This window comes from Trematomus bernacchii, unplaced genomic scaffold, assembly GCF_902827165.1.
Source record: "Trematomus bernacchii unplaced genomic scaffold, fTreBer1.1, whole genome shotgun sequence".
Taxonomy (NCBI): domain Eukaryota; kingdom Metazoa; phylum Chordata; class Actinopteri; order Perciformes; family Nototheniidae; genus Trematomus; species Trematomus bernacchii.
The window spans coordinates 1103947-1243945 of NW_022987605.1; the positions used below are offsets into that span (position 1 = coordinate 1103947).

At 41.4% G+C, this 139999-nt stretch overlaps 5 protein-coding genes across 5 annotated transcripts in view; 1 reads left to right on the forward strand and 4 right to left on the reverse strand.

Moving 5' to 3' along the window:
* The window catches only part of aco1 (aconitase 1, soluble), a 24513-nt gene extending 7352 nt beyond the window's left edge, over nucleotides 1-17161 (forward strand). Inside the window, exons 11-21 of the mRNA XM_034130887.1 lie at nucleotides 988-1147; nucleotides 1242-1377; nucleotides 2912-2996; nucleotides 3236-3392; nucleotides 12890-13014; nucleotides 13097-13201; nucleotides 13794-13936; nucleotides 14375-14522; nucleotides 14665-14787; nucleotides 14906-15091; nucleotides 15171-17161. Coding sequence (XP_033986778.1) covers nucleotides 988-1147; nucleotides 1242-1377; nucleotides 2912-2996; nucleotides 3236-3392; nucleotides 12890-13014; nucleotides 13097-13201; nucleotides 13794-13936; nucleotides 14375-14522; nucleotides 14665-14787; nucleotides 14906-15091; nucleotides 15171-15287 — 1485 coding nt within the window. The 3' untranslated portion in view covers nucleotides 15288-17161. The remainder of the gene's footprint in view (nucleotides 1-987; nucleotides 1148-1241; nucleotides 1378-2911; nucleotides 2997-3235; nucleotides 3393-12889; nucleotides 13015-13096; nucleotides 13202-13793; nucleotides 13937-14374; nucleotides 14523-14664; nucleotides 14788-14905; nucleotides 15092-15170) is intronic.
* Nucleotides 17162-19617: 2456 nt separating this feature from the next.
* On the reverse strand, nucleotides 19618-24800 carry paqr9 (progestin and adipoQ receptor family member 9). Its single transcript, XM_034130909.1, has one exon. The coding sequence runs from the start codon at nucleotides 23865-23867 to the stop codon at nucleotides 22713-22715; it is 1155 nt and encodes a 384-aa protein (XP_033986800.1). The 5' UTR covers nucleotides 23868-24800; the 3' UTR covers nucleotides 19618-22712.
* Nucleotides 24801-29428: 4628 nt separating this feature from the next.
* LOC117482665 (zinc finger MYND domain-containing protein 15-like) lies at nucleotides 29429-42065 on the reverse strand. The gene is made up of 9 exons (XM_034130849.1): nucleotides 42055-42065; nucleotides 39420-39550; nucleotides 35751-35867; nucleotides 35469-35557; nucleotides 34739-34840; nucleotides 31742-31868; nucleotides 31420-31478; nucleotides 30415-30575; nucleotides 29429-29600 (listed from the first exon to the last, which is right to left on the reverse strand). The coding sequence occupies exons 1-9, from the start codon at nucleotides 42063-42065 to the stop codon at nucleotides 29429-29431; spliced, it is 969 nt and encodes a 322-aa protein (XP_033986740.1).
* A 4493-nt stretch (nucleotides 42066-46558) lies between these two features.
* On the reverse strand, nucleotides 46559-58517 carry LOC117482708 (leucine-rich repeat-containing protein 72). The gene is made up of 4 exons (XM_034130920.1): nucleotides 58356-58517; nucleotides 57766-57957; nucleotides 57611-57688; nucleotides 46559-46860 (listed from the first exon to the last, which is right to left on the reverse strand). The coding sequence occupies exons 1-4, from the start codon at nucleotides 58511-58513 to the stop codon at nucleotides 46680-46682; spliced, it is 609 nt and encodes a 202-aa protein (XP_033986811.1). The 5' UTR covers nucleotides 58514-58517; the 3' UTR covers nucleotides 46559-46679.
* A 2383-nt stretch (nucleotides 58518-60900) lies between these two features.
* On the reverse strand, nucleotides 60901-121323 carry frem1a (Fras1 related extracellular matrix 1a). The gene is made up of 37 exons (XM_034130900.1): nucleotides 121235-121323; nucleotides 116669-117052; nucleotides 113824-113918; nucleotides 113425-113735; nucleotides 112066-112262; nucleotides 110155-110478; nucleotides 109966-110074; nucleotides 109755-109886; nucleotides 107861-108205; nucleotides 107629-107771; nucleotides 106238-106434; nucleotides 106058-106148; nucleotides 105799-105966; nucleotides 105495-105703; nucleotides 103520-103613; nucleotides 103146-103398; nucleotides 88410-88613; nucleotides 86910-87095; nucleotides 86299-86495; nucleotides 86014-86224; nucleotides 79016-79160; nucleotides 78272-78413; nucleotides 76243-76438; nucleotides 75078-75342; nucleotides 73373-73790; nucleotides 70267-70468; nucleotides 69764-69908; nucleotides 69553-69682; nucleotides 69390-69462; nucleotides 68817-68966; nucleotides 68389-68597; nucleotides 68228-68275; nucleotides 67018-67200; nucleotides 63466-63591; nucleotides 62586-62701; nucleotides 62335-62420; nucleotides 60901-61729 (listed from the first exon to the last, which is right to left on the reverse strand). Exons 2-37 carry the CDS (start codon nucleotides 116909-116911, stop codon nucleotides 61527-61529), a joined length of 6546 nt encoding a protein of 2181 aa, XP_033986791.1. The 5' UTR covers nucleotides 116912-117052; nucleotides 121235-121323; the 3' UTR covers nucleotides 60901-61526.
* Nucleotides 121324-139999: the final 18676 nt, after the last annotated feature.

Below are 139999 nucleotides of genomic sequence, written 5' to 3' on the forward strand. Positions count from 1 at the left end.
AGTCCGAAATACAGGCACTCCTCTATCTATTAAACTGATCCAGAGAGGCTTTTCTGAGGGGATGTGTTGTAGTGCACGGCTTCAGCCACCAGAGGTCAGGCTCTACTTGTAGAACAACAGACTGCAAGCCCTAAAGATAACGTGACAGCAGAGGTGGAAGAAGTATTCAGATGCTTTACTTCAGTAAAAGGACCAGTAAACTATTGTCAAAATACTTCATTTCAAGTTCAAGTCCTGTATTCAAGATCTTACTTAAGTAAAACTACTCAAGTATTATCAGCAAAATGTACTTAAAGTATTAAAAGTAAAAGTAATCGTTGTGCAGAAAAATGGCCTTTATGTGTGTATATAATTCTATCTATATATATGTGACATTTCCAGATAGTAGTGTTGCATCAAGTAGCATGTTACTGTTACTGTCAGTTCTGATTGACATTTTGTAAAATATTCAAATCATTTTGTGACTCAATTTTTAGAGATGCGTTTTGTTCAAAGTAGCTATAGCTGTTACATAAATGTAGTACAGTACAATTACATGATTTCCCTTTGAAATGTAGTGGAGTAGAAGTATAAAGTAGCATCACATGGAAATACTCAAGTAAAGTACAAGAACCTCAAAATGTTGAGTCTTCTTTCGACCACAGAGGCAGCTTATTAGCTACATGATTCACAAAGTGTTTCCTGTTGAACACCATGAGCTCAGCTATTCAACGTTTGCTTTTGTTGTTGTTCTAATAAAATACCTTTTTTACCGTGTTCCGAGTGAGATGTCAGGAACTTATGAAGGAATGAAAAATGAAATATAGTCCAAGCCTTTAATGGAGGATTCAGATGTTTATTTCTTAGGTATTTATTTAAAAAGGACCATGCATACAAATACATTAATCTCAGAAAAGAGAAGAGACATATACTCAACTGCTGTTACTCTCAGTTCATTGGTAGCCTCTCACAGGTAACTCATTTCCTGTTGGTGTGTGACATTTCCAGCAAGGCTTCAAGGGTTTCCAGATTCCTCCGGAGCGTCACAGCACTGCGGTCCCCTTCCAGTTTAATGACAAAGATTATACATTAAACCACGGCTCTGTGGTCATCGCTGCTATCACCAGCTGCACCAACACCAGCAACCCCTCCGTCATGCTGGGGGCAGGTGGGTCTATATTGGATTATAGTGGGCTTTAAAGATGGTCAGGGTGAAGACTGTCATTGGACAAACTTATACAATATATATCCTCTTCTTTCAGGGCTCCTTGCAAAGAAAGCAATAGAGTGTGGCTTGAGTGTGAAGCCGTACATAAAGACCAGCCTGTCCCCCGGCAGCGGGGTGGTCACCTACTACCTGAAGGAGAGCGGAGTGATGGACTACCTCTTTCAGCTGGGGTAAGATCCACATGTTGGACACACAGGGTGCGTCTCACTTCGTTTATTTTTCATTTCCTCGCTCCTCGGGCTCGGTATCACCGGAAGTTGATTTGTCTGCGCCATCTTGAGTAGCGTCCCAGTGGCCTTATTTGTGCCGGAGGACCGAGGAGTGAGGATCGAGGAGTGATAACGGAGGAGCGATAATCGAGGAATTACCAGACCATCCTCCGGTGAAATCCTCAGACACTCGCCCCGCCCCCTTACTGTGTATCGCTCACTGATTGGACGATGCAGCGCATGCACTGATCTGGCTGCTGTCAGACGATCAGCGGTGCGGCGTCATCACAAATGGACGTCGCTTCACGTGACGCTCCGGAGGAAAGGACGTCCCATTGCTCTTAAAACTCATTTCCCTGCTTCTCGTGGTTTCCTTGCGTCTCTCCATGCTTCCCTGGTGGGAGGGACTAAACGTAGGGAAACGACGCAAGTGAGGGACGCAAGTGAGATGCAGCCATAGAAACATGTTGTGTCCATCATGTTAGTTGATTATTTACATTAGAGAACAGTAGTGTGACACAAATCAACACAACTCAAGATCTTCTTACTAGCTTTTTTCTTTACCTTTTCAACTGAATTTGCACTGAGGTCATGGATATAGCTCATAAACACATAGATGACATCTGCATGTACTTTAGACAATCATTCGTATATACACACGTATATCATTTCCCAAATGATCCTTGCTGTCACTATCTGAGACTGAAATGCAATTGAAACCTTTGGAAATATGTGAGCCAATTGGTAAAAGGAAGTTGCAATAGAAAATAAGGAACATATGTTTGCTATGATTTAAATACTTTATCACCAGTACTTTTCCAACAGTAAAATGCTCCAATCAGCATTTAAAAAGCAAATGTACAGTAAGGGATCAGACGTGTCAACATCTAAACTGGTGTCAGCTTCACAAATCACTTAATGGTTTATTTGAACTAAACAGTGTATTATGTAGTGTATAAACATCTTCAGTCACTGTATAAGTCATATTACACCAGCTTTTAAATACATTTCCTGTTGTATTAAGTACATTATTTTTGAGACACTGTTTACAGATACTGGCTATCTAGTAAAGAGAGTTAAATATCTAGAAAAAGTAAAGTTCTTAGTGATATGTATGGAAATGTTGGATTTGCAGGAATTTAGCATAAAGCTGTCCTGCTCACTGATATGCAACATGGCCTGCTGAGTGTACACAGACAGCTTTCTGTAGGCACTAAATCACCATTCAAATGTAGTTCTATTATTATTAAGGCTGCTTGATACAGTCAAATAGTGATATCTGATGGATTATCTTTTGTTTTGCATTTGTATTTATTCAAAGACCATGATGGAACCAGGTCTCACAGCTGTCATTATTAATATACTCAGTAAATATGACCTCCATAAAACTACAGTTGACAGGTGGTCATGTCATGTTTGGCACTTGAAGTCAGCATGAAGTTATTTAAAGATACTTTTCTAACCTTTGAAACCCTCATTTTGTGTCTCCTGATAGCTTTGAGGTGGTTGGCTATGGTTGCATGACCTGTATAGGCAACAGTGGGCCGCTCCCAGAGCCGGTGGTGGAGGCCATTACCCAGGTACCCCGGGCTGTTTTAACATCGCTGCTGTGTCATTGCATATGTCAAAGCTCTCATTAGCTCCCTTTCCCCTCATTGTTTCTCTTCCCACCATTCCTCACCCACCTCATTTTATTTTTGTTTTCCTTTTTCCTGATCTGCCTGATCTTCTCTTCCTCATTTTACAAGCTATGTACATAAACAATAATACATAAACAAAATGATATCCTCCCAACATTTAAGGTTTGTTTTTGTTTCAGGGTGATCTGGTGGCTTCAGGCGTCCTATCAGGAAACAGAAACTTTGAAGGCAGAGTCCACCCCAACACCAGAGCCAACTACCTGGCTTCCCCCCCGCTCGTCATCGCCTACGCTATAGCCGGCACTGTGAGGATAGACTTTGATAAAGAGCCGATTGGTGAGAAGTTAGATTTGGAAAGTAACTGCAAAAAGAGAAACAATTAAGTTAAGAGATTCCCTTCATTACTCCTCACACATTGAAAATGAATATGAGTCATCAGTTCAATGGATAGGCATATTGGATAAGCAAACTGTCAGCGGTCAGGTGGCATTGTGGGTAATGTGGTGTCAGGATTTGACAAGGGAGAGAAGGAATGTGTGGAAGAGAATATTTCTGATACTGCTGCTTTGTTTATTACCTTCTTTATATTCATCCAAAACATTTATTGTGTGTCTGACGATGTTAAAGACTGTAATGGCAAATCAGCGCAGGGCTCTTTTGGTTACTTTTAGTTTCCATTCCTTCTTTATCAATTTGAATAACTCAGCGTAGCTAGTCTTTACAGTGGTCGTAAGACATGAGCTATAGATCAATCTCTTATCTGTAATCATACACAACCTATTTATAGACATCCATGGATAATTAACGGTAACTTTGGGAATTTAAACAGATTGGGAATGACGTTCTGGAACTGGAGACTTTGGACTTTGAATGTGACACTGACTCATAAGGATGAAACATGTTCAAGCACAAAGGACTAGATGTTTCAATCCCTTCAGTTTTTCCTCAGGTCCTTACAGGGAAATGTTGATTTACTTTCTCTGCCTTCATTGCATCTCAGAAGACAGCTCATTCAAAAATAATTACGGTGGAAACAGAATGAACGGAGGTTGTTGTGTGGATTTGCTGTTGGTGTTTGGCCGTGTGTGCAGCGTGCGTCTGGGAGCTTTGGACAGGTTGGCAGACCTGCTGGATGAACAGTATTGTTATAATGACCTTTTGTTATTGTTCTAATACTGTCAGCAGCTGTGGTCTGGGTTGAGGAGAGAAATAAGGTTGCCTTCCCTTTGCCGCAGAAATGTGTCTGAGGGGTCCAAATGAACACATTCCAACCACCAGGGACAAGAGAGAGCAATGCCTCTAATCTAAATCTACTATAACTAAAGAAGAGGCATTTCCACCAGGCTGTCAGAGTTGTTGCTATAAGAGGATATATTCTGCTGATGTTCTGGTGCATATCAGTATGTAGTGTCTCTACTTTAAAGAGTCCTCTCCTGCTGATGTTCAGGTGTATATCAGTATGTAGTGTCTGTACTTTAAAGAGTCCTCTCCTGCTGATGTTCAGGTGTATATCAGTAGTGTCTCTACTTTAAAGAGTCCTCTCCTGCTGATGTTCTGGTGCATATCAGTAGTGTCTCTACTTTAAAGAGTCCTCTCCTGCTGATGTTCAGGTGTATATCAGTATGTAGTGTCTCTACTTTAAAGAGTCCTCTCCTGCTGATGTTCAGGTGTATATCAGTATGTAGTGTCTCTACTTTAAAGAGTCCTCTCCTGCTGATGTTCAGGTGCATATCAGTATGTAGTGTCTCTACTTTAAAGAGTCCTCTCCTGCTGATGTTCAGGTGTATATCAGTATGTAGTGTCTCTACTTTAAAGAGTCCTCTCCTGCTGATGTTCTGGTGCATATCAGTAGTGTCTCTACTTTAAAGAGTCCTCTCCTGCTGATGTTCAGGTGTATATCAGTATGTAGTGTCTCTACTTTAAAGAGTCCTCTCCTGCTGATGTTCAGGTGTATATCAGTATGTAGTGTCTCTACTTTAAAGAGTCCTCTCCTGCTGATGTTCAGGTGTATATCAGCATGTAGTGTCTCTACTTTAAAGAGTCCTCTCCTGCTGATGTTCAGGTGTATATCAGCATGTAGTGTCTCTACTTTAAAGAGTCCTCTCCTGCTGATGTTCAGGTGTATATCAGTATGTAGTGTCTCTACTTTAAAGAGTCCTCTCCTGCTGATGTTCAGGTGCACATCAGTATGTAGTGTCTCTACTTTAAAGAGTACTCTCCTGCTGATGTTCAGGTGTATATCAGTATGTAGTGTCTCTACTTTAAAGAGTCCTCTCCTGCTGATGTTCAGGTGTATATCAGTATGTAGTGTCTCTACTTTAAAGAGTCCTCTCCTGCTGATGTTCAGGTGTATATCAGTAGTGTCTCTACTTTAAAGAGTCCTCTCCTGCTGATGTTCAGGTGTATATCAGTAGTGTCTCTACTTTAAAGAGTCCTCTCCTGCTGATGTTCAAGTGTATATCAGTATGTAGTGTCTCTACTTTAAAGAGTCCTCTCCTGCTGATGTTCAGGTGTATATCAGTATGTAGTGTCTCTACTTTAAAGAGCCCTCTCCTGCTGATGTTCAGGTGTATATCAGCATGTAGTGTCTCTACTTTAAAGAGTCCTCTCCTGCTGATGTTCAGGTGTATATCAGTAGTGTCTCTACTTTAAAGAGTCCTCTCCTGCTGATGTTCAGGTGTATATCAGTATGTAGTGTCTCTACTTTAAAGAGTCCTCTCCTGCTGATGTTCAGGTGTATATCAGTATGTAGTGTCTCTACTTTAAAGAGTCCTATCCTGCTGATGTTCAGGTGTATATCAGTATGTAGTGTCTCTACTTTAAAGAGTCCTCTCCTGCTGATGTTCAGGTGTATATCAGTATGTAGTGTCTCTACTTTAAAGAGTCCTCTCCTGCTGATGTTCAGGTGTATATCAGTATGTAGTGTCTCTACTTTAAAGAGTCCTCTCCTGCTGATGTTCAGGTGTATATCAGTATGTAGTGTCTCTACTTTAAAGAGTCCTATCCTGCTGATGTTCAGGTGCATATCAGTATGTAGTGTCTCTACTTTAAAGAGTCCTCTCCTGCTGATGTTCAGGTGTATATCAGTATGTAGTGTCTCTACTTTAAAGAGTCCTCTCCTGCTGATGTTCAGGTGTATATCAGTATGTAGTGTCTCTATTTTAAAGAGTCCTCTCCTGCTGATGTTCAGGTGTATATCAGTATGTAGTGTCTCTACTTTAAAGAGTCCTCTCCTGCTGATGTTCAGGTGTATATCAGTATGTAGTGTCTCTACTTTAAAGAGTCCTCTCCTGCTGATGTTCAGGTGTATATCAGTATGTAGTGTCTCTACTTTAAAGAGTCCTCTCCTGCTGATGTTCAGGTGTATATCAGTATGTAGTGTCTCTACTTTAAAGAGTTCTCTCCTGCTGATGTTCAGGTGTATATCAGCATGTAGTGTCTCTACTTTAAAGAGTCCTCTCCTGCTGATGTTCAGGTGTATATCAGTAGTGTCTCTACTTTAAAGAGTCCTCTCCTGCTGATGTTCAGGTGTATATCAGTATGTAGTGTCTCTACTTTAAAGAGTCCTCTCCTGCTGATGTTCAGGTGTATATCAGTATGTAGTGTCTCTACTTTAAAGAGTCCTCTCCTGCTGATGTTCAGGTGTATATCAGCATGTAGTGTCTCTACTTTAAAGAGTCCTCTCCTGCTGATGTTCAGGTGTATATCAGTAGTGTCTCTACTTTAAAGAGTCCTCTCCTGCTGATGTTCAGGTGTATATCAGTATGTAGTGTCTCTACTTTAAAGAGTCCTCTCCTGCTGATGTTCAGGTGTATATCAGTATGTAGTGTCTCTACTTTAAAGAGTCCTCTCCTGCTGATGTTCAGGTGTATATCAGTATGTAGTGTCTCTACTTTAAAGAGTCCTATCCTGCTGATGTTCAGGTGTATATCAGTATGTAGTGTCTCTACTTTAAAGAGTCCTCTCCTGCTGATGTTCAGGTGTATATCAGTATGTAGTGTCTCTACTTTAAAGAGTCCTCTCCTGCTGATGTTCAGGTGTATATCAGTATGTAGTGTCTCTACTTTAAAGAGTCCTCTCCTGCTGATGTTCAGGTGTATATCAGTATGTAGTGTCTCTACTTTAAAGAGTCCTATCCTGCTGATGTTCAGGTGCATATCAGTATGTAGTGTCTCTACTTTAAAGAGTCCTCTCCTGCTGATGTTCAGGTGTATATCAGTATGTAGTGTCTCTACTTTAAAGAGTCCTCTCCTGCTGATGTTCAGGTGTATATCAGTATGTAGTGTCTCTATTTTAAAGAGTCCTCTCCTGCTGATGTTCAGGTGTATATCAGTATGTAGTGTCTCTACTTTAAAGAGTCCTCTCCTGCTGATGTTCAGGTGTATATCAGTATGTAGTGTCTCTACTTTAAAGAGTCCTCTCCTGCTGATGTTCAGGTGTATATCAGTATGTAGTGTCTCTACTTTAAAGAGTCCTCTCCTGCTGATGTTCAGGTGTATATCAGTATGTAGTGTCTCTACTTTAAAGAGTCCTATCCTGCTGATGTTCAGGTGTATATCAGTATGTAGTGTCTCTACTTTAAAGAGTCCTCTGCTGATGTTCAGGTGTATATCAGTATGTAGTGTCTCTACTTTAAAGAGTCCTCTCCTGCTGATGTTCAGGTGTATATCAGTACGTAGTGTCTCTACTTTAAAGAGTCCTCTCCTGCTGATGTTCAGGTGTATATCAGTATGTAGTGTCTCTACTTTAAAGAGTCCTCTCCTGCTGATGTTCAGGTGTATATCAGTATGTAGTGTCTCTACTTTAAAGAGTCCTCTCCTGCTGATGTTCAGGTGTATATCAGTATGTAGTGTCTCTACTTTAAAGAGTCCTCTCCTGCTGATGTCCAGGTGTATATCAGTATGTAGTGTCTCTACTTTAAAGAGTCCTCTCCTGCTGATGTTCAGGTGTATATCAGTATGTAGTGTCTCTACTTTAAAGAGTCCTCTCCTGCTGATGTTCAGGTGTATATCAGTATGTAGTGCCTCTACTTTAAAGAGTCCTCTCCTGCTGATGTTCAGGTGTATATCAGTATGTAGTGTCTCTACTTTAAAGAGTCCTCTCCTGCTGATGTTCAGGTGTATATCAGTATGTAGTGTCTCTACTTTAAAGAGTCCTCTCCTGCTGATGTTCAGGTGTATATCAGTATGTAGTGTCTCTATTTTAAAGAGTCCTCTCCTGCTGATGTTCAGGTGTATATCAGTATGTAGTGTCTCTACTTTAAAGAGTCCTCTCCTGCTGATGTTCAGGTGTATATCAGTATGTAGTGTCTCTATTTTAAAGAGTCCTCTCCTGCTGATGTTCAGGTGTATATTAGTATGTAGTGTCTCTACTTTAAAGAGTCCTCTCCTGCTGATGTTCAGGTGTATATCAGTATGTAGTGTCTCTACTTTAAAGAGTCCTCTCCTGCTGATGTTCAGGTGTATATCAGTATGTAGTGTCTCTACTTTAAAGAGTCCTCTCCTGCTGATGTTCAGGTGTATATCAGTATGTAGTGTCTCTACTTTAAAGAGTTCTCTCCTGCTGATGTTCAGGTGTATATCAGCATGTAGTGTCTCTACTTTAAAGAGTCCTCTCCTGCTGATGTTCAGGTGTATATCAGTAGTGTCTCTACTTTAAAGAGTCCTCTCCTGCTGATGTTCAGGTGTATATCAGTATGTAGTGTCTCTACTTTAAAGAGTCCTCTCCTGCTGATGTTCAGGTGTATATCAGTATGTATTGTCTCTACTTTAAAGAGTCCTCTGCTGATGTTCAGGTGTATATCAGTATGTAGTGTCTCTACTTTAAAGAGTCCTCTCCTGCTGATGTTCAGGTGTATATCAGTATGTATTGTCTCTACTTTAAAGAGTCCTCTGCTGATGTTCAGGTGTATATCAGTATGTAGTGTCTCTACTTTAAAGAGTCCTCTCCTGCTGATGTTCAGGTGTATATCAGTATGTAGTGTCTCTACTTTAAAGAGTCCTCTGCTGATGTTCAGGTGTATATCAGTATGTAGTGTCTCTACTTTAAAGAGTCCTCTCCTGCTGATGTTCAGGTGTATATCAGTATGTAGTGTCTCTACTTTAAAGAGTCCTCTCCTGCTGATGTTCAGGTGTATATCAGTATGTAGTGTCTCTACTTTAAAGAGTCCTCTCCTGCTGATGTTCAGGTGTATATCAGTATGTAGTGCCTCTACTTTAAAGAGTCCTCTCCTGCTGATGTTCAGGTGTATATCAGTATGTAGTGTCTCTACTTTAAAGAGTCCTCTCCTGCTGATGTTCAGGTGTATATCAGTATGTAGTGTCTCTACTTTAAAGAGTCCTCTCCTGCTGATGTTCAGGTGTATATCAGTATGTAGTGTCTCTACTTTAAAGAGTCCTCTCCTGCTGATGTTCAGGTGTATATCAGTATGTAGTGTCTCTACTTTAAAGAGTCCTCTCCTGCTGATGTTCAGGTGTATATCAGTATGTAGTGTCTCTACTTTAAAGAGTTCTCTCCTGCTGATGTTCAGGTGTATATCAGCATGTAGTGTCTCTACTTTAAAGAGTCCTCTCCTGCTGATGTTCAGGTGTATATCAGTAGTGTCTCTACTTTAAAGAGTCCTCTCCTGCTGATGTTCAGGTGTATATCAGTATGTAGTGTCTCTACTTTAAAGAGTCCTCTCCTGCTGATGTTCAGGTGTATATCAGTATGTATTGTCTCTACTTTAAAGAGTCCTCTGCTGATGTTCAGGTGTATATCAGTATGTAGTGTCTCTACTTTAAAGAGTCCTCTCCTGCTGATGTTCAGGTGTATATCAGTATGTAGTGTCTCTACTTTAAAGAGTCCTCTCCTGCTGATGTTCAGGTGTATATCAGTATGTATTGTCTCTACTTTAAAGAGTCCTCTGCTGATGTTCAGGTGTATATCAGCATGTAGTGTCTCTACTTTAAAGAGTCCTCTCCTGCTGATGTTCAGGTGTATATCAGTAGTGTCTCTACTTTAAAGAGTCCTCTCCTGCTGATGTTCAGGTGTATATCAGTATGTAGTGTCTCTACTTTAAAGAGTCCTCTCCTGCTGATGTTCAGGTGTATATCAGTATGTATTGTCTCTACTTTAAAGAGTCCTCTGCTGATGTTCAGGTGTATATCAGTATGTAGTGTCTCTACTTTAAAGAGTCCTCTCCTGCTGATGTTCAGGTGTATATCAGTATGTAGTGTCTCTACTTTAAAGAGTCCTCTCCTGCTGATGTTCAGGTGTATATCAGTATGTAGTGTCTCTACTTTAAAGAGTCCTCTCCTGCTGATGTTCAGGTGTATATCAGTATGTAGTGTCTCTACTTTAAAGAGTCCTATCCTGCTGATGTTCAGGTGTATATCAGTATGTAGTGTCTCTACTTTAAAGAGTCCTCTGCTGATGTTCAGGTGTATATCAGTATGTAGTGTCTCTACTTTAAAGAGTCCTCTCCTGCTGATGTTCAGGTGTATATCAGTACGTAGTGTCTCTACTTTAAAGAGTCCTCTCCTGCTGATGTTCAGGTGTATATCAGTATGTAGTGTCTCTACTTTAAAGAGTCCTCTCCTGCTGATGTTCAGGTGTATATCAGTATGTAGTGTCTCTACTTTAAAGAGTCCTCTCCTGCTGATGTTCAGGTGTATATCAGTATGTAGTGTCTCTACTTTAAAGAGTTCTCTCCTGCTGATGTTCAGGTGTATATCAGCATGTAGTGTCTCTACTTTAAAGAGTCCTCTCCTGCTGATGTTCAGGTGTATATCAGTAGTGTCTCTACTTTAAAGAGTCCTCTCCTGCTGATGTTCAGGTGTATATCAGTATGTAGTGTCTCTACTTTAAAGAGTCCTCTCCTGCTGATGTTCAGGTGTATATCAGTATGTATTGTCTCTACTTTAAAGAGTCCTCTGCTGATGTTCAGGTGTATATCAGTATGTAGTGTCTCTACTTTAAAGAGTCCTCTCCTGCTGATGTTCAGGTGTATATCAGTATGTAGTGTCTCTACTTTAAAGAGTCCTCTCCTGCTGATGTTCAGGTGTATATCAGTATGTATTGTCTCTACTTTAAAGAGTCCTCTGCTGATGTTCAGGTGTATATCAGTATGTAGTGTCTCTACTTAAAGAGTCCTCTCCTGCTGATGTTCAGGTGTATATCAGTATGTAGTGTCTCTACTTTAAAGAGTCCTCTCCTGCTGATGTTCAGGTGTATATCAGTATGTAGTGTCTCTACTTTAAAGAGTCCTATCCTGCTGATGTTCAGGTGTATATCAGTATGTAGTGTCTCTACTTTAAAGAGTCCTCTGCTGATGTTCAGGTGTATATCAGTATGTAGTGTCTCTACTTTAAAGAGTCCTCTCCTGCTGATGTTCAGGTGTATATCAGTACGTAGTGTCTCTACTTTAAAGAGTCCTCTCCTGCTGATGTTCAGGTGTATATCAGTATGTAGTGTCTCTACTTTAAAGAGTCCTCTCCTGCTGATGTTCAGGTGTATATCAGTATGTAGTGTCTCTACTTTAAAGAGTCCTCTCCTGCTGATGTTCAGGTGTATATCAGTATGTAGTGTCTCTACTTTAAAGAGTCCTCTCCTGCTGATGTCCAGGTGTATATCAGTATGTAGTGTCTCTACTTTAAAGAGTCCTCTCCTGCTGATGTTCAGGTGTATATCAGTATGTAGTGTCTCTACTTTAAAGAGTCCTCTCCTGCTGATGTTCAGGTGTATATCAGTATGTAGTGCCTCTACTTTAAAGAGTCCTCTCCTGCTGATGTTCAGGTGTATATCAGTATGTAGTGTCTCTACTTTAAAGAGTCCTCTCCTGCTGATGTTCAGGTGTATATCAGTATGTAGTGTCTCTACTTTAAAGAGTCCTCTCCTGCTGATGTTCAGGTGTATATCAGTATGTAGTGTCTCTACTTTAAAGAGTCCTCTCCTGCTGATGTTCAGGTGTATATCAGTATGTAGTGTCTCTACTTTAAAGAGTCCTCTCCTGCTGATGTTCAGGTGTATATCAGTATGTAGTGTCTCTACTTTAAAGAGTCCTCTCCTGCTGATGTTCAGGTGTATATCAGTATGTAGTGTCTCTACTTTAAAGAGTCCTCTCCTGCTGATGTCCAGGTGTATATCAGTATGTAGTGTCTCTACTTTAAAGAGTCCTCTCCTGCTGATGTTCAGGTGTATATCAGTATGTAGTGTCTCTACTTTAAAGAGTCCTCTCCTGCTGATGTTCAGGTGTATATCAGTATGTAGTGCCTCTACTTTAAAGAGTCCTCTCCTGCTGATGTTCAGGTGTATATCAGTATGTAGTGTCTCTACTTTAAAGAGTCCTCTCCTGCTGATGTTCAGGTGTATATCAGTATGTAGTGTCTCTACTTTAAAGAGTCCTCTCCTGCTGATGTTCAGGTGTATATCAGTATGTAGTGTCTCTACTTTAAAGAGTCCTCTCCTGCTGATGTTCAGGTGTATATCAGTATGTAGTGTCTCTACTTTAAAGAGTCCTCTCCTGCTGATGTTCAGGTGTATATCAGTATGTAGTGTCTCTACTGGGACATGTCTCCATGCTTTAATGTTCAAAAAGCTCTTTATTTTTCTCATACTGCCTGTGCTGCAGCACAGTGGTGTTTATGTTTCACTGCTGTCCCGCCCAGTGGTGAAACTGTGTGGGAAAGAAACTCCCTCTGGAGGGAACACAGGGATTGTAGCCTCTGCAGACCATTTACAAGCACAAACACCTGCAGGAGAGGGAGAACCCCATAAAGCAGAATAGGGACGCATTAATGCAAAAACAAAGGTAGTTTTCACATATTTAATTATTTTCACTGTGTCTTTTGCAGGCACTAATTCCGAGGGCAAAGAAGTTTTCCTCAGGGATATCTGGCCCACACGGGAGGAGATCCAGGCTGTGGAGAGAGAGTTTGTGATCCCAACAATGTTCAAAGAAGTCTATGAGAAGATTGAGGTAGTGAGCCTGGAGTCTGATGGCCCAGCATTGTACATGTATGTGTGATTGACCTGATTATCTGATACGTGTTGTGTCGTAGAGTGTGAACGAGCGCTGGAACTCTCTGGTTGCTCCCTCCGACAAGCTGTATCCCTGGGACACCAACTCAACCTACATCAAGTCTCCACCCTTCTTCGATGGTTTGGTAAATATACAAATTAATCATCCTCCCAAACTCATGCTACGACTAGAATTACTCAACTTGAAGGCTGCCATTTTTACAAGACAACAAGTAAATTAATCGAATTAAAATTGTGTTTTTCTGTAAATGGTTATGGGAATTTTTTAATCGGCAGCAGTGGTGTAAAAGCTCTATTATTACCATACTATACTTTGACTTTCTCGAAATACTGTAGTATCATGTTTAACATACTACACTATACTATACTGTGAGGTTTTTTTCTGATATTTCTAAACTATTACTTTTTTCGTATTGTACTATGACTGTTTTTGACATACCATAGTAAACTATGACCTTTTTTTGACATAAAATGTTATGACATTTTCCTGATTCTTTTTTCAACATACGATGATATTTAGAGTTACTCATTCACATTCACAATGTTGACATCTCACTGATACCACTGCTACATTTCAACTACTATTATTAATCCCATTATTAACTACTACTGCTAGTAACTACACAATTATTCAGACAATATAGTCTATATAGACTAATATTAGCATTGTTTTTGGCCATGGCTGTACTGTACGTGTCTCATGTTGTCTTTATTCAGACCATGAAGCTGCAGCCCCCCCAGTCCATCCATGAGGCCTACGTGCTGCTGAACCTGGGGGACTCGGTCACCACGGACCACATCTCTCCTGCAGGGAACATCGCCAGGAACAGCTCTGCAGCGCGCTACCTGACCAGCAGAGGGTGGGTCACCTCACCACTTTAGAAAAGAAGAGAAATCTCTAAGGTTTTCTCTTTTGGTTCAATGTGTGAGTCATGTGAGCTTCAAAAATAGTCGCATTAAAGGCCAATCATTCTTGAAACTATGAAAACAACCTAGGAGCAAAATCTGCAGCATCTGTCTGACTTTCACCTCATGTCATAAGATCACAGCACAATGACTTCAGTACGTTTCATTATTACCCACTGAACAGGAGTTTGTGTATGTTGCAAGGTGTTATAAGGATCCTTTATCTCTGAGATTAGGGTTATTATGTTGTTTGTCGACTAAAGCAGAAAAAAACAAATATAAGTCAAACTTTTACATCGAATCCTCCTCAAAACCACAGGAAAAAATACAAATGTAACTAAAATGAGAATTATGTATCCAAACAGTCAATGAAAGCTTTTCCTTTCACACAGTTTGAGCGCCCGTGACTACAACTCGTACGGGTCCCGTCGAGGGAACGATGCCGTCATGGCCAGAGGGACGTTCGCCAACATCCGCCTCTTCAACAAGTTCCTTAATAAGCAGGCGCCGAAGACCATTCACCTGCCCACAGAGGAAACGGTTAGCCTCTCTTTAACTCTGTAACAACTATCAGGAAAATGCTTTTGTGTTAACGAGTAACTTAACACCTTGTTGCCTGCATCATCTAGGCTACTGAGACTGTTACATGGTCTAACTCCTGCATGTTGTCCCTGTTGTCCAGATGGATGTGTTTGATGCTGCAGAGAGATACATTCAGTCCGGTGTGCCTCTGGTCATTCTGGCAGGGAAGGAGTACGGCTCCGGGAGCTCCAGAGACTGGGCCGCTAAGGGCCCCTTCCTGCAGGTGACGAGGATCACTTCTTTGTAACCATTTGAAGAAAATAATGAATGTGTTCTTTTAAGAGAAAGCAGTGAAAGAAGTGTTTAAAGGGTTGATTATGAACCATTTATTTTTGTTGTAGGGTATTAAGGCGGTGGTGGCGGAGAGCTATGAGCGGATCCACCGCAGTAACCTGGTGGGGATGGGGGTGATTCCTCTGGAGTATCTGGCAGGAGACAGCGCTGAGAGCCTGGGTCTGAGCGGCAGGGAGCGCTACACCATCCTCATCCCCGAGCCGCTCACTCCCAGGATGCTCGTGGACGTGAAGGTAAACACACTCTCTCTAGGACTGGAACATAACTGCAATGTTGAGGTAATACTGAATGTGGCCTGTCTCTGTCTCTCAGCTGGACACAGGGAAGACGTTCCAGGTGAGGATGAGGTTCGACACGGACGTGGAGCTGACCTACTTCCAACACGGAGGCATCCTCAACTACATGATCCGCAAGATGTCTGAAAACTAACATGCCAAGTACAGTACAGCGCACAGCGAGAGCAACACGTGTTATTTTTCTAATTCCTAACTACCGTCCAACACTGCATCACTGTTGTGAGTTCATCCAATGGTTTACAGAAGAATTATGTCCAAAAAGAATCCAGTCATTGGCCATGTTGGTGCAGAGAACTAATGTACAGCCAGAAATCATTATCACATTGTTCTCATTTTTGAGGAAATGTATATTTTAGATGTGTATATTAACTAAAGATATGCTATAGAAGATGATTTAAAGAGTTATCTGAGAGGGTGTATGGTTGTGTCAAAAGATTATTCCAACATTAGTCTTGTTTGTGTACGTTTGGTCTTCATTTATGATAGCATGAAGTTGCTACTCACTAGAGCGAGGTAAAACTAATGTACCTTTTTTATGGTCCTACATGCTTTGGTACGACAGCAGCATGTAGCGAGCTGTAAAGTCAGTACTCCAAATTGACAGTTCAAAGGTTATCCGTCAGCCAGGAGAGATTGATTATATCCCCATAGTACTGTGTTTACGTTTTTTGGTCTAGCTTCTTTTCATTAGCCAATATTTTATTATGTATACAAAGTTGAATTAACTGTGATAATGCCTGGGGGGTGCAGTGAGCAGTGGAGATGTATTTGTGTGTTACTGCAAAGAAAACCCAAACAGCCAATCACAGTGGCCTCAGCGTGTAGTAGCACAGCTTCCATCACATGTAGCCAGTGAGGTAGTGCTTCACCTTCACGCAGCAGCTTAAATCCTTCAAGGGAAACAGTGCCAGCACTTTATCAAACTGGTAGGTCTGGTTGGTGTGCCGCTGTTAGCTCTCAGGGGTGAAAACGTGACATTTGACATGTTCCAGCTGAGGTTCTACACGGTTCAGCAGGTGGCAGTATCATGTAAACAGCTTTCAAACTGTTCCTGAGAGTTGTGCTGAATGTAAACAGAAACCTTAAACCCCATAACTCTTCTTCAGCTGTTCCCTCTCCACCCACAGCCAGGCCCAGCTCTGAACAGATAACAGTCACTAGAGACCCATGTTTTAGTAATCCAGAATTCTCTTTTAAAAACCAGGACCATTATGAGATTCAATCATATATTTTCTTGACTGTAATGAAGAAGATGTTGTGATGCGTTCTAAGCTGCAGGAAAAGCCACTGCATGGAGGAAGTGGTGATGTTGTTTGTATGTTGATGATAATATCACATTATTGACTGATTATTTCACGTATAAAATCCTAAAGGAAGAAATTACGTGTGACTTGAATGAGTTAAATATCGTCATGGTTACTCCTCCAGGTAAACACGCTGAAGTCTGAAGCTAACCATTATTCCTCTTTATTGATTAATGTGCAGATTATTTCCCTTAATTCAATGTTATAAAATGTCAAGAAATTGTGAAAAATGAAAACCTAAAGAAATCTAAATAATGTTCTAAAAAACAACAGATGACAGTACAGGACCTGAGAGACTGGGAACAGCAATTGCTGCCATTCTTGCATGAAAACTGTTTTAAATAGATGATTAAAAACCGTTTGAAATGGTCACCTGATCCTGCAGCTGTACTATATTACAGTAACAACCTCACATTGCACTTTGTTTTTTGCTTCATTCTACCCTCTTAATGTTTTCGGATTATTCACAAATATGTTCACGGTTTCTCTTTCTGTCTGTCTCAGATAACTGTACAGATATCATGCCTGTTTGTTCTTCAGACATTCCAAACGTCATTGTGAATCTGCCTTAATAATGTAATGTGATCGCCTTGATTTCATATGTTTGTGTATGTTTTAGAAGACTGTCAAAACCATGCTCCATGTTAAGCTGATTGCATTAAGCCACAGATTACTGAAAAACTGAATAAAATTCGATTTTTCATTTGTGGTTATTTTCAAGTCATTAATAAGCTTGTATTTGAATTGTGTTTATTTGTAGAAGGGACCGATATAATGTGTGGAGCCAGTCTGTGAAGCTGGTCCCCTGCAGTCCCTCGCCCCTGCTCTGAACTCCAAACACTATTACAAGACTATAAGGGTTTTAGTTTTCTTCGTTTTCTGTCTTTAATACACTGGAGAATATGAGCCTTAAATAGTCCCCAAAGCTTGCTCTGAAATGTCATCAACATTCTGCAGCCTGTTGGTACTCTGCTGTCACTTCGGGTTATAGAGTTTATCTACAGCACAAATGTTCAGTGACACAAGTTAAAGAAACAAAGCTTTGTGGAAAAGTTACCTTCATACTTTTAAAGTGGAACACTTTATGTCTGGTTCAGCTGCTCATTTTACTAGCCATAATAATAATAACACATTTAATTGATATAGTGCTTTTCTAGATACTCAAAGTCGCTTTGCGAACAACAAACAAACAAAGATGTGCTGAGCGTGTTGACACCTACTGATTATAAGTGAGGGATTTGAAGATCCCTTCAATCCTGTTTTTGCTGCTTACATGTCCCATGAAGTTAAAAGAAATGTAATCTGAATGCTATTATGTTTCCAACACATCACAATGAAATATTTCAATTCATCGCAGCATGGCTTTCATTCATTGTTAGAGCCATGACTCTCATACTAGTCCATTCACTTCAGTTATGTGTTCTGTTAATGGTCCTAATTACAATACACTGTTTTAACTATAAATATTAATATTGTGAGAGTTTAACATGATACAATATCCGTATTCTTAACTACCTTCAACATATCTATGGCAAATCCTTTCAGCTTAATCTTGGTTCCTATTGTCAACGTATATGCAAATATAAGCAAATACAGGCAAATCAAATGGGGCTGACTGTGGAAACACTACTCCCTGTTAGCATCCCTCAAAAAGCCCCCAAATGATGTCATCAGCAGTAAAAAGCTAATGTTAAGGCTATAAACAAACTGCACCAGTCACATGACTTCACTGCACCACCATCAGCTGAGGAGGCTGGAGGACCTTTAATGTCCACACTTTTGGTGACCACCTTTAAAAAGCACATAAAAGCACTAACATTCACCAGTGGGGGATTTACTGAGCAATTTGATATCGCAGAACAAATTGGGGAAATCTCTTGAGCTTGTGTTCACCACAGATCTATTTCAGGCATCTAACCAAAACCCATTGCTTAAAGATGAGGAAACAGGAAGTGCAAAAACGCTGACTCATGTTAGAACTTAATCCTCCAGCAGAAAGAAAGATGTTATCTGACACTTTCATCATGCTCCTCCGGCACTTCTCTTTCATTTTTAATCACTTGCCACTCAGACTGAATTACATGTACTCTTGTTGGATTACTAGAAGACACTGTGAGAGGACGGCCATTGATCAGGGTCTCCTCTCTGGTTCCTGTTCCAGCCGTTTGTCTCAAACAGACGGGGGGATGGAAAAAAGCTGGTGGGGGAGGAGTGGACTTTGACATAAAAGCAGCTGCACGTGTTTCCCACACGCATGACCTCAGCATGTTGCTGTATGTGTGCTGGGCCAGCACACACACAGCATGAGCACATGCTCCAGGAGAAATGAACATAGCTGAGGTTGTGTTGCACTCATTGAAACACATTTGAATGATTCAAACCTTTGTAAACCTTTCAGTTCACTTAACCCTTTAAGTGCTGAGAGCCGAGCGCTTAGAAGATAAAACAAAATATCCTGTGTAGTCTATTTTTAGTCAGGATGCGGTTAGCCTAGCTTAGCATAAAGCCTAGAAATGGGAATCGTGTTTTCTTTTGTCAATCCCAAAAATAGTCAGATTAGTACTCAGATTATTTACTTAAGTAAAAGTACAAATATTAAAGTGTGAAAATACTCATTTACAAGTAAAAGTGCTTCAAAGTTCTACTTAAGTAAAAGTATTAGCATCAAAATATACTTTAAGCAAAGTAAAAGTACTCTTCCTTGCACAATGGGACATTAAAGAGCCAGATTTCTTTTTTTTATTTGATAAATGATTGTATTTAAATTATTGGTTCATTATGTGTTCATCATCTTAAATGTTGTACTTGGTAGGAGGGTTTTATTTGACCTGACTTAAAAATATTTGAAATTCACTGTGACTCATTACTCATACATTTTTTTCTTTTGATTGATTACTTAAAAAAAATATTTAATAACACAATACATTAAATATATAAATACTTCCATTTACAAATCAACATTTTGATAGAAATGACCTATATGAAAGGTCAAAGGATCGTGTAGATCATTGAACTCTTCAGGATTCATCGTTCACTCTGGATCAAATGGTGATGCTGCTAGTACGGCTAGAAAACACAAATAAATCAAATGTGAGCTTGAATCTAGAGCCATATGAAGTGTCATATAAACAGTGAATGAATACATTGGCACAATGATTGCAACTTTTTCGCATAATTTATTCAATAAAATCATCCAAATTAGAGCTATTTGATACATCAATTTCCATACTGGAGGAGGGTTTGTCAGCATTAGCAGATTCTATAAATATCCTCCCTCCCTACTTGACCATTGAAATGTGTAGATATTGTGTTAGTGGTTCCTCAGTCCGCCCTGAGTACATCACTGGGTGAGAGACAGCAGTACAACAGATTCAGGTCTGATGACGGACGATGGTTCTTCAACACATGCTCTACTGAGGTAAAAACATTGGATGCATCATAATCTGATGATTCTCTGACTACTCTTTGAAAGAGTCTAAACCTGAAATGTAATGAATAATACAGTGGTCCACCCTTAAAGGAACATCTTGCTAAATTTAAAGTGCACTATAACAGCGTGATTATCACATGTACTCATTCCAGTGCCGTACATAATATACATAATCATCTCTAAACATTGTTCACGGGAACACAGCGGTATATATGAGAACAACTTATACAGTGTTAATCATATTTCTGAAATTAGACAGTGATCAACATGAGTTATCAACATGAGTTATCAACATGTAAACGTAACATGCAAGTCTACTTTAGATGGAATTCCCTCCCTAATCACAGAGGACAGAACAGCATGAAAACACAGAGACAACACATCTTCATCTCACTAATGCTCATGTAACATTTTCAGTGCAAAATCAACTCTGAACAAAGAAATGACCTTTTGGTAATTCTGCATTCAAATCCAATTTCCTCTTCCTTCATCGTCAGGCTCAGGTAAACACAGAACTTTTTCATGGACCCTCAACCATGTATTTTGTTAAAGACAAAACACATTTACGGAATGCAATCGAACATGCCACTAAGTGACCCAGCAGAAATGAAAACGCCAAAAACGATGAGCCAGAAAACACACTTCAGTCTGTCAGACCAAATCCAACGGCCATCATTGACGAAGGTTCGGACATTTTTCTTTTTGTCTGAGACATTAGAAACTGCACAGGCCTTAAGGCTGTACTTTTGATCTGTTACTGACCAATAATTCACCTTCTCCCCGAACCCTGTGCCTCTACTTGAAACACATGGACATAGACAATTGGCACAGTCAAAGATATTTGCAAAAGAGATTTTAAACAACCAAACCCAGCAGGACTCTATAAAGACAGAAGCAGTCTACAGGGTGTTCAGCCAGGTTGTATCTAACGTTAGCAGGCAGGAGATCATCCTACAGCACACGGCTCACATGCTTCATGCAGCTGAAGCTGATAAAGAGAGAGATGTGTCCCATAATGCAGAACACATGAAGCATTCATTCTGTTCAGGTGATAAATACTCCATCATCTCTAAAAACCCAGATAGCCCTAAAAAACATTTAATGTTGTTCTGAAGACATTGTTCAATTGTTCAATGTTTTTTCAATCAGGATAATTAATATAGCAACCAAACTAAAAATGTATATATTTTTGTATGAAACAATAAAAACACAACATTGATTTAACCTAGGGCTGCTCGATTATGGCAAAAATGATAATCTCGATTATTTGGGTCGATTTACTTTGAAAACATCCATTTATTTAAAAAAATAAATAATTGAACAGCATGTTTTTAACAGTTGATTACCCTGAACTTTAAGTATAATTCAACTGAAAAACCAATAAAATAAAATAAATAATTGTTTTATTTCGATTATGTTGTTTTCATAATCGTTGCAAGCCAAAATCGTAATTGCGATTAAAATACGATGAATTGAGCATCCCTAATTTAACCTGTGAATTAACTTTCAATTTTGGTTATGGAATTGAGCAAGGACATTTTTCCTTTTTAAATGGGTGCATAACTAAAAAGAAGAGTCACTCAAATATATTCAGAAAATACAAAAAAAGACCATCTGGGTTTTTTTAAAGATTGCCTGGTGTATACAATATTTGTAGGAAAACAGATGCTTAGCTCTTTGACTCGAAGGTGTTGGTAATAAATGAAATGTGCAAACTGTTATTTACCTGATCTAACTGTCGAGTGCAGATCTAACCAGGAAGTTCCTGATGTAGGACTGTCGCTGTTCCAGTATGGCTTTTGCTCAGAAAGGCTGCGGTCATCAGACGACATAAAAAGAAATCTCTGCTTACATTGTCCAAAAATATCTCAAAGCAGGCGTTTGAAATGGAGCTACTGCTTAGGAATCTTTTTGAATGTTAGACATGTGAATGTTCAGATTGAGTACCAGGTCGAGAACGCTTTTATACTGACAATTCAGATTGACATGGCATTTAATCTGAACAAGAGCACACGTTTGAACATCATCTATGGGGAACTAGTCATCGCATTATATATACACTACACATTTAAATAAACTAACAAAACACATCAGCAGGACATCATTTCCTGCTTCAGTAATGATACACGTCCTTTAAAGTTAAAAGCGAGCATGACTTCTTAATGACAGAGCGGGTTTGAAAGTGCTTTACTGTAAGACTGATATAAGCTCTCAGTTATTTCTGTTGCGTCATCAAGGCCACCGCGCTTCCTGCTGCAAGGGTCACTTGAAAGGAGAGGAAAGGAGAGGAAATGAAAGTGCGTGCGAGCGTTCATGGAAGTCAGAGGAAGAGAAGGTGTGGTCACCAGAAGCCAATTGAGCCTAATACAATGTATAACAGCGGGTTCAACTGCAACCATAGTGCAGGCCTTCTTGAAATATGCCGTTCAAGGTTAGGGGAAGTGGAAGTGCAACAGGAGGAACTACTGGACTGCACATAAGCAACTTCTGTAAATGACATTCAAACCACATTACCAAGTGTTATGTGGAAAATGTTCTGCTGGGTACCAACACCTTTCCTGTGTCCTCAAGTGTACAGTACACTCCCTAGAGGTAGTCATTGTCGCCACTGCTCACACATCCTGTTGGAACATGCAGGAGCAGCTCAGGGGAAAGAACTGGCAACGTCCTTCAATATCCACTCAACCAGACAGCCACCATGTGGTGAGCTCAGAATATAATCCTTTCATCTCTCGTTGTCCCTGATTTCTGCCTATTAAAGCCTGAAAATCACTCTTAAAGGGGTTGGAACATATGAGGGATTTAAATTCAGGACAGGAAATGTTCAGTGGCATTTGAGATGTTCCCTGGGGTGTTCCTTTGCTAGCTTGTCTCTCTCGGGTCCGAAAATGCAGTTGGCATGCCAGGAGAACCACACGATGACGGAGATGATGGTGGTCTGGAGGAGGAGCATCACCCCATAGGTTGAAGTAATTGTAGGTCCAGGTAGGGGGGCGAGGGTGGCGGGGGGCAGCAGCAGAGTCGGGCTGAGCAGGATGGCCTTCACCTCGGCCTTGATCAGGTGGAGCTCGTCCAGGATGGACAGAAAGGTGCAGCAGTGGAACCACTGGTGGCTGTGGCCCCAGATGTCGAAGCGCCCCGGGGCCAGCCGCTCGGGGATCTTACTGATGTTGAACACCGCTGAGACCAGCAGCCAGAAGCAGTGGCGATAGAAGAAGCCGGCTGTAGAGGTGGAAGCCGCAAAGGACGAGGAGGTGGTGGAGTAAGGTGATCTGGTGATGAGGCGGTAGAAAATGGGCGTGGAAGAGACGAGGAACGGCAGGAGGAAAACGAAGGTTCGGATGAGGTATCGATGCCGCCTCCACCTCTGTCGAGTATTGCAGCAAGACAAGACGCAAATGATCGCGACAAGACATGCGGAAGGGATGTAGAAGTTCTCAAAAAACACACAGAAGTCTGGGATTGCATAGGATAGAGAGCCTGCAGGTTCCTCTTTCAAGTCCGTTTGGGAGCCATTGTTGCCTCCTGTCTCCACTATACCTGCTCGAGGGTGGATGTAGTAGTAGTACGCCAAAGATGAGCCAACTGTGTAGGAACTGATGGTGCCGTAATCCACAAAGAAGCAGACTTCCCTCACCACCAGAGACATTGAGTTGAGCAGGTGGGCCATGCTGCTAGCCATTAACAGACAGAAGACCCCAATAAAGTAGTTCCACAGTGGATAGAAGAACGGGGAGTCGGCATGTGGCGCACCTTCCCAACCAAATACCTCCACGAAATAATATGCAAAGATAAAAACTGGCAGGAAGTGTGTCCAGAAGTTGCCTGTCTCATTGGTAGGCCTGAATGCTGACAGTAAGCAATCCTTCACGCTGTAGTTTGGGAAGCGGTAGCCGGTCAAGATGAAGTTTTCTTTGACCCGATGCGGCACATCCGTGTGCCTCAGAAGAGGCATTGACTGGCCACAATTTAGAAGCATACTGGCAACAGTTAATGTCTCTGACAGCAGAAAGTGTTTAATTGAATCTGTGCTTTCCTGCACAGCACTGAAGGTTTTATTGCTTAACTGTCGGCTGATTACAGCAGTTAATGATCACCATACAATCTCTTGCTTATGTGTGGATAAGGCATCTGCCGGCTGCTCTGGTTTGAAAGACATTTCAGCCCTGCTCTTCTGTCGACCTTTGACCCCAGCTCCACTGTGGGCCCCATGAGCTGTAGGCTTATCCAAATAGAAGATATGGTGTATATTCTAGCGGTATCCCGTGAGAAAACGGCAGGGCAGAGTTCAGCAAAGAGAATTCTCAGGCCAACTGCTTTGATATGTTTCGCTTCCTCTTGACCCGAGAGCCCTACAAAAACGTCAGCATGCAATGATATTCATGCTGTTTATATCATGTTCCCTTCTTAGCATAATGCATGGTTTGCATCTCCTTCTTCAGTCACATCCACATTTACATGTCTTGCTTTGGACAGATCTGCAGCAGCAAATAAAAATGAAGGTCACTTATTACTGTGTTACAAGGTTACACAGGACGTCAGTCAGTAAGATGCTTCCACACAGCAGAGAGGTCCTGAAGGAGCGTCCATTCAGCTCTGCGGTATGTAGGTCAGACTGGCATTCAACCCCCAAATACAGGCTTCTCTTCTCCTGTTGTTCCGTCCTTCAGCCTGGATCCACGTCCGACTTTCAATTCATCCAGCTCCGGTCCGTTGCAATGCAGTCCGCTGCGGAGGGGAATAAATCCCCCGGGGTTAAAGCCAAACGCTCTGTGTGCCGGTGCTCGGTCCTTTACCGTGAGGTCCCGTTTAAATATTTCCCGGGTCACGGGTGATAGCTGGGACAACGACTGCCGTGAGTCCCTGTGAGCCTAAAGCCGACCGGCGTTTCGGCAAAGCACCGGGGAGAACCGGAGACTGTTTGACAGGTACTCGCATCAAGTTACATAAGCGTTAATACCGGGGTTCCGCTTGTGAGTTTCAAAATAAAACGAAGAGGTAGTTATCACTTTTAAAGGTCATAATGGTTGTTTCCAGTTACATCTAAACCAGGGCTGGGGAACCTCCAGCCTCCGGGCCGTATACGCAGGGCCGGCCCTAGACATTTTGGTGCCCTAGGCGAGATTATGATTTGGTGCCCCCCTTCCAAGCAATACACAATAGAATATATAAAGAATAAATGAAAAATCTCTACAAAAGACAAATACACTACAACAACTGAAACGTATTGACCTGTTGGTTGTATACATAAAGAAGGTTTCAATTGTATTAATTATGGTATGAACATGTTTTAATTGGGGGGTGGACGTCACATCCTCTAGGGATATTAATATAAATGTATTACATCAAGGGCAGAAAATTAGGCAGAATAAAAAAAATATATATATATATTTTAATATTTTTTTTATTATTATTTTTTTCTCCCAGCGCAGCGCCCCTCCAGATCTGGCGCCCTAGGCGACCGCCTAGTTCGCCAGTGACAAGGGCCGGCCCTGCGTATACGGTCCGCGAAACCATTTGATACGGCCCTCGAGGTAATTTATAAACACACGAAAAAAAATTAAAACCAAGAAATATAGACCGCAAAAGAATTAAACAAGCGAGTGCCTGTTTTTCCTGGCACAGGTCAGAACACAACACAACAAGCCTAACGTGTCATCACATGGTATATGTCTCGACTGACATGGGTGTAGTGCTGACGGAGAGCACCAGAACGCCGCTCCGGCACTTCAAAAATTGCAGTACGCATAAGGAGTTGCACACATGGGACGCGGGAAGTCAGTCAGAGAGGGGTGCGGCGTGCGGGGGGGGGGGGGGGTGCTAATCAGAGGACGACTGAACAGGACCAGGTAAGAGTGCAGAGGGGGTGTGCTAGTGGAGCCTTGCAGCGGCGAAACTGTGGCACGCTACTACACTGTAGGTGCGCCACGTTTGCGCTTCAGAGGAGGCTGCCTCCGCAAAATGAGGCCCCATCCGTGGGGTCTGCGTGATCTGTAGGGAGGGGCAGCCCTGTATAATAACGTCATATTAAATGCAGTCATTTGGTCTTTAGCAACAGCTTGTGAGAGCAGTGCATTCATCTGTGTTCCTTTTAATGCTGCCAGTTTGTTGACGGCCTGTGTGTTGATGGGACTTCTCATGCTCCCTAAATGTTTCCCCTGCCTTTCGCCATTAAACCCTGCTTTCACAAAACTCCCATCCCTGATCTTGTCTGCACTGACGAGCTTCTTTTCTATAGCAGAGCAACAGAAGAAACACACCGCATTATCACTTTCTCTTATATAGTGAAGCTTTTTATAGACTGCTTACACTAAAATGCTAACTCAAAAATAGTAACTACAAATAAAACTTTTGTATTTTGTTGATTTGTTTAGTGAACTTTTTGGCGTTGCAGTTACAACTCTCCACCAACAGATGGGGGTGCTGCAGCCCCCTCAGCACCCCCCCCCCCCCCCCCCCCCCCCCCCCCCCCCCTTCCCGCGTCCCTGCCGCAGTTTTTGCGTGGCTGTGTCTTTAGTTGTAAGCCCAGTGGCGATCTGTTCATCTGTCATACTGATCATATAATAACGCCATCGAAAATAATAGGATACATTACAGTACAAGTACTTCTGGGTCTTTGTGTGTCATTCAAGTTTATAAGTGGAGTGATTAGTAAAATATCCATAATGAAAAAGAAAATCTGCTTACAGTTCTGATTCATATGGATGTTGAGAGATGTATCCATAGATCTCTTAATTTCGTCTTCAATTCTCTCTCCAGTTTTTTTCATATGTTTAACCTTGATTTTTTTCACGGTCTTATCATTACAATTACATCATATTTTCGGATGTTTTATTGTTTGTTTAGTCGGGGCAGTAAAGCAATTAATCTGAATTAAAACAGAGAGAAAACCTGAGCCTTATTTTGAAGGCAGATTCACTCCGTTTCCGGTCCCATTCTGAATAACTGCGTGCCTGCCCTTGAGGCAGTCTAACGGGGAGAGCCGAACTGTTTTAAAGCTTTGAGTTTCTCTTTTTCAGTCTGTTTGCTGTTCAGTCCTCCATACAAATATCCTGTAGACGAACATTAGAGACAGACTGAACTGAGCCGAGCCGTGCTGGCTCTCCTGGGCTCGGTTTGAAATGCACAGTCCGTCCTGTAGTGTAATCCTGTTTCTGAGTATCTGAACCACAAAGAGCCTTCAGCTGTCCCCCTCCTCTGTTTGTGTTGTGAGGCTTTCAATGGACACACAGAGCCTCCTCATGCTAAAGCAAAGGTCCTGTGTTACATCATATCATGTGAGGAGGCACTCTCCTTCATCAGAGTTCTCAATCCCTTTACATGTTAGCATCTTCGTTTGAGTTCAGTCTCTGGTCCATTTATATTTCAGTTTAGCTTATGCCCTATATGAAAATTGCTTTTTGTTATCTTAATGTGGAGAGGTGGAAGAAGTACTCAGATCCTTTACTTAAGTAGAATTAGAAAACTATGGTCCTAAAATACTACATCACAAGTAAACAAAGATCCTGTATTCAAAATGTTACTATATAATCATAAGTAGAGAATATTTATCAGCTAAATGTAAATTAAGAATTACCCAGTATGCAAATGGTTCTGTCACCGAATTGTATTATCATATAATATTATATATATATTTTTACATTTAAGAGGATTTTTAAACGTGTAGTTTGTCAGTTTTAGAGGTTTGTGATATACTGGGTTTAATAGTAATGTAGCCTACTGCATCATATCAAATCAGTATATCATGTGTTTTTATATAGAAATGTAACTAGTAAGTGTTAAGAGTGTTCAATAAAAAGTACAATATTGCCTCCTAAATGTAGTGGAGTAGAAGTGTAAAGTAGTATACAATGGATATACCTAAGTTAAGTAAAATACTTGAGTAAATGTAGTTACATTCCACCGCTTGAGAATGTGTTTCTTTCCCACAACATTTGCTTATGATCTGATGGCTTCTGTAACTGCAATTTCCCATTTCATATCTATATCTATAGCAAGATGCTCATTCCATTAAAGAAATAAAATTAGTCGATATTAAAAAGGGTATTTCATTTTTGTCAATTATATTCAAATAAATGTATGTGGCCCTGTGAAGCTGACAATTCAGCGGCCCGACCAAGCCCGGCTTGGTCGGGCCGAGGCAGAGGCAGAACGTCCAAATACGACCCGGTGTGGGCATTTATTCATCATTGACACATGATTCACAGCCTCAATATTGCTGTCCACCTGAACACAGTCAGCAGCCACAAGGATCTCACACACAAAACAGGAAACACAGAGCCTAAATACACACAAACTAATCAACCGAACAGGACACAGGTGAGGGGGGAGGAGACAACACAGGGCACCAGGTGAACACAATCACCAGTAACAGACAAGACGGGAGGGGGAACACTTTTCAAAATAAAACCAGGTAACAAATCAACATACTTCGCCAGTAAGGACGCTATATTATCCATAGCGGAGGCCTCGGTCTATGGGCCCAGAGATCACCTCCGTTACAGGCCCTTTACAAGCATGGGTTTACCCGCCTTTATATCTATCCTAAAGTCTTATCAGTTTATACAGCAGGCTTATGTCGGACCCCCAAACAAGAACAATTCATCAATTATTAAAGACGTATATGGCTTCTTTTTTGCAACGTATCACACTGAATAAACCATAGTGGTGCTCATATATCATTTCCTTTAGGGTATACGAGACAACCAGGACCAAGTCAAGGAGCCCCGCTCATCCTTCTTCCCTCTCTGTGGTGGCCAGATGTCAGCAAGTCTTGCTCAAGAATGCGGTGAAGGTGGCCACTTTCCAAATTCCCCAGAAGAATAAAAAGCAGTGCACGGCAACCTGGGAGAAAAAAGTGCAGCAGGCTGCAGGATTTAACGAGTGACAGGCTCGGGGGGGTTGATGGATGTGGAGCTACGCCTGTAGCAAGTTATTATGACATAATGGATATGAATGGCTGAGTAGACTTACATTAAAGGCCCTCATACAGACTCATATTTGGCCCTGGACACATTTGAAGTGAAGGACTGTTTCCAACACATTGCCTCACTTACAGGATTGGTCTTCCTTAGAACTGCATGAGTTAGTCTGCATGTGTAAACAGGACAAAGAACAACAAGTATGCAGTGAGTCAGTCACTTGACTGGTCATGTTTTGTCTTTAAATATTCATGTCATAAAAATGCTATTTCTTTCAGTATCAACAATGCCAAATTGTTCTCTTTATAAATGGTGTGGTCTTTAAAATTGTAAACAATGTCCATCAAGGTTTCGGATGGTTTCATTTACCATTTAAATGTTCTGTTCAGCTCGACCAAAAGTCCACAACCAAAACATGTTCATACATAAAATTGCAAATTTGCAATTCTAAAAAGCTAGAACAAATATATGTTTTAATTTTTTTCTAAAATGAATGTGTTGATTAATGAGTCAATTATTAAACTAACTGTTTCAACTGAAGCACTAATATATTGTTTTTGCGCTGTTTTTTCATCATGCCTTTTCAAATAGAGCTGCATCTCACTTCTTTAAATGGTATTTAATTAGTCTTTTTCCCCTCTCTGCCCCAGTGCTGCTCGGCCTTCCTCTCTCTGAAGGTGCGCTGCGGGGACAGGGAGGCTGAGGTCAGGTCACTGAGGGGTGTGTCCACAGGCGGCTGCCGATTGGCTGAAGGCTTGTAAATGAGGTGGAAGATAAAGCCGTTGGAATATCTAGGAAGCAAAGTAAAATAAGTAGGAGTACAGAATAACTAAGATTAAAATGTTACAACGCAGTGATGAATGATAAAGATTGTCCAATGCGTTGTAGAAGTGAGAGCTGACATGGAGTCAGAGTTACAGTGATGCAGCAAAACATGTTGGAATCTATCGCATCATACTATGTTTCATTGAAGCTGTGACTCAACATTTAGCTCCATTACCTTCTGCTGGACTATCTTTTATGTTTTTAAAGCATTTTTGACATACATTTGAACAAGAACTGTGTCAATCCACACAGATTCAGACATGTATTACTTCCTGCATTTTTGTGAGTCACTTTCTTTATATCAAAGAGATTCAGATCAAATGATAGGTTAACTGCAGGTGTTTCCTGTCATGACCTGTTTGGTGGAGTGATAGAAATGTGCAGCTGCCATGAAGCCCTTGGTCTTACAAATCGCTTTTATATGAGCCTTTTACAACAGAAACATTTGGTGGATTAGGTAGAATTTAGATTGAATCCAAGTCCAGTAACAAATGCATTTTTAAAATCTATGTTTATATCATCTTGAATCATTTTTTATTTGGCTCAAATTTGACTAAAGTCAAAAAAGAACGATATACCAATCAGTTTTGTCAGTGGAGAAGACAGAAAGGATTCATGTTCAGAAGCTGCAGCTGCAGAGTCAGCACTCCACACACAAGGAGTGAAACATTCATGTGATTACACATTTGAGAATAGCTTTTCTGCTATGAATTGAATCATTCCTCAGCTCCAGGTTGCCGGGGCCTACAGGTGGTGTAAGACCGTTTTAAACTCCCTCACCGTGGCAGCCGGTTGTCTCCTCCGTTCCTGCGCAGCGGGCAGTGGAAAGGGTTGATGGTGGGTCGGGACACGGCCCCCCCGGTGGCCTCCCTCATCACCTGATCACTGCGCTCACATCGCAGCTCGTTCATCTCACAGAAGAAGGTGGGGACCCTCAGAGACTGATGGACACAGAGCTGTCAGTCAGGCTGGGAGTTGTGCAGTGGAACGGTGATGTCATTAAAAAGGCCCGTTTGAGTTACACCTCTAATTGATTGTCAGTTACAGGATGGTTCCCATATCGGCTCTACGATTATCAAAGTTATTTTTGATTCTGCAACCTATTTACGTCCCTACCATCCCCACTTTGGCAGGCTTAACCCTTACATGGTTTCTGTTTCCTGTGGATAGTGGCATTTGACCGGCTTTGTCCATGTGTACAACGGGCTTAATCAATATAGGTGACCAAACAGTGTACAGTGTAACATGGGCACATTATGGGTGTAATAATGGTGAAACATGGGTGTAATAGCGGTTTTCTAATGTGTAATGTGGGTGTAATAATGGTGTAATAAAAGTGTAATTACGGTATACTATGGGTATAATACTGGTGTAACATAAATATAATATATGTCTATTAAAAGTGTTATATGGGTGTAATACGGGTGTAAAAACTGTGTAATAGGGATATATTTTTGTGTAATATGGGTGTAGTAAAAGTACAATATGGGTATAATTTAGAAAATAGCAACACATTAATTTTCGAAAATATTTATATGTGATTGCCCATTTAAGGGTTAACACTACCCATATGTGCAATGGTTGGTAGGACTGAGATCAATGTGGTCCCAGCCCAGTCCATTGTCTTAAAATCACAAACTGTATTTTTGACATTGCTGCTATTGCTGAAGAAAAGATCCAGGCTGAAAAATACCAGAATTTCCAATGACTTTTTTCTACTGACAGTGTGATTTGTTGTGTGAGCCGCCCTAATAACCAGTGTTGTGTGTTTCTTGTATTTGTAACCTGGAGTTTTGGAAGAGTGCTCAACCAAGAGTCATTTTGCAGGAAGGCAGGCTGGAAACCTGTGGACGAACAAACACAGATCATAGAACAGAAGCTCACAGACAAAGGCTTTAGAAGTGAGCTTCCTTACCACCATTCAACAACCGACAATACATTTATCATTCAAATAAACACATGAATAAAACTAAAACAAGCAGCCAGTTTACAGTTTGACACACACACACACACACACACACACACACACACACACACACACACACACACACACACACACACACACACACACACACACACACACACACACACACACACACACACACACCGATGACCAGGTCGGGCGGGGGCTCCTGCAGCGCGCTGTAGGTGCTGCGGTGCAGACTCACTCTGACGCCCTCCCTGGCAGCCCCCCCATGGGGCAGGCTGCAGTCAGTGAGGACCACCCTGCCATTCTGACAAAACACAGCAACGTCAGTGCACTGATTATGAAATATTCATAGAAGATAAGATATACTTTACTGATCCCAATCACAGAATAGAATAGAATAGAATAGGGAGGGATGAAACCCTCTTTAATGGTCACACATGCAGAGCACACAGCACACACAGTGAAATTTGGCCTCTGCTTTTAACCCATCCTAGTACCAGGAGTCTAGTACTAGGAGCAGTGGGCAGCTATTGTACAGCGCCCGGGGAGCAATGGGAGTGGGGGGGAAGGGGGGTGTCCGGTGCCTTGCTCAAGGGCACCACGGCAGGGCAGGAGGTGAACTGGGACCTCTCCAAGTAGAAGTCCACACTCCATATTTAGGTCTGGTCGGGGACTTGAACCAGCGACCCTACGGCTCCCCTACGGCGACCCTACGGCTCCCAGTCCAAGCCCCTACTGACTGAGCCACTGCCGGACAGCAGCATTGATAAGACATTGTGCATGAATACAAAAATTGAATAAAACAATAAAGATATACATATCAGCAGTAGAAGATAAACAAAATATGAAGGATGTATATCTAGAGAGTATATATACTGAATACACAATATAAATATACAAATATACACAATAGAGGCAGTGCTTGACCAGCCTATCACTTCGGGATTTGAAATCAAATATGAAGTGCTTTATAAATGGAACCCATTATTATTATTATTATCAAACTCCCAAAATGTGAACATTGAATACAATATACACTTTACATTTACATTTGAGTTAGCACATATATGTAGTTCTCAGTGTTGGAAGAAGTACTCCATTACGTAAGTAAACGTATAGTATTGTAGTCAATGTGGACCAAATGTAGATACTAGAAACACTGTTTAGATAAGTAGTAAAGTACTGCATTATACCACATCAGCATATCATGTGTTTTTATATGTACAAAGTAACTGTGATTGTAAAAAAAAATGTAGTCGAGTAAAAGTACAATATTTGCCTCTGAAGTGTTAGGCAAGGCAAGGCAAGTTTATTTATAGAGCACCTTTCAACACAAGGCAATTCAAGGTGCTTTACAAAAATGAAAGACATTCAGACAAAGGCATTTAAAAACAGTCATTCAAAAGAAAAGATAATGAAATAAACATTAAAAGAAAAAATACATGAATACAAAGTTACAGTGCAGTTTAAGATATGAATAGTTCACACAGAAGTTCCACTTTACTGATGCCCTTCTTTAAGGTTTCTCCGAACATGAGCTGTGTACGCTTGTATGGCACATACGTCCCGAGCAGCATACACAGAGAAAACCAGCCAGGACAAAGTCCCCAGACACTGATTCCCTGGGGTTACTAGCCCCAAATGTTCATTAACCAAAAACAAAACACTCAGTTTCAATTAAAAGCAGCGGCAAAAAGAAAAGTCTTCAGACTGGATTTAAAAGTAGTAAGAGTTTGATATTGGCCTGTAATTGTTCGTTACTGAAGCATCTAGATTATGCTTTTTTAAGAGCGGTTTAATGACTGCAGTTTTCAGGGCCTGTGGAAAAACACCTGAGTGAAGAGACTTGTTTACTATGTGAAGTAGATCTGAGGCCAAGCAAGGAAAAACATTTTTGAAAAACCTTGTTGGAATAATATCAAGGCAGCAGGAGGAGTATTTCAGAAGTTGTATAATGTCCTCTTTTTTTTAAGGTTTAATGGATTAGAAGTATAAAGTATTAAATGGAAATACTCAAGTAAAGTATAAATATGTCAAAAAAGTACTTAAAGGTAGGGTAGGTAAGTTTGAGAAACCGGCTCGAGATCGCTAGAATTTGAAAATACACAACCGGAGAAAATGTGCCACTTCCTTACAGAGCCCCTCCTCCAACACACACGAACGCGCACATGACCAATGAGGGCACGAGATAAGTTTGTGCACAGATGGAAGGCTGACAGGCAGGTAGGCCATCCAGTTATTTTAGCCGGGCCGGCTAAAATGATTGGTCGTGCTTTTTACAGTATTACGGCTTCCACAGATGACATTTTTTTATGGATTTTTTGTCAAAGCACTTAAGATATTCATTGCTATCGGGATGTTAAGAGCATTCCATGGAATATAACAAAAAGTGTATCTCGAGCTGGTTTCTCAAACTTACCTACCCCACCTTTAAGTACAATACTTGAGTAAATGTAATTAGTTCCTTTCCACTACTGGTAGTCCTGTAGGAGAGACAGGTCATTCATTGCTCCAAGTTGCTCTGAACACTGTTCCATACGTGTTCCACTCAAACTGAGGCAGAGAGGCTGGGACTCACAAAGCTGTGTCATCTTTTAAAACCAACGCTCACAGTACAGCTCGTTTTCATTTCCAGTTGACAAAGCAGCCAACACATGGTCAACAGTGGGAGGATCTGAACACTCAGCTGGTTCAACCTGTTTACAGTCTCCTGTTGTTTACTCTCATTTACATATGTTTCTGTTCATGTGTGTAAGGCAGCTGAACAACTAACACCAAGCTATTTGATGTGGGCTCAGGGCTAATGAAAACAATCAGGGCCGAGCCTCCATTAAACATGCAACCTCATTTCTGTTCCTCACAGCTTCACTAACCAGAGCAGATGCTTTGCATTCGACCAGCAGCGTGAAAAGGTCCCTGGCTGTCAGTGGGCCTGATTAAATAACACATTTACAAATGAAAGTGTCTGACAAAATCAATACCCTAAAGTGACAACAGTTCTGCTATGTGATTGATTTTAAACGAGAAAGAGAACATTAGAAGAGACCAAACTTTGCTGCCACTAACTGATCCTGACAAGATGTGAGGGTGATCCACTCTGCAGCTGTTTTAGAAAAGCTCTGCCAAAAACAGCTTTGTCTCTTTTATAGAAATATATATACTGCAAATAGCTACCATTTTCTGTATCACAAGCTGTACTTTGTCACACCAGCAGGGAAGACGCTCACGGACGAACACCAGGTCAAAGGTCACATGTGGCAGAAGCACTGATAGTTCCTGTAGGAGAAACACAGACAGGAAGTTCAAAGTGATGGTCAAACAGCTCACTGACATCGGATAGAAAATCGGATACAAAAGCGAGGGAAAACTAATAAATAATCGAAAGAGCGGCCATATGTCGAGACAAATTAACCAAAATCCAAGCTAAATGTAGGAGAAAAAGCAAGAGGTTGCAATTATTTCAATGCCCCAATAGTTCCCCCAATAGCTTTTGTTGTAATTATAGTCCATAGTTACTCAAAAACAAACATTATTTTCCCACAGGAAATACACAACCCTCAGGACTGAAACACAGCGCTCATTAGTGATAGTGGTATTTATTATAAAGGCATGAACAACCCAACACTGCCCGATTACAGGAGGTTGTGGCTTTGTAGTAGGATTTAAAAATGATGACGTCATTCTGCATCATAATCATAATTAATGTTTGCTGCAGGTAGATTGTGTATTTGTAACAGTGCGCTCTTGTTTTGGGTCGAATGGCCATCAGAGAGATTAGCTTCGGAGTGATGTCAGAACCACAGGCTACCCTGGAACAGGTTAGGTGAAAACACGACATTTTGTAAAAGAAGATTCTGACTAAGTTAATAAAATACTTTAGAAGGCAACAGCAGTTAAATCTCACCCAGAAGGTGACCAGAGTTTGGGACTCCCTGTAGGACTCGATGATGTGGATCCTCAGGGACTGTTTCCTCAGGATGTGCATCTCTGGAACTGAGAGAGGAGGGACACAAACACACAGCCACACCAACATAGACTTTTATTCTAAATTAATGTATTTCGTACTCTAGCGTTACTTCAAATTGCACTGTTTTTATATATTTAATACAGCCTTAAATCAAGTTTCAGCCTTAAACCAATCCCTCGCTCCTCCCTTGTTGAGAGGTTATCCCTGTGGAACACTCACATTGCCTGGGCAGCAGGGAGGTGATGATGTAGTAGATGGAGAGGGTGGAGCTGAGCAGGGGGGCCACGACAGAGCTCAGACTGAGGCCCCTCCACTCATAGTACTGACGCCACGACACTGAGAGGAAGTACAGCACAGTAGTGCTAGAATCTCTATCATTGTGTGAGTCAAACCCTTGTGCCTCACTAGACACATTTTCCTCTTTTATTATATGTTTCATTCTCATGGCTGTTGGCGGCTATGGTGTGAGTTTAATCCCGAACTTCAGCTCCTATGATTCTCTAGTAAACTTTGTAGCCAAAATACAGACACTCAGACAGATAAAGACTAAAATGTCCGCATTGAAACCCAACAGGCTCAAAATCTAAAGCCATTTTACATTTTGGATTTTAGAATTGTGGCTTTTACTATTTACTATCCAATTGAGCCCTTTCCATCGATACAATCCACTAATGTCAATGTTGTGTTGGAGCAGAACACCTCTGCTACGCGCCGTTATAAAGTATAATGTGCCATATGAATCTAAATCCTGCATGTTAACATCTAAGGCATTGCCTATTTAAATGATAGGATCATGCTGTGGAATGTGTAAGAAATTAAAATCAATGTTTATATGGCGTAATTTAGATTAAATATTACGGTTTTAATTAAAGCTGTTTTATTCTGAAAAACCGGAAGTTCACACTCACTCTTAACTTAAAACGTTTATTCTGAAAATTCTTCATCTCCGGTTAGCATTAGCGTGAGCATGAGAAAAAGTGAATTTAAGGTGAAAATGACACGTAGTATGACGTATGACAACCCCGTTGTTTACATGACGTCACTACCGGCTTCACTTTATCAATGATTACAGCCGTTAAAATGCATTAAAGGGGACCTATCATGCAAAATGCACTTTTGTACGTCTTTTATACATGAATATGTGTCCCCGGTGTTCCAGGGAACTCACCAAGTGTCAGAAAACACAACCCTCTCTATTTTCCTCCATACCCAAATCTCTAAAAAAGGGACTGCAACGGATCTGATAAAAACTGATCCAGATTTGAACACGTTACTGACGTCAGGACGGTGGCGCTACGGCTATTGGGCCAACTCTCCACCTATCAGGGGAATGTGGGGTTGGGCCACGGCCGGCCATTGCCGCTCGAAAGCGCTGGAGACGCTGTAGTACATATGCCAGGCCTGTAAGTGGCGCTGTAGTCTGCCACAAAAGCAGCGAAGAAGACTTCCCGCCCATAGTTACCATGGTTACCCTTCTGTTTATTCTCCGCTGTGGCTTTTTTTCTCCCTCCCCGAGGCAAGCGTTTGCTCCCGCTGCTTTAATTCAATGCAATCCCTCCCCGTCGAGGCAAGCACTGTAATTCTCTCCGGTTAGTCCACCAGCAGATGACAAACACCCACCTCTCCGCCTCTTCCAAGGAACGAGGGGACCGTGCAGCAGAGTTTCAGTTTCAGTTTCTTTCGCCGGTCAAGATGTCCGTTAAAGTTTAAATCTTCCGGACAAAATTAGAAAAGTGCCGGTCAAAGGTCTTCTTTGTTATTTATTGAGCTTTAAAACAAATGAATAACGACTCTATATAATAAAACACGGAGATCTCTTTTTCTCCCCCTCTTCTGACAGCCCAGCAGCTGATCAGAGCACGTCTCCCCTCTCCTGCAGGGGGGCGTGGTCAGCAGAATCAGACCCGTAGACAGCAAACAGCACATAGAGCGAAATGAGGCATGGCTTAAATGCATGATCTGTTTGGTATTTTGAAAACAGAAACGTATAAATATACCTTATATAGGTATGGCCTTACAATATATCATTTAAATATAGCATCCACTTTAAATAAAAAGTCATGAATGAGAATACGAGGAGAAAAAAGGCGTGTGGAGTTATACAATAAACACACAACGTCTAACTCCTTTTATTTACGCGATATCAGACACAGAAGAACGAGGGGGAGGAATACCCCCCCATCGTCGAAGCAGCCAATGAGAGGAGGAGCCAGGAATCGCATATACAGACGCTCCTCGGAGAATCAGCCTCTCTCCTTCCTCCTCCCGACACGGCGCCGTGTTTTTACTTCCTCTGTCTGATTCGAAACCACGTTACTTCAATAAATTACCCATTTGAACTTTTCCGGGACTGCATTGTCTCTTTTTAACCTCTTAAGCCCTGAGCCTGTTTTTCAGGTCTCAGGCTCGAAAATGACATTCCCAGAACAAATGACCATATCTTCCCTTCTAAAAGGGTTAAATTAATAATCTTTATTCTCAAAGTAATGATAAACCTGTGAGTTGGATGTAGAAAAGTCAGAATCAATATAGATGTTTTTTATTTTAAAGAAAATTCAGATTTTACATAGTAAAAAACTGTAAATTATAGTGTCTGTCCAAAAATTATTTTTTACTTATAGTGAAAACTACCCTTGGATGATGGGTTAGTAGACTAAAAGCTTTAGGAATCCAAAGTACAACATATAATAAGTACCCTGTATCAAGATTGATGCAAAACAATTGAAATTTGACCTTTTTAGAGAGATTTAGCCAAAAAAACCCACTTCTGGGGTCATTTGGGTGGATTTTCCATATCTCTGGCCCCCCTTTGCTCGATTTTGATGAATGAAATCTCTTTATAACCGCTAGAGCCAATGGAATCGAGGGAAAGTTCTATACACACCAAAACGTTAACAAATAAGGAGTGAGAGTGACGCGTTACCAAAACCGGAAGCTGCATACACTCTGGTGGCTACCATTAGCAGCTAACTTTTCCGCTCCGATTTTTACATAAAAAATGGAATTATGGATTATAAATAATTTCTTAAAAGGCACAGGTACATTATCAACCTATGGATCAACAGTTGTAGCATTTTTTCGTTTTAATGCCATTGAACACGTCTTTTGACCTAATTGACAGCTACGGTGAGACGATCTGCCGTAAAAGCTCCGTAAAGGTACGTGTTGTGATGTCTGTGTTTGCTTCCCCTGTCGCAAGTTCGGATCGCTCAGTGATGATACTATACCTAAATAATCAGTGGAGTCTCAGCTTTAATCGGCTATATTGTATGTGCAGCTACGATAAGTAATAAGGGTATCTTTATCTTGAATTGTGTGCCGCAGTGCGTTAGAATTTTTTCGCTCAGGGGTCATTTAGACGCTTCTTATGAGACTTGTGTTTTGTTTTGGTAAAAATAGTTCATATCTTCAGTTAGCTGAGATTCTTCCCGTTAATCTGGTGCTACACATTAATAGTTTCATAAATGTTAAGAAGCCCTGAGACATTATCTCGAAAACAAAACGGTGGGAGGGGTCCAATCCCCCATTGGACCCCTCCCACCTCCCCCGACCGCCGTGCTTAAGAGGTTAACTTCCTCCTGGGTTCGAGAACAACGATCACGATCTACAAATTGGTGACCCCGACGTGAGCTCGAAGATCCAGGAGAGAAAACTGCAGCTTTGAAGGAATTTCTACGAATCCATCAGACACACTGGGCCCAAATACATGGTAAGACAGAGCCAGTTAAATCAAAATCTTCAATAGTTTACGTAGAAAATATTAGATGTGTGTTTGATGGTGAGTAAACCTCCTGAGAAGAACTGCTTATTTAATCATCACGATCTACAAATGTTAAGTGTAAAAGCCTTAACTGAATAAGGTTTGTTTCTTTGGGAACACCAGTGTACCTGCAGTGAAGCTGAACGGCAGCTCTGCCAGCCGGGCTCCCTGCTTCATGTGACGGCTCAGTTTGGCACACCAGTGTTTGGCATCTGAGAGGAAACACTCTCCACAGAAAAACACTGCCTTACAGCGGGGGCTGCGGAGAGATAAGCAAAGCAGGCAGTTAAAGATAGAGGGAGGGGGAAGAACATCAGGTTCCAGAGCAGGGAGGCGAGCACCAGAGGAAAAACCCAGATAACATAGAGGAGAAGGAGGGGAGAGGATATAAAAACACTGCAAAGCACACTGGAGACTTTTTATCAACACAAAGCATGTAGTAGAAGGCAATATGTAACACAGAGGGAAACAATGTGTGGCAACTTTTAAAGAAGAACTTGTCCTGTTCACATGATTAATATGGTATACCCCAAACTGTATATTTTAAAGATAACATTTAACCCTTAAATGGTTTCTGTATCTTGTGGTCACAGTCATTTGACAGCCTGTGTCAATGTGTAACATGGGTCTAAACTAATTGTAATATCAATGTAATATCAATGTAATAAAAGTGTAATATTGGTGTAATATGGATGTTATATGTGTGTAATATGGGTGTACTAATGTTGTAATAAGGGTGTAATATGGGTGTAATATTGGTGTCATACTGTATGCATGTAATTTGGGTGTAACAATGGTGTAAAAACATTTTAATAACAGAGTAATATGGGTGTAATATAGATGCAATATGGGTTTGATAATAGATCAAATGTATACCCTACATTGGGAATGTATCTTAAGAGTATAACATGTGAAACTAGAGAATGCAATTCCTGAAGAAATTGCTAGTGGGAATGCTTTATGCTGAAAAGCTGACGCTAAACTGCTATGCTGAAATGTAATGTGTAAGAAGAAAGTGAAGAATTTAGATTGAAATGATACATGAACACTGGGGACTTGAATGTGTGAGAGAAGAAAAGAAAGTAAAAAGGCTTGGAAAAGCAGCAGAATATTTGAACTGCAAACTTTTGAACTAACTTGATGGCGAATGATCTGTCGCCATGCCAACGGCATATCTTTTAAATAACGTTAACTAAAGGGAACAATCTATTTGACACAGCTGAAGCTCTGGCCTTCCTTAAAAACTAACTCATTTAATAAAAATCACAGTTGTATTACACACAATGCACTGTTTTTTGAGAACAAACATTGGTAAATAATGCACCATAATACATTCTGACGAAAAATAAAAATTATTATGAATACAAATAAAATAAAAGAAGCCTCTCGTGAGTTACTACAAGCTATAAAGTAGATTTTAAAAACGTTTTATAGAATAAAAGCTCACTGCTGGACGTTGTAGAAATGCGTGTGTGCACCACGACAAAGGAGCCTCATTCACTTTACATTGGGGTTGTTTGCGTGGTGCAGACACGTAAATGTAGCAAAGTTCGTGACTCCACCACGCACTGCGGTGTTAAGGAGTCGTGGTGGAGTCACGCATTCTGGTGAGACCAGGTTGGCAGAAAAAGATAATAACAAATCAAACCAAAGTTACTTTAAGATGCTGGCTTTATCTACTGTTCATGCTCCTTCAAGGTTTGGTTTACCTGAATCTGTTGAATCTTGATGAAGAGCCACAGGTGGGGGGTTTGTCGAGTTTGGATGCAAATATGAATTGTTGTTTTTTTACAAAATCTTCTTGACAACAGTTCTATCAGTGGAACACTCTTCCACTGAGTTGTTTTTTCTCAGATCAGATTGGATAAAACAAGAGACCTTTCGAGTTACTTCAATGGAGTGAAAGTCCAGGAGCATGAAAGATGAGGGGATTTATTTCAACTCGACAACGTTACAATGTTCCACAGTTGTTATTCGGGGTGTATTTGTGATAAATTAGACTTTAAGAAAGTCTTAATGCTTTAGTGCACATTTTCTCATTGTGGTTTGTATTTTTAATTCCTTTTGACCTTGTTTATTGTAGTTTAACTCAAACATCTTGTCCACCTGGTTGCTTTTTCCTAACCTTTTAAAACCCTTTACTAGAATCTAGTAAATGGAACTTAAGATATTTTTTTTTAAATGTCTTATTTTTCTTGAAGCAGTGCAGATTCAATCCTAACAACTTATTTGTATCAATTATCTTTGTAATTTTCTATTGATCCACTTATAAACCTATTTCACTTTGTCCAAATAAAGCATTTTGTGTGCCTATACTTTACCTGGAAGTCCTGTACGTAGATTGTGGCTTGTCATTCTTGTTAGGTACAACAATATCTAGCCCCAGTGGTGCTCTGTGTCTGACTGTGGCTCCAGCAGGAGTTGTGATGCAGCTTTAGTTCTATTTCCCCTATCTACCGGGGGAACTGAGACAAATGGGATAAAACTACGCAAAACTCCTCTAATACATTTGATCAGATGTTACAGTTTTTGTGGTTTAATCTTCTGTGTCCTGGAAGAGGGTTCCCACCTCAGTCGTTCTCACTGAGGGTCCTACTATTCTAACATTTCTTACTTGTGATATTGGGCAATATATATGTAATATTTGATAGATGTGGATGAATACAATTGTGCCCAGGGGCGGACTGGGACTACAAATCAGCCCGGGACTCTCGACCGGCCCACTTCGGTACCGCCAGCCCACTTCGTTACCGCTGTCACTACCCGATCCGCATCCCTACCCGATCCGCACTGCACATGTGCGAGATGGTCCGCCATATTGGACAACTCCATACGGCAACTCAAATAGGACATTTGACGTCTAGACGGCTGCCCGATTTGCATTGTGCACAAGTCATAAACGTCTCAAATATCTATATAAAAATCTTTTGTTCTTTTATTTTATTTGAAATAAAATGAAGGACATTCACAGTGGGGTAGGTAATTTTGGAGAAACCAGCTCGAGTGCGCAAGAATTTGAAAATACACAGCCGGAAAAAATCTGCCACTTCCTTACAGAGCCCCTCCTCCAACACACACGAACGCGCACATGACCAATGAGGGCACGATATAAGTTTGTGCACAGATGGAAGGCTGACAGGCAGGTAGGCCATCCAGTTATTTTAGCCGGGCCGGCTAAAATGATTGGTCGTACTTTTTACAGTACTACGGCTTCCACAGATGATATTTTCTTATGGATTTTTTGTCAAAGCACTTAAGATATTCATTGCTATCGGGATGTTAAGAGCATTCCATGGAATATAACAAAAAGTGTATCTCGAGCCGGTTTCTCAAACTTACCTACCCCACCTTTAATGTAATTAGATATCAATTATGAATGCCATACATATTGCATACATTCACAGTCAATATTTCTTCAGTATGTATGATAGCTCTCTAACAGAAGTTAAATCCATTTCTCACTTATTCTGACAATGTACAGTACTTAACCCAATAAAATGACCCAATAAAAGGAGTTGTTCAATAATAGTGAAGTCACGTTGTAATAACAATAACTCATCGCTCTCGTTCAGATTAATATTGTCGGGTTTTTTGAGTGTTCTTTTTCTGCTTTGCCAAACGCCACTGTGTCAAGTGTCCTATTAGAGTTGCCGTAGTTGTCAAATATGGCGGACCATCTCGCACATGCGCAGTGCAGATCGGGCAGGGGTGCAGATCGGGTAGTGACAGTGATAACTGTCAGTAAATACCGCTAGTGAATTGTCAACGGGGGGGGTGCTAGTGTTGAGGAGCTCGACGCTCGTGGACTGTCAACAGGAGGGCGGGGGGTACCTCGCTGGGAAGCAGTGTGTGGTGGGCAGTGTGTCAGCGCAACTCTGGGAAGGGGGAGAATGAGGTGCAGCGGTGGAAAGGCGTAGGGCAGCTTTCTTGGCCATGGCTCGTGTGCAAACGCGTCCACCCCCAAGGTTGAATTGTCCCGCCGAGCCATGGAAAACCACAGGGTACATTGGCTGTTGCGCCGGCTGGCGAACAGGTCCACCTCCGCTCTCCCGAACTGGGCCCAGATCTGCTTCACCACCTCCGGGTGAAGCACCCACTCGCCTGGCAGGGGCCCGCCTCTTGACATGAGGTCGGCCCCCCTGTTCTCCAGTCCCAGGATGTGGAGGGCTCTCAGAGACAACACAACCTCTGAAGCCCACAACCACAGTTTCTCCGCTGTGGTCAACAAGGCGGCGGAGCGGACTCCGCCCTGCCTGTTGATGTTTGTTTGTTTGTAGCCTTTATTTAACCAGGTGAAAAATCCCATTGAGATCAACGATCTCTTTTTCAAGAGAGACCTGCGATGTACGCCACTGTGGTGCGGTTGTCGCTCCTCACCAGCAGTTTGCCCTGTATTAAGCATGAAGTAGAAAAGATCGCCGATGCTAATGTAGCGTTAGCGTTAGCATGTCTCCCCGGGGGCATCCGGGCTTAAACGGTGTATTATATAATGATCACACCGGTGTGACAGTACTCTTCAAAGGGTTCACGAAATATGACTACTACTCTTACTGTTTAACATTTTGGGTTACTTAAAGGTGGGGTAGGTAATTTTGGAGAAACCAGCTCGAGATCGCTAGAATTTGAAAATACACAGCCGGAAAAAATCTGCCACTTCCTTACAGAGCCCCTCCTCCAACACACACATGACCAATGAGGGCACGAGATAAGTTTGTGCACAGATGGAAGGCTGACCGGGCCGGCTAAAATGATTGGTCGTGCTTTTTACAGTACTACGGCTTCCACAGATGACATTTTTGTATGGATTTTTTGTCAAAGCACTTAAAATATTCATTGCTATCGGGATGTTAAGAGCATTCTATGGAATATAACAAAAAGTGTATCTCGAGCCGGTTTCTCAAACTTACCTACCCCACCTTTAATGTTACTTCATGTTAAGGCTAATAAAAATTACAAGGCTAAGGCTGTAATGCTAACTAACGTGCTTGCTACTAACTAGGTAGCTAACTTGATCCAGCCACTCCAGAGGCCTGTACTACGAAGCTGGTTCAACCTAACCTGGATATGTTTGAGTTAGCCGGTTGGCCCAATCCAAAACATACGCGCTCTCGCTAAGCTGTACTACGACGCTGGTTATCAAGTGATCGCTTAAGCCAGCCGTGTCCTATCTAGTTAGGTGCGCGTTCACATGAAAGGGGTGGTATTTGGAGCATTCGACCAATCACAAACATGGACAAGCGTACTGACAGCGCAGCGTCATACTTCCTGAATGAAAAGTGAACTTTAATATTAGTCAAATATGAAGAAGTTAAACTTTAAACATCCATGACTTAAACACTTTATCCAGGATAAAAGCCACATAGCTGCACCTGCAAGGTGAATACAGCTGGTAAAAGAAAAAGCGTTTGAATGCGTACATTAACAGGTTTATGATATCACTGCCCCGTCCAAGACACGAGTGGATCTGACTTTAATTACATTTGACTCGAGTGTTTCGTCAACTTAATGTGTTGCTTAAAATAATACTTCTGCATACAGTATGTGACACTGTGAGTGTTGCACGGCCAGATACGGCTCAAGAAGCTGACTCAAATAAGGAAATATATGATACATTATGATGTGATATGATATGAATGATAATGGGACACATCGACGTCTGCACTCACAGTGCCGCGGACTGTACTTAATGTTACTCTGATCAGGTTACTTATGTTGTGGCAGATATTTAAGTAAGCTTTCTTAACGCTAATATTATAATAGTCAGATTGCTCTGAAGATGGGAGGGGATATTCTATTAATTTTCACGTTCACACAGTCAGTTGATTTTTGCCGGCCGTCTTTCCTGCAACGGCAGTTTTTCTGTATTTCCTCTATCCTGTAATATGACTTGATAGCTTTAAACTCCGCACACGGAGCTCTGATTGGTCAGCAGGCGGCGCTTTCACTGAGTTGATCTCTTAGCCTGCAACCTAACCTGCTCCGGAGGAGGTTAGCCGCTCAGCATAAGTTACCATGGAGATCTAGCCCGCTAAAAAGAGAACCAGCGTCGTAGGACCGGAAAGCCCGAGTTTTCCCTGAAGTCAGCCGGCTAAGAGAAAATCCGGCTTCGTAGTACAGGCCTCTGGTCCTTTCATCAGACGGGAAGCGAAAGAACGAGCAAGACCCTTTGCTGGTATGATTACAACCTGGTACTAAGTACACAGGCATCTTGTTAAAGTTATCTTATCTTAGCTATCTCTTATATTTAGTGGAGGAAAACAAATATGACATCACTCTGGGATTTGTAGTCTTTCTAGTTGCGTATTTTTCATAGTCTTATATTTCAACAGTTTTACGACAAACTCTGTATTTCTTTACATGGAAATTATTTTTTAAGATTGACAAACATCATATGTGTAATTCATGGCACAATTCAAACGGGATCGAAAGATACGTTTTCTCTTCCCATTGACTTCAATACATAATTTTTTCGAAATAAGGTCCCATGGGTCGGAAGTAGATATCTCAGTAGGTGAATGCTCGCATAGCATGATTGAGGGAAGTACCCATAGAGTCCAGTAGAGGGCGGAGCCTGTGTAAGATATAACTGTTCCTGAGTCTGGTGGTTTTAGTCCTGATGCTGCGGTACCGCCTGCCAGACGGCAGCAGACAGAACAGTATCAGAAAAGGCAGCTTTAACCAGATAATGCCAATATTTGTACTCTCTGTGGGCTGATTTAGATTAATTTAGGTCGATTTGGAAGATTTAAGGTACTCTGGATCATTTGGATTGGACAGATTGTTTATTTGATAAAGAATTGTCCACAGTAATAACTTCATCTTGTGCTCTCTATATACAATGGTCGCAACGCAAGTCTACTCAAAGAAGTCAAAATCAGCCCAGAGAGATATTGCCACTTTCTGCTTAAAACTGCCCTTTTTGACTGGAAAATCCTCAGAAATGGTTTCAGCAGCCACAATACCCACAAAACCACTCCAAAACGCTCCAAATCGAAAATCCACATATAGGCCATTATGGTAATAATTGGTAATTGACGCAACTTATGCTAATTGCTCAACATATGCAGTTTAGCATGCAGCAGTTTCTATTTGCTGGGGACCCTACTATACATCTCTAACATAAAATGTTGGGGTACTCCACATTTCCGGGTTCACTATGCTGTAACTAGACTATAAGGTGTGGGAAATGATTCATGACACGTGTGTTTAATATTTATATTTTTACTTTTATATCTCTTCTATATAGAACATGGTGCATGTATTTTAATATTTACGTCAGCATAAAAATCCTGTAGCTTTAAATATTTGTTGAAACTATCAGATACAAAACATACAATGTGTAATATAACAAACATAAAATGGTTGATAAAAACATATGATATCCTATGTCATATGACAGTATTTGACTTTTTGAGCATGTGTGTGTGTTTCCTTGACTCGTCCTTCCTCCTCCGGCTGCTGTGGCTCTGCTGCAGCCAGTACGTCCTCCTGGCCTGGACACGCTCCTGCTCCAGGACCTCGGTGTCGTCCAGGACCTCCAGGCCGGGCAGCTGACTGATCACATACTGCCTGAGGGAGGAGGAGACAACAGGGGGGTGAATGTCTGCTATTTAGGTCAATCACAAGTTTAAAAATGAGCTCAGATTACAACACACGCGCTTGACAGATAAAGAGTAGCACGTTCTGCTGCTACGGTTGTGATGTGATTACACTGTAACATTATCCCTGGAGAGATTGAGGGATGATGTGTTTAAAAACCTATAATGTATTATTAGTGTGCACATGTCCATTACTTTATTAAATTAGAGTGGACATTATACATTTTGAAATTGAAGATGACAGTGGCTAGTGCTGATGAACTGTTAACTTTAAGAACTGGTTAAAGGACTTCATACCCCATTCACACCAACGGTGTTTCGGGGCCGGTTCGGAGCTGGAGCTTGAAAAGCACCGGGTTTTCCTGTTCACACCGCAGCGGAGCAGCCTCTAAGCTCCGGAATCCGGTTCGTTTCGAGCACCAAAAAGTTGTCCGTCTAGAAGCAAGAACCGCATACGTCACGCTTACGTCGGAGGGGGGGCGAGATTAACCTGAGATAACAGTTAAGGCGAGTACGGCAAATAAAAGTTGTAACCAGCAGTAGTGCTGAGCAAAGTGACTAGAATGCAACCACACACTTGTAAAAAAAAAACACGCTTTATGAAGTCAGGCAACACTAACCAGGCTTCGTGTGATTCTGTTTATTTGTACCTTACTTTGACCATCCGTTCGCTGTTATTGATCATTGTGGAGAGCAGGCAGACGTTTTGTTTGTTATTATACCAGCTATCGGATGGAATCAATACATGGGCTGCACAGGTTGTCATGTCCGACTATCACAAGTAGAATCATAATGAAAAATACGCCGGTAAAAAGTGCCTGTAGAAAACGGCTTAGCAAGTAGTCAGTTTAGCTTCGGTTGCTATGCTAACATCACCCATGTTATACCAGAGAAACTTTCATAACAGCGTTGTGATGCCAAACAGCGTCAATTCAGACTGACACCAAACAGCGTCAATTCAGACTGACACACATTCACTTAAGGGGAACTGGGGATATGTATCAGCTGCTTGTGTGACAGTCAGACAGTGAATACTTTAGAGCCGTGTGAGCTAACCCGGAGCTAACGGGAGAATACACTCCCGTTGAAGAGCAGCCGGCCAGCACTGCAGCGGTCGGTAAATGCCGCTGAAACACATTAATAAACAATGAACCACGGCACTCTGGAAAAAAGTATAAGGTTGGAGAAGTCGTTATTTAATTTAATCTGGCTTCGTATGATTAAAAGCAACACGATCATCGACCCGACGCAGTCCCCGGCCCGTTGTTGTTGTGAGGTGAGCTCCGTTGGGGAGAAACTCAGCGACGTAAACTGTGACGTCATGACGCAGCAGCGGCAGCACCAGTCGGGCTCTGAGCGGTGTGAAAAGAGCCGGCGCTAAACCGAAGAACCGGTTCTGAACCAGAAAAGCTCTAGCACGGAGCTAGAAGGGGAAAAGCCTTGGTGTGAAAGGGGTATAGACATGTCAGTGAGAGGGCTGTAAACGTCTTCAGTCCTCTCAGACCTGATTTATGGACCCTGCGACTGAAAGGCCCATTTAGAAAATAGTCATTCTAAATCACGGTGTCAGCCCCTCTACATTTCAGACATGATATTGATGGATTGTTGTTGCCCTGAGGAATTTTCTTCACAGTGTTATGTTCCCCTCTGTTGGATCAATTTGTTGGTTTAATATATCTTGAACTGTATATGTTACAGTATGTTGAAAGGGGGACACTATGGGAGATTGGGACTTTCTATAACTTGATTTCTTATGAACATATAAAAATACACATTTAGGAACTTATTTACACACTGTCTATTTGCGTCTGCACGATGTTGCTACATTTGGCGAACGTTAGCATTGGAGCACATTTCATTACATTCCAGAAAACGTTCAAACTAAATAATGATTTCTTATTTATTTTCTCATTCTAAGTGTTCAAAGTTATCTGATGAGATTTATCAATGTGTTGCAAAATGTGTAGAATTTTAAAGTACATATATTTAAAAGCTATATTGTAAAAATGAGTTTAATGTAAGAATAATCAACTGGTGCAGATTCATTGTGATATCTATCAGCGTAAAGAGTTTCCGTATTCACCTGAAGCTCAGCCTGTATTATACTCATGTTGTGCTGTAGTCTTATATCTTATATTTGGCTTAAGTTGCAAATAAAACAACAGACTAAATGTCCAAGTTGATATCAGCTAGATATCTTTTCTTAGACTCCTCTAGCACACTTTTAACAAAACACACATCTCTCTCACTGATGAACCACATGGGGGCGCTATAGTACATGTTGGCATGTGACACTTTGAAATGCTTTCTGCAGCAGTGCTCTATGTTTGATGGATCTTTTAAAATTAACATGTTCACTGGAGTTGTCTTCCAGCTCCAGAGAAACATCTGTACAGGGCTGGAAGAAGTACTTCAGATCCTTTACTTGAGTAAAAGTACAAATACCATGGTCTTAAAATACTCCACTACAAGTAAAAGTCAACATTTGAGACTTCAAAATGTAACTTCACATCAAAATATATTTAAAGTACTCATCCTGTTTTAATTCATGTAAGATCATTTCAGTATTGTCGTTTGTAAATGTGGACCAAATGTAGAAAATACTGTGTAGATTAGTACTACAGTACTGCATTATACCACATCAGCATTTCATGTGTTTTTATATGTACAAAGTTACCAGTAAAAAGTATGATATTCACCTCTGGAAAGAAGTGGAGTGGAAGTATAAAGTAGCATTACATGGATATACTCAAGTATATACAAATAGGTCAAAAATAGTAATTAGATACAATACTTGAGTACTGTAAATGTACGTCATTACTTTCAACCACTGCATCAGTTTTTTGGTTCTTTAAAAACCTCATGTTGGATTAGATTGCATATTAGCAGGGTTATTACTCAGGAATTTAGAAACGAAAAGGTCATAAGTCCCCCCCTGAAAACTTCTCTCAAATGAGTATCACACTGCTTAGGTCTTAAGTTGGTTAATACATTTCCTAAAGAGACATAGGCTTCCAAAGAGAAGGGCTCTCTCCACGTGCCTGATCTGGAGGAGAAACCCTGTCTTTAATTTTCCTATTAAAATTTTAAAAAGGAAGATTAGCCAATAAAACATACGTCCAAGCTGCTATAAAACCTGATTCCCGGAGTTTACATGGGTAATTATTGCAAAGAGGCTCCAAAGTCAGATGAAAACCATGGAGATTATTATACAAAAAGAATACAGCATATAGAGGGATTCTTCATTTTGGTTATGTATTTGTTTTTAGCTGGTAGTAAAAAGCAGTAGTGTAATGTAACAAAGAACATTAACTCAAGTTATGTACTCTAGTACATTTATGAGGTACTTGTACTGTACTTGCTACTTTTTACTCCACTACACTTTTTTAACAAGATTGGTTACTTTTTTCAGGTTCATACTATTAATAAAAACATAAAATCAGCTAATACATTATACTCCATATTATTGATGGAGGTACCTGGCAGTATACAAATAATTAAAATTATTTATCCTTAACCAGCTGCTAAATAAAAATTAACACATAAATGCATCACTAATTATAATCCAGTAATATCATGTGTACAGCCTGTCCTCCTACAAAATACGACCAAATAGGTCGATTGTTCAGCAGTTTATTACAACCCATAGTCACGTTTTAAAGTGTAGCACCTCTAGTGGTCGTGTAAGAAACAACATGCTCCCATTGATTGCAAACGCTCCAGAGGGTCGTTTATTCACAAATAACCCTCTCTGGAAAGTCCTAAATTGTGGAATAGTTTGGCCATTAAAATGCTTTTTGATTAGATTTCTAGCGAGAAGTGTATATTGTACTTTTAGAATCCACGTCCAGTGGATGTGTAGGATCTATAGTTTGATAGATATTACGAAGATGATTTGAGGTCTCGCCAGGAGAACGTGTACTACGTCTTTACGCAGCATCCATGTAAAGTCGGCGTCAACCCTCACGGGGTGAAACAGTATTTCTGGTCTCGAAGTTTTCATAATAAAACCGGATGTATTCCCATCACTGTCAAATGATTACACAGTGATATCTGCAGTACTCATCCACTAAAAAACATCAGTTTATCCTTGTTAATTACACAATATTGATTGGTTTAAATTGTGTACAATGCTTTTGTGTTTTTAACCTTCGATTCGGAGAAACAAATCGTTTTTTCGGAGTTTAGACACTACAGAGTTTCCGAAGACACTACACTACCCAGAATCCTCAGCTATCGTTTGGGACTACAACATCCACTTTCCTTTACAAACCCCGTGATTAGTCCTCAAGCTCTGTGATTGGATGTTGGAGTGGCAGTGCGACAAGGTTACGCCGAGCGTCAAACAGCTCTTTGAAATGGAATGGAACCACGGCAGACTATCCAAAACTGGACTCGAACGGGTCCAGCCCAGCTGTGAAACCGCTCAATGAACTACATCTCCCGTCTCGCACCACACACCAAGACGGCCGTCCCATTAGCACATTTCACTTCTTTCTTTCAGAATGAGGCGAAAAGTATTAAACGAGGTGAAAATCAAGTCTGGGCATGTTGAGAGCTGTACATACACACAAGGGGGAGTTAGTCGGTTCCGTAAGAGCCAGCATGCGGGACCAGGGTTCTGGGATTTGTAGTCTTTCTAGTTGCGTATTTTTCATAGTCTTATATTTCAACAGTTTTACGACAAACTGTGACTTTTTTTACATGGAAATTATTTTTTAAGATTGACAAACATCATATGTGTAATTCGTGGCACAATTCAAACAGGATCGAAAGATAATTTTTCTCCCCCCATTGTCTTCAATACATAATCTTTCCGAAATAAGGTCCCATGGGTCGGAAGTAGATGGGCGGGACTTCGCCTCTCTATTGTGTTTCGCAACTTGTTCTATGGCACGTCTCTACTGAGAATTGTAGTTTTAAAAGACGTTTTCGTATTTCCCATAATTAGAAGTTGCCAGTATTAAACTGTGTACACCCCTGGAGGTTTAGGGGATACGAAACACATTGGTGTTATCAAATTTAAAACATATAATTAATAAATGGGTGAAAATTGCTTGTGTCCATAATGGGCAGCATTAATATACCCACATGACAGCTAAGGTCAGAAGAGCTTTATTTAACAGCTGGTCTTATGTCTGTGACCCCTGCTGTTGTTAATTGATAAGCCTGAAACATGCACTTGTCAAGGTTCAGAGGCAAATTTTGCAAATATGGCAGTAGCCATCGATCATCTTAAGATAAGATAAGATAAGATATACTTTCCAAAGTTGGGAAATGTTTTTGTTTTGTTATGTACTACTTTGTTCTACTCCACTACAATTCAGAGGTTAACCTGGTATTTTTACTCCACTACATTTATTTTTGTTACTTTGCAGATTCTGATTAATGATGTGAAATATATACAACCCGTAAATCAGACTTTAGTTACACCTGAGTCAAATTCAGGGAAGGTGATTGTCAAGTGCCAAAATAAATTATGCAATGTATTTGACGTTAAGTACTTTGTCAGACTTAATATTTATCTGTAGACACTCCCAAAATGTTGTTCTTATTCAAAAGAAGACCTTAAGTTAAAGTATTCTTTAGTGTTTAAATAAAGCCTTATTAGTTTGTCTGCTTTGCACATCCTCCTGTTAATATCTTTGGACGTCCGGCACTAGCTGCTTTATTGTAGAGATCACTACAGTATCTTCTTGATATTTTCTATTCTATATTTCTATCATTGACCTTCTACTTTCCCCCTATTTTGTATGTAGGCTACTCTTAATATTTAAATTCTTTCATCAAATATAACATATTCAACAACAAAATTCAATAACATGCTTTATCCACTAGGCGGTGCGGGTTAAAAAACCAGTGGTCTAGTTAATAAAACATAATAATATCAAACCTAATATTACTATTAACTTTATTGTGAAATTAAAACGATAAAGAAAAATACAGTTTCAGTCTCTCGATTTGAAGCTTATGCATTGTACCATGAACCTGTATAGACCTGTAACAGTCAACTGCATGAGGAGTTGGAAAGGTAGTTTCTGAAGATGTTACAAATAACACACAGCATACAATGCCATAATAACTTTGTATTATTAGTGTAGGACACTTATGTATGTATAACATCTGAAGATGTGTAGTTTTATTCATGTTTTCACATAATTGTACAGCATATTGCTATAATATTTCGCATATTGTAGTTCTATAGAACTACAATATTAGAAATATTATAGCTGATAATGTATATATATATATATCATATATCATATATCATATATATAATGTAATATATCAGATATTAATGTGTATACACATTAATATCTGATTTGTAAAACATCACAGACAGAAAGGTATATCCGTCATTTAATGGTAAGCTATTGAAATTGTGATTCCATAGATGTGTCTCGCATCACCCAAAACCCCTGACTATTCTCTCAACTCAGTATTTACATTCTTGTATTCAAAGAAAATCAGTAATATCTATAAAAACTACAAGTCCCTGTCTATCAGATGTGCACCGTTATGGTGTAAATACAGCCTATCTACCAATTGGATCAAATATAAAAGTCAGCCGAATTAGTATTGATACTGCAAGGAGACGTATTGTGTGAAAAGAAATGGAAGATGTTGTTTAATTGCTGATATATTTATGATCCACGTCACGTATTCAGTTTTGGCGGCACTTCTTCCAGTTTGTCCAGAAGTCTTCTAATCAGGGCTCTATAAATAAAGAACTACGGCAGATGTGTAATATTTAATGCAGCCGAACCGTGTATTACAATGCCGTTATGTGATGACTTCCAAAGAGAAAAGCAAGCACAGTCGGAATAAAGTATTATTATTTTTTTTTTTATGTTTTCGGATTTCATATCGCATAAACACCATATCCCAACGTGCATTGTGGCTAAAACATCCAATCACAGAGCTTCAAGTTCGATGTTTTAGCCTATCAAAACCTCTGAAAAAAGAAATGTGTCTCTCAGAATCGAAAGGGAAAAACCTATGGGAAAAACACAAAAGTATTGTACACAATTTAAACCAATTAATGTTGTGTAATTAACAAGGATAAACTGAAGTTTTTAGTGGATGAGTACTGCAGATATAGCTTTAAAATCATTTGACAGTGAGGGGAATACGGTTTTATTATGAAAACTTCGAGACCGGAAATACTGTTTTCACCCCGTGAGGGTTGACGCTAATTTTACATGGACGCTGCTGTTACACGTTCTCCTGGCGAGACCTCAAATCATCTTCGTAATATCTATCAAACTATAGATCCTACACATCCACTGGACGTAGATTCTGAAAGTACAATATACACTTCTCGCTAGAAATCTAATCCAAAAGCATTTTAATGGCCAAACTATCCTACAATTTAGGATTTTACAGAGAAGGTTTTTTGTGAATATACGACCCTCCGTAGCGTTTGCATTCAACGGGAGCACTAGAGGTCGAAAACTTTAAAACGTGATTATAGGTCGTAATAAGCGCTTGAACAATCGACCTATTTGGTCGTAATAAGGGCTTGAACAATCGATCTATTTGGTCGTATGAGTTGGAAGACTTGTTGAATGTGTATTATTAAAAAAAATGCCACTTTGAATGAAGAGTACTTTTAGGTCAGGAACTTAAGTATATTTCACTGCTTATACTTTCGTACCTTTACTTAAAGGTCTCCTATCATTCAAAATGCACTTGTTTATGTCTTTTATACATAAATATGTGTCCCCGGTGTTCGGAGGACCTGAACAACCACCGGCCGATCTCAAACCTTCCATTCCTCATTAACATCTTGGAAAGAGCAGTTGCCGCACAACTGCAACACCACATGTCATACCATGAGCTCTATGAACCCCTTCAGTCTGGCTTCAGACCCCACCACAGCACAGAGACTGCCCTCATTAAAATCACAAACAACCTCCTCATCACATCTGATTCTGGCCTCATCAGCATTCTCATCCTCCTGGACCTCTCTGCAGCCTTCAATACCATATCCCATACCATCCTCCTCAGCTGCCTTGGCCTCAGTGACACAGCTCTTGCCTGGTTCGAGTCCTACCTCTCTAACAGGAAACACTTTGTCACCATCAGTGACTGCAGCTCCCCTCCGGCCCCAGTCAACCAAGGTGTACCTCAAGGCTCTGTGCTTGGACCCCTCCTAATCACCATCTGCATGCTCCCACTTGGTCAAATCATCCGCCAACATGGTCTCAGCTTTCACTCTTATGCTGATGACACACAGCTCTATCTCTGCACCAAACCGTCCACTCAGCTCCCCCCTCAATCCCTTGTCAACTGCCTACAGGACATAAAAAACTGGATTAAGTACAATGGGAGCCAGAGCCTTTTCTTATCAAGCTCCACATTTGTGGAATCAGCTTCCAGTTTGTGTTCGGGCGGCAGACACCCTATCCGTTTTTAAGAGTGCGCTTAAGACCTTCCTTTTTGATAAAGCTTATAGTTAGGGCTGATTAGATTCAGCCCCTAGTTTTGCTGCTATAGGCTTAGACTGTCGGGGGACACCTTACTTCTTCCTTCTCTCTGTCTGTACCTGTTTACTCTCATGTTCCGAATAACCCAGCTTCCCCAAATTTATTTTTGGTGTCTATCTACGCCAGGATCCGGAGTCATGGCTGATCCTGTTGCTGTGGTCCTGAGTCCTGGATCGCGAGCCCTGGATCTTGAGTCGTGGCTGTGCCTGTTGCTGTGGTCCTGGATCATAAGTCCTGGATGGATATCCTCGTGGATTCATCTTCTTATTATAGACACATGCATTTCCAAACATTTGGACTACCTATGTTGTAAATGTATTATCTTTTCAATTTACACACGGCATCTATTGCACGTCTGTCCGTCCTGGGAGAGGGATCCCTCCTCTGTTGCTCTCCCAGAGGTTTCTCCCATGTCCCCTTTAAACTGTGGGTTTTCTCTGGAAGTGTTTCCTTGTACGATGTGAGGGTCTAAGGACAGAGGGTGACGTATTGTCATACTGATATTCTGTACAAACTGTGAAGTCCACTGAGACAAATGTAACATTTTTGATATTGGGCTATATAAATAAACATTGATTGATTGATTGATTGATTGATTGATTGATTGATTGATTGATGTCATCAAACCTGCTCAAAATCAACAGCAATAAAACAGAGCTCATGATTGTGGCTCCCAAGGCGCAGCTCCAGAAGGTTGGAGACCTGCTTCTCTCCATTGACGGCTGCTCCATCTCCCCGTCCACTGAAGTCCGCAACCTGGGAGTCATCCTGGACACCGCCCTCTCTTTCCAGGCGCACATCAAATCTGTTACCAAATCCGCCTTCTACCATCTCAAAAACATTGCCAGACTTCACTCTCTGACTCTGTGGCAGAAACACTTGTACACGCCTTCATCACATCCCGTCTGGACTACTGCAATGGAGACCTGTCCGGGGTTCCCAGCAAAACCCTGGACAGGCTCCAATACGTCCAGAACTCTGCCGCCAGGCTTCTCACTCGCACCAAGCCATGGCAACATATCACCCCCACCCTCATCCACCTCCACTGGCTGCCGGTCAAGTCCCGGATTCACTATAAAACACTCCTCCTCACGTACAAGTCCCTCCATACCCTCGCCCCCCAGTACTTATTGGACCTCCTCCATCCCTACACCCCTTCTCGGAGTCTGCGGTCCTCCGACACGGGCCTGCTCTCCATCCCCCGCTCTCGCCTCCGAACTGTTGGTGACAGGGCGTTCAGTGTTGCGGCCCCCACCCTCTGGAATGCACTTCCTGCCGAGATCCGTAATGCTGCCTCCCTGGACATCTTCAAATCATCATTAAAAACACACCTGTTCACCCTGGCCCTCGGGCCCTAGCCCTTTCTTGGTCCCCCGGCTTCCTTTATTTTTTGTTTGCCCTTTGATTGTCTGTTTGTTTTGTTTGTCCACCATGTACAGCAACCTTGGGTCCCTTGAAAGGCGCTAAATATAATTTATTATTTATTATTATTATTATTAAGGAGACTCACAAAGTGTCAGAAAATAAAACCCCCTCTCTTTTCCTCCTTACCCAAATCTCTAAAAACGGGGGAACAACGGAGCTGATCCAGATTAGCTGCCGATATGACGTAATATCTGAAATGTGGACCCATGGCACTATCACAAACGTCGCTGTATCAGAAACAATGCACAACGTTTTGGACGTAATATGGTCTGTGTTTACATTAGCAAGCATAGCTAACAATCAGAGCTAACCTGTACTGGAGAGAGTATGTGTAAAAAAGCAGGAAATAAAAAAAGGAACTCACCTTGTGGTAAACCCACGGGAGAGAAAGCATTTGAGCTCCATACTGTTTCAGAAATAATCCTTGATGTGGTTTGAAACATGATATGGCGTGTCATCACGGCAGCATTTAGCTCCCACCCCCTTTTTTTTGTTTTTTAAAGCTACGGACCCAGAATCAGCACTTTAGTAACAGGGCTGAAATAGAGGGGTATGAGGCATGCTAGAATGGGTGATCTGTTTGGTATTTTGAGCAAAACACTTCATAGACATGTTTTATATATTTTTATATATATCTGAGGCCCATAATATATGCCTAAAAACAGCATGAGAGGAAACCTTTAAGTATCATTTTGAATGCAGGACCTTTACTTGTAACAGTATTTCTACACTGTGGTATGTGTACTTTTACTAGAGTATAAGATGTGGGTACTTCTTACAACACTGGTAAAAAGGGCCTATGCTCACCTGTAGTCTGTGTACTGGTTCAGACTTCCTCCATTGAAATAGCTCGGTGCTGCCTCGTTGTTCATCATGCTGAGGATCCTGGGGGAGAGAGATATGGAATCAGAATATGGCGAGGAATGAAACCTCCCGGTATTGAAACAGGGTTCCAGGCTCACTTGATGTTGGGGAACTTCCTCCGGATTTCCTCCACGAACACGGGCAGGTTGTTGATGTTGTTCTTGTTGATGCACACGGTTGTGACGCTGGCCATAAAGGGGAACTTGATGTGGGAGGTGTAGTTGTTGCAGTCCAGGATCAGAGTGCTCAGCTTCTCCAGCTGCCCCAGCAGAGCCGGGTTCCAATACACACTGAATGAAGGACAACACACTCACACTGCGCAGGTTGCTACCAGCAGTGTGGCTTTCCATATAAAGTAGCTAGTAACTAAATAAGTGGAAACAATTGAGTAAAATGTAGCCTCTAAATGTAGTAAGGTAAAAGTATAGAGTAGCATAACATGAAAATACTCAAGTGAAGTACAAGTACCTCAAAATTGAACTTAAAGTAATTGAGTAAATTTACCTAGTAACATTCCACTACTGTCTTGTGTAAAACGTGTTTTTCTACAAATGATTCCCAGTGAAGCATGGTTTCCTGTAAAGCAGAGCAGTGCAGTGATCATTGGTGAGGTCGCAGACAGAGGGGGGACAAAGGAACAGGGAGGGGTTCTCTGCTCTTACAGCCTCTGCTTGTTATAAAAGGATACTCATCCAGCAGGTTGAAGCTCAGGTCCAGCACCTCCAGGGTGTCTGTCTGTGGGAGGATGGCTTCATATGGGATCTCTGTCAGCGCCTGGTAAGCAAAGGAAAGCCACTGGAAGCTGGAGGGGGGCTGGCTGCTCTGGCCTGAGGCGTTAGGATCCATGACAAGAACCCTCAGCAGGGAACCCTCTCCAGTTCCTCTCCTCTCGCTTTGATAGAGATTAGGAGAGTCCGATGATTATGTCATGATAAGACCTTGGATAAACAACATAACAATGGATGTTAGTAGAGAGGAATGACTCACAGTCTGATGATACAGAAAGTGAAGATATGTTGGTTTGATGTCATTATTAGATGAGTAGAACAAATGTGAGTAGAACAAATGACATATTTTAGTCTAAAGGCTTACAGCATGCTGCATTTACAAATGCACTGTACAAAGGGTTAACATAACAATATTACAACCTATTCAATGCACTCACATACAATAACACAGCACAGCATTTCAAGGCAAATAACTGCTGCATATGGGCATTCAACACATGTGGAATTATCGTACAACTTTCCTTACAATATTAAAGGGGCCCTATACTGCTGATGTTCAGGTGTATATCAGTATGTAGTGTCTCTACTTTAAAGAGTCCTGTCCTGCTGATGTTCAGGTGTATATCAGTATGTAGTGTCTCTACTTTAAAGAGTCCTCTCCTGCTGATGTTCAGGTGTATATCAGTATGTAGTGTCTCTACTTTAAAGAGTCCTCTCCTGCTGATGTTCAGGTGTATATCAGTATGTAGTGTCTCTACTTTAAAGAGTCCTCTCCTGCTGATATTCAGGTGTATATCAGTATGTAGTGTCTCTACTTTAAAGAGTCCTCTCCTGCTGATGTTCAGGTGCATATCAGTATGTAGTGTCTCTACTTTAAAGAGTCCTCTCCTGCTGATTTTCAGGTGTATGTCAGTATGTAGTGTCTCTACTTTAAAGAGTCCTCTCCTGCTGATGTCCAGGTGTGTATCAGTATGTAGTGTCTCTACTTTAAAGAGCCCTAAAGGGAAAGAGAATAGACCGAAAAGCAAAATAGGGTCATTTTAAGAGATCAGTTAGAAACTATTGGGGGGATTGGCTTGTAAAGAGAATGTTAACATTATGTTCCAATCTGAAAAATACTTCTATAGTATTTTTAAAACCGCTTTAGTAATGCAATTTTAAACAAAATGTTTCTTAATTACTTTAATATATTACACATCACATTTATATATATTACATGATATATTATAGATGAGAGGTGGGTTTTTCTGAAATAAAATGAATACTATTACATTTTTTGTGAAAATACTTTTTTTCCAACAGTAACATAGAAGATACTGTAGATACACAGCTGGATTTTGAGCTGTGTATTAGTGTAAAGACTGGAAGGGGGGGAGACACCAAGCATTCGACGGAGCATGTTGACCTCTTAAACTGCAGCCACAGGGTGTGCTACGTCACCTGAAGGCCTCTTTCATCTAAAATGTATTAAGGATGTTACTATGGAGTAAATGCTGGGACTGACATTTAGGTGAATATAAATTAAACTAGGGTTGCTCTTTGTATAAAGTACAGAGGGTTCACATAACAATATTAAAACATAATCAATGCACTCACATACAATAACACAGCAAAAGATTTCCAAGCAAATAACTGCTGCATGGTATTCAAGAGATGTGGAACCATGTTACAGCTTTCCTTACAATATTAAAGGGCCCTATTCTGCTCATTTTCAGGATCATATTAGTATTTTGAGCTTCTTCTGTGACATGTCTCCATGCTTAAAAAAGCTCTTAATTTTTCAATTCAGTATAGTAAAAGTATAACTTATTTTAGTCACGGCCCATACCTTCGACACTGTAGAGTAAGTGAGCTTGCAACTATATTGTTTCTTACCAGCAAACTAATGCATTCCATAAAAAGGTGGAGAATCCTAAAAGTTTCAAAGACTTTCCTCTAACTGCCGTACAAAATGCATCTGTTAGGAACACATTTTGATCAATTAATCAACCATAACATGTTTCCATTATCATAAAATGCACAAATATTTTAGTTTGTCCGGGTAGTCTGTAAAACACTAACGTTTAAATCTATCCTCAGCATGCACATTCATCACGTATAAATCTGTTAAGTTGAAGCTTGACTTACCGAGCTGAAGAGGCTGTGTGTATTGGCTGCATGCAACCCTCTGAGAGCTGCTCAGAGCTCAGATAAAAGGCCCTCTTTCATACTGCCGTGGTAGATCACATGATGGGGATAATCACATTGCTGCTTGTGGTTCACAGGACCAACTCCACCAGCTCTAAATAGCATGTTGAATTCTCAAAAAGGGAAAAACCAGCTTTCAACCGTGAAGGCATGTCAACATTTAATATTGTTTCACTGTACCTAATGATGGAAGGATTATCATAAACAATGACATACTGTTAGACTGAGAAGTAGCATGGTCTCTATAATTAAGATATTTTTGGAGTAATGTTCACAATGACACTTACAGATCCGAAAAAAGAATTGAGAAAGAAAATGTTACAATACAGATTTTATTTTTCTTGTCAATACTGTAGGGATTGTTTTTAACTGTTTTAAACTGTAACATTAGACCCCTTTAAAACACATGAATTCAAACGAAAGAAAATCCACGATAGCTTGATTTATACAATCAACTATGATTTGATTTTGACATTTATTCTGAGGTTTTTTTCTGGTCACACTGCCAAATTCAGTAAACACATCTCTGAATAAAAGAATGAGGTTTGACATAATCTTTAGAGAAATTAAGAGCTAAAGCTAATCTTCATACTGTCAAATAATATTGAAACAAAGACAGAATTTCACAAAGTGGATGTTTTGTCCATGTCTGTATTCTGTTGTTCTTTGTTCCCACAGCACAAACTTATATTTTGGAGTCAGCAAGTCTTGAAAATAGACTGAATACATTTAAAAAAAAACGTCTTGTGAGCTTTTCATACTGTTTATAACAACACGTTCAATGGTTAATTTGAATAGATGCCGTGTAAACAATGTCTCTTAGTGTAGCACGTTACACAGGAAAGTTCCCTCTGGTATTGCAGTTTAAATGTCCCGAGGATCAGTCCTTCCCCTTCTGAAACACCACAGTGGCTCATGGCTGTGATGCTGCACACACTGTAGGATCAAGTTCTTTTGGAGCACACAAAGCGATGACCTCTGCCCGTCTTGCAGTCCCTGATCTGCCACTTTGCCCTTCTCCCCACCAGGATGCACTTTTTGTTTCCCTTCATTTTGGACCGAGGGGGGGTCTTTCTCCAGCTGGTGTAGCTGAGCGGCTCTCCCCCCGCCCACTCCCAGCGCCCTCGGCCTTCCCTGTCATTCAGGCCTGAAACAGAAGGACAGAAACAGCCAGTTAGAGGGTTTCAATTATGCTCTGAAAAACTTGAACGTTGATTTTAATTAAATGTATTATGTCAACAGATTCCAAAAAAATTGAATTAGGTTAGGTGAAAGCAATAATATTAAGTTAAACCTCAATTTGTATTTAAACCTATATTATTGCTTTCAACTAACCTAATACATGTATGTGGAATCTGTTGACATAATACATTTAATTAAAGTCAGCGTTTCAGTTTTTTCAGTGTGCTCTAAAATGAAAAAAACTAGGAGAACGAAAGATTTATGTGTAGCATAGGGCTAATCAATATGGAGTATTTCAAATTTCAAAAACACAATATGTTTGACCAAATACCTCAATAGAAATAGGACAACTTTATTGTTGACTACTGGTGCTTTCATTAAAATATGTTTACAATGAGATTTCCAATAAATAACCATTCGAAATGTAGATATAAAGACAACCAGGAAAGTACAACACTTCATTCCATATAATGATATCAGGAACCTATGACAAGTCTTATATCAGGATATATATATTATTGATATATTGCCCAGCTCTAGTGTAGCATCAAGTGATCAAAAGATACCCACCAATCCAAAATGGTTTCCTTCCTCCAAAGTCCCAAAGCCAGTCCATGTCCAATTTAGAGAGAACGCTTGCTAGAGTGCTTTTATATCTGTAATAAAAAATACAAGTGGGAGAGTTGTGTATTCTAAAGGATAGTGCATACAATTCAAATTATATCGTTTTTATGTGTGACAGACAACTTATCAGAAGCATGTATATGCACGCTCTAGGCCTCATTTTCTCTGAAGGTTTTCCATGAACACACTGATCATACCTCTCCCTGCAGGCCCTGTTGGCTGCGCTCCATGTGACCTTGTGCTCAGTGCTGAGGCTGTAGCAGTGGCCACTGTGAAAGGTCCAGCCCTGAGGACACTTCTGACCACTCATCATCTGTGTGAAAGGGGCAAATATGTTGTCATTTGTAGATAAACATTTAATTCATTTAAAGGTGGGGTATGTAATTTTGGAGAAACCAGCTCGAGTGCGCTAGAATTTGAAAATCTCCAACACACACGAACGCGCACATGACCAATGAGGGCACGAGATAAGTTTGTGCACAGATGGAAGGCTGACAGGCAGATAGGCCATCCAGTTATTTTAGCCGGGCCGGCTAAAATGATTGGTCGTGCTTTTTACATTTCTTTATGTATTTATTGTCAAAGCATTTAATATATTCATTGCTATCGAGATGTTAAGAGCATACCATGGAATATAACAAAAAGTGTTTCTGAAATAAATTACATACCCCACCTTTAATTAGGAAATAATCTTAGCGGTCCATCAACATCTTTCAAGCAAAATTGCCAAATGACTCACAAATATTATTTACAAACATTTCATATGGAAAACGGAGATCCACAGGGTTCTATCCTAGATCCACTAGTTTTCAGACATTAACATCATTCATTTGGAGAATATTTATTTGATTTTCATCGCTATGCTGACAACACTGAATTATATACTTCTCTATTTCCAAAAGGTTCAAGCAATACTTTAATTGTGATCAAACTTTGCAACTTCATATAAGGAACACAAGTAGAACAGAATTGTATGATTTGAAAATATTGTCATGGTCAGACATCTTCTCACCAGAGATACAAAGAAGCTAGTGCATGCCTATTAAAGTGTGTTCCTTCGTTGTGGAGTTTTATTACCTGATCATTTGGTGCCCAGGGTTTCCAGGAGACACCGTTGCAGTGAACCAGCTGATTGGTGGTCTGGTTGAAATGCAGGAGTCCAATCAGTTCTGGTATACAGGGCTTGGGTACAGAGTTATCAGCCTGTGAGCCGTACAAAAGTACAGGAACATGTATTTAGTTCTGCTTTGCGATATGTTTTACCACAATCATCAATCCTAAAACTGTGTAAGTACTGAGTAGGACATAGAAAGTATCAAACGAGTTAATGTCATTATATAGCATATCCCTACATCAATACCAAACTAGAGAATGCAATTCCTGACGAAATTGCTAGTGGGAATGCTTTATGCTGAAAATCTGACGCTAAACTGCTATGCTGAAATGTAATGTGTAAGAAGAAAGTGAAGAATTTAGATTGAAATGATACATGAACACTGGGGGCTTGAATGTGTGATGAGAGAAGAAAAGAAAGTAAAAAGGCTTGGAAAAGCAGCAGAATATTTGAACTGCAAACTTTTGAACTAACTTGATGGTGAATGATCTGTCGCCATGCCAACGGCATTTGATGACATCCCATAATACGCTTAGATGTGTGGATGGCTGCATCGTTACCAAACCTGTGAAGTTTTGGGCCGTTTGGAGCATTTTCACTGAAGTTATGAGAAAAGCGTGTTTCATGGCGAGCATTGTGTTGCCATGGCAACGGCATTTGAAGAAACCCTATAATTGACGTAGAGCTGTTGAGGGCTGTACCGGTGATATACAAGCGAAGTTTGGAGGACGATCGGACCGTGTCCATTGGACTTACAGCGACATTGTGCTTCATGGCGAGTGGTCTGTCGCCATGGCAACGGCATTTGATGACACCCCATAATACGGTTAGATGCGTTGATGGCTGCATCGTTACCAAACCTGTGAAGTTTTGGGCCGTTTGAAGCATTTTCACTGAAGTTATGAGAAAAACGTGTTTCATGGCGAGCATTGTGTTGCCATGGCAACGGCATTTGAAGAAATCTCAAAACTGTCTCGTAGATGTCTTCACGGCTGGACTGTTAGCACACATGTGAATTCTGAGCACTTTTTGAACATTTTCATAGGAGTTAAAGGGACATCGTGTTTTATGGCGAGGGATGCGTTTCCATGGAAACGGCATATGGTGAGATTTGGCATAGAGCTGTTGAGGCATGGACCGGTGATATACAAGTGAAGATTGGGGGACGATTGGACCGTGTCCATTGGACTTACAGCGACATCGTGTTTCATGGCGAGTGGTCTGTCGCCATGGCAACGGCATTTGATGACACCCCATAAAACGCTTAGATGCGTTGATGGCTGCATCGTTACCAAACCTGTGAAGTTTTGGGCCGTTTGGAACATTGTGAGAGAGAGAGAGAGAGAGAGAGAGAGAGAGAGAGAGAGAGAGAGAGAGAGAGAGAGAGAGAGAGAGAGAGAGAGAGAGAGAGAGAGAGAGATATTGAGGAAGAGGAAGATAGAGGAAGATATTGAGGAAGAGGAAGATAGAGGAAGATATTGAGGAAGAGGAAGATAGAGGAAGATATTGAGGAAGAGGAAGATAGAGGAAGATATTGAGAGAGAGAGAGGGAGAGAGAGAGAATGAAATGAACAGTTAGAACTGACTCTTGATCGCCCTCTCTCTCTTCTCTTGAACGGCATATGATGACACCCCATAATTGACATAGAGCTGTTGAGGGCACTGTCACTACCCGATCTGTCCCCCTGCCCGATCTGTACTGCGCATGTGCGAGATGGTCCGCCATATTGGACAACTACATACGGCAACTCTACTAGGACACTTGACACAGTGGCTTTTGGCAAAGCAGAAAAAGAACCGAGAGAGATTATTGTTATTACAACATGACTTCACTATTATTTAACAACTCTTTTTATTGGGTTCTTTTATTTGGGGTTAAATACATTGTCAGAATAAGTGAGACATGGATTTAACTTCTGTTAGACAGCTATCATACTGAATAAATATTTACTGTCAATGTATGCAAAAATGTATGGCATATAGCAATACAATGTATTCAACCCCAAATAAAAGAACCCAATAAAAAGAGTTGTTAAATAATAGTGAAGTCACGTTGTAATAACAATAACTCATCTCTCTCGGTTCTTTTTCTGCTTTGCCAAAAGCCACTGTGTCAAGTGTCCTAGTAGAGTTGCCGTATGTAGTTGTCCAATATGGCGGACCATCTCGCACATGCGCAGTACAGATCGGGCAGGGGGACAGATCGGGTAGTGACAGGCACGACCATTAACCATTATCTGAAGTCTGCTGCTCTGAGCATGTCAGTTGGAGTGATGACATCATCGTGTTCCATTACACAGGTGTTTATAGTTGAGCTAACGAGCTCTGTAGAGATCAAAGGTTTGCATTGTTCTGAATGAGAGATAAACCTCTTACATGTGAACGTTTTGTGGAAGAACGATAACAGATATCTGTGAAATTTCAAAACATGAAGCATTTCAAGGAAGTCGAGTATCTGAGGTGTAATTTTTGTGTACTTTCTGGTTAATAATGTGGTCTTTTTGGCAGTTTAACTAAAGGTGTGCGGCTGCTGCTGTGAGGAAATATCAGCCTGAAATTACAATGGGTTTTAACGTTTTTGTCACTTCATGCCCTCAAGAGGCATTTTGTTTAGTTATTTTTGCTTAATTATTTGTCATTTTTCAAGCTACAAGATGTTTTCCTACGTTTGTCATGACAAATCATGTCTCAGGAATGTAGGGTTTGGGAATTATGGCAGTTTTAAAAAAATATATGAAGGCAAATTTCAAAGTAAGAATCAGATTTAAAAGTTGTGTTACACAAATAATGTCAGAAAGATGTGTAACATTTTAAAGTTGGAATGAGGTTTCTGAGTGAAAGTATGAATGAACAGTTAGCAGTTGAAGTCGCATGAAGATTGTTCAAGTCTGAAGAATTTCTCCATTGACTTCAATGGTTAAAAATGTGATGAATTATGGGATGTATCTCTGGAATTATGAAAGTTATGAATGATAAAAGTAATAGCCATCGATTCCCGACCGAGCTGAACGTTTTGATGTTTGAACGGAGTTTCTGCGATGTTGAATGTGGGAGGAAAAGAGGGCCAAAATAAGTCGGCGGAATAATAAAAATGTTGTCCGTAGCATAACATATAGTTGGAATGCTGTATCAGCATTCCCACTAAATTACATCCAGGAAAAGTGACAAGAAATGACCAAAAATAATGGTGACAAGCATGGATGAGACTGAAGCAGTTCTGAAGCCGAGGTAAGGGAGAAAATATCTCAACCTGTTATTGTAGCTGTTCCTAACATCTGTCTCTTTGTCACAAAAACAGATAAGTCATTCAATACTCGTTGCTAAGGGGAAAAAAATCCCTTTCTTTCAAATACTAGAACAGAAATAAGCAACCATGAACACAATATCAAACTAAAGGAATGCAGTGAAACAAACGGCAATTTTAGGATTAAGCAACTCCATGTGGCTTCAAGGCAATTGCTGATTTAAAATGACACATTACCCAAGAGGCAGAAGAAGACTAACTTTGTACTCACTGGTCCTTCAGCTGCTGTTTTTTGAGGCTTTGAGATCTTTGTTTTAGGATCTGATTTGGACTTAGTAAAAACAGCTGGCCCCTGCTGCTGTGCTCCTCTGCTAACCACACGGATGTTTGCCTTTCTTCCCTTCCTTGACGGGGTGGTGTCGTCCTCTACTTGCATTTGCATGATGCCATGATACTGTAATAAAAGAGACAGCAGGAATAAAGAAGCCCTATCATTTTTCTCTTTCCTGTAGTCTGTTCTATAGGATTTTGTGCATACCCCCCCTGCCTGAAACCCCTCCATTCGATTCCTTTATTTATTTCAATAGAGAGGCGAAGTCCCTCCCCTTCCGGTTGAGCTCCATGGGACCTTATTTCGGAAAAAGTATGTATTGAAGTCAATGGAGAGAGAAAGATTATCTTTCGATCCCGTTTGAATTGTGCCACGAATTACACATATGATGGTTGTCAATTTAAAAGATAATTTTACAAGTAAAAAAAATAAAGATGTGTCGTAAAACTGTGAAGTAACACAGTGTGAAACCGCTCAATGAACTACATCTCCCGTCTCGCACCACACACCAAGACGGCCGTCACGTTGGCACATTTCACTTCTTTCTTTCAGAATCAGGCGAAAAGTATTAAAAGAGGTGAAAATCACTACAAGTCTGGGCATGTTGAGAGCTGTACATACACACAAGGGGAGTTAGTCGGTTCCGTAAGAGCCAGCATGCGGAACCGGGATTCTGGGATTTGTAGTCTTTCTATTTTTCATAGTCTTATATTTCAACAGTTTTAAGACAAACTGTGACTTTTTTGACATGGAAATGATTTTTTAAGATTGACAAACATCATATGTGTAATTCATGGCACAATTCAAACGGGATCGAAAGATAAGTTTTCTCTCTCCATTGACTTCAATACATAATTTTTCCGAAATAAGGTCCCATGGACCGGAAGTAGATGGGCGTGACTTCGCCTCTCTATAACATAGGGACATCACTAAGTAACAATTGCTCTTCTATTGGCTAGTGCTCTTAGCTCTCTTAGCAATTGACCAATCACAACAGAGCCGGCCAGCTAACCAAACAGAGAAGACTGGGCTCTGGTTTCAGACAGAGGGTGAAAAGAGGTGCTGCCAGAACCTGAAAATTAGCATTGTATGGTATCTTTAAGACTTTTCTGACTTGTACTGTCCGTTATGATGATCTGCTGCTGCGTACCGTGTAAACAGTGTCTGTCCCGTTGTGGAACACTGACGATGGGGTAATCTGAAAATGAAACAGTAACATTTTTAAGCTGAAAAAATTGTGCTGCAACAAAAAATGAAATGTCTACTTGATACAGTTACATATAGTTCTGATCTTTAAGAACAGGGGCTTACAGATTTTGGATTGTCCAGAACTTTGAGTTTCTTTCTTGGCCGATCTGCAGCAGGCCTGGATAAACTGTCTCCACGGCCCCAGATGATTGATTCTGTTCCCAGGTGCAGTTTCTCCAGATGAATGGATCCATGCTGGGGGTAGGTGTCTGATCCAATCTCTTTTCCTACCAGAACAGGAGCCTTTGGATCCTGGTTGAGCCAGGTCTGTCCTGTGGCGTTTTAAGTTTTGACAGAGTTTTGTAAGTGTCTTTGGGAAATCCTCAACTCCCTAAGTAGTTATGTTATACAGGACATGAAAAACAGATGAATTCATTTAGATATTTAATCTAGAATGTTTGTTTGGTAAGAAAGCATGTAAAAATGGATAATATCAAGTAATGAAATGTCGAAAAGTATCTTATAAAATCTTGAAAATGAGGTATATTTACCTCTTCCCGAGTCTCTGATTTGGACCTGAGCCTTGTTGATGCTGCCGATCACCGAGCCTTCAGGGGACACCAGCAGCACTTCAAATATCTCCACAGCCTCCTCCAGGTGGTCCTGGATAATCTCAGTTTGCCAGCTCCTCTTTGATACTCCTACAGAGACAGAAACATCACAAGTTTTACTAAAGCTGATTCATTTCTCAGTTAGTGTGCCTGTTGTGTAGCTTTCATTTTGAAGAAGACTTTGAATAACTGACATGAATTGGGTCAAGCACTATATCACTGGATCCTACACTTCCCACAATGCACATCTGTAGTATCTTTAGCTATACCCTGCCGGAAAATTCCTGACATATTTCGAGATCAACCCCCCTTGGTGGAAACAAAGGCTTTTTGTTGAAATGTTGTCATCTCCAAGCCCTGAATAACCCTGATGACATCATGAAGTTACATTTCTTAGACGAGTGAGCGCTGGTCCGAGGCCACAGAAGGCTTTCTAAAGGATGGCTAGAAGAACTAACCATTAAGTCAAATGAATTTATGCATAAATAATAAATATAATAAATGAGGACAAACCTGGATCAAACTGAATGAGGGAAGAGGGGCTTATGAGGAAATCTGTTCCAGCTGTTGCACTCACTTCCTTCACCTACGATAAAGAAACATGACACAGAAAGCGCTCTTAAAGTCTGTAAGAAAAGGACAAGCATCAGTGAGTTAAGAGCAGTGGCTTTCAGACCTCGACAGTGATATATGAAGACTCTGCCAGGTTTCCTTTTCGGATGATGTCCAGCGAAAGAGTTCTGTGCTCCTCACTGACAGAGTACTCAGGCTGAGACAGCTCCACCGTGGACCAGCTGAACTTCAGTCTGCAAGGCAATGTCAAGACCAAACAATCAACTGTGAACTCAAGCTCTGAGTAAGAATCAGCATCACAATGTATTTCTTACATGTGAGGGGGCCCAGTGTTCCCTAGAGGATCGGACACTGTGAACTCCAGGCTGTCTGTGAGGGACTCCCTGTGGGGGTTGATGATGTAGGCGATCGTCCTTTTATTCAGCTCCGTCTGAGAGAAGTGATGTGGTACAAAACCACCTGCAAGAGCACAAACAAATACATGTGTTTTTCATTCTAAGCTAAGACGTGGAAATAAGGTATATTTGGCTTCATAAATATAATATTTATTATTGGCTCCTTTCCCTTAGTTAGACAACTCAACTTGTGTAATAAATCGGTCAATAACTGCAATATATACTTCCACCTTTAATCCTATCACCTGGCTTCTATCTCACAACTGTTACTGGTATTTTTGTAAATCGTAAATTGTTTCTACTTTAATCTTTAATAGTTTATACATGCTTCTTAATGAATATTACGTTTCTTGCTGTTACAATGTAAATGTCCCCTCTGTGGGACAAATAAAGGTATTCTGATTTGTATTCTGATTCCTGACCTGTAGTCATGTTTTCTAGGTATCCAAAGTACGGCTGGCGCACGATGCTGAAAATCAGCTCGTCGTCTCTGCTGTCTTTGTCCTGGGCCTTCAGCTCACGAGACGACACAAAGATCCCGTGTCGTCCGTCGCCAAGAGGCTCTGCTTTCCAAAGAGGGATCAGCTTCACAACCTCAGGATAGGTATTGTCCAAAGGCTTGATCTGAAATGATATATGGTTTGTCGATGAAATAAAGATTGGTTAACATGAACAGCATAGAAAATAGAGAAGTTTGGACCTAAAATGATGTGACATAACCTATACGAAAACACAAATTGAACTATGTTTGTTTTTGTAATTGCACACTGATACAGTGCACCACATCACAACCAACATCACACCTTCTGTCTACTTTTTTCCGATTTACTATCATAGTGTTTTAAATCAAACTTAGAAGTGACAAGGTGCAATTTACAGCATATAAGTATAATGTAAAAAGAAAGCTGGCGAACACTTCTGTGACACATGACTTTATAGTCCTAGACAGAACATGAATATAACCTTGTACAGGTTAACAGACCCACTTCACCTTTACGTCAGACATTTAGCCTATTTTGGTATTTCTTCCACTTTACTCCAACAAACAATGTACTCTTACTCCACTTCATTTATTTTACAGATTTATTTACTAGTTATTTTTACTTTTATAATTTTATAATAATTTTGTCCGTAGAATAACATATAGTATTCCCACTATATGTTATTCTACGGACAAAATTATTATTATTCAGCCAGAAATTTGCACCTCTTCTCCTCCTGCATTCAACATTGCAGAATCTCCGTTCAAACATCAAAACGTTCAGCTCGGTCGGGAATCGATGGCTATCATTTGGATTATTCATAACTTTCATAATTCTAGAGATACATCCCATAATTCATCACATTTTTAACCATTGAAGTCAATGGAGAAAATCTTCAGACTTGAACAATCTTCATGCGACTTCAACTGCTAACTGTTCATTCATACTTTCACTCAGAAACCTCATTCCAACTTTAAAATGTTACACATCTTTCTGACATTATTTGTGTAACACAACTTTTAAATCTGATTCTTACTTTTAGAGATATTAAACATTGTTCAGACCTTGGTAAAGAGGCTTTCTTCAGATTTTAACATTAACTAGAGTGCGTGATGTCACAGCTAGAGGGTAGGAAATCTTGAAATGTGCCTTCATATTTTTTTTAAACTGCCATAATTCCCAAACCTTACATTCCTGAGACATAATTTTTAATGACAAACGTAGGAAAACATCTCGTAGCTTGAAAAATGACAAATAATTAAGCAAAAATAATTAAACAAAATGCCTCTTGAGGGCATGAAGTGACAAAAACTTTCAACATGCCTCCATTAAAACCCATTGTAATTTCAGGCTGATATTTCCTCACAGCAGCAGCCGTACACCTTTAGTTAAACTGCCAAAAAGGTCACATTATTAACCCGAAAGTACACAAACATTACACTTCAGATACTCAACTTCCTTGACATGCTTCACGTTTTGAAATTTCACAGATATCTGTTATGGTTCTTCCACAAAACGTTCACATGTAAGAGGTTTATCTCTCATTCAGAACAATGCAAACCTCTGATCTCTACAGAGCTCGTTAGCTCAACTATAAACACCTGTGTAATGGAACACGATGATGTCATCACTCCAACTGACAGCAGTCAGTTCTAACTGTTCACTGTTCCAATGGACACGGTCCAATCGTCCCCCAATCTTCACTTGTATATCACCGGTCCATGCCTCAACAGCTCTACGCCAAATCTGAAATCTCACCATATGCCGTTTCCATGGAAACGCATCCCTCGCCATAAAACACGATGTCCCTTTAACTCCTATGAAAATGTTCAAAAGTGCTCAAAATTCACATGTGTGCTAACAGTCCAGCCGTGAAGACATCTACGAGACAGTTTTGAGATTTCTTCAAATGCCGTTGCCATGGCAACACAATGCTCGCCATGAAACACGCTTTTCTCATAACTTCAGTGAAAATGTTCCAACCGGCCCAAAACTTCACAGGTTTGGTAACTATGCAGCCATCAACGCATCTAAGCGTATTATGGGGTGTCATCAAATGCCGTTGCCATGGTGACAGACCACTCGCCATGAATCACGATGTCGCTGTAAGTCCAATGGAAACGGTCCGATCGTCCCCCAAACTTCGCTTGTATATCACCGGTCCAGCCCTCAACAGCTCTACGTCAATTATGGGGTTTCTTCAAATGCCGTTGCCATGGCAACAAAAGGCTTGCCATGAAACACGGTTTTCTCATAACTTCAGTGAAAATGTTCCAAACGGCCCAAAACTTCACAGGTTTGGTAACTATGCAGCCATCAACGCATATAAGCGTATTATGGGGTGTCATCAAATGCCGTTGCCATGGCGACAGACCACTCGCCATGAAGCACAATGTTGCTGTAAGTCCAAATGAAACGGTCCGATCGTCCCCCAAACTTCGCTTGTATATCACCGGTCCAGCCCTCAACAGCTCTACGTCAATTATGGGGTTTCTTCAAATGCCGTTGCCATGGCAACACAATGCTCGCCATGAAACACGGTTTTCTCATAACTTCAGTGAAAATGTTCCAAACGGCCCAAAACTTCACAGGTTTGGTAACGATGCAGCCATCAACGCATCTAAGCGTATTATGGGGTGTCATCAAATGCCGTTGTCATGGTGACAGATCATTCACCATCAAGTTAGTTCAAAAGTTTGCTGTTCAAATATTCTGCTGCTTTTCCAAGCCTTTTTACTTTCTTTTCTTCTCTCATCACACATTCAAGCCCCCAGTGTTCATGTATCATTTCAATCTAAATTCTTCACTTTCTTCTTACACATTACATTTCAGCATAGCAGTTTAGCGTCAGCTTTTCAGCATAAAGCATTCCCACTAGCAATTTCTTCAGGAATTGCATTCTCTAGTTTGATGCTAATACTTGTTTTACTTTTGCTTAAGTTCGATTTGGAATGCAGGACTTTGACTTGTAACTCAGTATTCTTACACTGTAGTATCGCTACGTATACTTAAGTAAATGACCTGGGTACATGTTCCATCCCCCTACCTGAATAGTGAAGAACACAGGTTCAGTGTGTAGCCTCCCCTCCAGCAGGAAGCCTCGCCTGGTGGTGTCAGAGGCAATGAAGGCGAAGCGGTCGATCTGTGATGGCCCCCCGTCGTGTTTATAGGTCACCTCCAGCTCCTGTATGTCCCTCTGGGTGAAGTTTGAACCTGCAGTCAGTGTGGAACCAGCTAGCAGCAGCCTGCCGTACTGTGGAGCCTGAACCAGTTCAAAGGTCAGGGCGCGTGGGGGAGTGTCAGGGTCGGACAGGATCAGGCAGTCTGGACCCAGGATCATGGAGGAGCCTTGTGGAGCTGAGAGGCCTTTGTTTGAGGACAGAGAGGGCAGGATGCGATCCACCATCTCCACCAACATCTCAAAGCTTCCATTCCGGCTGGTTCTACCGTTACTCACAACGAACCTGCCAAACACACCGCAGACTGCCGTTAAATGTGATCACAGTACGGAATGTTCTCACAGGAAAGCTTTGAATAGGGTATCAATACTCTTTACTAAACAGTTATGTCTGTCTTATAGCTAGTGCAATACTTCCAACATCTTAGAATCAATGTGCTGCTAATTATTTAGCATATTATTTTATTTTTATTTCAGATTTTTGTCATATACATGACATGTACATCCACAGCATTGATTATATGATTACTGCAGATAAAAAGACAGTTTGAGTTTTTCACCTTAGGAGCTCTACTAAAGGCTAAGCTGCTCTGTGAGTAACTTTGATCTTTACCAGGATTTAGTCTTAAATTCTTAGAAAAGACCAACATTCCAGGAATGTTCCTAGAACCTGGAGCAACTCTTTAACAAGGAAGCTTTGAAATGGGGCCCCTGATGATCTTGTCTGGTGATATATTCAGAGAAGAATGATGTTAAACTACTTGATTTACTTAAGATGAAATGGTTATGTCTCTTTCCATTTCCATTTGACTCAACTTTCTATTTTAACTTTTCATTTTTGATGATTGAAAGTACACGTGTTGTCAGGGGCTCTTCCCAATTATTGGGAGTTGGTAATAAATCCAACTTCTACATACTTTTAGGATTATTTTAAGCTTTTCTTGTAAATCTAAATTAAAAACTAAGTACAACAAAGTACTTTGTTACAAAAAAACTATAAGTAAAATTCCTGCATTTAAAATCTTACTGAAGTAAAAGTACAAAAGTATCAACATTAAAATATACTTAAAGTACCAAAAGTAAAAGTACCCGTCTTTATTCATAATGGCCCATTTCAGAATCGTATATAGATTGATTCACTGGGTTACTATTGTGATTTTGAAGTGTTTTTATCACAGCTGGTAGAGCTAATTTGAATTACATGACATTTGCTGCTGAATATCCTAACCAATAATTATATGTCAATGTTTATTTAATAATGTATTTATATTTTGCATAAGCTAACAACCTAAATCTAAAAAGTAACTAACAAAAGCTGTCAAATGTAGTGGAGTAAAAAGTAAAATATTGGCCTCCAAAATGTAGGGGGGTAGAAGTATAAAGCAGCATAAACTGAGAAAACTAAGGTAAATTAAAAACTACTACTGTACTTGAGTAAATGTACTTTGTTACTATCCACCAATCCATCCAATTCTGAATCATAAATGGGAATTCTCTAACCCAAATAACATCAAATCTATGTTAAATGAGGGAATTATGTGAGTTCATAATCTTGTATGTCTTTTAGACTCACTGAAAGCTCTCTCTGGGGGTGGTTGCTCGGTTGTCATGCACGTAAGCCACAAGGTTGGCTGCTACATCCATCTGGCTGAAGGTGGAGATGGCCAGTCCCGGATGTTTGATGTACTCCATGTGTCCGTGAGCAGGAGGGTGGGTGATGATGAACAGAAGCTCCTCTGGCTTCTCTGTGCCGTCTGTGGCTAACAGCACGTCTGTGGTGAGAACCACTCGATCGCCACGGCTCACCTTCAAAGGCTTCACAAACATGGCAATATTTCCTGGAAATGAAGGTGGAGTTTTATAATGTTACGACTGGAACCCCATCAGTTTGAATTGACAACTTGGCAGAGGACATGGACACATGATGTGGTCTGGCAGTTTGAAGCTATGGTTGCAGTCGAATTGTTAATTTAGCATAGCAGGGTTCCTAACGGAGTGAAATGACCCGGAAGTTCTTAAGTGTCCGCCATGATAATAGCTGTTCGGATTCTCTAGACGATAGGAAAGGCGTCTCCTTCATAATATCCTTTAGCTTAGGAAACACTGAACCCTCCTTTACGAAAGGAAAGGAGAAAATGCTGCGCCAAAACATTCGGCAGTTCACAGAAACAACAGAGAAACGCATATCATGAAAGTTAAGGTGCTTATTAAGCTTTTACAACTTATGCCGTAACTTGCCAAAGTGCTGTGTTTTGAACGTTCAACGCTATGATAATCAAAAGGTAAAATTGAGCATTACTTTTTTACTGAAATGATCAAATAAAGTCAACATTTCACAGTGTTTACTGAGCTGTGTGGGGTTTCTTAAACTTTTTTAAATGTGTTTGAATGGTGATATACACAGTGATAGATGTGAAAGCCTAACAAGTAATACATATATTGCATAACATTGCATTTATTTAAAAATGGAAAACTGTAGTTTCCCCACAGCAGACGCACATTAATAACATCCTCTGGCCGGCACATCATAAATACGTCAGATAGTGTCAGTGTAGTTGGATTCTCAAAGCACCGCAGTCTCTTTTCCTAAGTCCAGAGGAATTCCCCTATCATCTTACCTTAACCCCGTGACGTTCCTCACAGAGGTTAAGGAAAAGTGGTTCGGAACAGATTATTGATAGTTGATAGTTTAACTGCAACCTATGTCTAATGAAGAATGTAAGGATGAATTCCTGTACCTTTCTCCAGATCTTTGACAGAGATGTGGAAGTGCTGTAGTGGTGATTGATTCTTCCCATCGAACAAGTAGAAGACAAAGAAGTCCTGTGTGTGAGCGCCGTGCAGGCCGGTGTGCACGTAGCGCAGGAGGTTCATGTCCACCATCTCCTGGCTGCAGTTCCTCACCGCCGTCAGGGTCTTCCAGTCCTCACCTTCCTGAGGCAGGAGCAAACACCTCCCAGGGTCACTACAGAGCAGCATTGTCTAGAGGAATCCCGACTAAATTGAATAAATACTGAAACCTCTCTTGGGAAACTATGACTGAAAAAAACATGACACAAACATAACTTAGAAGTCTGAAGTAGATAATTCCCTGTACAAACATTCTGTGTCCAACTGAATAAAAAGGTAAAAATACCAATGCCAGACCAAAAATATTCCACTACAAGTAACAATACTTAACAATGTACTTAGAGCAGGGATGGGAAAATGGCGGCCCGGGGGCCGCATCCTCTTTTTGCGTCCCTCAGATTAATTTATAAACAATAATAATTAATTAAAATATATATATATTTGTAGTACTGATACCGTCCACTAGACTCCTAGTTACGTTGCGAGCATGATTTTGTTCGGCAGCCAAATACCGCGAAAGAATCTGTGACGCGTTTGTGTGTAGGCTATTGTGTTTGTTTCCCGGGGAAACACTGACAAGAAACACCGGCTGTTGTTATGCCTGCTGTGACGTTAAGTTACCGCTTGTAATTATGCCGTTACAAGCTTAAAGGTTGTATTAATCATCTGAATTTGGCGAAACAAGTTTAATATTCTAAAAACCAAGACTTTGTTTATTTGAAATCAGATGAAAACAAACTGTCACGGACCCTGCCGTGTAATCTATGATTACTATACGCTTTTCATTCATAATTTCAGCGGGAGGGGGGGGGGGGGGGGGGGGGGGGGGGGTGGCGGCGCTGAGGAACAGCGGGTTGACATGCAGGTGTCTGTGTTGACATTCCCCTTATTGTGCGTCAGCAGAGACAGGCTACAAGTGTCTTAGCTGGGTTCAAGTTAGACAACTAATGTCTGGGTTAGTGTTCATGACTTCATGTTTATGTCATCTTAATGTTTAATCTCAATGCACACTTTCCAATAGTTTAAAATAGTTTTATTCCACTGTTTAATAACCTGTTCAATACAAACATGCCACTTGTAAAAATTAAATAACATTTCTGTGAACTGATATTTGTTTAGTGAGTTTATTAGAGGATGTTCCCTGAAAGATTATAAAATGTCAATGAAGATGTCAGACTTAGTATATTTGTTAATAATGACATACAATACATGGAATTTGTGTGTGTGTGTTCCAAGTGAATCTGCGGCCCCCTGGTGGCCAGTACATACATTATGTGGCCCCCACCACCATCCAAGTTGCCCATCCCTGACTTAGAGTATCAAAAGTACCAATTATACTAAAAAGTTGTTGTGTCTTATATTTATATTGAATAGAGATAAATAATGTTATACAAATAATAAAAAATAACATAATAATAATAATGTTAAAAAAATTAAATTACATTTCTTTAGCTCTTTAGCAGATTTTTACCGATTTATGATACAATTATACACATGATAAAATCATAAATAATCCAGTGCTTCTAAAATGTCACTAGTTTCATACTCTTTCTCCAGCTTCTTACACTCAATAGGTCGTGTTTGGTTATCACAATAACATTGTAACAAAATGTTAGTTGTGCAATTCTAATATTGTGAGAACCCTAATTCTGACTATAACCAAAACAAATGATGCTACTCTATACTCACCAGCTAGTATAGTCGGTTGCAGTGGGTGGAAAAGATCATCTCCAATAAAGCTAAAATATATTTTTGTAATTTTGCTTTAGAACTTGTGTAAATTCAATTTTTTTCTCACATTTAAGAGATCCTTTAGAGTAAGTGTCAATGTGGAACAATGGCACCAAGGGTTTTACTGGGCAGAAATGTACATGTTACAGTGTTTCCATGACTTCAGTTGGACAGCAATGCACCAACCTTTAGCTGAAGCAGTCCCTGGGTGGGAACACTCTCCAGCATGTACAGGACCTCAGAAGGAGGCGTGTCCTCGTCCTGAGCTAACAGAGTGACACTGGAGATGAGCCGGCTCTCTCCTGGCTCCACCTCCAGGCCGTTGTTCCTGAAGGACACACGATGGGATGATGTTCAGTTAATATCAGTGCTGGAAGAAGGACTCAAATTCTTACTTAAGTAAAAGTATTTATAATACAATGTAGAAATATTCTGTTACAAGTAAAATATGAGTGCAAAAGTATTAGAACCAAAGTATAGTTAAAGTGCTAAAAGTAAAAGTACTATTATGCAAATTGGCCCTTTTCTTAATAATGTTTATTATGTCACTGGATTATAATTAGTAATGCAAAAATGTGTTTCTTTTTTTGCAGCTAATAAATATGGAGCTAGTTTTGTGACTTATTATTCTCCTAGGCAACCTAGGCATCCCTAATAGTACATCATAATTAATTCGCTGATTTATATTGTTAATAAATAATATAAACGGGCAAAGTAACTAATGATGTCATATTAAAGTAGTAAGTATAAAGCACAATATTTGCCTACAAATTGTAGCTGGGTATCAAGTAGCATAAAAGGGATATAATCAAGTAAAGTACAGATCATATCAAATGTACTTAAGTTTAGTACTAGAGTATATGTACTTAGTAAATGTGCACCACCGGTTAATATTGGTGATTAATAAACAGAAAGTGAAGTGATTCTGACCGGACGACGCGAGGCTCCTCATCGTTGAGCGGCAGCACCATCACCACCACTCGTCTCTGGAGCTGGTGCCTGCCATCCGTCAGCTGGAGGGTGAAACTGTCCTCCATGTTCTCTGAGTCGTCGTGCATGTACATCAGATCCATACCTGCATGCAAATGATACAACAGATGTATTTGTCTTTTAGAAATATGCTATATTTAGAGTTAAATTATAGTAATATCCTACAAGCTTTGTTTAATTTAATTAATTGTATGTGAATGTCCCCTCTGTGTGAAGGAATTCTGACTCTGATTTGTTTCCTGCCATTATAGCATGCTATGAATCGTAAATAAGTGGAGAATGGTTGATGTGATAAAAAACAAATCAAAGGCACATTTATTATCTTGGTGGTGACACCAGATTCCAGGAACTTGTAAAAATTGTTATTCATCACAACTTATTATTTTGCCCTCATCTTTAAGCTGCACAAGGTTTTATTTTTCCAAAAAATCTGATCCTAGTTCATAGATCTCCAGAGCCTCATGAGCTAACATGACAGCAAAGCCAAAGAGGACCCCTTTAATGTTTTGAAGATATGCTGTCCCAAGCAAGATCCATGTGTACATGTACGCTAAGTAGTAATACAGTAGTTCCTAAATGAAACTGCTCACTACAAGGTCTGTGAATTTTCGTGAATAGCTGGGTTATGATTTTTGGAAAAAGAAACTGCGCTTTTTTAAATGTATTGTTTGGCACACATCACAAGACACGTCCTGTCTAGTTCAATTATATTTAAAATAAGGCAGGCATAGCTATGGACACTATCTCCAACACTTGGAAACTCACACCAAAACAAACTAGAGTGATACATGGCACTACATGTAAGTCAGAAATATGTTGTCCCTTAAATGTCTGAGAGCTGAGGTTTCCAATTAGGAACTAAAATGCTTTCTTTTCCCACAAGACAAGTATCCATCCATCCATCCATCGATCTTCTCCCGCTTATCCGTGGTCGGGTCGTGGAGGTATCAGTTCCAGCAGAGAGCCCCAAACGTTCCTTTCCCATCAACCAGCTCTGACTGGGGGATCCCAAGGCGCTCCCAGGCCAGCGAAGAGATATAATCCCTCCACCTGGTCCTAGGTCTACCCCTCGGTCTCTTCCCAGCTGGACGTGCCTGGAACACCTCCCTAGGGAGGCGCCCAGGTGGCATCCTTACTAGGTGCCCGAACCACCTCAACTGGCTCCTTTCGACGCGAAGGAGGAGCGGTTCAACTCTGAGTCCCTCCCGGATGACTGAACTTCTCACCTTATCCCTAAGGGAGACGCCAGCCACCCTGCGGAGAAAACCCATCTCGGCCGCTTGTATCCGCAATCTCGTTCTTTCGGTGACCCATCCTTCATGACCATAGGTGAGGGTAGGAACGGAAATGCCCCGGTAGACAGAGAGCTTTGCCCTCTGGCTCAGCTCTCTTTTCGTCACAACGGTGCGGTAAAGCGACTGCAGTACCGCTCCCGCTGCTCCGATTCTCCGGCCCATTGTTCCCTCACTCGAGAACAAGACCCCGAGATACTTAAGCTCCTTCACTTGGGGTAAGGACTCATTCCCTACTTGGAGTGGACAGTCCATCGGTTTCCTGCTGAGAACCATGGCCTCAGATTTGGAGGTGCTGATCCTCATCCCAGCCGCTTCACACTCTGTTGCGAACTGATCCAGTGAGAGCTGAAGGTCGCAGACCGATGAAGCCATTAGAACCACATCATCTGCAAAAAGCAGTGGTGCAATCCTTAGTCCACCGAACTGCAGACCCCCTCCCCCATGAATACGCCTCAAAATCCTATCCATGAATGTTACAAACAGGATTGGTGACAAAGCGCAGCCCTGGCGGAGGCCAACCCTCACCTGAAATGGGTCCGACTTACTGCCGAGGACCCGGACACAGCTCTCGCTTTGGGAGTCCAGAGATTGGATGGCCCTGAGTAGAGACCCCCTCACCCCATACTCCTCCAGCACCTCCCACAGTAACTCCCAGGTCATGCGCCTTCTCCAAGTCTACAAAACACATGTAGACCGGATAAGCGTACTCCCAGGCCCCTTCCAGGATCCTTGCGAGAGTAAAAAGCTGATCCGTCGTTCCACGACCAGGACGGAATCCGCATTGTTCCTCCTCAATCTGAGGTTCGACAATCGGCCTGTATCCAGCATTAGTATTTATTAATTAACCTGTTAAGCCCTGAGCCTGTTTTTCAGGTCTCAGGCTCGAAAATGACATTCCCAGAACAAATGACCATAACTACACTTGTAAAAGGGTCAAATTAATAATCTTTTTTCTCAAAGTAATGATAAACCTGTGAGTTGGATGTAGAAAAGTCAGAATCAATATAGATGCTTTTTATTTTAAAGAAAATTCAGATTGAACATAGTAAAGAAATGTAAATTATTGTGTCCGTCAAAAAAAAAAACATTACTTATAGTGAAAACCACCCTTGAATGATGGGATCGGAGACTAAAAGCTTTAGGAATCCAAAGTACAACATATAATAAGTACCCTGTATCAAGATTGATGCAAAACAAGTGACATTTGACCTTTTTAGAGAGATTTAGAAAAATAAACTCCACCTCTGGGGTCATTTGGGTGGAAATGGGCGTATTTGCCGTTTCTCTAGAACCCATTGGTCGATTTTGATGATTGACATCTCTTTTGAACCGTTAGAGCCAATAGAATCGAAGGGGAATTTCCACATACACACACATGTTACCATTGAGAAATGAGAGCTATGCACTCCCAGTTTGCCCAAAGCGAAACCTATCTTACGCTCTGAAATCTGAAAATGTAAAACTAGGTTTATTGCTGATGGATTATCAGAAATCATTTCAAAGTGACACAGACACATTGGATTAACCTATGGATTAACCTTCAGCAGCGTTTTTATCGTTTTAATGCCAGCCGCGTTCACACCAAGTACTTTCCTGTACTTAGTTCCGGCACTAAGAGCCCCGGCGCTTTTAACCCCAGGGCACTTAGTACAGATCGCGTTCACACCGGAGTACTTTTCCCTGAGGGAAGATTACGCAAATGAGCCGCTGACGTCACTTCTTCTTCTTCTGTTTTGGCTTTACTGGCAGGCCACAAACCACTTCACGGCGAGTACAGTAGGTGGCGGTATGCACCTTAAAGTTGTTTGCAATCCGCTGCAAAACAAGAGAAGAAGAAGAAAAACTTCCCGCGTATACTGCGACGCCCACCCACTCGCTGTACATTAGGCGTCTGTTGTTTACCTTCCGACCTCAGACATGATGGAGATGGAGTCGACTGAAGTTGTGCTGTTTGTGCTCATGTTATACAGCTTTGTAACTGAGTTAATGCAGCCTGAGCAACTTGCGTACAATCACAAAACAAGCCGAGCACGAGTGGTGGTGGAGAACGCTTTTGGCAGACTGAAGGGCAGGTGGCGGTGCTTGATGAAAAGAAACTACTGCAAGATGGACAAGATCACATTCCAGGTGGCAGCATGTTGCATATTACATAACCTTTGTGAAAGTAATGAGTACAGGGACGAATGGACTGCCTTACCGGCGACCCAGCTTTATGAGGCATCTGAACAGCGTGTAAATTGTAAACATTTTGACAATAAAGCTAATCTTTTGTACAGTGCTTTTGTTTCCCTTTTATTTTCCAGTCAAGACAGGCAACATTACAATAGGGTACAGTGTGGCAATATAATAACAATAAACTGTGCCAGGTGTGTTGTATGCACAGTAAATAAGCTCAGCAGCAAACCCACCGTTATTATTTATCTTCCTGAGACCCACTGCATCCGTCTGCCATAAACATACATGTTAGTTTCGGCCCATAGTGGACTCCATTTTGTGTTGTGTAAAATGGGGGGGGGAATTAAACATTTGCAAATCCCCATGTCCTCCTCAGAGGACAATCATAAAAACATTTAGTTTTAGGTCAAATAATATTTAAAATTATATAAATTATCATATTTGTGTATGTGCCCCTGCCATTCCTCCACAAGGTTGCAACATTGATGATAAATAAATGACAAATAAAGCTTTGCCAGTTTATAACCGATGAAACATGATGGTATCAGAATAACCACTTACATGTGATGTATAGGATGCTACGGTCACTAAAGATAAAGTGTCAGGAGAAATAAGCAAGCTACAGGATCTGTTTAACAGTAAATAGAAGTTCACATTTTTAATGTAAATAAAATAGAAGTTGTACATGTAAATTAACATTATCAATATAAAATAAAGTGTCAGTTGTATCAAGACTATATAATAACAGTAATAACAATAATATAAAATGAACTGGTGAGCATCTTGTCCTCCGTTTCCTGGGCCTTGGTGAACAGCACCATCTGATCCCCGTGCATAGACTCTTTCACCACGGCACGCCGGTCCTCCAACGCCTGGGCGGTGTCAAAGAAATTCGCATCCCGTGTCCGCTTTCCTATGAGGGGAAAATAAGCAAGATACAAGATCTGTTTAGTCGCCATGTAGTTTTACAACATACTAGGAATGTTTTTTTTGGTATTTTCACAAATAGAATTAAGGTTTCACAAATCTGAAACTGTGTTATAAAGAATGTTTAGCCTCTCTGGGATAATCCAGTCCAGATTTGATGAGTCTAGATATAGTGGTTTTAGATCAGGACCTGGTCTAATGTGGCCAGGATGCGAAAAAGCACTGAAATCTCCCTTTTTTGTATTTTCACAAATAGAATTAAGGTTTCACAAATCTGAAACTGTGTTATAAAGAATGTTTAGCCTCTCTGGGATAATCCAGTCCAAATAAATCGGCTATGCAGCGATTTAAGAGGTTCAAACACGGAGGATTGTGCTTCATGTATGCTTGAATTTTGTTTAATTTGTTGAGGCAAGTTTTCGTACCGGAAGTCATGTGACCTCTAGCCCTGATGTTTACAATGTTTGTGTGAGACATTTGTAAATGCCGGTCTTGGCGAATACGTTTTCACGCTGTTTCATAATTGTACCAAGAAGGAAATAAACATGATTGTGAACATCAGTTCGATGCGTAACGTTCTTTCAAGACAAAGTTACAGTGTGTGTACCTTTGCGTTTGGTTGCTGGTAAGGAGGGCGAGCTAGCGCTGTGATCTAGAATGCAAAGCTCGCTTGTTTCCAATCCCGAGAGTTGTCCATCCTCACCTGAAACAGACGATTAGTGCCATGAGTTAGTGAAGCAAATTACAGAAACACTACACAGTTATTCACAAGTCAAAACGTTTTCATAGCGGCTGAGAATATCTAGCTAGCTAGATGTAGCTAGCTCGGGGCCGGTGTTAGCCTATTCCGCCTAGCATGGCTAGCTTGATCTACTGAGCAAATAAAAGTACATCTGAGACCATTATTGTGCAGATTAAAACCCCAGTGCATGTAGTTGATTTTACCTTCGTCGTGGTCGTCATCGTTGGCCACTGAATCCGCCGTTTGTAGTCCTGCCCGAGTTTCTTTATTTTTAGCCGGTGTGTGCCGTGGGGCTGTGCAAATTCCCAGGTCGAGTGAAAGCTACTGAACTGGCTTCAGTGCATTCCCTGGGTCGCGTCCTCGGTGTAGATCTCCAGAAGCGCCGACACCTCCTCATCATTTCTTGATGCTTGCCATAACTGCTTTCAAAAACAAACCCAACGCTCCGTCGGGATTTTGTAGCGAGGGAAAACAATGGCGTCTCCACACAACATTTTTCACAGTTGTACGGGCGTGGTTTGCAATTCGCCCAGCCAATCAGCACTGGGGCACTTTTGGAGCACTTTTCACCCACAGAAAAGTACGCTCTCTGAGCTGGCTCTAAAAATGGGGGTAAAAGTACCCGAGATTAAGTACGATTTTTGGTGTGAACGCGACATAAGGGGTACTCACGGAACTAAAACGCGAAAAGTACGGTGAAAGTACTCCGGTGTGAACGCTAATTGAAGACAACTTTTGATCAGACAACAACAAAGGTAAGACATATTGCCGTGTTGGCTACCTAAAGCTACGTGGTGTGATGTCTGTTTTTGTTTCTCATGTCGCGAGTTTTGATCATGGAGTGATGATACAGATACCTATCGAATCTGTGTAATCTCACGATGCTAATCGATGGGTTGGATGTGCATTTACGATATGTAATAAGGGTTTTATACCGTGAGTTCTGTGCTAACGGCGCTAGAATCTTTTCGCTCAGGGCTAATTCAGAGGCTCAGCGTTAGTCTTGTGTTTTTTTTTTGCTAAAGATGGTTCATATCATCAGTTAGCTGAGTTTCTTCCCGTTACATGGATATGAAACATTCATAGTTTATTAAATCTTAAGAAGCCCTCAGACACTGTTTCCTGCAGATGTTGTGGTTTCTCCCCCGCCCGCGGGGGAATGGGGCTTAACAGTTAAACCTAGACCTCAACTACACTGAAACAATTTGTAACCCAAAGTCAGAGGTGGAAGAAGCAACACAGAATATTCACTGAAGTAAAATTAGCAATACTGCAGTGTAAAAATACTCAGAGTTACGAGTAAAGGTTGTGTATTCAAAATTGTACTCAAGTAAAAATGCATTAGCATAGAAAAATACTTCAAGTACCAAAAGTAAAAGTATGCGTTATGCAAAGTGGCTTTTCTAAGCAGCAGATATTTTCTTATTATTTGTATTCATTGTATTATAGTTGCTGCATTCATGTGTTCATCACTTTATTGTTGCACTTGGTAAAAGTGGGCCTTATTTGAATTATTTCCAATAAACCCCACTTTATACACTACTGGATAGCTTTACCTATAATAATATATAGTAATGTGTGACGATTTGTATTTATAACCTAAATAAAAAGTAACTAAAGCTATAAAAGAAATGCAAAGTTACACAACATTTACAAAAAATTACAAAATTTACAAAATGTAGCTTAAACCTAGACCACATTTAAACTGAAACAATTTGTAACTCATAGCATTTTAATTTCAATGTTAATTTGAGTCTTATGGGTGAGACTAGGCAATAGAACTGACATGTGAAAAGTACCATTAGAGAGATCTGTCATTGAGAAGTCGACCACAGGGGACTGATGAGCGGCCTCTTGTCTCTTGTAGATCTTCCTCTCACTGCTGAGGGTGATGATGCTGCCGTGGTGGGGGGGTTTAACCACACTGAAGAGCAGAATGTCCAGAGGAACGTCCAGATCCAACGCATGTAGAACTGACATGTCCAACTGCTTCATTTCTCCTTCTCGTACCTCAACAGAGAAGGACATAATCAAACACTGGACCACATGCTGAGAACAGATGTGATTTGTCTTGTGTAACTTACTGTGATGTTCCGAGCCACAAACTGTGGGATCTCATCGTTGGTGGGGTTGATAATGATGTAGAAGGGGATGTGGGCAGAGCTGTGTTTTCCGTCTGATATACAGAGCAGGAACTGGTCGGCTGTGGGCTCCATCCTCTGATGCCTGGACTGGACGTAGTTAATATGACCGTCCAGGATATCTTGGTAGGAAAAGGAAGCTGGGGAGAAGGAAGTCAGAAGTTAGTCAGAAAAAAGTCAAGTCAGAGCCAACTTCTCTCTCTATATATATATATATATATACATACAGATATATACAGATATATACATATGCACATATTAAGAGGTATACAATTAAAAAAGAAGGCACAACAGTATATATAAAAATAGCAGTCAACACACTAAATTGGAACGGATATGGGTGTAAGTCAAGTAGACTAGACTTCTAATTGGATGAATATATGACAATAGCACAAATATATATACAATAAGTTCAGTAGTTCTGTAGTGCAAATAACTGTCCATAGCAGCGTAAGGGTCTGCTGCTGGATGTGTGTTTGTGTGTGTGTGAAAAACATGTGATATTCAATGTGTTTCACCGATTTGAGGATCATTGACTGTATGATAATGCTTACCTATGCTTATGCCTGTGTTGCTTTTCTCAAAGCCAGGACTAGGCAGGACATTTTCAATGTAGCCAAACTGGGGGGGGGAAATCAGACTGAGCACCAGTTGGTCCAGAACAGTGTCCACGTCAGAGGCCTTCAGATGAGAAGCAGTGATAGGGGCAGACCCCCCCTCATCTACAGAAAAGATGTCTCCTGTAAACAAAAAGGACAAATCATGCTAAAACAGGGGTTTCCAAATCAATTTCATCGGGGGCCACATTAGCATTATGACGGTTTTGAACAGAATTCTGGCTGCCTTTATTGTAAAGTCAGCATACTGGGCTCTGTGTATGGAGCTGATGTGCTGTAATAGATTGTATCCCAGCACACTGCCTGGAGTCTACATTAAATGATTGGCCATCCAAGCATAATACTTGTGTATTGGTGGTAGGCCAACTACAATTATTTTAAGCTTTAAATAATGTTTCTATCAATGCATTTAAGGCCAAGTAATTCCTGCTTTACAATCGTGAATTGTGCCTTATTTGCTTTGGTCTAAAATTATATTTTGTGTGTGTTTCAATTTGGTTTAATGCAATTAAAATGACTAAACTAGGCTGACTAACATGTGAACAAAGAGTTGACTGCTGAATTGAAGTCTAATATTCAAATATATTTAAGGTTTGTTTTGGTCCTTGCCCATGTTTGAGGAATATTGGGATTTGTTGCGAAAACATGCAGCTAAAAGAGGAATCAAAACTTCTTGTCCCCCTTTACAAGCTAATCATTGTATCCACTGTTAACATGATGGCTCGCCTACTTTTTTCACGAAACAACATAGTATGCCACTGAAACGGCTGACTTCTAGACATTTTGCTGTAGTAGGTTCACATACAGTATGTCACACCAAATGTGTGTTCAATGAAATAAACAGCTGTTAACAAATATTCATGGTATAGTTTTTTCAAAATAACTTGCTTAATAACATATTTACCCATTTCACTGAGTTAGAAATAGCCAGTGGTGGATAGTCACAAAGTACATTTACTCAAGTACAGTACTTAAATACAATTTCGAGGTACTTTGACATTACCTAGGTATTCTCAGTTTTTGCTACTTTATACTTCCACTACACTACATTTTACAAGCTAATATTGCACTTTGTACTCCACTACTTTCATTTGACAGCTTTAAGATCATTAACTTACAGTATACATATTTTAAATAATTTATTAAATGAACATTGACATATAATGATAGGTTAAGATATCCAGCAGCAGTATATAAAGTAAATTCAATTTGCTTGACATTTAATAGCTGTGATAGGAACACAGCAATGATCACAATAGTAACCCAGTGACTCAATATACAATTCTGAAATCAGCAATTACACATAAGGAGTACTTTAAGCCGATACCTTTGTACTTTACTTAAGTTAGATGTTGAATGCAGGACTTTTACTTAACAGAGTACTTCAAATGTAGAGGTCAAAAACCTGAGTATCTTCCACCACTGGAAAAGGCCCACCTGTTGTCAGAGAAGGTGTTTGGCTGTCGACTGGAAACACAGTGACCTTGAGATCGTACACAGGCAGACTGGGTCGCAGCTGAGGCAAGTCTCTGGTCATGGGGGGGGGTTCTGCGGCGCAACATGGATGAGAGGTCTCTGTTTCTCCGTCAGAAACAACAAAGGTGATGGTGTCATGCCGAGGAGTGAGTCCAATCTCCAGTCCTGAAACAACAATCACATCAAGAACATTTAGAAACAGTACCTATTGTTCTGTATGGGGTTATACTGTACATGTACATTTATATTTACTGTATTTGTCTCCACATGCTCTTTCAAAATTGATTGTCCAGCTATGAATGTTGAAAATGACCTCAATCATACAGTAAAATAAAATGTTACTGAAGAAGAACGAAAAAAAGACAAGCTCCTGTTCAGCATAATGAAAAATCACCAGCAGTTTAAAAAACATTTCAGCATTTAAACTGATGTTTCCTCTGTGTACTTTATATCAAGAATACAACACAAAAATGACTCCACCCTATAAAGATAGTTAAATAATATAACAGCAAACTTTCTCCTCCATATCAGCTTACTGTACAAATACTCAATTTCAAGTAAAAGTACTGCATGGAGAATGGTACTTAAGTAAAAGTATTTAAGTATGATTAGTCAAATGTACTCAAAAGTACTTTTCCCAGGAATAGTTCCCGGAACTTAGTTCCCAGAAATCTTTAGTTCCGGAACTATCTAGTAGATCGCGTTCACACCGGAATAGAGTGAGAAGAATTTTCTAATCATAAATCTATCGATTCGAACATTATAAAAGTAGGGTAGACATGTGGAGTTTATCCGACTGAACAAAACGTGACCCGTCTCTGAAATGTGTGTCAACCACAGAGCTTATTTCCAGCTATTTTCCAAAATCCTATGGAGAAATTGCATTGGTATTTTGTCGAGGGAACCGGAAGAAGCTTACTTCCGGGTTTTAGGACGCCTCACTGCACCACTCTATGGGTGTTTCTCAATGTCAAGGAAGGATCCTTCAGAGCCACTATTTCAAGGATGCTACGCAGGAGCAGTTATAGGGGGGGGGGGGGGGGGGCAGTGCCCCCCTAACACTGACTTTGGACCCCCCTGTGGCCCCCCTGAAAATGAAAAATAAAAGTTTATGATTAAACGATATCCTGGCTGACGGAATAGGCGGAACTCATTTCATTTCATTTCAAACCTTTATTTAACCAGATGGTCCCATTGAGATCATGGATCTCTTTTTCAAGGGAGACCTGCAGCATATAGGTTCCACATGAAACATAAAACAATAAAGGACATCATACATTATATTTACAGGATACATTTACATAGTTATAGACATTTACAAGTACCCATAGTATCAACGAGCATTTCATTTAGCCTAGCTTTAAAAACATGCAGAGGAATGAGATTGCTCAGTTTCAATTCTTGCTGAAGATTGTTCCAAGCAAGTGGAGCTGCGCACATAAAAGCTGTCTTACCTAAGACAGTCCTTGCTCTTGGCACATCTAACAATACTACATCATGCGATCTCAGACAATAGCTGCTTGCAACTCTCTGTGTTATCAGAGAGCAGATATAATACGGGAGTTTACCCAACAAAGCTTTATAAATAAACGTGTACCAATGACTGAGCTTCCGTACAGTAAGTGATGGCAAACCTGCCTTGGCATACAGGGTACAGTGATGTGTAAGTGCTTTACAATTTGTGACAAATCTCAGTGCGCTGTGATAGGCGGCATCTAACTTGTTCAGGCAATGGGCAGGTGCATTCATATACAACAAATCACCATAGTCCAGCACAGGTCAAAAGGTCACAGAGCCTTTTCCTGGCCTCAAGTGAGAAACAGGACTTATTTCTGAAAAAGAAACCTAGTCTAACCCTCAGTTTTTTAAGCAGGTTATTGACCTGAAGATTAAAAGTAAGACAATCATCAAGCCAGATATCTAGGTATTTGTAACAGGCAACCACTTCTAGTACTTGTCCTTGCATAGTAAGAATATCTAAAACAGGCTCTGGTGTCTTTTTAGCTTTTGAAAAAAGCATTACCTTGGTTTTATCAACATTTAAAAGAAGCTTAAGTTCAGAGAGCTGAGTCTGAATAATGTTAAAAACAGCCTGTAATTTAACACCAGCCTCCTTAATGGAGGGACCTGCACAGTACATCACGGTATCATCCGCATAAAAATGTAAAGTAGCTTCACTAACTAACGATATTTGTCATTCTAGTCGGACCCATTAGAGCAGGGGTCTCCGCGTAATTTCCACTGGGGACAGGGGGGACATGTCGAAATCCTGTTTCCCCCACTTTACAAATATGTTTAACGCAAGCCGTCATCGTCACGGAGGAGCACACAGCCTCTGTGAGCGAGCGAGACAGAGAGAGAAAGAGAGAGAGAGCGAGAGAGAGAGAGAGAGAGCACACCTTTATCTATTTAATATAGCTGTAAAACATAAAGTAAGAAATCATTTCAATGTGTATTATAGGACAGTAAAAAGTTTAAAAGGGGAGTGATTAATGAAATATGCATAAATAAAAAGAAAGAATGCTAACTAAACTATAGGTAACATAAGATAAGAATAAACAAGTTTCAATGATTTGTTATTGGTTGTGATCATATTCTAAAGATGTTTGGATTATTGAAAGTATACAGCTCCTTTTCATCTGAGTGTTGAGAGCTGTATCCATACATTCATTTTGTGCTCAAAGTGCACCAGATTGACAGACCCAAACAGACACAAAGGTTAAAGGTCAGCATATCATAATGTTAAAATGTGCTATTTTTTGAAAGTAGCTTTCATCCTAAAAAAGGTTGGAGACCCCTGCATTAGAGCGTAAAAACTGTAACTATAAGTATCTGAAATAAATATGTGTACTGAAACAAATACCAATAACTGTATTGCATTGTTTTCTCTAATGCGCAATTACTTCATACTGTCTTTGTCTTTTTCTTCCTGCATTTATTGTGCCCCCCTCAGAAAATAACTGGCCCCAGCCTGGCCCCCCCAGTCAAATTGGTCTAGAACCGCCACTGATGCTACGTCATCGAATCCCGCCGAAGGACTGTTCCAATGTCCAGGATCCTTGGAATTCTACCGAGTCCTTCGTTGCGGGAAATTTCGAGGATGCACATGTGTATCCTCCACGGTCTTAAAAGCCCCACAATGCTTTGCGCACGGACCAATTTCGGAAATCTTTTGCGGAAAATGGCTGAATCTAGGCAGTACACATTTAAATGTAAGTATGTTCAGTGGCCAGTGGTGTAGTGGTCGTTGGACGTGGGGGATCGCCGTAACCCACTTATTTGGAGCCCCGACTTTTTTGAAGCATGATTTTTTTTGAATAGTCTAATAAATATAAAATCATTGCCAGTGTTATCAGTTGCAAGTGTGTATGTGTTGTAATAATGACAAAAACATAATACATTTCACAGTAATTATAATAACAAATAAAAAAGATTTCCTTAAAAAAGTATGATTCGTCATCACGCTCGTGACCCCAGCTCGCCGCCCGCTGATTTTGCAGCAGCTCTTTCCCTCAAGAACACAAACGAAACAGCTCTATAATGGCAGGCAAACATTTTTTACTTGACTTCTTTTCTAAAAAGAATATAATTCACGAGAAGAAAAAGGCTATCAGCACTACTACAAGTGAAGCTGCTACTAGTACTACATCATCAGAAGAGCCGCCTAAAGAAGTGGATAATGCTAGCACTAACGTTAACGTTAGCTGCGCTAGCAACGTTCCCCTGGCTAGCTCAAGCTCACCTTTCCCAGAAGAATGGACGGAGGAGATGTGGTAGAGGAAACAAGATACCCGTGGATAGACTGCAAAGCTGGGAAACTGGGCTGCAAAGTTTGTTCATCCATTACGGATTTATCAGTCTTCAAAACGCAAGGTTCAAGATTGGCAGATGAATGGCGTTCATACACCGTCACTTACAGTGGAAAAGACAAGAGCGGCATGTTGACGTCCCTCAGAATTATTTTAGTTCAACACAAAGAATCAAATGAACACACTGCTGCACAGTGGATTCAAGACAACGCAAAAAAGGAAACACTTGAGAAGGTCTGTGACAATATGCAACCCAGTCTCACGGCATTTCGTGTTATAGTCACAACATTTAATCTATTGATTCGTAGGGGTGTAACGGTTCACAAACATTTCGGTTCGGTACGTACCTCGGTTTTTAGGTCACGGTTCGGTACGTTTTCGGTACAGCAGAAAAAATGATCACAAAACATCTTTTGGGGGTTTTTAATTATTATTAAACTGTAAATAATGTATTCACTCAAATAAATGCAAAATATAATAAAATAAACATTAAGGTGCAGCATTTCGATGAACTGGAATAATCTGTATTTGAACTTTACTGTACTAGTACTCACAAAACATAAAATATTGATTTTGGGTTTTTAACCTGTTAAGCACTGAGCCTGTTTTTCAGGTCTCAGGCTCGAAAATGACATTCCCAGAACAAATGACCATATCTTCCCTTCTAAAAGGGTTAAATTAATAATCTCTATTCTCAAAGCAAGGTTACATCTGTGAGTTGGATGTAGAAGTGTCAGAACTAATATAGATGTTTTTTATTTTAAAGAAAATTCAGATTGAACATAGTAAAAAACTGTAAATTATAGTGTCCGTCCAAAAATCCTTTTTTACTTATAGTGAAAACTACCCTTGGATGATGGGTTAGTAGACTAAAAGCTTTAGGAATCCAAAGTACAACATATAATAAGTACCCTGTATCAGGATTGATGCAAAACAAGTTAAATCTGACCTTTATAGAGAGATTTAGCCAAAGAAAAACACTTCTGGGGTCATTTGGGTGGATTTGACCTATCTCTGGCCCCCCTTGCTCGATTTTGATGAGTAAAATCTCTTTATAACCGCTAGAGCCAATGGAATCGAGGGAAAGTTATATACACACCAACACGTTAACAAATAAGGAGTGAGAGTGACACGTGACCAAAACCGGAAGCTGCATACACTCTGGTGGCTACCATTAGCAGCTAACTTTTTCGCTCCGATTTTTACATAGAAATGGAATTATGGATTATAAATAATTTTTTCAAAGGCACAGATACATTATTAACCTATGGATCAACAGTTGTAGCATTTATTTTTTTCGTTTTAATGCCATTGAACACGTCTTTTGATCAGATTGACAGCTACGGTGAGACGATCTCCCGTAAAAGCTCCGTAAAGGTACGTGTTGTGATGTCTGTGTTTGCTTCCCCTGTCGCAAATTCGGATCGCTCAGTGATGATACTATACCTAATAATCTGTGGAGTCTCAGCTTTAATCGGATATATTGTATGTGCAGCTACGATAAATAATAAGGGTATCTTTATCTTGAGTTGTGTGCTAAAGTGCGTTAGCATTTTTTCGCTTAGTGCTAATTCAGAGACTTGGTATTACCCTTGTGTTTTGTTTTGGTAAAAATGGTTCATATCTTCAGTTAGCTGAGATTTTTCCCGTTAATCTCGTGCTACACATTAATAGTTTCATAAATGTTAAGAAGCCCTGAGACACAGTCTCGAAAAAAAAACGGTGGGAGGGGTCCAATGGGGGGAGCGTCCTCCTTAACCTCTTAAGCACGGCGGTCCCCCCATTGGACCCCTCCCACCGTTTTTTTCTTAACATTTATGAAACTATTAATGTGTAGTACCAGATTAACGGGAAGAATCTCAGCTAACTGAAGATATGAACTATTTTTACCAAAACAAAACACAAGTCTCATAAGAAGCGTCTAAATGACCCCTGAGCGAAAAAATTCTAACGCACTGCGACACACAATTCAAGATAAAGATACCCTTATTACTTATCGTAGCTGCACATACAATATATCCGATTAAAGCTGAGACTCCACAGATTATATAGGTATAGTATCATCACTGAGCGATCCGAATTTGCGACAGGGGAAGCAAACACAGACATCACAACACGTACCTTTACGGAGCTTTTACGGCAGATCGTCTCACCGTAGCTGTCAATTAGGTCAAAAGACGTGTTCAATGGCATTAAATCGAAAAAATAAAATGCTACAACTGTTGATCCATAGGTTGATAATGTACCTGTGCCTTTGAAAAAATTATTTATAATCCATAATTCCATTTTTTATGTAAAAATCGGAGCGGAAAAGTTAGCTGCTAATGGTAGCCACCAGAGTGTATGCAGCTTCCGGTTTTGGTAACGCGTCACTCTCACTCCTTATTTGTTAACGTTTTAGTGTGTATATAACTTTCCCTCGATTCCATTGGCTCTAGCGGTTATAAAGAGATTTCATTCATCAACATCGAGCAAGGGGGGCCAGAGATAGGTCAAATCCACCCAAATGACCCCAGAAGTGGGTTTTTTTGGCTAAATCTCTCTAAAAAGGTCAAACTTCACTTGTTTTGCATCAATCTTGATACAGGGTACTTATTATATGTTGTACTTTGGATTCCTAAAGCTTTTAGTCTACTAACCCATCATCCAAGGGTAGTTTTCACTATAAGTAAAAAAGAATTTTTGGACGGACACTATAATTTACAGTTTTTTACTATGTTCAATCTGAATTTTCTTTAAAATAAAAAACATCTATATTGATTCTGACTTTTCTACATCCAACTCACAGGTTTATCATTACTTTGAGAATACAGATTATTAATTTAACCCCTTTTAGAAGGGAAGATATGGTCATTTGTTCTGGGAATGTCATTTTCGAGCCTGAGACCTGAAAAACAGGCTCAGGGCTTAAGAGGTTAAGAGGTTAATTATTATTAAACTGTGAATATTCACTCAAATAAATACAAAATATAATAAAATAAACATTAAGGTGCAGCATTTCGATGAACTGAAATAATCTGTACTGTACTAGTACTCACCGAAGCAGCCAGCTTGACACTAGGACTTGCTTGCTTGTCATTGTATTTTCATGTTTTTTTTAAAGAAAGATGAACTTGTCCACATTGCTTGCCGAAAGGGCAGATCTGCTGGCACTAACAATATCTCCTGCTGTGTGGAGAACACCCTCTCGCTAGGGACAGAGGTAGCAGTCAGATACAGCCAGGTAGCGCTTCGCTAACATGGCTACATTAGGATATTTGACGTTTGTAATAGCTTTGGCTCAGTCTGAACTTTTTGCGAGTGGTGGAGGCTTAAATGCTAGTGGGAGTTGGGTTTGCACTTCAGTTATTTTTCTTTTGGTACCGGTGATATTCACGTTCGTGTGATGCCTTTTCAAATGAGTGTGCAAGTTTGATGTATTGCCAGCCGCATAATAATAATAATAAATAATAATACATTTGATTTATATAGCACACTTTAAAAACAACGTCATCTCAAGGTGCTTCACAAAGCTATAAGGAACAATAAGTAAAAAGTTATCTAAAGGAGCATATTGGATAAAATATGGCAGTATAAAAATAAAAATAAAAGGTTAAGAGCCTAGAAGGTTTAAAAAATAAATAAAGTAAAGGACAGTCAGTAAAATGCGGTGTGGAACAGGTGGGTCTTGAGGCATTTCCTAAAAACTGAGAGTGATGCTGAGGTCCGTATGTTCTCTGGAAGCTGATTCCACAGACGTGGACCCAGGGAGGAGAAAGCACGGTTTCCCATGGTGACCAGTTTTGTCCGCGGGACAGCCAGGAGATTGGAGCTGTCTGACCTGAGTGTGCGTGAGGTATGTGAATGTTTTCTTGTTAGCAGTTCCTGTAGGTAGGTGGGGCCAGTGTGGTTGATGGCGTTGAAGACCATTATGAGGACTTTCTAGTTGATCCGGTGTGTTACAGGGAGCCAGTGGAGTGAGTGAAGGATGGGGGTGATGTGCTCTGATTTGCGTGTTTTTGTGAGTATCCGGGCGGCACAGTTTTGTATATATTGTAGTCTCTGAGTGGTTTTTGCTGGAAGGCCTGCAAGCAGAGAATTGCAGTAATCAATGCGGGAGGTGATGAAGGCATGGACCAGTTTTTCTGCATCCGGTTTGGTGAGGGAGTGTCGCATTTTGGAGATGTTTCTTAGGTGGTAGTATGAGGCTTGGCAGACCGTCTTTATGTGTGCTTGTAATGAAAGGGATGAGTCCAGTTTCACACCTAGGCTCGTTACAAGCGGGGAGAGGGGAATGGAGTGGCCATTGATGCTGATATGAGGGATATCAGTTTTTTGTTCCAATCAGAATGGCCTCTGATTTGCTGCTATTTAGTTGGAGGGAGTTGTTGCTCATCCAGTGGTGTATGTGTTCCAGGCATCTTGAGACATTTGAAAGTGCCAGATGTTTATCCGGGGCAGTTTGGAAATAAATCTGTGTGTCATCAGCATATGTGTGGAAGCTGATGTTATAGCTCCTCAGTATTTGTCCCAGGGGCAACATGTAAATTAAAAAGAGCAGTGGGCCAACGACTGACCCTTGGGGTACACCAGAGGTGACACAGTGTGTGTCGGAGGTAACCAATTTTAGTTGAACAATGCCGACAAACAGCTTTGGTTCGGTCCACCTGTCTTTGTCCGTCATCCTTGTACGTAACTGCGAAACCAAAATGTTCCCAAACCGGAGACTTCAATGATGCTGGAGGATTTTCGAGCTCAACTTTATCTGCGTTCGCCATTTCGACAGTTCCTCAAATTACTGACTACATTTGAACACATCCCTGTGACCAGCTCTCATACAGTAGTATGCCTCTCGTCCAATGAAATGACTTGGTCGCTCTATGACACGTTGAACCCAATGTGAGCAAATTACTCTGAATGCTGCGACGCAGCACCTAAAATTACTTTCAAAAAGTTGTTTGTGTTCTCAATTTTTTACGTTTAACGTTATATTCGTTCGGTACACTTCAGTACACACGTGTACCGAACCGAAGGGCCCATACCGAATATTTTCGGTACGAATACGTATACCGTTACACCCCTATTGATTCGTGTTCACCAACACGATTTTCCCCTTTTTTTCGTGTCACACAGAACGATTTATTTTAAAAGCAATGTATTTCTATTGGTAGTGTGTTTCGTGCCTGCAACACGTCTTTCTGTCCGGTCGGGTCTTGGAAGACCGGAAGCTGTGTGGTTCATAAAAACATGTTCTTACTCAATATCAAGCCACGATTATTGTTTTTATTTTAAATCGTATAATGTCTGACTTTTTTTGCCGTCTGTGAGGAAAAGAAATGGGGCTCAGAGCCTCAGAATACTGAAATCTGTAATTTTCTACTTCTAAATTCCTAATTTGTTATTCTTTTCTAAATAACACACTGTTATTTACTCAACAATAACACACAATTATCCTTGGTTTTATTTATTTGTTTAATTCTATAATCCCGGGCTTTTTTGGCGTCCGTCAGGAACTGAATTTCAAAATAAAATAACCGGAAACAGACGTAGGCCTATATGGGACATTTCGAGCATTATTGCGATACACACCCACTGAACTGATTACCCAAGATCCTCAGCTATGGTTTAAGCTCGGTGATTGGATGTTTTAGCCGCGTGCACGTTGGGATATGGTGTTAATGCGATGTTAATGTTAACTCCGAAAAACATTTTGGAGTTTAGGATGGCCGAAGACACTACACTACCGATAATCCTCAGCTATCGTTTGGGACTACAGTCCCCATGATTAATCTTCAAGCTCTGGGATTGGATGTTGGAGTGGCAGTGCGCCAAGGTTACGCCGAGCGTCAAACAGCTCTTTGAAATGGAACGAAACCACGGCAGACTATCCAAAACTGGACTCGAACAGGACCAGAATTTTACAGGATATTGCTATATTATTTCACATGTTTTACTTCTACACATTAATATCTGATTTGTAAAACATCACAGACAGAAAGGTATATCCGTCATTTAATGGTAAGCTATTGAAATTCTGATTCCATAGATGTGTCTCCCATCACCCAAAACCCCTGACTATTCTTTCAACTTTTTATATTCAAAGAAAATCAGTAATATCTTTAAAAAGTCCTTTTATATCAGCTGTGCACCGTTATGGTGTAAATATAACCTATCTACCAATTGGATCAAATATAAAAGTCAGCCGAATTAGTGTTGATACTGCAAGGAGACGTATTGTGTGAAAAGAAATGTAAGATGTTGTTTAATTGCCGATATATTTATGATCCACGTTACATATTCAGTTTTGGTGGCAGTTCATCCTGTTTGTCTAGAAGTCTTCTCATCAGGGCTCTATAAATAGAGAACTACGGCAGATGTGTAATATTTAATGCAGCCGAACCGTGTATTACAATGCCGTTATGTGATGACTTTCAAAGAGAAAAGCAAGCACACTCGGATTAAAGTATTCTTTTTATTTATTTGTTTATGTTTTACGGATTTCATATCGCATTAACATCATATCCCAACGTGCATTGCGGCTAAACAATCCAATCACCGAGCTTAAACCATAGCTGAGGATCTTGGGTAATCAGTTCAGTGGGTGTGTATCTGTTTCCGGTTATTTTATTTTGAAATTCAGTTCCTGACGGACGCCAAAAAAGCCAGAGATTATAGAATTAAACAAATAAATAAAAACAAGGATAATTGTGTGTTATTGTTGAGGAAAAAAATATTTAAAAAATACAGATTTCAGTATTCTGAGGCTCTAAGCCCCATTTATTTTCCTTGCGGACGGCAAAAAAAGTCCGACATTGTACGATTTAAAATAAAAACAATAATCGTGGCTTGATATTGAATATATATGAATGCATCAAAGCTGAAAAGCTACATGTGCTGTATTCCGGTCTGCTTACTACTTGGCACAGAACGACAGGCCATATTTGGACAACTATGGATTACTAGAGTTACAAGATGAAAATGGGGTTGACATAGGCATCGGTTTGCACTCCAGGTACAGTGCAGCACAGATAAGTGACCATATAAGTTCAGAGATGCGTAAAAAAGTATGCCAAAGAATCCAAGCTATAGAAGGTAAAGTTTATATTCTTATAGATGAGTCAACGAGTCTGGGATGTAAAACTACATTGATTGTGTACCTCAAATGTGAAACGGACAAGAGCTGCGAACCACATTTTATGATTCTGGATTTGATTGAACTTCCAGACCAGAGAGCCGACACAATTACGCAGCACTTGTTGAAATGCCTCCAAGGAAATGGCTTCGATGACGCTTACTTGAAGAAGCATTTAATTTAATTTGCAAGCGTCATGTTGGGACGAAAATCAGGTGTAGCCAAACAGCTTTCTGAACTGTACCCTAATAGTCACCTGGCATTGCCTAAATCATCGTTTGGAGCTGGCTGTGGGGGACACGGTGTCTGACGTGAGTGGTGTGAACCATTTCCAGGCGTTTATGGACAAATGATACACTGTGTACAGCAGATCACCCTTAAACCAACGAGAACTGGCAAAGTGTGCTGCTGAGTTGCATCAACAAATAGGAAAAATAGGCCGTGTGTTGAGCACGAGATGGGTGGCCAGTTCTTATCGCACAGTATCCGCTGTTTGGAACAACTTTGAGTCACTGTGTGCACACTTTAGCTTTGTGATGACAGATGAGAAACGATCAGCAAACGTTAGAAAGCTGTATCAAGGTCCGTTAAAGCGGCTGACTTCAAAGCAGTTTCTTTTAGATTTAGCGCTTATGTGTGATACACTGAATGAGTTAGCCCTGTTGTCAGAATGTTTGCAAAAGCGCACAACATCAGTAGCCTACGCCGACAAACTGATCCACCAGAGCATTCGTTTTATCAATGGACTGGGGGAGCGACCTGGGACCAAGGTCCTTGCAGCTGAAAATGCCATATCAGAAGGCAGACTGGGCACAGTTGTGCTCACAGACAACTCCAAAATCATCACCATCAATGGTCAACAATTTCTCCGGAGTCTAAGCATCAACCTTAGCCATAGAATGTTCACTACTGCATCATCTCGTGGAGCAGCCTCGCAGGCCCAGTCGGACTCAGACTATGTTAACTTGCTCGCTCAAGTAAAAGTCCTGGAACGCGACAACTGGCCACCAGCTCAGACCATGCCGCCTGGCTATGGAGAGGTGCAAGTGAGTGAACTGCGCCAACGATTCAGGCTGCCGACTGTAAGTGTAATAAATGCATTCCGAGACTTTGTCGAGAGCACTGTGGACGATGCTACACCTGCCGAGCTCAGGCCCTTGATGAACTGCACTAGACTCATACCATGCAGCACGGCAGAATGTGAAAGGGGATTCAGACTGATCATCACCCCAACGCGAAACAGGTTGCTGATTGAACGGGTATCCACCTTGATGTCCATCAAGCTACATGGGCCACCTCTAACCCAGTGGGATCCGACAGGATATGTGACAACTTCGCTGAGACGACATCGCTCAGCTGAAGACAAGAGGACACGACAGGCTGCAGCCGAATCTCGCAAGGATCCAGACCCACTGTGGCGTTTCCTCTGACTGACATCAACAACGGTGAGTAACACTGATTTTTTAGGCAGTGCCGCTGCTTATTACTGTTTCTTTATAGTCCATGATTTGAAGCCTGTGTGTGTGAAGGGCAGCGCCGTGTTTGTGTGTGTGTGTGTGTGTGTGTGTGTGTGCGTGCGTGCGTGCGTGCGTGCGTGCGTGCGTGCGTGCGTGCGTGCGTGCGTGCGTGCGTGCGTGCGTGCGTGCGTGTGTGAGAGGGAGGGAGGGAGAGGGAGAGAAGCAGCGCTGTCTGCTTATTTGCAATGTAGGCTAGGCCTAATCAGAATACTTTCAAGTCCAGATTCAATGTTGTTTGCATAGGTAGGCTATATTTTTCGTTTCGTTCATTTAATAAGTTAATTTCAGGACAACTTTGGGAATTTTGTTTGTTTGTTTGTTATGAGTTTTAAATAGATTTTGAAAGTGGAGATAGAGAGAGAGAGAGAGAGAGAGAAGCAGCGGTGTCTGATTAGATGCAAATACTGTAGCTCAAGCATTTATGCAATTTAGGCCTATACATTGTTTATGTAACTTATGTGCCGGTGTGTCCATGGTTTTGAGTCTGTGTGTGTGTGTGTGTGTGTGCGTGTGTGTGTGTGTGTGTGTGTGTGTGTGTGTGTGTGTGTGTGTGTGTGTGTGTGTGTGTGTGTGTGTGTGTGTGTGTGTGTGTGTGTGTGTGTGTGTGTTGAGCGCAGCGCCGTCTGCTTTTTGCAGTACAGTAACTAAAGTAGGACTAAGCATACCGGTAGTTTCTGTAGACCTGTCTGCCCGTTTTGTGAGTGCAATGCGCACTTGTGGCATTGTTTGGGATGACCTAATTAAAATTGTACACCCAGTAAGAAAATCCCCACTACACCACTGTCAGTTGCGTAGTAAATGTGCACATGACTTGTGTTTAAAGTTTATAGTCCGTTTGAGTTTTGCCCGTGTGAACGCAAACCGAACCTTCTGAAAAATGAAACAAACTGTAGTCAGAGAAGCGGACTATTCGGTTTGAATGAGACCTTAGAATGTTTTTCATCTAAATAAATAATTAAAATGAACCTTGTTTTGACTTTGCCTCTTTTGTTGATATTTGTGGTTTATGCTACAATGTGCACCAATTGTGTAAAAAAGGTGTGCTATGTATGATATGAATACAAATGTTATTATTGATTGGTGATGGGGATTTTATGATTTTCTTATGGCTGCTTATCCTCCAGGACTTTTTCAAGGCTGCAAACAGAAGGAGAACGTTTTATGTTAGTTTAGTGGTTCTGTCCTGGAGAGATGATCATTTTTACAAAATACAGTTACTCAAGTACATCTTCGATCTTCGCAGATCAGTTATGAGTCTTCAAACGAATCGCGCTCAATTTAAGGCGGGGCCTTTAATATGACGCACACCTGCACACTTGCTAGCCTGTTCCATTCTTCGTTCTCCGATTGCCAGGAAGGATTCTTGCCTAGCCTCTGAAGGACCTGACTCAGAAGACATGTCCTACCAAGGAAGCGTCATTGACATTGAGAAACACCCTATAAGTCCCAGAGGGAGGATTACGCAAATGAAGCCGCTGACGTCACTTCTTCTTCTTCTGCTTTGGGTTTACTGGCAGGCCGCAAACAACTTAACGGTGTATACTGCCGCCCGAAGTCCCCGGCCGGAAGTCCCCGGAGTTGGGGACTGGCTTCAGTAGAAGCCGCTGGGACTCCCAGCAGCTTCTACTGAAGCCTTCCGAGTAAATCGCCAGAAGCGCCGACACCTCCTCATCTCCACCGCTCCCATGTTTTCTTTTGTGTTGCCATAAGTTAGTCTCTCTCCGTTGGTGCGCTGGGCTAATGCTAATGCTAATGCGAGCAAATAAAATGGCGGCTTCACCAAAACTTTTCTGAGTTTTACGGGGCGTGGTTTTGCAATTCGCCCAGCCAATCAGAAATTGGAACCTTTTCCTCCCCAGGAAAGTACCACCTCTCTAGCAGGGACTGAAAAGGGGTGAAAAGGTTCCCGAAAAAAAGTTCTAGTTCCAGATATTTTTGGTGTGAACGCAAAATCCCAGGAACTATCGGAACTATTCCTGGGAAAAGTACTCCGGTGTGAAAGCGCCTAATTGCAGAAAAACTCTAAATGTAAAGTACTTTAAATATTTTAAAGCAAAAGCAGCAAATCTTCGCATTCAAGAAGCAAAATGACTTCCAATTACTTTTCTGTACAACTTTTGACTACAAAATGTAGTGGATTAGAAGTATAAAGTAGTATAAAATGAAAATACTCAGGTAAAGTACAAGTACCTGAAATGTGCAGCAGTAATACTGTAAATTGGTCCAAAGAAAAGCTATAAGCACTTTAGCGTTCACCAACCTGTGTGTCTGTAGCTGATGACCCCTGCAGTGATGTCTGCCTGTAGGAAGCGATCCACCACCACAGAGCTCCGGAGAACCACACCATGGTACGGCTGTCGGGCGATCAGGAAGGTCAGGCCGCTGTTGTCACTGTCTGCATCAGCAGCGTAGATATACTCAGCTGTGATGACCACTTCCTGTCCCTCTGCACAGCTGAGAACAGGTTTCAAACCAGCAACCAACACTGGGACTTCATCATTGATAGGCATCACCTGCAGATGACATGCAAGGCAGTTTAGTTAAACAATGAATGGTTCAGTTTTCACTGACGTTTTTCTTACTGTAAAGCAGAACACAGAATTTAAGGTCAAAAAGCTTGTCCAGTTCTATTACCTTCACTTGCAGGACAAAACTGACCGAGTTGGTGCCATCTGTTGCAGTAAATTCAATGTTGTCCTCTAAAGTTTCTGAGCTGTCGTGCTTGTACCTGATTGACAAATGAGAGACAACATTAAGACTTGCTAAGTGATGAAATAAACTGAACGCTTGATGTAAGAATTTTATTAAATGAATGTTCTACACAGCTTTGGTATTTCATTGCTGTTGCATGGCTTCTTAATTCCATACATTTTCTGTTAACCCACTTTTGGTTTTAGTTGTTTAAATATAATGTTGGATAGTTTTATCTATACATTGTAAAATAACATATTTAGTTTGTAAAAATGTGAAATTCAAAATGTAGTAGAGAAAGTAGTATACAATGAAAATACTCAAGTGCCTCAAATGTGTATTTGAGTACAGTACTTGAGTACATGTAGTTAGTTACTCTTCAACACTGAAGCTGATTAATGGCAGTCCAATATTCACCAGTCTTTTAGCTCTGTCAGTTTGATTGCTAGCACATTAGAGATGATAGCCTTTAACTTGAATATACATTAAGGCTCTCTTTGTACTGCCATCTAGGGGTCAGAGCTTTCTGACAATTGATTCTGATGAGGGTGAGATACAACTTGGCAAATGCAATCCATCAGCCATGTGTACATTTTAGTGTTCAGTTTATTTTGACACAGTGTCAGAGATTTGTTGGAGCCCTGAGAGTCAAGTCACACAGTCATAACAGTTTTCTCCATGTGTTAAAGGGGACCTATCATGCAAAATGCACTTTTGTACGTCTTTTATACATGAATATGTGTCCCCGGTGTTCCAGGGAACCCACAAAGTGTCAGAAAACACAACCCTCTCTATTTTCCTCCATACCCAAATCTCTAAAAAAGGGGCTGCAACGGATCTGATAAAAACTGATCCAGATTTGAACACTGTCCTGATGTCAGGACAGTGGCGCTACGGCTATTGGGCCAACTCCACCAATCAGGAGGAGACCGCCACGGCCATTGCCGTTCAAAAGCGCTGGAGACGATGTAGTACATATGCCAGGCCTGTAGGTGGTGCTGTTCTCACAGAATCAGCCCTTGCAAAAATAGGGCTATATAAATGCAAATTGAGCGAAATGAGGCATGGCTAAAATGCATGATCTGTTTGGTATTTTGAAAAAAAAAAAGTATAAATATGCCTTATATAGGTATGGTCCTACACTATGTTATTATAATATAGCATGATAGGTCCACTTTAAGTAAAAAAGTGTTTTACTATAATCTTTCTATGTTCCTTTTTCCAGGTTTAATTATACTTTTTCGGAAGGCGAAAAATGGTCTGCCCAATTTAGAAATAGAGGTAGTGGAGCTTTTGTGGAGGAAAAACCCTTTATCTATATTTGCTACTTCTCACACTTCTTAGCTAAACTTGGGAAAATTCCGTATTAAGAAGATTTGTTGCAATGTTGTTAGTTTCACTCTATGTGCACCAACAGTATGACCTTCAACTCAGGTGAACTGAGAACATCCTGATATGGCCTCCCTAACTCCCTAACTTCCTAAATGCTCCTTTCATTATCCCCAAGCTTCCCCCCTCCCTTTCTCCTCTCTCTGTGTTATTATATGCAACCCAAACTCTACTCTTGTCTTTCACTCTGCAGACTGTATGCTCTCTGTATGACTGACTGGACTTTCTTGCAAGAAATACAATACGACAAAGACAGCTGAATGGTTTGATTCTCTATCCACATTTGATAAATAAATTCCCGCCACAGTTACCTAGTATGATTTTCCATGTGTAATCTGTTTTTTCACCTATTCTAGGCAAAAAAACCGTTTTTGATCAATTTAGATATGTATAACAAGATTGATTTCCCACTTGAATGTCAGTGCTTCCATAGAGAGGAGTTTATACAATTCTATGCATGTGTTGTAAAGGTGTTTCCATTTTTGCGTTGTGAATCCCACATGAAATGAACAAACAAATGATGTCTGACCTCACTTTAAGGCTCTTCACGTGTTGCACAGTGAAAGCGCTGCCTGGCTTTAGTGGGAGGCCCCCCAGCTGCAGAGCTCCATGCTGCGGGTCCCTCTGAAGCACCACCTGCAGGGCTTCCTCCAAGGAGTCCACGTCTGACAGCCGCAGATGTTCAGGCCCGATCCAGCCACCCCCTCCCTCATCTACTGTCAGAGGGTTGGTAATAACCTACAACAGAACGTATCCACACTTTTTCTAGATATTCAAACATATCGACGTAAGAAATGAGGAACACATACAATACATTGAATATTCTCCCTCACCTGTGGCGGCTGGTTGTCCACTGGCACCACAGTGATGTTAAAGCAGATCCCAGTGACTGTTTTGCCCAGGTGGTTGGTGACAGAGAGAACAAATTGTACATACTGAGGGTAAGGGCCAATGTCCATGACCGGAGGCATGTAGGCCACTTTCATGAAGTTCACTGCATGCTGGAAAAAACATAAAAATAAAGATTTATTTGGATGAGTCTCACTAAATGTACCTATAATGTATTCGTAAACAAATAACTAAAATGTGTACCTGTGTGAAGAGCCTCAGCACTGGTGCGTTGGAGTCTTTGGAGAATTTGGCTATACTGTCGACTAAAAACAACCTCCCAGCATCAGGCCTGCTGCTCATGAAGACAACAGAATGTCAATTACACAAAAGGTTTTCACGCTGGTTTCCCTTGTAATTTTCAGAAGGTGAGGACATACTAACCTGTGAGGACCAGTGAAGAAAGGCGGAGTTGTAACCGTAAAAGTGAGCTCACTGTCTGGAGACTCCTGGTCTACAAAGTGCAGCTGTTGCCGTGTTATATGGACCACTTCTGTTTCTTTGATCACAACACAGCGACTGGAACCAGGAACCTCTTTGGGTGGTTGGTCTGGAACAGGCTCTATGTGCACCATCACCACCTGCACCGCATGAAACCATAATAGATCACTGGATCCGAAATCAATCAATACTGTAATGCAATTTAATAGTAATACTACAAATCCTAGACCAAAGCTGTTTTTTCCAATGGATTTTTTCATTACCTCTTTTTTAGCCATGCTAGTGTTATAATAGTAGGGTCAAGCAAAGTAAGGGCGCCTATCCATTCAAGAGAGAGAGAGGGTGGTACGTGTGTGGCGAGTGATGGAGTATATATATGGAAGTGAACGGGACTAGCAGAAGCTATCAATCTGTAAACAAACTTAGCTAAATTGCAAATAAATACATTGGCCTCCGAAGATAAAGCTTGACTGCCTGCCTCATTGAGTGTGTTATTGAACCCCTGGACCACTATCCCCACCAGTGCTGTAAGAAGTACTTAGATCTTACACTTAAGTCAAAGTTATATACTGTGTAGAAAAAATGTGGTACAAGTAAAAGTCCTGCATTCAAAATGGTATACTTATGTATGACATCTAAAAGTACTTGTTATCCAAAGTTATTTTTGCAGTTGGTTAAGGATAAAATAACTTCAATGACTTGTTATACTGCCAGGTTCCTCCATCAATAATAGTATCATAATGGATTAGTTGATTACATTTTTTAATTAATAATAACTAATCTTGTCAAATAAATGTAAGTGAGTAAAAAATACAATATTTGCTGCTAAAATGTAGTGGTACAAAGTAGCATAAATTGACAATACTCAAGTAAAGTACAAGTATCTCATAAATGTACTTAAAGGTAGGGTAGATACGTTTGAGAAACCGGCTCGAGATACACTTTTTGTTATATTCCATGGAATGCTCTTAACATCCCGATAGCAATGAATATCTTAAGTGCTGTGACAAAAAATCCATAAAAAAATGTCATCTGTGGAAGCCGTAATACTGTAAAAAGCACGACCAATCATTTTAGCCGGCCTGGCTAAAATAACTGGATGGCCTACCTGCCTGTCAGCCTTCCATCTGTGCACAAACTTATCTCGTGCCCTCATTGGTCATGTGCGCGTTCGTGTGTGTTGGAGGAGGGGCTCTGTAAGGAAGTGGCAGATTTTCTCCGGTTGTGTATTTTCAAATTCTAGCGCACTCGAGCCGGTTTCTCAAACTTACCTACCCTACCTTTAAGTACAGTACTGCAGTATATGTTACTTTCCAGCACTGTATGTTACCCACTTGAGGCTCTGACAGGTTGGGGGGGTCATGGAAATCTGACAGCACCACCTCAAAGGAGTCATCAAACACCTTGTTTCCTAGGTGACGATAGTAAACCATGGACTGAGACAGGTCTTTCTGCAGAAAGTGGCTGACAGGATAACCTGGGTTAAAAACAATGAAAACGTGACCTGGTTAGGAAACAGAAACAAACTCCATGTAGGATAAATAGTGAAACAATCCATCTTCTGACCTGTGAGACCTGTTGGGGGCATCTTCATGACTTCTCCTGCCTGAGGGGGACGGGTGATGTTAAACAGGATGTAGTCGTCGCTGGAGTCCATGTCTGAGGCCTGGAGGGTGGAGCCTCTGAGCAGAGCCAGCTGGCCCTCAGACACCTCCAGCAGCATGTTGGTGATGAGGAACGGAGGGCTGTCGTCCTTCGGCAGGATCTTGATCGGGAACTTGTGTCGAGTCTGATGGAGGCCGTCAGTGATGCGGAAGATGATGAAGTCTTTGGTGGAGTCGCTGTCATCGTGGTGATAGCGAACCACGCCCGCTTTGAGGTCATTGACAGTGAACATGAAGCCCTTTCCCCCTGGATTTTAAATGAAACAACCAAATAAAACGACTTGATGGTTTTCCACTACTTATTTGTACAATCGACTCCCGTCTTTAAACCGTAAACCTTGTCACTTTTGTTGAGCAGTTTATACTACCACTGAGCAGGATTATATAAAGTGGAATGTGCAATACAGCTGACTTTTCTGGATTCTTCTGGAGCGGTGGGCACTGTCATGGTCCCGTATAGGTGAATGACATACACATTTTGGTTTCGCGAAAGTTGAAGTCAATGTGCATGTTTGTCAGATTTGTATCTAGAATGTTGCTGTTTTAAAGGTCACCTATTATGCAAATCCTTTTTTATGTCTTTTATACATAAATGTTTTCCCCAGTACGTTAAGAGATTCGGAAGTTTCAGGAAAAAATATTCTCTCCCCTTTTCTCCTGATCCATCTATATAAAATCCTGTCTGAAAATGAATTAATGAGATTTGGCCACTTTGTGATGTCACTATGTTTTTTGGGTTGTGTAACCACCAGCTAATAACCAACTAGTAACACTAGAGCATTGTGTTCTTTTTAACCAAAAATCTCTCAGAGGGGCGTGGCCAGCAGCAGCTCATTAGCATTTCAAGCGACAGTCACAGAATCAGCACTATTGGAACAGGGCTGAAAGAGAGGGGTTTATGGCATACTACATGACATTACATTACATATCATTTAGCTGACGCTGTTTTCCAAAGTGACTTACAATAAGTGAAAAAACAATAAAGAAACAAACACCGAACAACAAGGAAAGTACAGATATAATAATCGAATTGAATCACTTCAAGCAAGATCATACCATATTAAGCGCTGGTGAATCAGTTATAAGACCTGAATAAACTCAACAAGTGCTTCTTTTTTTCTTTTCTTCCAGCAATAACTTAATTGCCAAGGTACACTCGAAATAGATGTGTTTTCAGTTTGCAACGGAAGATATGCAGAGTTTCTGCTGTCCTGATGTCAATGGGGAGCTCATTCCACCATTTAGGAGCCAGTATAGCAAACAGGCGTGTTTTTGAGGGTACCTGGGTAGCAAGCCGATTGGCTGACGCAGCTACATGCTACAATGCATGATCTGTTTGGTATTGGGTCAAATAAAATAAAAAGGAGCACTCAGAAATGTCCTTGTTGTTCTGACTTTGAATCCTCATGGTTTATTGCACTTATTGTAAGTTGCTTTGGACAACAGCGTCAGCTAAATGCAATGTTATGCAATGTATTTCAAGCCAAACACTTTAGAGATGTTGTGCGTATATCTGAGACCTATAATATAGTGTTGAAAAAGAGTATAATAAGGGACCTTTAAATGCTGTGAAAAGACTGGATATGATTTGGTTAATTAACAATATAATCATGCCATTGTTCAAACCTTGTCACTGTTATCTTATAGTTAAGGCACCGTGCCTGCTGATGCATCAACTCATATTATATTGACAAATCTGCATCATACACAGACAGATTCTTGGAGGAATGTACTTTAACTTTGATTTCTGGCCTTATATGAGTTTTTCCTGTGTCCACTGGCAGTCGTGTTCATACCTCTGACAGTGAGCCGTCCGTGCTGCAGGCCGTCCACAGTGATGATACGAACAGCATTTATGTTATCGTTGTCCACAATCTGGAACTGCTCCCACATGATTGGTCGAGACTGACCCTCCAACAGACTGAGGCCTAAACAAATAAACAACTTAATTTCTTCAATGCATTTGAAAGACCTTTGTGTGTTTTTAAGGTGACGATGCTAACATACCCATGTTCCAGGACACTCTGGGTGCATTCGTATCTGCATTCCTAACAGACATGTGAACCGTCATTGATGGGCTCTTCTCAAAGAAAAAATCATGAACCTCCAATTCCACCTATATGGGAGGGGTACAACGATTTTCAGAAACCATTGACTAAACCAAACTACATTTTGTAAAAGAAAGGTCAATTCTACCTCGTAATTCCTGCGCTGGGTATGTGAGGAATTGGGAGGTTGATACCCAATGAGCATGTCGTTGAGATCGAGCCATGTGAAGGAGGAGATTGGGCGAGTGTGATCGGACAGATGGGTGATGAAACCGTCCACAGGCGGTTTGGTGATGTTAAAAACTAGAAGCTGTTGGGGAGTTTCCTCGTCCTCAGAGTCGAGAGTAGCAGTGGAGAGCGGAGTGAGGATGAACTGATCCACCTCCAGGATAAACATGGACATGAAGGACGGCTTGGGAGGCTGGTTGGGCGTCGCACCAACAACCCGGACTGGAATCCAGGCCTGTTCAGACTTCACAAAGAAAGCAAAACAACCAGAACTTATAACACATATTTCTTATGTAGGGTCTTTACTCGTACTCGTTATGTAAAAAGGCACATTCAAACATCAGGTATATAATATGAATTATTTTGTTGAAGTGACTGGTGCAATAATGTGTTAATGATTTTAATTTTGTACTTGAGAAAGGTGGGGATTATTGAGATGAATGTATACACTACCATTAAGCTCAATCTAAAATAATATATGATAATGCATGGGTCAATTTATATTTTGTATCAACCTAAATCTGCAAAGTTACTAATAACTAAATATCTCAAATAAATCTAGTGCAGTAGAAAGTACAACATTTGCCAAAAATATTTAGTGAAGAACGGTACTCAAGTAAAGTACAACTACCTCAATTTTTTTACTTAAAGTGGACCTATCATGCTATATTTAAATGATATATTGTAGGGCCATACCTATATAAGGTATATTTATAAGTTTCTGTTTTCAAAATACCAAACAGATCATGCATTTTAGCCATGCCTCATTTCGCTCTATGTGCTGTTTGCTGTCTACGGGTCTGATTCTGCTGACCACGCCCCCCTGCAGGAGAGGGGAGACGTGCTCTGATCAGCTGCTGGGCTGTCAGAAGAGGGGGAGAAAAAGAGATCTCCGTCCTCCGTGTTTTATTATATAGAGTCGTTATTCATTTGTTTTAAAGCTCAATAAATAATAAAGAAGACCTTTGACCGGCACTTTTCTAATTTTGTCCGGAAGATTTAAACTTTAACGGACATCTTGACCGGCGAAAGAAACTGAAACTGAAACTCTGCCGCACGGTCCCCTCGTTCCTTGGAAGAGGCGGAGAGGTGGGTGTTTGTCATCTGCTGGTGGACTAACCGGAGAGAATTACAGTGCTTGCCTCGACGGGGAGGGATTGCATTGAATTAAAGCAGCGGGAGCAAACGCTTGCCTCGGGGAGGGAGAAAGAAAGCCACAGCGGAGAATAAACAGAAGGGTAACCATGGTAACTATGGGCAGGAAGTCTTCTTCGCTGCTTTTGTGGCAGACTACAGCGCCACTTACAGGCCTGGCATATGTACTACAGCGTCTCCAGCGCTTTCGAGCGGCAATGGCCGGCCGTGGCCCAACCCCACATTCCCCTGATAGGTGGAGAGTTGGCCCAATAGCCGTAGCGCCACTTTACTGACGTCAGGACAGTGTTCAAATCTGGATCAGTTTTTATCAGATCCGTTGCAGACCCTTTTTTAGAGATTTGGGTATGGAGGAAAATAGAGAGGGTTGTGTTTTCTGACACTTGGTGAGTTCCCTGGAACACCGGGGACACATATTCATGTATAAAAGACGTACAAAAGTGCATTTTGCATGATAGGTCCCCTTTAAGTAAAGTACTTGAGTAAATGTACTTGGTTACATTACACCACTGCATTCAACAAATGTTTGAAGCAAAAATGTGACACTGTTAACCCAAAATATTGCTTTTGCCTAATAAGATCTGGAAAAATACACTCATGTAAAATCCAAATTGTAGGACTAAAGAAAGGAATATAAAAGTTGTTTTATCAAAACAAAAACAAAAAGCCAAACTACCTGATATATGCTGCCGCTCCTGAGGTCCTTCAGGTCCAGTCTGATTGCGATGTAGTCCATGTCTGGAGATGGAGGGTCTATGTGCTGATACCTCAGCCCCATCATCAGGAAGTCATCACATGGAATTTTTGTGAATTTGACCCGCTTCAGACCCTTCAGGCAGTCCTCAGATTTACACATTGCTCTGGCTTTATTTTCTGAAAACACAATCCAAGAGGATTTGTATTCTTCTTTTATCTTCACTTATCACAGCCAATTCACCAATGGCTCACTCAACTGATTTCACGCTTACCCAAAGGGATAAACCAACGTTTCCAAACCAAGCTATCTTTGTATCAGTAGTTGGGTGGCTGCATATCATTACTTTCTTTATTCTATTGCAATTTGTATGCATCTTATTCTTCTCAGACACACATCCATACTTGAGCATCTTACTCGCTTTACAGTTTACAAATACAATAGGTGTGTCATGTCACTAACATATGGACTGAACACATTTTAACTAGGATATTGAATATAAACAGACATGTATGGCATCATAATAATATAATAGAAGTTAAAGTCACATGTGATTTTGCAGATAGGGGATTTATTGTTTGATTTTCTACATCTACAGGATAATGCTTAGTTTATTGTTACAACAAATTAGGACTTAAAGTACAAAGAATACATGATAACACCCTTACTACTCAGCTATTATTTCTGAATCATTTCAAATAAAGCATTTGTAAACTATTACTCTTACTACATTTTTTATATGAAATATCTTGGTTTCTTCTTTTCTAAGGTTACATTGTTAAGTAAAAAAAACGTCTCATTGTTATTTATGTTCTATTTGTTTTAAATTGCATTGCATATGATATTAGGGTAATCCAAAAATAATGGAAAGTAATCAGGTTACATTACTTTTATATTTTGATCGTCAGATTAGGTTACTGATGGCATTTTTTGACATTTAATTGTTTTGTAACAGATTGCATTATTAATTTAACCCCCCTAAACCGGCTGAAAAATTAAATCTGTAGAAAACGAACCTGTTTGATAAATGCATGTTTTGTTCAGCCGGATCATCTCCACATGTCTACCCTACTTTTATCATTTTCGAATCATAAATCTAATCTGATATATGATCGATAGATTTATGATTCGAAAATTATTTTTACAATATTCCAAAATCCTATGGAGAAATCCCATTGTGCTTTTTTGTCGAGGGAACCCATGCGCAGCTTACTTCCGGGTCGGCCTACAAAAATACGTCATCACTGCACCGCTCTATTAACCAGCTGTTATTTCTGAATCAAGTTCATTTTTTATTTGTGGATTTTCTTTCTATCGATGGATGAAGTTAGCATATGTTACCTAGCTGCTGGCGGAGGTCGATGAAGCTCTCCGGCTCGTCCCCTCTTACAGTAGCTCTCTCTGGCTCTCCGGTCACCAGCTGTCCGTGGGCTGGCAGGTGGGTGTCATAGTTACTCATATGGACAGTACACTCCAGGCTGGACCTCTTCTCATAGTGGAAGGACACCACATTGCCATTCACAGCATCAGAGAGGCTGTAGAACTCAGGAACCTCCAAGAACTTTGGCCCCAGCTTTATGATGCTGCAATCAGGTTCAATAATGTCCACATGGAGAGAAAACACCTCCATGTATGTCTCTGTCTCTGTGAACCTGGTCAAAATAAAAACACATGGTCAGGAACATGAAAGAAAGATATATAATATATGATCATATGTTTCCTATTTGAAGGACAGCCTACCTGTACAGGCGCAGCTTCACATCGTCCTCCTTTAACAATGGACAGCCATTATGGACATACTTCACCTCATCAGCCAGATAGTGGCAATCAAATACCTGCACAAATAAAGGGAGACATTTTAATGTAATGAGTAACTCAGCTACTATTATATGCAAACGTACATGGCTTAGCAAAGTTAACTGTTTACATTTCACAAAATATTGTAGATAGTGGTGGAATGTAACTATGTACATGTACAATTTGGAGGTACTTGTAAATTATGCTACTTTATACTTTTACATAACTACAATTAGGAGGAATTGTTTTTATTTTTTACTCCACTAAATCCTTTTTACAAATGTAGTTACTAGTCAGAATAAAAAATCAACCAATAAATCATTATGTTTTATTATAGGTTAAGCTACCCAGCAGTATATAAAGTAATTTAAATAATCCACACCTTGACCAAGTTCATTGACATTAATGCATTCATTATTATAATTTGTACTTGAAGTATATTTTGATGCCACAACTTTTGTTTTGAATACAGGACCTTTAATTGTAACAGAGTATGTTCACAATGTAGTATTGCTACTTATACTTCAGTAAAGGTCTGAGTTCTTGTTACACCTCCGATATGCTTATTTTTGATGAGAATTACATATTTACCACATGGTAACATTAAAGGTGGGGTAGGTAAGTTTGAGAAACCGGCTCGAGATCGCTAGAATTTGAAAATACACAACCGGAGAAAATCTGCCACTTCCTTACAGAGCCCCTCCTCCAACACACACGAACGTGCACATGACCAATGAGGGCACGAGATAAGTTTGTGCACAGATGGAAGGCTGACAGGCAGGCAGGCCATCCAGTTATTTTAGCCGGGCCGGCTAAAATGTTTGGTCGTGCTTTTTACAGTCCTACGGCTTCCACAGATGATATTTTTTTATGGATTTTTTGTCAAAGCACTTAAGATATTCATTGCTATCGGGATGTTAAGAGCATTCCATGGAATATAACAAAAAGTGTATCTCGAGCCGGATTCTCAAACTTACCTACCCCACCTTTAAATACCACTTCATCTGCCAAGGAACAATAAAATAGCAAAACAGATATTAAAGTAATAATGTATTACAGGTCAGTCATTTTGAAATACTCCCTCTATACTCCGTAACCTTTTATAACGTTTTCTTTCTGTACTTACTGAGAAAATAGAGACAGTGTTAACTAATTTAATTCAATATAATTTAAAATTGTTAATTGCAATCAATTGCTAGCATAACATAAACAGTCTTCTAGTCAGAACACATTAGGTCCAAAGTACATGAAATGTGTCTTTTCCACCAGCAAGAACACAATTCAATATATTTACAGTACACAGTTTTCAATGTTCTGAATGAAAAGGCTTATTGGCAGATGATGACCTGATCAAATGTTAATAACAAACTGTCTCAAATCATACTAATAGTTGAATTCAACAGTGTACATTAATTGTCACTTCCTCATAACTAAACTCATGATTCATGTCACTTTGTTGTGTGCATACTAATGGCATGATTCAACTTTAATACTTAACTTTTTTCCTTTTAGCATGAACCATAAGTCATTCCTGACATTCAACAGATCACTGTATGTGTCAGCATGGAGTCATTGGAGAGAAGACTGCCTGGCCTCCACAGGTCTCAATAAAAGACTTGAGAAATGAAAATATATCTCCAAGCCAGATGTGTAAGGGATAGACAGACATAAACCCAAGTGTACAGAGAGCCTAACATTGCTTAAACCATTAGGCTTAACACTTAAGAGACCTAGATTATCCATTTCTAAATGTCGGCTCGCAGTTTTTGTTGATTTGGGCATATTTCCTGGACAGGCTACTTTGTACAGACAAAGTTAATAATAATTGTAATATCCCAGTTATAAACGACATGAATCAAAGATGTGTTGCTGTATTTTAGTGGTAAAAAAATGCATTCATCATCATAATTATTCTATATACATAATTTACACAGTGCCTGTAAACCGGAGGAGAACGCTGGCATTTCTCCTCCTACTTGAAAGACTACGGAGGGATAGGGTCTGCAAAATTAGGTTATTGTGGGGATGGCCCGGATGCTCTGACCGGTCCACTTCCTGCCCGGCGCCTCTGCAACGCCTCGCGTCGCGTCGAAAAATAGACTTGAATCCTATTTTGAGCGGAGCCCAGCGCCGAGACGCTTCTGGGACGCTTCTGAGCCGTAACGCGTCTGGTGGAATAGCACCCATTGACTAGAGTGGCCGCGATCTTTGCGAACGCCGCGGTGCAGCCGTAACGCAGCCGTAACGCGGCCGTAACGCGGCCGTAACGCGGCCGTAACACGACGCAGACGGACCCGGTGGAATCTAGGGGTTACACCTGCTACTAGGTTCAGAAGGCACTTATAATGTATTCACATGGTTGATAACTCTAGTGGCTATAGTAAATATGACCGGAGCAAAGTCAAGGGCAGTAGTTCAAAATACCATTAAGTTAAGTGTAAACGTAGTTCATTCAATTCAAACCATCTTATCCTAACCAAGCTTTTAGTTGTTTTTTATAACAAAAGAAATAAAATGAAAATAGGTAGGCTATTTAAAACTGGGATCGTCTTGTTTTCACGAAATGCAGGTAGGTTTGCTGATTACATTTCAAAACAGCTGGTTAATTACATGTATAATATATTGCCACTGGAGCATACAGTACCACCCAGCACTGAGCCCTTGTTATCATCACCAAAGGACTAATCATATATGACATGCTTTCCTACATGTTCGCAGTTTAACAGTGCTATGAAGCATGCCTTCATCCTGATTTTACTACACCTAGTAAATGGTTTCTTTCCATTACCTGAGGCATGAGTGTTCCAACTCGTTGAGTAATGGGCTCATTTAACACCACCTCCACTTTGCAAGCATCCTTCTGACGGGGGATATGGAACTGCAGGTCACCGTCCTGGAGGAAGGCCGACTGACCTCGTTTCACCTTTAAACCTTTATTGACTTTCACAAGGGAACTGTGCGAGGAGCAGGTCAATCCCAGCAGAAGAACTGGAAGCCAGGTCCAGGCCAGTGTTAGACCCCGTGAACCCATCGCTGTCCGTCACGTTCAAGGAGTAGCTCCAAACTGAAGCTTTCCCAAACACACAGTTAATGAAGTAAACCACGGTGTATTTCTCTTAAGAGGAAGCTTCATTTCCCTTTGGCTTAACCAGTTCACATGATCGGTCAGAAGCTGTGAAGAAATGAAAAGAGTTTCAGTCAAAGGCATGTTTCATTTGTATGAAAAACATCTGACTCTCTATCGATCCTTTTTTTAGGTGGAGAGAATAACATTTCTTAAAGCAAATAATAAATAAAACAAAAACAACATTTGAGGGAGCATGTAAATGTATTTCATTTCATAAATTAAAACACAAGATTCAGTAGTAAGTGACAATTCAAATATAATGGAATCATTTGCAGGAAAGCTATCAGACATTATGCATAGTTTTTAATCATTTTCAAAATGTCTCATTTATAGTTATCCCTTTTGTAAACAGACTTGTAGGCATGTATTACTTTTTATATAATATATTTTGGGAAGTGGCACGTGATAGTAAGATCTCTGGTGTTCCACTATTTTGTTAAAACTGCACACATTTTATTTTGGTCCCTTGAGGACAGCCAAACCAGCAACATGTACATGTGATCCCCTCATAAAGCTAATATGGCTAACATCAACAACTCATTTATACATCCAGCAGACACAGATCATGATCATTTCTTTGTGTCCACCTGATGAATCTAACATTTGATCTCCACCGAGTCCTGCTGGTTGCCATCTTTGACTCCAATATGTAACTTAGCAGCAAGTTGGTTTATCATCACAGCTTTGATACTGCTGCCTGCTGCTGGAAACACGTTGCTAACAGTTTCAGGCCTTAAACCAAAACAAGCAGGCTAACGTTCTGTATAGCTGATAGCAGAGTTTGGGATTAAGTGATGCCTTTAAAAGTGCATTAGCCATATCAAACATCAGTGTTCCATCACAAAGACCATGTTTTATTTGATAAGCAGCCAATACCACAGGAAAAAAAGGAGTTACAAAAAACGAAGGATAAATGCGCACCAATAAAAACATGTACAGGAAAACACTGGTTTATGATAACGACCCTGAATGCAAAGTTGTTGTTCATTGTTTTTTTTAATAGATGTGCATTTTACTACCAGCTTTAGGCATGTTCCACATCTCTATTTGTACACCGTGTGACTGCTCTGCTTGCCAGGAAATATGTTCATTACGGACAAGCGCTGGCCTTTCCCCGAGGCTAACACGCTCTCTCTAATGACACCATGTTTCTCAATGACCTTTGACATTAATAAACAGTCTCCCTAAGCCTTTCAATAAAGAAGACTTACATTCTCTGCTGCATAATTATTAAAAGCAGAATGGGACAAACATCCTGTAAAATCCTCTTTAAACATTATTATTACAACCTAAGGGTGCCTTTCATTGTTACAATTATACATTTTCATTCTATTTTCTGTTTTGCTGTTGGCTCTAAGTACCTTTTTTCTCTTTTCTTCACAGCTATTAATAAAGTTTCATCTTATCTCACCCTGAATCCCGGTGAGGATGCATGGTGTAGCTGTTTTGTTTTTGAAAAAAAGCTTCAGATGTCATTCGGCTACATTCTTTCAACACTTCCGCCTCCAGACCGCACACAGAAAGCACCTTGAACAGGAACCACCTTATAATCAGTCTCTGCCTTGGGGAACATGTTATAGCTTGTCCCCATGAACAATGCTAGTCTTCAGAGAACCGGAAAGATCATGTTCTAGGAGCTGAGTGTAAAAACAGGACTTTAAATGCTGACAACCGCCTTTCAAATAGTAGCAAAAAGTGTCCTTATCACACATCCAGTGGCACAGGGCACTAAAAGCATATATTGGGATTTGTCCAACTGTTTATCAGCTCTTACTTGGTCTGCCTGCTGTTTGTTGATGGGTCGCTAGCGTACAGTGGATTCATCTGAGCTTTTTTTTTGTGCTGAATCAAAAGAGTCAACCTGCAAGTTTTGCATTTTTGCAAAAAGTATTTGAAGAATCCTCATTTGGCCTGTGTTTAATAGATACTTTTTATTAGATAATTATCCTACAATTTTCAACAAAGGGAGGTTTTTGACAAAAGTTTTATTTTTTGTGTCAAAAGTTCTGGTTTGGTCCTTTCCTGGTAAAACATGATATATAAAAAAGCTCCATAAAGAAAGGATTTTGGTGTGGAAGAACTTGACTGGTCAGCACAGAGCCCTGAACTCAACTTGAACACTGACCGAGAGCCAAACAATAAACATCCAGAAGTGTTTGACTGATTCTTTTAATGCATAGTTTTGGACACACAATGATAAGCCAAGTTTTAATTACTGAAACACAGTAAAAAAAAGTAAATCTTAAGGACCAGTTCGAGAAAAATGTCATCTAAAAAAGTGTGTTTTGAGACAGATTTGAAAGAAGAAACCAAGGAAGCCTGAATCCAAAGGGTGTCCTCTGAAACCCTTAACCTAGAATTAACAGACTGCTGCCGGAAGATCTGAGGCTGCATTCAGGTAAGACGTTAGTGATATAATCAGGGACAAGCTCAAATGTGTCTTAAAAGTAATCATTAAAGTCTAAAACGCAGGGGAAGCCAGTGTGGAGATGCTAAAATAGGCAAATGTAGAGCAAACCAAAGTCCAGCTGAGATTTGAGCAGATAACACGTCTGCAGCATTGTGTCACACGAGAACTCACTGATAACAAACTGTCAGTGTAAGGTCACAAAGGCCTCCCCAATCTGTCCTGTTAAAGACTGATGTGAGTGGCAGTGGGTGGGCTGCAGACGATGGGGGTGCTGGGAAAGGTCCTCATGTTAAGCTGCCTGGAGGACTCGGAGGCTCCTCTCCATGTTTGCAGTTGATCTCTTCCTGTTTTGTTAGGGCTTCATGTTACAGTCGCAATAGAGTATGTCAACAAACCAGGGAAGCCGTCCTATTTCCTGACATGTTGGGTGATGTGGATTAGCCAGACAGAAGAGGACCACCACCTTCCCGTTGGGTTAACCTCACGTCAGGGGTGAGATGTTTTCTGACATGTCCTTCAGGAGGAGGCTCAGCATCTGCTCAGTGTCTAATGACAGACCACATTTACATACCATAAGCCTGTGGTAGTACAACATGCACTCCCTAACCCAGACCTAAAGAAAACATCAGGGCAGGGGGGTACGGCACCACTCTCTCCAGCTGATTCACACACACACTGAAACATTGACTTTAATTCAATGTATTATGTCATCATTTCACATACTGTATGAGTTTTTTGAAACCAATAATATTTATATTTCAACTTAATGTTATTGCTTTCAACCAACCTAATACAGTTATGTGACATTTGCTCCCATAATACATTTAATTAAAGTCAATGTTTTTTCAGTGCCGAGTACTCCACAGATTTCAAAAGGAGTTCTTCTCGTACTGGGAAAACGTTTTTTCTGTGGCACTACATGGAATCTACCAAGGTCTGGTTACAGAAGCATTAAGACAGCAAAGCTTTAGGGCGAAATCATTTCATTAAAATGGAGTTGATACGATCAGTGCATCAGTTCACTTTTCCCAAACATTTACTTGCCAAACTCAAGACAAAAAATTGGAAGACCACTGAAGAAACCAAATATATGCTCCTGTGTCTTCCACCAAGCGCACGCGTAAATCCAAAGTTGCGAAGGTCAAATAACATCTCATAAATCCATCCTCATAATAAGTTACCCTACCCTAACCTGGCAGAATGATATCCTGCCTATCCCAACACACAAACTGTCAGTGAACACAAAACACACAGCTGTGAGGGAATGTGATGTGTCATTTAACAAGTGGCTTTCCTCCACAGCTGGGAATGCCTGTTATATCCATTCACAGCTTCTTCTTCTAATCTTAATAATGACAGGGTCCTTAGCAGCCAGCAATTTTCAAAGAAAGACGGACCATCGGGGAAGAAGAAGGCATTCTGCTGAAAACATGAGAGGATAGCATTTGGCTGCCGTCCAGAAGCAGAGTCCAGAGTGTGAGACAGAAACCTCGGGAGGCTCCCAAATACTCCCTAACTTCCAGAAACCAGAGCTGTGGTGTGATACATGTTTAGTGCACCAATCCATGGAACAGCTAGAGAAACAAAAGAGCACGTATGTGCTTTTTCAAAACGTTTTTCACTTTAAATCACTGATGATTGAGACCACATTTCTTTAAAAACAAATGTCTTGCTGTGTTCATTAAATACCATGCAGATGAATCTGATTCAAGTAATTCAGAAAAAATACATGGGAACAAAAGAAAATGACAAGGAAACATTTTCCATAAACAAGAGAAGTCCCCAGCAGAGATCTGCACATATAGACATGTCCTTACCTGGTCTCTGACATCTGGCACTTCTTCTTCTTCACTACCTGTCCGCTCTCCTCTGCTTTACACTGCAACTCCCTCATTGACAGACTATTGCTCGCTCCTCAGGGACAAACTCCACCCACAGCACAATGAGATGAGTGAGGGGTTGTACTTCCTCCTCTTGTTGCTGCTGCTGTGGGATCAGTAATCGGAGCGGAAAAACCTAAAGACAAACACCGGGCTCTGAGATCAAAGTCTTGTCCAAAGTGCCTGGTGGTCCAAGAAACAGCTTTGTCATTATTGAACAGAAAAGGGGCAAAGATAAAAGCCACCACAGTGCTCTAATGGAAGGGAAACACCAAAGGACAGATAATGGACCTCATGTACTTTATAAAAGGATTCATAACCTGCAAGTCTTCACAAAGTGGTGGAAATCTGAAGGTGGTATAAAAAAAGGGTTTTGCACCAGAAGACAGGAAACAAAAAAAGAAGATGTTATGTCCTCTATGCTCTAAACCAGGGGTCTCCAACCTTCTTTAGGATGAGAGCTACTTTCAAAAAATAAAACAAGTCGTGAGCTACTTTTACTCCTCTTTTTTGCAGTGTATATATTTAGCACATTTAAATGTTGAAGTTAAATGCATCAATCTGGAGCACTTTGAGTACAAAATGAATGTATGGATACAGCTCTCAACACTCATATGAAAGGGAGCTGTATACTTTTCAATAATCCAAACATCTTTAGAATATGATCACAACCAATAACAAATCATTTAAACTTGTTTATTCTTATCTTATGTTACCTAGTTAGCATTTTTTTTTACTGTCCTATAGTACACATTGGAATGATTTCTTACTTTATTTTTTACAACTATATTAAAGTGGACCTATCATGCTATATTTAAATGATATATTGTAGGGCCATACCTATATAAGGTATATTTATACGTTTCTGTTTTCAAAATACCAAACAGATCATGCATTTTAGCCATGCCTCATTTCGCTCTATGTGCTGTTTGCTGTCTACGGGTCTGATTCTGCTGACCACGCCCCCCTGCAGGAGAGGTGAGCCGTGCTCTGATCAGCTGCTCGGCTGTCAGAAGAGGGGGAGAAAAAGAGATCTCCGTCCTCCGTGTTTTATTATATAGAGTCGTTATTCATTTGTTTTAAAGCTCAATAAATAACAAAGAAGACCTTTGACCGGCACTTTTCTAATTTTGTCCGGAATATTTAAACTTTAACGGACAACTTGACCGGCGAAAGAAACTGAAACTGAAACTCTGCCGCACGGTCCCCTCATTCCTTGGAAGAGGTGGAGAGGTGGGTGTTTGTCATCTGCTGGTGGACTAACCAGAGAGAATTACAGTGCTTGCCTCGACGGGGAGGGATTGCATTGAATTAAAGCAGCAGGAGCAAACGCTTGCCTCGGGGAGGGAGAAAAAAAGCCACAGCGGAGAATAAACAGAAGGGTAACCATGGTAACTATGGGCGGGAAGTCTTCTTCGCTGCTTTTGTGGCAGACTACAGCGCCACTTACAGGCCTGGCCAGTGGCGGCGCCAGAGCATTTTTGTTGGGTAATCTATGGTAGGGCTAACCCATACAGTGGTGGTGCTCAAGTCAGTATTTGCAATGTAATTACATACACACTATATCGCCCCCCTTGACAGTGAAACGCCATGCGTGAGGTTTAGATTATTTCCCTGTCTCAATCAAAATGGAGCTGTATGAAATAAAACGGCACATTTGTCTTGTAGTAAATAAAAAGGGATCACTGTGAACGTGACGTATGATAGTACACGTTGAAGATCCAATGGGGATACTGAATGGCGGTTTCGATTGATCTCAATCAATAAGGCATGACGCAGATCCAACGTTGCGTTGCTCTGATTGGCTGTAGGTCTATTCAAATTGCATTCGGAGGCATTTTGATCTGACCGCGGCCGCGCTGATATTATAACGCCAGAGAATTTCCACACCTTTAGTGTATAAAACTCCCCCACTACTTAGACTATTCCTTGCACCCCTCTTATAGCATAAGCCCGAATGGTCTCAACCATATTGCATCAGTAACGTGCACTTGTTGTTACAGCAGGATCAGTTTGTGTGCTGTGGACACGACCCGTATATTTTCGCAATCCGTGTTCTCAACATTTAGCATTTCGCTTATTATTTAATTGAATTTGCATCACTTTTCATGGTGGGGCTAAGGTGGGGCTAAGCCATTTCTTGGTATGGCTGTAGCCTACCCCAGCCATACCCTGGCGCCGCCACTGGGCCTGGCATATGTACTACAGCGTCTCCAGCGCTTTCGAGCGGCAATGGCCGGCCGTGGCCCAACCCCACATTCCCCTGATAGGTGGAGAGTTGGCCCAATAGCCGTAGCGCCACTTCTGTGACGTCATAGAAGTGTTCAAATCTGGATCAGTCTGTATCAGATCCGTTGCAGCCCCTTTTTTAGAGATTTGGGTATGGAGGAAAATAGAGAGGGTTGTGTTTTCTGACACTTGGTGAGTTCCCTGGAACACCGGGGACACATATTCATGTATAAAAGACGTACAAAAGCGCATTTTGCATGATAGGTCCCCTTTAAGTAGATAAAGGTGTGCTCTCTCTAGCTCTCTCGCTCTCTCTCTCTCTGTCTCGCTCGCTCACAGAGGATGTGTGCTCCTCCGTGGCGATGACGGCTTGCGTTAAAAAATAATAATAAACATATTTGTAAAGTGGGGGGACACAAACAGGATTTTGAAAAGCGGGGGGGACATGCCCATCCCCAGTGGAAATTACGCCATTCGTGTGTTTGCGTCAAGTGCAATAAATAAATATGCAAGTTGCAACACACACACAGTAAAACTCTGCCCCCCATGTGTTGTATAGGCTGGCATGATAGGCTGTTCAATGGGGCTGATGTGTTGTGTAGATTCTGCCAGAAGGAAAATCACGGTCACACTCCTTATGAAGCGGTGAGCTGCCGCTCCACATTGCTTTTCTTCTCGACTGCAACGCTGGTCCCGCAAATCCAGCAAGAACGTGATTGGTCGATATTCATTGTGGGGGGTGGGGGGAGGAGGGGTGTTAGGTAGATATAGAGTTGGAGTAAGTAGATAGAGTTCGCTATGATTGAGGTTTCGTTTATGCATAGGGTAGATTCTTTTAATTACATTTCCTTTTTTTGTGTATTCTTTACATTTTGGATTTGCTTGGCGAGCTACTTATTGAGGGCTTGCGAGCTACCGGTAGCTTGCGATCGACGTGTTGGCGACCCCTGCTCTAAAGTCTTTTAACTTTTAACTTACGCGGACCAGAGTCCGGTTGTTTAGTTCACATCAGAGGTCTCGGACTGCGTTCACACCAACCCAAACGAACCGCACCAAGCGGTTAAACGCACCAGGGTTCGATTCAACCGAACTAAACCAGGCTGGTGGGATGAACTAGAACGGAGAGTCAGGTCGCATTCACACCTAATAGTCCGCTTCTCTGGTGCGCACCAGACGACAGTTTGTTACATTGTTTCATTTTTCAGATGGTTCGTTTGCGTTCACACAGGCAAAATTCAAACGGATTATAAAACTTTAAACATAAGTCATGTGCTCGGAAATGCTGTTCAACAATTGGTCAGAAATTAAGGGGGTAAAAACGCAAATCCCAGCAATTTCTACCGGAGCCTCCGCCATGGAGCATCGGCAGGTTATTTTCATGCTGCTGTTAATCTGGAGAGCATATCAACAGATTCTAGCAACAATATGATTATATAATCAGACAACGTGCGATAAAAAACATTATAACACATATGAGAGACGTTCTGCAGTAAGGAGGGGGTTTCACCGACGGCAGGTGGCTCTGACTTTTATGTATAGTTTTTTGTTTGATAGTTGTTTTTACTTTACACGACACTGTTCAACACTTCATTCTGCTTCACTCTTTCGCTAACGATTTTGAAGACACCCACGTTCTTGTGACACGTACTGTAAATACTACACTTCCTATGTTTTGGTGCGGACTGCATTCACACCAGCGATGAACCGCTCCAGAGTTCACTAGCAAGCGGTCCGAGACCACCTCTTTTAGGCGGATCAGAGTCCGGTTGTTTAGTTCACTTCAGAGGTCTCGGACTGCGTTCACACCAACCCAAACGAACCGCACCAAGCAGCTAAACGCACCAGGGTTCGATTCAACCGGACTATACAAGGCTGGTGTGAATGCGACCTCAGGCCCTCTCGTCCAACATCAGTGTCTGACCTCACAAATGCTCGTCTGGATGAATGGGCAAACATTCCCACAGACACACTCCAAAGTCTTGTAGAAAGCCTTCCCAGAAGAGTGGAAGCTGTTATAGCTGCAAAGGGGGGACCAACTTCATGTTAATGCCTAAGAATTTGGAATGGGATGTCATAAAAGCTCCTGTAGGTGTAATGTGTAGGTGTTCCAATACTTTTGTCTATATAGTTTACGTGAGAATGCTAAAGCTTTCAACACCATTGTGCCCTCCAAGCCCCTCATCAAGCTCAGGGACCTCGGGCTCAACAGCGCCCCCTGTGGTTGGATCCTGAACTTCCTGACGGGCAAACCCCAGGCACTGCGGGTGGGAAACATCACATCCTCCACCCCGATCCTCAACACTGGAGCCCCTCAGGGCTGCGTGCTCAGCCCTCTCCTCTACTCCCTGTTCACACACGACTGCGTGGCCACACACAGCTCCAACACCATCGTGAAGTTTGCTGATGACACAACCGTCATCATCCTGATCACCGACGGCAACAAAACGGTGTACAGAGAGGAGGTCGGAAACCTGACATCTTGGTGCCAGGATAACAACCTCCATCTCAACGTCAGCAAAACCAAGGAGCTGATTGTGGATTCCAGGAAGCAGCAGAGAGAGGGACACGCCCCCATCGCCATCAATGGGACTACGGTAGGGCTGCACGATTTTGGGAAAAAATCGAATTGCGATTTTTCTGACAAATATTGCGATTGCGATTCGATTTGCGATATTTGTTTTTAAGCGACCCAACGGAAGTTTATTGTAAAGTGCGGCCATATCTCCGGCTGGGAAGGTCGCATCAACATGCTCCCGTCTCTAGCACCCCCGCAGCCCGAGCTACGAGTGAAAGAACTAAACTTACATGAAACTTCCGTTGGGTTGCTTTAAAGTCAAGCTTCAGTTTCAGATTCACCCTGTAATAGAAACATGTGATGGATCATTACTAACCTGACTCAGGTGGTTCACCAAACCATCTAGGAAAGCTCCATTAGCCGCGTTCACACCAAGTACTTTCCTGTACTTAGTTCCGGCACTAAGAGCCCTGGCGCTTTTAACCCCAGGGCACTTAGTACAGATCGCGTTCACACCGGAGTACTTTTCCCTGAGGGAAGATTACAAGTACAGTAGGTGGCGGTAAGCACCTTAAAGTTGTTTGCAATCCGCTACAAAACAAGAGAAGAAGAAGAAAAACTTCCCGCGTATACTGTCTGTTGTTTACCTTCCGACCTCAGACATGATGGAGATGGAGTCGACTGAAGTTGTGCTGTTTGTGCTCATGTTATACAGCTTTGTAACTTCGTTAATGCGGCCAGAGCCTGAGCCTATTAGGCGTCCGACAAAAATCCGGAGCCGCCACACGTCGAATGCTATAATCGCAAAGTTTCTTCAGCATCAAAAGCTTTAGGAAAAGGATTGGCCGACGGAAAGCACACGATTGCCATGTTTCACCGTAGGATGGCTGATACAGGATCTGTTTAATCGCCATGTCGGTTTTCTTTATTGCACTCTCAAGACATAACATTAAATAGAAATATTTTAAATGTAACTAAAGTGTCAGTTGTACATGTCAGTAAACATTGTCAATATAAAATAAAGTGTCAGTTGTACTATATAATAACAGTAATAACAATATAAACTCCCAGGTGTAGGGAGTCTCAGCAGCAAACCCACCTTTATTATATATCTTCCTGAGACCCACTGCATCCGTCTGCCATAAACACTATGCAAACATACATGTTAGTTTTGGCCCATAGTGGACTCCATGTTGTGTTGTGTGAAATGGGGGGGAATTAAAAGTTTAGGTCAAATAATATTTAAAATGATATAAATTATCATATTTGTGTATGTGCCGCTGCCATTCCCCCACAAGGTTGCAACATTGATGATAAATAAATGACAAATAAAGCTTTGCCAGTTTATAACCGATGAAACATGATGGTATCAGAATAATCACTTACATGTGATGTATAGGATGCTACACAGGTCACAAAAGATAAAGTGTCAGGAGAAATAAGCTTAATCGCCATGTCGGTTTTCTTTATTGCACTCTCAAGACATAAGATTAAATAGAACAATTTTAAATGTAAATAAAGTGTCAGTTGTACATGTCAGTAAACATTATATATAAAATAAAGTCATAACAGTAATAACAATATAAAATAAACTGTCCCAGGTGTAGGGATAGTCTCAGCAGCATACACACCTTAGTGCAACGTTGTGTGTCGTGTGTCAGTATTTACAAAAACTATACCAAATAAACTGTTATTAAATGCAGTTTGTCGCTCATCCTGCCGCTGCGCCGACGCTTCCTCATGGCGCAGCGCCCACACTTCATCCTGGTGCTGCTGGCGCTCCATCTGCTGCTTGAACACTTCTGCCTGGCGCTCCATCGAGGTGAGCATCTTGTCCTCCGTTTCCTGGGCCTTGGTGAACAGCACCATCTGATCTCCACGCAGCGACTCATTCACCACGGCACGCCGGTCCTCCAACGCCTGGGCGGTGTCAAAGAAATTCGCATCCCGTGTCCGCTTTCCTAAGAGGGGAAAATAAGCAATATACAAGATCTTAGTCGCCATGTAGTTTTACAACATACTAGGAATGTGTTTTTTGTATTTTCACAAATAGAATTAAGGTTTCACAAATCTGAAACTGTTATAAAGAATCTTTTGACTCTCTGGGATAATCCAGTCCAGATTTGATGAGTCTAGGTATAGTGGTTTTAGATCAGGACCTGGTCTAATGTGGTCTACATGTAAAAAAAGCATTGAAATCTCCCTTTTTTGTATTTTCACAAATAGAATTAAGGTTTCACAAATCTGAAACTGTGTTATAAAGAATGTTTGGCCTCTCTGGGATAATCCAGTCCAAATAAATCGGCTATGCAGCGATTCAAGAGGTTCAAACACGGAGGATCGTTCCTTTTTGAAGAGTGCTTCATGTATGCTTGAACTTTGTTTAATGTTGTTGAGGCAAGTTAAACATAAAATATGATGAATATTATGAAATAAACATGATTGTGAACATCAGTTCGATGCGTAACGTTCTTTCAAGACAAAGTTACAGTGTGTGTACCTTTGCGTTTGGTTGCTGGTAAGGAGGACGACCAAGAACTGTGATCTAGAATGCAAAGCTCGCTTGTTTCCAATCCCGAGAGTTGTCCATCCTCGCCTGAAACAGACGATTAGTGCCATGAGTTAGTGAAGCAAATTACAGAAACACTGCACAGTTATTCACAAGTCAAAACGTTTTCATACAGCGGAGAATATCTAGCTAGCTAGATGTAGCTAGCCGGGGCCGGTGTTAGCCTATTATGGCTAGCATGGCTAGCTTGATCTACTGAGCAAATAAAAGTACATCTGAGACCATTATTGTGCAGATTAAAACCCCAGTGCATGTAGTTGATTTTACCTTCATCGTGGTAGTCATCGTTGGCCACTGAATCCGCCGTTTGTAGTCCTGAGTTTCTTTATATTTAGCCGGCTGTGCACAATTCCCAGGTCGAGTGAAAGCTACCGAACTGGCTTCAGTAGCATTCCTTGGGTCGCGTCCTCGGCGTAGATCTCCAGAAGCGCCGACACCTCCTCATCATTTCTTGATGCTTGCCATAACTGCTTTCAAAAACAAACACAACGCACGGAGCGTTGTGTTTTTGTAGCGAGGAAAAACAATGGCGTCTCCACACAACATTTTCAGAGTTGTACGGGCGTGGTTTGCAATTCGCCCAGCCAATCAGCACTGGGGAACTTTTGGAGCACTTTTCACCCACAGAAAAGTACGCTCTCTGAGCTGGCTCTAAAAATGGGGGTAAAAGTACCCGAGATTAAGTACGATTTTTGGTGTGAACGCGACATAAGGGGTACTCACGGAACTAAAACGCGAAAAGTACGGTGAAAGTACTCCGGTGTGAACGCGGCTATTGGAAGCCATTTGGAAAGGGCAGGTACTTTCAAAAATACTTGGCAGGTGATTGGATCAATCTGTCTATCACCTTCTATCATGGGCCACTTCTGATTGGTTAACAATGGCTGGTACATGTGGAGCACAGCACTTCTGATTGGTGTGGATGACTGACACACAAGAAGAACAAAAAAACAATGTAAAACTAATCGCAGGCTTTGCGATTTGATAATCGCATCATTTAAAATCGCGGTTTCGATTTCAAATCGATTAATCGCTCAGCCCTAGACTACGGTGGAGAGAGTCAGCAGCTTCAGGTTCCTCTGTGTCCAAATTACCTGACATGGACTCATCACACAAACACCATCACCAAAAGAGTTCGACAGCTGCTCTTCTTCCTCCGTAGGCTGCGGAGGTTCAACATGGACTCTAGGATACTCTGCAACATCTACAGGTGCACCATAGAGAGGATCCTGACCTTCTGGTGCACCATAGAGAGGATCCTGACCTTCTACAGGTGCACCATAGAGAGTATCCTGACCTTCTACAGGTGCACCATAGAGAGTATCCTGACCTTCTACAGGTGCACCATAGAGAGCATCCTGACCTTCTACAGGTGCACCATAGAGAGCATCCTGACCTTCTACAGGTGCACCATAGAGAGCATCCTGACCTTCTACAGGTGCAGCATAGAGAGCATCCTGACCTTCTACAGGTACACCATAGAGAGCATCCTGACCTACAGGTGCACCATAGAGAGCATCCTGACCTTCTACAGGTGCACCATAGAGAGCATCCTGACCTTCTACAGGTGCACCATAGAGAGGGTCCTGACCTTCTACAGGTGCACCATAGAGAGGATCCTGACCTTCTACAGGTGCACCATAGAGAGCATCCTGACCTTCTACAGGTGCACCATAGAGAGGGTCCTGACCTTCTACAGGTGCACCATAGAGAGCATCCTGACCTTCTACAGGTGACCATAGAGAGCATCCTGACCTTCTACAGGTGCACCATAGAGAGCATCCTGACCTTCTACAGGTGCACCATAGAGAGGATCCTGACCTTCTACAGGTGCACCATAGAGAGGATCCTGACCTTCTACAGGTGCACCATAGAGAGGATCCTGACCTTCTACAGGTGCACCATAGAGAGGATCCTGACTGGCTGCATCACGGCATGGTACGGCAGTTGCACCGCCCTCAACCGTAAGACTCTACAGAGGGTGGTGAAAACTGCACAGCACATCACCAGGACGGAGCTGCCCTCCATGGAGGACCTTTACTCCCAGCGGCTCAGGAAGAAAGCCCTCAGGATTATCAAAGACCCCCATCACCCCAGCCACAAACTGTTCTGTCTGCTGCCGTCTTTGCCGTTTGCCCTGCTTGTAGTAATATGCTAGTCATTCAAATGCTATTCCTTTTAGCACAGGAATGAACATCCCCTTCATCAGGCCTTTATTTTATTGCCTTACAGTTTATGCTGTCTAAAGTATGTTCAATAGTGTAACGTTTACATCAGTCTTAAAATGCTCGCCATTACTGTAAATACTGAATACCTTAGCCTTTATCTTTAATGTGCTATATTACACTGCATTTAACTGCTTATTTGCCATCTGATAAGATGCAAAAGCTGATTATACAGGTGCTTCTCAAAAAATTACTATATCATAGAACTATTTTTCTGTAATTTATTCCAAAATGAAACATTCATAGATTCTAGATTCATTATACATAAAGTGAAATATTTCAAGCCTTTTTTGTTTTAATTATGATGATTACAGATTACAGATCATGAAAATCACTAATCCTGTATCTCAAAATAGTATAATATTAGATAAAACCAATCAAAACAGGATTTTTTTTGATTTTTTAATATTTTGGGTCACCTGCAGACCTTCTCCACCTGAGCACAGCACTGCAGCAGCATCAATTATACTGTATATTAGGTTATTTATACTGTAGTTTACTATATTTAGAATATATTATAATTTGTTGTGTCTGCTCTAATTTGTCACCTTATTTGTATTGTATTTATAATTCATTTTATGTTACTTGGTTTTGTATTTAGGTTAAGTAACCTTTCATCATTCATCAATAATTAACATTAATAGAACGTTATATTGATAATGTACTCACTGAACTTACGATTCATTTAACTTATTTTCTTCCACAATGTAATTATCCAAAGCCTCTGTACACCCCCTTCTATTTACGTCATCGGCACTTTCCAGCAGAGAGTGAGAGCATGTGGAAGGGATGCTAGTACTTACGTGTGTTGTGTACCATGACTCAACGACTAACAAAGTCAGGCTTTCAAAAAAGAAAAGAAAGGAGAGAAAGACAAGAGAGAGGGACTAAAGGGCGACAGTATGTCACCCAGTTTTTCAAAAGAAAAGGTGGGTGTCCATGAGTGGTGGAAATGTGTCTGTTAGCTAAGCGTAGTCCATTGTAAATAATAATGTACCAAGCTGACATTAAGTACTGTTACTTCACATAAAATGCAGAGGTTTTTCATTTCACTGCTCTTTTAGCTGACATTTAATAAATGCAAGTACATCTTTAGCAGCTATTCATACTAAATCAGTTGTCCCTCCCCCTGGTGCCAGGACCAACAGATCCATCTCTAGGCTCAGCAGCCCTGTCCCCCCATAATGCTGAACCTGAACCAGCTTTTCTCCCAACTGAAGGAGGTGAGCAGCATTGTGTTGAATGCCATGCCACTTCACATATCTGAAGGGAGACTGGAATACAATATATATATATATATATATCAAAACAAAAAGCTAACATCTCATTTCAATTGTACATTTCAAACACAGTATTTATATTTAAGTTATATTTATTTGGATTTATGCATTCATGTTGAGAATGTTCCATTCAAAAATATTATTATTAAAAAGGCATTTACACCATAAAAGATGACTATTGAAATCTATTGTCAGGAATGTTAGTCATATATCAAATAGTGAATTCTACTGCAGCAGAATGTTGCACGTCTGCACAGTGTTATATTTTCACAGCTCAGTGTCAGTAAATATTGTGCGGTTACGGCCCGTCCACACAGCGGCGTGCGTTGAAGCTTGCCGGCGGGCGTGTCTGAAACTCGACCAACAACCAATCACATGAATCTCCCGCCCCGGACACACAAGCAGCGGTTTGATTGGCTAGAGCTTGTACTGGCATATGATTCGATTGGCTGACGCTTCTGCCGAGGCTTCAAAAGTTGAACATTGCTCAACTTTTGCAGCGAGCCACGCCAGCAAAGCTCTGCTTCGCTTCCCACAATGCAGTTCGGCGAAAAGTGACGTCACCCCATTCAAAGTGAATGGTGAAGCTTTCAACGCAGTGTGGACGGGCCGTTAGTATTGGACTACAAGATAGATGCAAGCCTGTACAGGTAGAGTTATTTAAAGCATAAATGAGTCGGTTGGTTTCTGGAGGTGTGGTTACAGTGATTGTGCTTGGTTGGCGTGGCCTGTGCCTGGTGGTGGGGCCCAATGTGATATATTTTCATGGGGCCCAAAATCCCTGGCGGCGCCCCTGCATCGTTCTTCAGTGCCCTACGCTGTACATATCCGCCATGAATCGCTGCAAGGTTTGTGAAGCTTTGGTCCGTGAAATGCCACGCACACAGTAAAATACCGGCTCGAACATCTGAAGGAACAGTGTTAAAAATACATTTCAACCACTGACTTCGTCGTGGTTCTGCCCTCGGTAAGGCATGCATAGAAGATTTCCCCTCACAATACAGGACACAGACCCTCGTTGGCATGACTGGATACAATTTTGAACTGAACCTGAACTTCCAACAGTGTATATGTTCTGCTGGCAGAGGGTGTGGCCTCTGGGTGTTCACACGTCACAGAACCCAGGAAGTAAACAATGGAAAATGAGAAATGTCCAACGAGGCGTTCTGGGGCAGCATAGACAGGTCTTTTCTGTGTTAGAGTTTTACTCCCTACAGGGTGTACTTTGAGGGATTGTGACTCTGCAGACCGTTTACATGCATAAAAACCTTCATAACACACAAGGGGACGGGTAATAACCGGAAAAGCATGACATGGGCCCTTTAACAACCTATGTGTCATACCCACTTAACGGGAAGAAACTCAGCTATCAGACAATATTAAATTAGTTAGTGCTAAATTAGCACTAACTATCTGCACATACTAGATATCATATGAATCGACCAATGGGTTCCAGAGATACGGCAAATACACCCAAATGTACCCAGAGGTGAGTCCGCCTGGACTTACTTTTTCTAAACCTCTCTAAAAAGGTCACATTTAACTTGTTTTGCATCAATCTTGATACAGGGTACTTATGTTATAGTTTGGATTCCTAAAGGTTTTTGGCTACTATCACATCATTCAAGGGTGGTTTTCACTACAAGTAATGTTTTTTTTTTAGACCGCAACTATAATTTTTACTATGTTCAATCTGAATTTACTTTAAAATAAATACATCTATATTGATGACACTCCTACAGCCAACTCACAGGTGTATCATTGCTTTGTGAAAAAAGATTATTCATTTGCCCCTTTTAGAAGTGAAGATATAGTCATTTGTTCTGGGCATGTCATTTTCGAGCCTGAGGCCTGAAAAACAGGCACAGGGCTTAATAGGTTAAAGGATCTGCACACATCCACCCCGTTTAAAACAAAAGGGCAGGGCTTGTGGGCCTTCTGTACCTTCACACCTGCACACACAGACAGTCCCCCAGCACCACACGCTGCCCCTTTGTAGCGAGTCATTGTCATTAGCCCCGCCCACGTGTTCTTGGTGTCAGAGCCTCTGAAGTCAGACTCTACTTTTTCTTTGTAGTGTCTCTTTGCACTGCTCATGGTTCTCAGGAGCGCGTACCTAGACTTCCTGTACTCGTCCAAATCTCCTAGTCTGTGCTTTCAGCTTGGCACGGACCTCGCCGTTTAACCAGGGCTTCTGGTTCGGGAATGTTCTTACAGTAATCTTCGGTACTACTTCATTGATGTATTTTCCAATGTAGCAAATGATCGCGTCCAAATTACTTTTACTTGTAACAGAACATTCCTACACTTAATTACACGTACTTCTAATTTTACTCAAGTACAAGATCTTGTTACGACTGAATAAACGGGTTTGAACTCAAATGCACGACTCACACAGGTCTTAACAAAAAAAGGTTTATTCAAACCAAAGCTCTACTACAGAGGTCAAAAAGGAAATAACTCAACGAGGAAAAACAGTTTCAAAACAAAGTCACTCTTAATGAGGAAAACACTAACAAAACAAAATCACTTCAATGAGGAAAAAAACACTAGGAGCATGGATAACTAAATACTCAGATAAGACGTGGCTCAAAGCTCTGCTTGGGATTATTCCTGGCATGATACACTGGTAGTTAGTCACAGGAAACGAAACGAACTGGCACAGGACAAAGGGAGACGAGGACAATAAATACACCAGGTAATGGGGAACAGGTGGAAACAATCAGGGGCGGGGTCGACAATCACAGGTGTGGGACACACACAAGGAAGGGAGGTCAGAGTATCTGAAACGAGAGGGAAGGTTACTATTAAAAAATAAAGGGGAAAATCACTAGACAAAGACAAAAACACTAAATTAACATAATTTGCGAGAGATGACAGTACTCCCCCCTCTAGGGCCGACTCCTGACGGCCCAGGAACCTGAGGGTGCTGGCGAAAAAAGTCATTAATGAGAGTCTGATCCTCGATAAATCTTGATGGGATCCAGGAGCGTTCTTCTGGTCCATAACCCTCCCAGTCAACCAGGAACTGTCTCCCTTTGCCTCTGTTCCGGACCGCCAACAGGCGCTTGACCGTATAGACCAGGCCGCCGTCGAGCATTCGGGGGGGTGGAGGGGGTTTGGCTGCGGGAACCATGGGGCTTTCCTTTACCGGCTTCAGTCGTCCCACATGGAAAGTGGGATGAACCCTCAGAGACCTGGGTAGACGGAGGTGGACAGAGACAGGGTTAATGACTTTGGTCACTGGGAATGGGCCTACGAACCTAGGTGCCAATATTCGTGACACCACATGAAGGGGAAGATCCCTGGTAGAAAGCCAGACCCTCTGGCCGGGCCTGTACTCCGGAGCTGGCCGACGCTTCCGATCTGCCGCCACCTTCATGCGTTCCCCACTCCTAAGAAGAGCCCTGCGGGTGGCGGACCAGATCCGGTGACAACGCCGAACCAGGGCGTGGGCGGACGGGACTGTGACTTCCTTCTCGAGATCCGGGAAGGTAGGAGGTTGATACCCATAGGCAGCCTGGAAGGGAGTCAACCCAGTAGGGGCCGTGGGGAGCGTGTTGTGGGCGTACTCTACCCATGTGAGATGCCTGCTCCAGGAGGAAGGATTCTGGGAGATGAGGCAGCGGAGCCCAGTTTCTAATTCCTGATTAAGGCGTTCGGTCTGGCCATTGGACTCCGGATGGTACCCGGATGACAGGCTCACCGACGCCCCGATGAGGTTGCAGAACTCCCTCCAGAAGCGTGAGATGAACTGCGGACCCCGGTCTGAGACAATATCTTTGGGGAAACCATGGATACGGAACACATGCGTCATCATGATCTCTGCCGTCTCTTTGGCAGACGGCAGCTTGGGTAAGGCAATATAATGAACCATCTTAGAAAAACGGTCCACCACCGTGAGTACGGTGGTGTTACCTTCTGACACCGGGAGCCCCGTGACGAAATCCACGGAAATCTCAGACCAGGGCCGGCTGGGAACCGGGAGCGGCCGGAGCAGCCCATCTGTGCCCTGGAGGATGTCTTGTTGCGGGCGCAGACAGGACAGGCCTCCACATACTCTCGGACCTCACGCTCCATGGATCTCCACCAAAAACGTTGCTTGATAAAGAATATGGTCCTCTTGACCCCAGGATGGCAGGTGAGCAGCGATGAGTGAGCCCAATGGACGACCTGTGGACGTGCAGTAACAGGCACAAACAGACGGTTTGGCGGACAACCACTAGGTGCCGGGCTCTCACCGTTAGCTTGCTTAACCACAGATTCTATTTGCCAAGTGACCGCCCCTACCACACGGTTCAGTGGCAGGCTTCTTGGCAACCGGCTCGGGGTCAAACAAACGGGACAGGGCATCCGGCTTGGCGTTCTGGGACCCCGGCCTGTAAGACAGAGTGAAGTTAAAATGGTTAAAAAACAGAGACCATCTTGATTGGCGAGAATTTAGTCTTTTAGCCTTCCTAATGTACTCAAGATTCTTGTGGTCGGTCCATACTATAAAAGGAAGCTGAGCCCCCTCCAACCAATGTCTCCATTCCTCCAGAGCAATCTTTACCGCCAACAACTCACGGTTCCCCACGTCGTAGTTCCGCTCTGCAGAGGAGAGTTTCTTGGAGAGAAAGGCGCAGGGATGAAGTTTGTTGTCTTCCTTGGACTGCTGTGACAGGACAGCCCCCACCCCTTCATTTGAGGCATCAACCTCTACCACGAACTGACGAGTTGGGTCGGGGACGATGAGGATGGGGGCTGAGGTGAACCTCTCCTTGAGACGGCGGAAAGCCTCCTCGGCCTGAGGAGACCACACAAAAGGCACCTGAGGGGACGTGAGAACATGAAGGGGAGAAGCAATGGCACTGAAACTTCTGATGAAGCGCCTGTAAAAGTTCGCAAAGCACAGAAAACGTTGCACCCCCTTGCGGTTGTCTGGCGTAGGCCACTTAGCCACCGCACTGAGTTTGGCCGGGTCCATCTGGATCAGACCAGGAGCTATGATAAACCCTAGGAAGGATACAGTCTTAGCATGAAACTCACATTTCTCTGCCTTCACATACAGTTTGTTCTCCAGGAGTTTTTGGAGGACCTGACGTACATGGTGAACATGAGAGTCTTTGTCAGGTGAGTATATTAAAATATCGTCAAGATATACAAACACAAAACGGTTTAAAAACTCCCTTAAAACATCGTTGATGAGAGCTTGAAAAACTCCTGGAGCATTGGTGAGACAAAATGGCATGACGAGATACTCATAGTGCCCTGTGGGTGTGTTAAAACCGGTCTTCCACTCATCCCCCTCACGAATTCTCACCAGATGGTAGGCATTACGCAAGTCTAACTTGGTAAAAATGTTAGAGTCTTGAAGTTGTTCAAAAGCAGTAGCCATGAGGGGGAGCGGATACCTGTTCTTAACCGTAATGTCATTTAAAGGAGAATAATCAATGCATGGCCTAAGGGATCCGTCCTTTTTTCCCCACAAACAAAAAACCCGCCCCAGCCGGGGAGGAAGACGGGCGGATCAGACCTGCACGAATAGAGGTGTCAATGTACTCCTTCATAGCCTCCTTCTCAGGACCCGAGATGGAGTATAACCTACCCTTCGGAATTGGAGCCCCAGGTAACAGATTGATGGCACAATCATACGGCCTATGAGGAGGAAGGGAGGTGGCGCGCACTTTACAAAATACCTTGGCCAGGTCATCGTAACAGGGAGGAACAGAAGTTAAATCTGGGGTTTGAGTATTAGTAACCTGATCGGTACTACGTTCCCCAGAAACCCCTCCTACTGCCATGTTTCCCACACACTTAAAACAATCCTGTGAACACTCCTGCCCCCACCCCTTAATTTTACCTGACCACCAATCAACATAGGGGTTATGCTTGGTTAGCCAGGGAAAACCTAGGATGAGAGGATGTTGAGCAGAATTAAACAGGTGAAACGACATGAGTTCACAATGATCATCAATCATGATAGTGACGGGTTCGGTCTTGTGTGTGACATGAAATAGAAGTTTGCCATCCAGAGCACTGGCTTTCAAAGGGGATGACAAAAGTTCAGTTTTAAGTCTCAGTTCATGTGCTAATCCCCAATCCATCAGGCTTTCGTCAGCCCCAGAGTCAATTAACACTTTTTGAGAGTTACTTCTTTCATGGCAGATTACCTTTATGTTGGTCAACTTGCGGGAAGGAGAGTCTGCCGTAGAAAGACGGCTCACCAGTGCCCTCCCTTTCACTGGTGAGCCCCGTCTTTTACCGGGCATCCAGAGAGAAGATGACCTTGTTGGCCGCAGTAAAAACATCTTCCCTCCAGCAGGCGGCGGCGGCGCTCCTCCGTAGACAGCTTGGCACGTCCCAGCTGCATTGGCTCCTCGGCCTTGTTGGGAGACGCTGATCTCTGGGATGGAAGGAAAGAGGAATGTGGCATGGCAGTCTCCTGAGAGTGAGAAGAGTAGGGGTGCCCTCTAGGGTGGAAATAGGGTAGTGCAGCCCTGTCCTTCTCCCGTTTCCTCTCAGCAAGTCTGTTATCAATCCTAATGGACATGGCAATGACCGAGTCTAGTTCCACAGGCAGCTCCAAGGGCGCCAGCTGATCCTTAATAGGGTCAGAAAGTCCATTAATGAAGGCATCGAACAAAGCAGAAGAATTCCAGCCACTATCGGCCGCAATGGTGCGAAATTCCACTGCGTAGTCTGACACACTGCGTCTTCCTTGACTTAACTTGTAAAGGACCCGAGCTGCTTCTCTGCCTGGGGATGTGTGGTCAAAAATGTTCGTCAGGGAGTCCGTAAACTGTCCCAAAGACTCGCATATCGGCGAGTCACGTGACCATTCAGCCGTAGCCCACGCCGCCGCTCGTCCGGTGAGATGGGAAATCATAAAAGCCACCTTGGATCTCTCTGTGGGAAAGGCTGTCGGAAGTTGACTAACGTAGGCTGCAATTCACCAGAAAGGGACGGCAGACATGGGATTCCCCGGAAAACTTCTCAGGCGGAGCCAGACGGATTGACACGGTGTGGGAAGCGGGCGCCGGGTCCGCATTCGCTTCGGGTCCGGCCGGAGGTGGGGGTGAGGGCTCAGCCTTGAGGTGAGTGAGCAGGTGGTGAACCTGCCCCGCCAGGTGGTTAATCTGGTTTGTTACAGATGACTCAAACTCCCTCTGGCTGTCTGTGACGTGCGATATTCCCTGCTGGATGGCCGTTAAATGATCCTCCTGTTGAGCGAGGCGGCCTGCCTGAGAGCGAAGCGCTGTTTTCAGCTGTTCAGAGTCGGCTGAGTTCCTGTTTTGGCCAGTTCGTACTGTTACGACTGAATAAACGGGTTTGAACTCAAATGCACGACTCACACAGGTTTTAACAAAAAAGGTTTATTCAAACCAAAGCTCTACTACAGAGGTCAAAAACGAAATAACTCTTAACGAGGAAAAACAGTTTCAAAACAAAGTCACTCTTAATGAGGAAAACACTAACAAAACAAAATCACTTCGATGAGGAAAAAAACACTAGGAGCATGGATAACTAAATACTCAGATAAGACGTGGCTCAAAGCTCTGCTTGGGATTATTCCTGGCATGATACACTGGTAGTAATACCCCTTTCACACCAACGGTGTTTCAGGGCCGGTTCGGTGCTGGTGCTTGAAAAGCACCGGGTTTTCCTGTTCACACCGCAGCGGAGCAGCGTCATAGCTCCGGAATCCGGTTCGTTTCGAGCACCAAAAAGTTGTCCGTCTAGAAGCAAGAACCGCATACGTCACGCTTACGTCGGAGGGGGGCGAGATTAACCTGAGCTAACACTTAAGGCGAGTACGGCAAATAAAAGTTGTAACAAGCAGTAGTGCTGAGCAAAGTGACTAGAACGCAACCACACACTTGTTAAAAAAAACACACTTTATAA

Excerpts from the sequence above, each read along its gene's own strand:
- frem1a (XM_034130900.1), bottom strand. The coding sequence starts at position 116,911 with ATGGGTTCACGGGGTCTAACACTGGCCTGGACCTGGCTTCCAGTTCTT. Across the intron at positions 86,496-86,909 it reads CAACACAGGCATAAGCATAG|CTTCCTTTTCCTACCAAGAT; the intron begins GTAAGCATTATC and ends CCTTCTCCCCAG. Across the intron at positions 62,702-63,465 it reads CCTGGGCACCAAATGATCAG|ATGATGAGTGGTCAGAAGTG; the intron begins GTAATAAAACTC and ends CCTTTCACACAG.
- paqr9 (XM_034130909.1), bottom strand. The coding sequence starts at position 23,867 with ATGCTTCTAAATTGTGGCCAGTCAATGCCTCTTCTGAGGCACACGGAT.
- LOC117482708 (XM_034130920.1), bottom strand. The coding sequence starts at position 58,513 with ATGGATCCTAACGCCTCAGGCCAGAGCAGCCAGCCCCCCTCCAGCTTC. Across the intron at positions 57,958-58,355 it reads AGCTTCAACCTGCTGGATGA|TGTGTATTGGAACCCGGCTC; the intron begins GTATCCTTTTAT and ends TCCTTCATTCAG. Across the intron at positions 57,689-57,765 it reads AGGAAGTTCCCCAACATCAA|GATCCTCAGCATGATGAACA; the intron begins GTGAGCCTGGAA and ends TCTCTCCCCCAG.
- LOC117482665 (XM_034130849.1), bottom strand. Across the intron at positions 35,558-35,750 it reads CTCCCTGCTGCCCAGGCAAT|TTCCAGAGATGCACATCCTG; the intron begins GTGAGTGTTCCA and ends CTCCTCTCTCAG. Across the intron at positions 30,576-31,419 it reads GCACTCTTCCAAAACTCCAG|TCTCTGAGGGTCCCCACCTT; the intron begins GTTACAAATACA and ends TGTGTCCATCAG.